The sequence below is a fragment of the Peromyscus leucopus genome, chromosome 16_21 (genome assembly GCF_004664715.2).
Source record: "Peromyscus leucopus breed LL Stock chromosome 16_21, UCI_PerLeu_2.1, whole genome shotgun sequence".
Lineage (NCBI taxonomy): Eukaryota > Metazoa > Chordata > Mammalia > Rodentia > Cricetidae > Peromyscus > Peromyscus leucopus.
Genome location: NC_051084.1, coordinates 15,423,473 through 15,556,974, shown reverse-complemented (window position 1 = coordinate 15,556,974; position 133,502 = coordinate 15,423,473). Strand labels below are relative to the sequence as shown.

Below are 133,502 nucleotides of genomic sequence, written 5' to 3'. Positions count from 1 at the left end.
TAGAGTGCTTGCTTAGCATGCACAGGACCTTAGGTTCAAATCGCAGTACTGAAAACAAAGACAAATTTTGCAAAGATAATTCCTAAGACTGGGGTAAGGAGCTTGGTGGCGGACCTTGCCCAGCATGTTTGTAGCCTATGGTGTACCCTTAGCTCTGCAAAAATATATGTTTTAAAAGAACACATGCTCAAGATGGGCGTGGTAGCTCATACCTATGCTCCTGGAACTTGGGAGGCCGATGCAGGAGGATTGCCAGAGGTTCAAGGCCAGCCTGGCCTCTAGAGTAGGACTTTGTCTCCGACATCAAAAGAAATACACTTTTTACAGTAGAAATAAAGAGCACGGCTGACCAGGGCTAGTAACAGCCGTATGAGTGACTTTTCTGTCACGGTGATAAAGCCATGACCAAGGTAACTTACAGAAGGGAAGTTGACCTGAGCTTATGGTTCCAGAGGGACGGGAGTCCTTCATGGGGAGGAGACAGCAGCAGGCGGCAGACATAGCACAGGAACAAGAAGCTGAAAGGTCACATCTTGAACCATAAGCACAAAGCAGAGGGAACAAGCAGGAAGTAGGGAGGACACACAGGAAGTTCGGAGAGACTCGAAACGCTCAAAGCCTACTCTCAGTGATGTGCTTCCTCCAGCAAGGCTCCACCCTCATGAAGGTTCCACAGCCTTCCCAAACAGTGCCACCGACTAGGGACCGAGTCCTCAGGTATCTGAGCCTCTGGGGGATATTCTCATTCAAACCGTGAGGGAGTCAGAAACCGAAGGTGGACCGGTCCAGAGCCCGAGTACATTGTCCACGGTGCAGACGTGAGGGACATTATTGCAACTTGGCAGCAGGTGTACAGAAATGGCAAAGAAATACTCGGAAACATCTGCACACTAAAATGTCCAGGGACTCCTCAAATGGAGGATGACGCGTTACACAAAAATTAACAAAAAATTAATAAAAAAAAATTAACTAAGCAAAACCAAAAAGTCATTCTACCTGGAAACCTATGAACTTTCTCTTAACTATCCACCAAAGGCCAATAGCACAAAGAAACCCAATAACACTGGCTCTAAAATCCATATGTTTGAGCTCACTCACTGCTGGCGGGGCCTAGAGCAGGCCTCACAAAACAGCCTTGCCCCAAAAGTCATTCTATTAAAGGAGGAATGAGAGGAAATGGACCCAGCACTGAGGGGGAAGGGTAGAAAATATTGTTCAAAGGCAACGAGAAGGGAGGAATCAATAACAATAAGGGCTGAAGTACTGGATGAGAACAGAAAGGATGGAGCTAATGTCTCGCTTGGAAAACATCTGAAAAAGCAAAGGGCAAACAAAACTTTAAAAGAAGAAGAGGGAGAAATCAGCACCGAGACAAGAAAACGCTCATAACTGAAGCAAACATTAAATTTTAAGTGAGGATGAGATGTGGTTTTCTAGGAAACACTGACTTTGGAGCATTACAGAAAAACTAAGTGGATCCTTTACAAAGAACAAATCAAGAAAGTTTTAAAGAGCCCTTTCCCTTCACCGCCCCCCAAATACCACCTGACCAGACAGCATCCCAGGGGAGTCCACCAGCTGTGAAGTCCAGCGCCCAGGAAAAGAATGAAGACAGACAGCTGCCTCTTACTGCAGAACTGCAACGTGGATGCCAGAACCCAGCAAAGATGGCGCCTGAAGGGAAGTGTTGTCACCAGGGCAACTTTCCAGTATCAGATGAAATGTTAGCAGACACAGTCCGTCGCAACAGGAAGGAGTGGTTCTGGGTCACCAAGTGAGGTGTGTTGCAAAAACCATCAGAAAGGCTGCCCCGTCACCCTCCTACCAACAGATGTGAGAAGACAACTCTTAGGATTTTCCATTGCAGTTTGTGCTCCTAAAGTCAATTTTTGGAATCTAATCCCTACTGCAGTGTCAGGGGGCCTGAGTGGCTGCATTAGGTCCCAAAGGCTCTGCTTACAGATGGGTTGATATTCATTACAGAAGGGCCGCAAGTCTGATCTCTCTTGTTCTGTCTGCTCTTCTCTTCCACATTTTGGCATCAGAATTTCCAGTCCCCGGAACCACAAGAAACAAATTTTTGGCTGCTTGTACATTACCTTTCCCGTGGAATTCTATCATAAGGCAACTGCCTCGTTCAGCATTCATTCCTGAGTCTTAACAGGGTGGCATATGTCATCTCTGCATATGTAAATACCAGCCTCAAAGCCAGCTGGCACATACGGGAGAAAACCAGTTTAACCCATGCAAGTATCAGGCCAGTAAAACTTAACCAGAGCGGGGACCTGGAGATGTAAAAACTGTTAGTAATGGATGTCGTTCACCTGGACATCAGTGGTTCCACGTAAGGAGCGAGTCCTGCGTGCTCAGTGCTTGCTAACTGCCTCACGCTCACCGACTTCCTTTAACCCTAACAGTGCCAATGCAGACAGAGTTCTTCAATACTTTGCTACGAACCCATCAAATAGACTCCGTAACAGCTGTGCTATTTGGGGTCCCCGGATATTCAAAATTGAGTCTTTATAGAGAGACAGCATGTCTGTCCCACACCATGTCACTCCCTCCTCATTCAGAGACCCTCCCCATAGTCGGATGACACCCCGAGTCTTCAGACCAAGTGAGGACCATCCCAGAAGCCAAACACATCCTGTAAACAGAAGCTCATCTATTCCCAATCAGTTCTGAGCTGGCACATCACAGGGGACAGTATTCTCTGCTCTTGGCAGCCCAGGAGGCACCCCCACGCTGCCCTTCCCAGACTTCTACCATCATCCGTGCTGGGAACACAAGTTCAGCCACCCTACAGCTCAGGTTGCGGTTTATACTGTGCGGGCCCATGCAGAGCAGCGAGGCGATCCTTGGAGCTGGATTGCTTGCTCTTACCCAACAAGCTGCTGAGTCAAAGGCCTGGGCCATGAATGGGGATGGGGAGAGAGGAGGGGAGGTAACACAAACTATCTGTCCTCACATAGGCCACTGTCCACCATGTCTCCAGTTACAGGCATCTGGGGACAGCGGAAGCCCCATGGAGGGAAAGGCGGAGGACCAGGGAGCGTGGACCCAGCTGATGGGTGAGGTAGGGAAACCGGGGTCCTGGGCTGGGCTGCTGATTTCTGTGATGTGATGGTGAGTGACAACATTGTAAAGGTCACGCTCTGCACCTTGGGGACAGGGCATATAGGGACATAATGTGAAGAGTCAATTGACCAAATCCTGCAGAAGCAGAGTGGCCTAAGACTCTAGGACTGTCGGGCAAGAGGTAGGTCCAAAAAGTTAGTATCATATTGGAAGTGTGTTTTGCTTGGGCCTTCCACAGGAATCGACTCAGGGGCCATGCGCCGGTGCCTTGTAGCCTCTGGAGGAAAGAAGATAAGCGAGGTCTTCTGTGTGTGCTTCCTGTATTTGGAGCCAGCCTGCCACCTTCTAGCCGCAACCCGATGTGAGCAGCTGAGGGTTGTCCTTGATCCCAGAGGACACATGGGGATCCTGAGCCACACAGACAGGGGTGTTAGGGAGTTCATAAACCGGGGTGAGGCTCTGGCAGGTTTCTGGGGTGAAGGGAAAGTAGGCAGGCTTAAGGCAGGTTCAGGCCAGGCCTCCCTCCCTGAGCTTTTGTTGGAGACCATGGGGTCGATCATCTTCAAAGCCTAAGAGCTGGCAGGAGCTGCGTCATGCATTTTTTAAATGGCCATTAGTTGAGGGCACTCTAAATGGGTTGTGTGGACCACAGAGGCTCCAGCAGGAGTGGAGTGGCCACAGGACACAGTTCTGTTTCAGCCTCCCAGCAGGACTGTGGTGTGCTGCCAAGGAAAACGCTCCTATTTCCCCTGGAGCAGCACAGTGTGTCCCCGGTTGGCATCTCAGGCCAGGCCAAAAAAAGCAGCATCAGTGGCAAGGGTGGGGAGTGGCCCAGTGCCTGGGATGGGGAGTCTAAGGATGTGTTCGTTTTCTTTCTATTGCTGTGGTAAACAGCAGAACCAAAAGTAGCCTTGTGGGAGGGTTATTTGGTTTATACTCCCATCATAGTCTGTCACCAAAGGAAGCCAGAGGACGAACTCAAGTCAAAAGCCTGGAGGCAGGAACTGAAGCAGAGGCCATGGAGGCATGCTGCCATTCTGGCTTGCTCCCCACAGCTTGCTCAACTTACCTTTTTTTTTAAAAATAAAACTCAGGACCACCTGCCTAGGGGTAACACTGGCCACGTTGGGATGGGCTGATTTCCCACATCAATTATTAATCAAGAAAATATCCCATAGGCTTGTCTATAGGCCATCTGATGGAGGCATTTTCTCAATTCAGGTTCCCTCTTCCCAGATGACCCTAGCTTGTGCCAAGTTGGCATGAACAAACCAGCAAAGATTTCAACCTTAAGTCCTGACTGAACTAATCCCACTGCTTGTCACTCATAATTTTGCACTTCTGGAAGTACATGGAAAGGCTGGGGGGAGATGTTGCAGAATATTTGTTTAGCTATGCAAAGGTGTGTTGCATTTGTTTAACTATGTAAAGGTGTGTTGCATTTGTTTAACTATGTAAAGGTGTGTTGCATTTGTTTAACTATGCAAAGGTGTGTTGCATTTGTTTAGCTATGCAAAGGTGTGTTGTATTTGCTTAACTATGCAAAGGTGTGTTGCATTTGTTTAACTATGTAAAGATGTGTTGCTGTTTTACCTTGACTGCCTAAGGCACCTGATTGGTCTAATAAAAAGCAGAATGGCCTATAATAAGGGAGGAGGTAAAGGTGGAACTTCCAGGCAGAGAGAGTAAGTTGGAGGAGGAGGAGGAGGAATTTAGGCTTGAGGAAGAAGGAAGAAAGAAAAAGAGATGACAGGGAGATGCCAGGGGCCAGAGAGACAGACATGGAAGAAGCAGAAAAGTAGGACATACGGAATGAAAGAAAGGTAAAAAGCCTCAAGGCAAAACATAGATGAATAGAAACAGGTTAAATTAAGTTAAAAGAGCCAGTGGGACAAGCTAAGGCCGAGCATTCATAATTAGTGATAAGTCTCTGTGTCTTTTTTTGGGAGCTGGTTGGTGGGCCAACTACAGGGAGACGGCCCAGTGGAAAAGTACCTGTCATGCAAGCATGAGGACCTGAGTGTGATCCTCTGGATACGTGTCCAAGGTGGGAAATAGTGACGTGTTCCTATAGTCCCAGTGCTGGGCTTGGGACGGGGGCTGTGGAGACAAATAAATAGAAGGATGGATGGTGAGGAATGACTGCTGGCTGTTGTTGGAGGGCTTCTCTCCAGGTTCCCCAAGCCCCGCAGTCCCACAACCCACGTATAAAATAATCACTCAGATGCTTATATTACTTATAAACTGTATGGCCGTGGCAGGCTTCTTGCTAACTGTTCTTATATCTTAAATTAACCCATTTCTATAAATCTATACCTTGCCACATCGCTTGTGGCTTACTGGCGTCTTACATGTTGCTTGTCCTGGCGGTGGCTGGCAGTGTCTCCCCCTCCTTCTTCCTGTTCCCTCAATTCTCCTCTCTCCTTGTCCTGCCTATACTTCCTGCCTGGTCACTGGCCAGTATTTTATTTATATAGAGCGATATCCACAGCAGCTGAGGTTGACTTCTGCCCTCCCCCAACTTCCTGTGGCTCTAACAGGATCTCTGGGTTATCCAAAGATGAACTTGGTTCTGATAACAAAATGTTTCTTATTTTTGTGACAATGGTCCCAGGCAGCCATGACTTAGGTTGGAGTGGGGGAGGGTCTCTAGAGCTGGCATCAGGACCACTTGGGTCGGGTAGGTGCCTGGGAATTCAAAAACACAGGAAGATCCAGGAGCCTGATCCCCACGCCCAAGCCACAACCATCACAGCGTGCATTTGACTCCAGTGACCCCTCTGGAAACAGTTGCCACTCCATAGTCTATTTCAGGGGTGGCCCCGAAAATCAATATCCTTAGAAGTCCTCACTAGAAGAAGCACTGTGACATTCACATTAAATGGCTTCAGCAGTGTGATCCCGGCTCGGCTTGCTGGGGTTAGGGGGCCGAGACATAGGAAGCAAGATGAAAATCGAGTGGTCTGTGGGACAGTGGACCTGTCTGAGACAGACTAAGTGTCTAAGAATCCTTATGTCCTCTCGGTGTCTGCTGGGGACACCAGAGTGTGGGGGTCTCCACTGACAGATCTGCCATCCCATAATGTTGGGAGGAAGTGAGCATGGGCCCAACAGCCTCCTCTCAGAGCTGCTCCGGAGTGTCCTGCTTGCTGGCTTACCTGCAGCAGATGAATGTTCTAATTTGTTTTTCTGTTGCTGTGATGAAATGCTGGGACCAAATGCAGGAGGGAGGGGTCTCCTCACCTTACGCTTTCAGGTCACAGTCCATCATTGAAGGAATTCAGGGAAGGAACTGAAGCACAAACTGGGAGCAACCCTGCTTTCCAGATCACTAACTGGCTCGTGCTCAACTAGTTTGCTTCCTTCCTTGCTTTTTTGTTTGTTTGAGACAGGATTTCTCTGTGTAGCCTTGGCTGTCCTGGAACTCACTCTGTAGACCAGGCTGGCCTCGAACTCACAGAGATCCACCTGTCTCTGCCTCCCGAGTGAGTGCTGGGATTAAAGGTGTGAGCCATTATGCATGGCTTCAACTAGCTTTCTTATAAAGCCAGGCCTGCCTGCCTAGGCATGGTGCAGCTCACATCAATCATCAATCAGGACAACCGCTCACAGACACAGCCATAGGCCAGCCTGATTGAAACAATTCTTTAATTGCATTCCCCTCTTCTCGGGTGATTTGAGACCAGGTTAAGTCCACAATAAAACTAACCAGGAAAAGAAGAGATGCTGAGAGCCCCAGTGAACATGGGCTTCTCCCTCGGGGGCTTCAGTCCTCCACAGTGGCATACCGGTCCCCAGAGACCCCATGAACACCAGCAAGGTGGTGACTTCCGTTACCAGAGTGTACATAGACTCCAGCCTCAGGCCTCTGGTAGCATCACCATTAAAAATGGTTTTTGTTACATTTTAAATTTATTTGGGGGCATGGGGTTGTGCAACAGTGTGCATGTGTGTGTGTGTGCATGTGTGTGTGTGTGTGTGTGTGTGTGTGCACATGCGTGTGTGTACATGATCAAGAGCATGTGTGTGTAGTCAGAGATAATTGATTGTTTCCTTCCACTATGTGGGCCCCATGGATGGAACTCAGGTCATTAGTTTGGGTTGCAGACATCTTTACCCACAGAGCCATGCTGCTCACCCTAGCGCTACAACTTAAGGGCCACTTGGTGCCAGACTTCCTAACACAGGATCCCCAGTTTACATTGGGCAAAGGAGTCATAACCACAGAAAACACGGGTCTATTGCTGACTCCCACATCAGCTGAAGTAGAGGGCCCAGAAGAGGGCCAGCCAAGGCCCCCAAGCCTACACCGCAGGGTACAGCAAGCAGATGTGCTCAGTCACCAGGACAGAGGATGGATTTTTCCCATCAGCCCCAGAAACCCACTTGCAGACTCTGTTTCATCCCTAGGAGAAACATCAGCCAGCAATTGAGGACAGATCACCAACTGAGAAATGAAATACTTTCTTTGGATTTCTTAGCCAGAAGGGCAGAAGGCAGAGAATGTCTTAAAAATCAAAAGAGGGGCTGGAGAGATGGTCCAGCAGTTAAGAGCACTGGCTGCTCTTCCAGAGGACCTGGGTGTGATTAGCAGCCAGTTGGCAGCTGACACTATTTGGAACTCCAGTTCCAGAGATCTGACGCCCTCTTCTGGCCTCAGTGGGCACTGTATACTCATAGGGCACATACATACAGGCAAGGTACTCATAAATGTAAAATAATTCTGTAAAAAAAATTGAGAGGAAGTAATAATAGGCTATGGTTATTCACACAGCTACAGAATCCTTTTAAAACCAGAGCAAAATAGGAACATTTTCTGAAAACCTAAAATTGAGTTGTCCCCATAGGAACTTCAGAACTGGTTTGTTCACAAAGAAGGAACCTTGGGTGGAAGCATTAAGATCAAACCCAAAACCAAGTATGGGGTTGGCTGGGGAGGTGGCTCCACCGTTAAGTGCCTACTTTTACAAGGACCTGAGTTAGATCCCCAGAACTTCCATTTTTAAAAATGAAGGGTGCTGCGGAGTCAGGGACAGGCAGACCAACTAAAATGCAGGGGATTTCCAAACTGAGATGGCCCTGGCTAAGTCAGCTGATGTTGGCCTCTAGCATTGATACGTGTATGCATGTAACACCCGCACACACATGGACACCCACAGAGGAAAAACTAGAACAATTTTATGATGATAGCAAGATCTAAGTAATCCTAAAACAATACAAAATCATAAAGGAAGAGGGCTGGAAGTGTGGCCCACTGGTAGAGCACAGGCCTGAGTCCATCTGTGAGGGACTGGGGGTGCTGCTCAGTGGTAAAGCACCAGCTTGGCATACACAAGGCCTTGGGTCCAGTCTAAGCACCTACCTCAATGCCGAAAAGCCAGATGCAGCGGCCCACATCTGTAGTCCAGGCACTCTTGAAGCTCACAGTTAATCTGAAGTAGGCAGAATGGCAGAAGCAGTAGGAGAGACCCAGAGTCAACGAGGTGGAAGGAGATACCAACTCCCAAAGGTTGTCCTCTGACCTCCAACATGTGCCATGGCACACACGTGACCCACACTCACACACATCACACCCGCCCAGTGATAATAAAGAAAACCAAATAATTTTTGAAAAGCAAAGAAAAGGGAAGAATAAATAAAATCAACATCATTAAAATGAAATACATGTCTCAAAAGACTATGTAAAGAGGGAAACCAAGCTATGTGTGTGGCTTTTACACACATGTGTTGGAGCAAAATTAGTGCATCCAAGTTACAGAGTATGCATGAGCCATCGGAAACAGCAGACAGCGTGGGGGGGAGAAGGAACCCTTTGAATCATCCAGAAAGCGGGCCCCAGGAGTGAAACCATGGCAGCCTGGACAGTGACCAGAGAAGGGCAAGCCAACGCCACCTTGCTCCATCACAGTGCGCTTGAGCCATGGCTAGTTCGCCCCTAATCTGTGTGCCAGTCACGGTAACTGCGGAATCTTCCAACAGAGAACATTTATTTGAGAGGCACCCAAGCTGAAGAAGACAGGAAATGCAAGTCTCAGATCCAACTCCCTGAGGTAGGGTTTGAAGGATCTATGGGGCAAAGAAGCAGGAGGTCTGAGGATGGGACAGGCAAATGGAGGAGAAGACTCTGAGTTCATGACTCTCCGTGGGACATGTGCTCAGAATGTGGTGGCATTACAGTAATTTTTAGTACTCTGACAATGCAGTCCATTGTCTGTCACCTGTTGGGTCCAAGTGAAGGGTCAGTGGTTTCAGCAATCACTGAAAAGTAACTCACCATGGCTCCCACATGGAGACATCACCTGCAGCAGAACTGGTAAAATAATGACATATAGCTCAACTGTGTGACTGTCAGATTTGATTTTTTTTTCACATTGATTGATTGGTTGATGAACATGTGTATGTGTAGAGGTCAAAGGACAATTTGTAGGAGTCAATTCCCTCCTTCCATCATGTGGGTCTTGGGGATTGAACTCAGGTCCTCACCCCTTGCCTCTGCTGCACTGGCTGTGTGCTCTGGGCCATACACGGAGCATTTGACCCTGTCTTCCAGCTGGACTCTAGCAATGGGTGCCCAACAGGATACGATCTCATTTGTATATGCCAGAGGACACCCACTGGCTTGAGCTAGCCTAGTGGACAGGTAGATCTGACCACTAAATTACAGCCACATGGGACTCTGCTAGGAGAAAGTGACCCATTTTAAAACGTCTGTGTGGAAATCACATCAGAAGCCTAATAGCAACACTGACCCAGGAAAGGCTGAAAGGTGTGAATGGTGTGTGTGTGTGTGTGTGTGTGTGTGTGTGTGTGTGTGTGTGTGTGTGAGAGAGAGAGAGAGAGAGAGAGAGAGAGAGAGAGAGAGAAAGAGAGACAGAGAGAGAGAGACAGAGAGAGAGAGACAGAGAGAGAGACAGAGAGAGAAGGGCCTGGCCTTTGATTAAGCAAAGGAAAGCTCTTATCTCCCAGCAGAGCCAAGGCCGAGCAACATCATGGCTACCTCAGAAATGTCCCTGAATATCTGGACTTCCTCTCTGGGGTCTTTGCCTGGAAGAACGGTTCTGAGACCAGCTGCTCTCCTCACAGACCCTGCTGTCGCTGTGGACATCTGTCTAGTGCTTGAGCTGCTGCTCTTGGAGGAGTTCACAGGATGGTTTCCAAAGCCTGCTTCCCGACAGGGTTTTCTCATGCGGCGGACCGGATTCTCTCGTTTTGAGGTGTGCACTTGTGTGTGCTGTATGTGCGTGGATGATCCCTGCATGCTTGTGGCAATGTGTCTGTGGGGCTTTCCAGAGTTCCTGAGGGAGGCTGAGCTAGAGCCACCGTACTGAAGCCGCCTTGGAAGGACATAACCCACAGCAGAAAGACACATGTCCCAGGCCGTTCCCGCAAGCAGGACATCACAATCCTTTCAGTGCAGGTTTTTTTGGGAGACAGACAACAGAGAACTGGAGCGGCTTTTGGTTTGTTCTGACAAGGTCTTTGCCCCACCCCCTTCCTTGCCTTTGGTGTTCTGAGATGGGGTCCCACGTCGCTTACACCCGCCCTGCACTCCTTATCTCTTCTGTCTCAGCCTCCCAGGTGCTACGATGATCGGTGTGGAACGCCATGCCTGGCGTGTGTGGTGCTGGGGAACTCAGGGCTCCGCAAATGCTAAGCAACACTTCACCAGCTGAGCTACAGCCCCAGCCAATTTCCCTTTTAATGGAGAGGGGGTCTCTTCATTATCGCCACAGAATGAAAGCGGTTTTTACCAAAGTAGCTCAGGACGTGGGCCTGCTGACTTGGAAAGCCATTCATCTGCAGCAGCTTTTGATTTTTAAAAAAGAATTTTATGTGTATGAATGTTTTGTCTGCATGTATGTAACATGTGTATTCTTGGTCCCCAAGGAGGCCAGAAGAAGGCCCTGGGTTCCCTGGAAGTTACAGATGGTTGTGAGCTGCCATGTGGGTTCTGGGCATCGAGCCTGGGTCCTCTGGAAGAACAGCAAAAGCTCTTAACTGCTGAGCCATCTCTCTGGCCTCCTCAATAGCTTTTAAAACCCAATGTGTGGCCTTGGGTCCCTCAGCATTTCACAAGCTAGTTGAATTCCCTCTCTCTGCTTCCCAGAGTGGAGATCCCGGGGCCCCGGGGCCCTGGGACAGACAGTGCTGTCAGCTGAAGGGCCTCAGAGAAATGGCAGAGAACAAGGGATTGGAGGAGGGTGGCCCCAAGGGACAGGAAATATCTGGAGGTTGCTCCCTCTTGGAAATCTATGCAGATCAGAAAGAAAGAAAAAGAGGCAGAGAGTCACTTTCTCGTATATTATGGACATTTTATCCCTCGTTCACAACAGCGTTTGTAATAAACAAGTATGACACCTATGCATTTTGCCTAGAAAGTACCACCAAGCGGAAGTGCCACACTGCCTGGGTGACCTTCCACGTGCTGTGGACAGAGAGCTTTGCATGGCAGTCAACACAGCCGGCCTGTAGATCCAGGCCTGGAAAGCTTAAAGTCAGCTCCCCGACATGGACCTCTTCCTAGAGCACAGACCTCCATCCTTACCACAGAAAGCTTATGAATAGCAAACTTGTAAAAAGAAGTATACAAAAGGAAACATCCATATAACACAGTTGCACCCTGTAGACGAAGCATCCCTTTGAGACTGCCCACAGTCAGATATGGCAATTTCTCAGGAATAGGAAAAGAAGCTCAGATGTCCGCCCACCCACACAGCACTCCATCATTAGAGTCCATGGTTTGTGTGGCTTCCGGAAAGAGCCGGGTCCCGTAGTTAGAGGACTCGCTGGTACAGACGCCAGGAGGTGCAGGCCGTGAGGCAAGTCATGTTTGATTGTCACAATGTTACTACTCTGAGACAATGAATACAAATAGAGCAGTGCAGCTCTTCATTGAATCAAGTAACTCCAGTTTAATAGAATACAATTTAGTGCATTTCAGGATCTCATTCACAGTTCCACTTCTCTCCAAACTCTTTTGCAACAGAAAGAAACCAAAAAGCTAAGGAGAAAAGAAAGCTCCAGGTGACCTGTCCAGACAAAGTTCACACTTTCACAGGTCTGTGAAGAGACAGTACAATGTCTCCAGCGGCTCCCCAGAGTGCTCTCACTGACTTATTTCTGGAGTGGTTTGCAAGAATACCACCGGTCCCCTGAACTAACCGATCTCAAATGCCTGTGATAAACTTTGATTCATGTGTCCACCCTGTCAGCCAAGCAGATCACCCAAAGCCTGAACTTGCAGTTTCAAATCCTGGCCCCTGTATGTAGTGATTCAGGGCCCGAGTGTCAGCACCCAACTGACAGCCCCGTGGCAAGACTCTGGGACAAGGCCTAAGGCAGGTCAGAGGTGCCCTCACCCAGGCCCAGGTGCCTTTGGTTTGGGGCTGGCCTATAGGCCAGAGATGTTTCTAGAAAGAAGGCAGCAGGCATCTCAGGTGAGCCATTCTAACCCCGAGCCTCATGACACTGCAGAGGGCTAGAAGCCACACCAAATGGCTAGCGCCAAGCGTCGCATGCATCTAGCTAGTGGTGGGGTGTATGTGGGGGACAAACAATTGAGGTGCAAGTCATCAGGGCTGGAAAGGCTACTGTTGGCTTGTCCTATAAGGTCTCAGGCAGAGACAGGGCAACATGCAGGAAGAGCCATTTACTCTTCATCCTGAACCGGACACAAATTAGTAGTCATGGTGGGTGTGGATGGTCTCCTGACATCTCTTGAACTGCATATGAATGTAACTCACTGCTGGGTCTAACTCTGACTTTTCTTGATGGTGTAAAGGCATGGCTGGATCAGAGGCAGGAAAGATTCTCAAGGAGGGGAGTCAAGGTCAAGGCATCTGTGAAGACACCTGCATTGTTTCTAGAAGAAAGTATTGTTACATTGTTGCAGGATGTTATCCAGCAGCCTGCATATTCAGAGCTCATTAGACTGTTTCCCGGGGACAGGACCTTACAGCATCTCAAACATGACTCATGGATGTAGTCACCAAACACCCACAAATAGCAAGTGGCTTCTTTCTCTGGGTTAAAGGTCTTGTCAAGAGGAAAGTGTCCCTGATCTCTGAACTGCCCACACACTGACCTCATTCAGCCTTCCTAGCTTGTTACCCTGCTTCTTACAGGATGGTCACCAATCAGAATGCTAACACAAAGCCCTCAGAGAGCAGCAGCATAGTGCCTAGACGCTCCGTGTGGGTACCGTGAAACGCCGTTGGCTATCAGGAGAATGGCAGCCAAGGCTATAGCTCAGCCAGCTTCAGAGAGCCCTACATGAGGTACATGGGTGTGACCAGGGACCGGGGGTGGGACACCACCTGGACAGTGAAAGGGTTTCTCAGGGAGATGGCAGGAGCCTTCATCGTGGCTGGCTCTTGAGCCTGAGTGGTAAGGAGACCACGGCCCAGTCTGAGCTGACCTTGTGGGGGCCCCTCTGCTGGGGAACCTGAAGCAGAGCCCGTCTGGCAGGCTAGGCCCTTCCTCCCAAGGCCGCCAACCACACCAGTTCCAGAATGCCTCTGGCTCCTGAGCCCACTGCTTCCAGCACGGGCTCCCTGGAGACTAGCAAGCTGCTTCAGCAGCACTTCCAATCTGAATCTGGGCATGACATCAGCCATGCCTATCAGTAGTAGGGTGTGAAGGAAAAAGAGAAAAGCACTATTTTGAGATTTATTAATTTAATAGAAAAAATCAAAGGGGCTCTCCTCCCCCTTTCCTTCTGAAGCAGATGAAAAGCAAAATCTGACCCCACCAAAAAAGAAAAAAAAAAAAAAACCAAAAGCCAAAACATAGAACCCACACCCACATTCCTAGTGTAGTTTTTATTGCTCTCAGAAGCACTGTATTGGATAAGCAGGGGGAGGCCTAGGAGGGCAAGGCCTGCAGCCTGGACTCCCTGGGTCATTCACAGACTCAGCTGATCTCAGAGGCTCAGGGCTTCTGTGGAAGTCAGAGGCATTGGTGAAATGGTAAAGGCTCTGAGCTTGCTTTATCCGGAGCCAAGTGCATGCACGGCAGGGCCCTTTATCCTGTCTCTTTCGGATTTGTGAGGTGACAGTGAGTGTGGGGAGGACTGAGACCTCAGGCAGACAGAAAGGCAGAAGGAAAACCCCATCAGGGAGGGAACTGGCCCTCGGGAGTGCCCAAGATGGCTCACAGTTGGCAGAGGCCAGGGCAGGCAAGCCTTCATCTGGAGGGGAGAGATTCAGTGTCTCAGTTTGCTTGACTTGACCCTTCACCCTTACAAGCAGTCATGATTGTTGCTGTCGCCCAAGAGTGATAGGAGCAGTCCATGACTACTCTGCTGTGCATGGACCGCAGAGGCCAGGGGCATCTTCTGTAAAGTGGCCATGCTGCCTCACCAGGTCCCCAGCACTGGGGGCCGTGCAGACTCAGGCCCCGGTCTCCTCTCGGGCTTCTCCAGGTCTCCTTCTTCCAGTGTGCCCTATAAATCTTCTCTGCCTTTACTTTGAACTCTGGTTGCAGTATGCCAGAAAGAATACCCGGTTTTTCCTTGTTAGAAAACATGAAATGACTCTAAAAGGGCCCGTGGAAGGTTCCAGACAGAAGGTAAAAGTATATGATGGTGTTTCCCCGAGAACCTAGGTCTCCCAGAAACCAGGCAGGCCTTCCTGTGCTAAGTGAGAAGGAAAATGTGCCTCCAGGGCCAGCCTAAGGGGCCCTGGCAAGGCACCAAGTGCAGGCAGAGGACCCCTGTTCTCTACCAGCACAGCTTATGTCACTGAGGTGGTAGTGGGCAACAGTGGGTGTGGACGGCAGCCATGACACTTGCCTGGGTAGAGGCAGAAGAGGATGAGGACAGGGAGAAGCTGCGAGCCAGCCACAGACGAATTTGGAAAAATAAATTCTAATGCTAACAAGCACTAAAGGTGTCTGACTGAGAACAAGGAGCCCTGATGGAGACACCACCTCCTGAAGAGTGTCCCAGGGGAGTCCCACGGCTCTGAGGTGTGGGGCCCGGGTGGTCTTCCCATCGGGCCCTGTGCAGGACTGCAGCCTGCTGGCCACCGAGGACGAGGGGAGCACGGAGCTGGATGGAGGTGCTGTATGAACTCAAGGATTCCACATTCTGCAGAGTTCTCGGGCGTTCACTTTAAAAAGAGACGTAAGGTGCTTAGACACAGCCCCCAGACAGGCCGTGCCAACGGTGCTGCAGAGGATGGAGGGGTGGTCTTCAGCCCCCGGGCAGGGGAGGGGCAAAGGGGCCAGATCTACATTCAGTGTGTGCTTATCTCTAAGAAGTCTTCCTCCCCCCCAGGCTAGAAGCAGAGGTGCCAAGCAGGGCAGGACAAATGAGCTCTGTAGGACAAGGATCCAGCTGACCTGCCCCCATGAGGACAGTGGCACCCATGAAGAGCCAGTGTTCCGGGGTGCAGGGCACAAGGTGGGGGCCAGGTTAAGTTCCCAAAATAACCGATAAGAAACAAAAGCCTCATTCTAAGTTTAAGAAGGGAGAGCAGCCAAGGCCGCCTCTTGGAGGCGGAGTTCTGGGGGAGCCCTACGGCCCCACCACCTTCCCCAAGCCCGCCTCTGTCCCCGCAGAGGGCCGATGGGACCCTGGGTGCTGGCTGACCATCTTCACCTGGCAGCTGAGTTCTTTGCTCTTGGCTCAAGTTTTGTTAATATTAGTCACCAGTTAATAAGAAAAATAGTCTCTAAGTGTCTCTTTCCCTCGCTCTTGTGTGTTCGGTTTTTAATTGAGTTAATTGGATACCGCGTCAGGTTATGGGTGTTCAATCAATCACAGCATTAATTATTCCTTTTTCTTAAGCTCTTGGTTGCCGTAGCTGGAGCCTTTTTCTATCTCAGTTACTCCTATCAGTCTTCGGACTCCGAAGGAAGCTTTAAGGACAAGAGAGAGAGGAGAGAGGTTAGAGGTTAACCTCAGGAGGGCACTCTAGCTGGTCTTGTCACCCCCCCACCCCCAATCCTTTCCTCCCAGTGTGTGGCCACTCCAGTACAGAAAGCCATACAAGAGTTAAAGGACACAGACCTCCACGGTCCCACACACAGGAGCCAGAGGCACTCAGTTCCCTGACCCAAGGTGCTGCCTCCAGGGGCCACCAGGATGGGCCATCAGTCCTGGGTATGGTGGTGGCCCAGTGACCCCAGCATGTAAGTGGCACATCTCTTTACCTGCTCCCACAAACCCCAAGAACGTCAGGATGAGGAGCGGGGATCCACTGGCAAAGACGCCCAGGACAAAGCTGAAGAGGGGAGAGAGGAGGATGGTGGCCCAGCACAGGAAGTTCACGAGGGCCCACGGCCTTCGGGCAGGCTTGATCCGCTCCCCTGGGAACAGGCCCTTCTGCTTGTACATCTCTTGCAGGGCATCCTGACAGGGAAGGGGAGAACAGGAGGTTGAGATTGCCAAGTGGGACTCTGATGCAGGAAAAACTCAGCAATAAAAGCCGCTAAGACGCGGACCACAGAATAAAGCCTGCCTGCCTGCCTGCCTGCCTACCTCTCTTTCTGTTGTTGTTTTTTGAGACAGGGTTTCTCTGTGTATCCCTGGCTGTCCTGAAACTCACTCTGTAGCCCAGGCTGGCCTCAAACTCACAGAGATCCACCCGCCTCTGCCTCCTGAGTACTGGGATTAAAGGTGTGCACCACCACCGCCCGGCTTCACTGTAGGACGGGGTGAATTCTGTCATTTGGCCACCATGGACAGCACTGAGGCAATGCTGGCTGCAGCTGCCTTTGGCATTGGAATGAGTTTCCCCTGACAACCCCCCACAGGAGGATTTCAGGGTCCCATGCTGGCTTAGCTCCCACGGTTTCTTTGGTTTTGCTTGGGTTTCTCTTTCAGCAAGTCCATTTTGGGTATGTGGAAATGGCTTTTGGACACTGGTTTTGTATCCTGGAACTTTAGGGAATTTCCCAGTTCTAACATTTTTGACAGTTTTGATGTTTTTCTAAATGTAAGGCTGTGCTGTCCATAAACAGTGTAGTTGGACTATCCTCCTTTCCAATATGGACTTCCTTCAACACCTTTTCCTAATTGCTCTGCTAAGACTTCTAATGCTACACTGAATGGGGAAGATCTGACAGACAGACAGACAGACAGATAGATGTTCTGAACCGCAGAAGAAACTCTTTCATCAGGATGATGGGTGTGTGGGTCTGTGAGTCTGTGGTCCATGGTCTGCGCTGTGTGAGCTAAGAACCTTCGACACCTACTTTGTAGGGCAACTGTCATAAAGGCGTGGTAAAGGAGGTGGCAGACTTTATCCAGGTTTCCAAACAGGTGGGCACAAAGCCAGCCATACCATGATCATATGATTTTGATTCCCTGTTTGTTGTTTGTATCTTGTTTTATTCCTGTTAATACTAATTCCATCACTTTGTTTAATCAGTCTTGACCAGAGTTTTCTATTTTATTATTATTATTTTTTAAGATAGGGCCTCAGGATGTCCAACCTTAGTTATCCTGGAACACTGGCCTTGAACCTCAAACCTCTGTCTCTTGAGTGCAGGGATTAAAGGTGTGCTCTACTATACCTGGCTCCTCCTTTTATTATTTATTTATCATGCATTGGTGTTTTGCCTGCATGTATGTCTGTATGAAGGTGTCGGATCCCCTGGAACTGGAGTCAGACAGTTGTGAGCTGCCATGTGGGTGCTGGGGATTGAACCCGGGTCCTCTGGAAGAGCAGCCAATGCTCTTAACCACCGAGCCATCTCCCCAGCCCCTTTATTAATACTCTTGAGGAAAGCAGATGGCATGCAGAAGGGACCTGATACGAGGTGAGCGCTGTACACCGAGCACGCGGCCGCAGCATCGCTCTGCTCGCAGGCTGGTTTTGTTCTCCACGCGCCCTAAGACCTTTCCACTGCCCTGTTCTGTTCATTCTTTTGCAGGTCTTCTTGGTTTCCATTTTCATCTTTACACGCTCCTTTTTGTCAGTATCTGCTACTTCTCAAGTTCCTCTGAGGACTTGGATTGTTCTGTCGGGCACTGGCAAGGGTTTGCTCCCTTGGCCATTTTTTTTTTCTTTTCTTTTCTTTTTTTTTTTGGTTTTTCGAGACAGGGTTTCCCTGTGTAGCTTTGTGCCTTTCCTGGAACTCACTTGGTAGCCCAGGCTGGCCTCGAACTCACAGAGATCCGCCTGGCTCTGCCTCCCGAGTGCTGGGGTTAAAGGCGTGCGCCACCACCGCCCGGCTTCCCTTGGCCATTTTATCTTGTGGTAGCCTGCAGCTGGCCTGCAGCTGGGTCCCAACTGTGCAAACCCTGAGAAGTCGGCCTCTGGGGTCTCCTCCCTCCAGCTGTGCATGGGTCTCCTTGGGCAGCCTGAGGGGGCTGTCTGTGTAGCACTTTCTGTTCTAGTAGCTCCATCTTCTGGAACTGTGAGGGTGGGCCAGGACAGTCACCAGGGAAACATTCTTCAGCACAGCGGAGAAGGTAGGTGGGGACAACCTTCCCTAGGCTGACTTCCTAGAAGGATGGGCCTCATGTGGACCACAGGCTACCACCTTACTATCCTGTGCAAAGTCACCTCTCACCATCTGATCCCTTGGAGGCTTACAACTCAGGACTTCGGGGGGACCAGCAAACACTAGTAAGACATGTAGCATCAGCACAGGCCCCTCACCCTCAGGCCTCACTCTCTTCCCTCCTTGGTCTCTGGAGCTCCCTTACTTCCTTGGGAGCTGCTCATAGCACTGGCCAGAACTTTGTTCACTATGGGCTTTTCTGGTCATCTGAGTTCCAGCAATGCTGAAGTGGACACTTATTGCCCCGGGAAATGGGCATAGGGTAAGCATGCACTGTGGAGTAGGACCTGGACATGTGTGGTCTTGGAAGCACCCCTTGGCATCTGCTGTGGGACCCCATGACATAAACATGCTGTTGTAAATCTGGGGGATACCCACGACATAAGCATATTGTTGTAAAACTGGGCAATGTCTGCTACATGCATAAACTTCCTCTTATATAAAAAGGAACAAATATGGTAAAATGCCATCAACACAGTTTCACGTGTGGGGCCCTGTGCAAGGCTTCTGTACAGTGAAGACACCAAGTGTTGGGCCAGACTTCGTACTTCACTCCAGGGCTAATTTCTCAACTTTTAAGAAAAAGAGGAGAATCCAATGCAGGTGAGGACCACTTGTGTTTGGTGTCCAAAGGGGAACCACGTGGGACCTGCCTACCCTCCTTAGTACCCCACCTGCTTTGGAGGTGGGACCCAGGCAAGCAGGAGCCTTTACCTTCTCCTGGTACAGCTTGTGAAGCCACTGGGCTGCGTCGTTCTCATCCACTGGGATGTCTTCCAGGGGGAACCTCCTGTTGCATCAGGAAGACCAAGAATAAAAGTGAGCCAGTGGAAAACATCTGCTCAAGGCTGGGAGGGAGCAACTGAGACAAGCAGACTTCAAACTAAGTTCCTGACAGTCACCTGACACACTGGAACCTTCTGGGCACAGCCAGGGCCCCCTACATGAGGGCTGAAAGATGCCTCTATATCTGTGACACCATGAGCCACCTGCCTGGCAGAGAGTGCCTCGACTTCCCCATACAGTGATCACAGTGATGTTGGTCTTTCCCAACACAGTCACTGTTGGAGATAATCAAGACAAGTAGCTGTGGTGTTTGACCTTGACTGTCACCTTCCCTGGACTGAGAGACAGCAAAACACACCTCTGGACGTGTCTGGGAGGGTGCTTCCAGAGGGGCTCAACCTGATCCTTTGTTGAATCCACTGATGGGTTCAATTTTGCATAAACTATTGGGAGGTCCTGCAACTATGGAAGGTGGGGCCTGGCTGGGGTGTGCCTCTCAAGGGTATATATCGGCCCTCTCCTCTCATTCTCTTCGCTTCCTGGCCACCATGATGTAAGCTGCTCGGTTCTGCCCAAATGCTCCCCACCCATGATATATGAGTCTCACCTCCACCCCACAACAATGGAGCCAGATGATCATGGGCTGAACTCTGACACTAGGAACAAAAAAAACTCTTCAGGTTGTTTATGCAGAAGTAACCAACACAAGGTGAGCTGAAGTGCCCAGAAAGGAGGGAGGGAGGGAGAAAGGGAGAGTGAGGGAGGGAGAGAGACAAAGAGATGTGAGGACAGACAGAGACAGACACGGACAGACGCTGCACCTGGGTTAAAGACTCTACAAGTCTCGAGACTATGGAGAGGTCAAATGTTGTGGAGTACAGCCACATTATCTTCAATTCTTTTCAGTCTCTTAGAAAGCCATCCGCTGCCCACCCTGTGCCTGACCTAACATCTTGGCAACTATCAAAAGCTTACAATGTATTCTAAGCAGATCACCAACTCCCACCAACCCAAAGGCTAAGATGCCATGAGCTAGTCTCCAAGACTTGAGCAGACCCCCTTGCTCTACCTGTGGCTCCTACCAATGCAGTAGATAAATACTTCCTAACTTCCTTTGCTCTGTAACTAGTAAAAATCTCACATAGCTACTTCTACAGTGGAAAATGGCATTGGGGGAGACTTGTACATGTGGTTTGGGGCCATGGTCACTCATACCTGACTCTAGAGTGAACAATCTCTTGTTCCCTTTGAGGTAAGGGTGGTTTCTGTGCCAATAATTTTTTGTTAGACACAGAGGATCACAAAATTACATCCCAGGTAGGAAAAGTATTCAACATTGAGAATTTTAATCCCAGCTTACAATAAATGTTTCCATGAGGACCCTGAGCTGTCTGAAGTCCTATCCTGGGAATCTGTTGGTAAACAAACAGGTGGCACCTAGCAACTACAAGTGGAGCCTTTTCCAGTCACATGGCTCAGCCCCTGCTGTGAGAATAACAGTCGTGCGAACTACAGGCGTGCTATGAAGACCTTTTCATCACTCTTACAGTAGAGACCCTAAAGAAACAGGAATGCTGTGTCCATGTCCCTGCGGCTCACAGGCATGTCTGGTAGATAGAATGCTGCCACATGTGGAAAGCACATCTCCTCCTAGAAGCATCAGATGGCGTCGAGCATCACTGCTCCCAAGAGGAGCATCTCAACTGCTGTGCTTGACCTGAAATTACATGCCGAGAGAGTGATGTGGAGCCACTTGTAGGGACAGCCAGCTAGGACCCTGTCACCTGAGAATAAGTGTTTGTGCCGTAAGCGTCTTTAAAAAGCTAGACCCAAGCTGGGCTGTGGTGGTGTCGCCTTTAATTCCAGCTCACAGGAGCAGAGGCAGGTTTGAGGCCAGCCTGGTCTACAGAGTGAGTTCCAGGACAGCCAGGGCTACACAGAGAAACTCTATCTTGAAAAACAAAAAGCAAGACCCAGATCTGGGCATGGTGGCCCACACCTTTAATCCCAGCAGTTGGGAGGCAGAGATAGGTTCACGGTCAGCCTGGTCTACATATCAAGTTCTAGGCCAGCCAAGGCTACATTGTGAGACACCATCTCAAAACATAATAACTACTATTGGAAGGAAGGAAGGAAAGAAAGAGAAAGAAAAAGAAAGCAAGCTAGCCCCAGTAGTACATTCCTGCCTGTAATGCCAGAACTTGGGATATGGAGCAAGAAAATCAGGTGCACCAGGCCAGCCTCAGCAACACAGTGGCTTTGATGCTAGCCTGGGCACCAGACAGGGAGGTCCTGCATTCCACAGGGAACTGCAGTACTTCACGATGCCCAGGAGGTGGCACAGAGCGGTTGTGTTCACACAGACACACAAGGACTAGAATGATCAATGCCTCCTCCTCATGGGGTCCCATCCTAAGTCCCCCAGGTGAGATCTGCACTCTCTGCATACTGTGTTTCACACTCTAGTGCTTCCTTTGTCTCACTACTCTTGTGCTTTGAAGCCAGTAAGAAGTCACATGGGGACACTTAAACACAAACACTGTGAGTCTGTGTGATCGCCAAGAAGACTGCCGAATGAATGGAGGAGGGATAGATACAAGGTGGGTACACAAGACAGGTGCTTTGTTTTCAGACTTCACTTGCCTGGATGTAAATGGAACTATAAGTAGGGGGGAAACTGCTATGATGAGCTTGGCTCTGGCTTGGCTGGCTGGCCCTCATGGTGGCCCACAGTTTTTTGTTTTTTTTTTTTCCAGAGAGAAAAGCCACATGAAATGTCCACAGTCTGAGACAAATCTGTGTATAAAACTGAGGGCCTGAGGGCCTGGGGCTGTGTGGGCTATGCCTAGGGAGCTTTCCACTTCAGCACACACACCCCATACTGGGTGGAGCACAGGCCACACACCATGTGACTCCAAAGTACCATTGCAGGCTCATAGCCACATCAGGGTAAGAAGCAACAGCGTCTGAGTGGGCAAAGTATTTAAGGCTGTGTCTTCCAAGGGCTCCATCCATGCGCTGTATGGGGAGGATTTGTCACAGTCAGGGGGTGTTGCTAGGGGGCACCTCCCACAGCAAGAGGACTGCAAAGCTCAGACCTATTTCATAGCTCTCCCATATATGTGTGTGTGTGTGTGTGTGTGTGTGTGTGTGTGTGTGTGTGTGTGATGCCACACATGCATACACACTATCATATACATTATGAAAGAAGTAAGCATAAAGTAAAAGATGACAAGATACATGCAGTGGGGTCCTGCCTGCTTCCGGCTCCTGACAGCTAGGGCTTGATCTCTAGTTACCCTGAACTTCCCTCGAGTAACTCCACCATCCAAAGGCTAACACCAGCAGGCCAGCACAGAGAACAGAGGTCCCTTGAGGCTATGCACAAGCAGGCTTGCCCTGTCACAGCTCCTAGAGTGCTGTCACCTTCGAGGGAAGGCCCTTAGCTGTGACTGCAGGGCCATGCTGCGTGGTAGGAAGGGTGGGTGCATCTGTGCAAAGTCCCTGGTCAGGAGCACGGAGCAGCCCAGGCCTCGGCGAGCTCTAAGATGCCCCCTGGAACACAGCTGGACATATCTACAGAAATATCACAGAGGAAAGGGCAGATGGAGGAGGCCTCTCTCATCACAACTTGGTGTCCATGTGGGGCACTTCAGCTTGATGGGTGACTGAGCAGCAAGAGGGGCTGGATGAGGGGGACCTGGACATCCTGCCAAAGGCTGGCTCTGACCTGGGGCAGTTAAGCCATGGACAGAAGCGTGACTGGCCTCTGAGGGGCTTACTTCTGGACAGGGACAGATTCTCAGTCACTGTCCTCTACCCTAGTGCTATGGTTTTATTCCCTACCGTCTCTCAAAGATCATGTATTAGCAGCTTGGTCTCCGAGGAGGCCCTACCTTAAAAAAGTGAGGCCCAGTGGGAGGTCCTGGGTCATGGCTATCTCTGGAGGGGTCAGCACAGTGGGAGGTCCTGGGTTATGGCCATCCATCCCTGGAGGGGTCAGCATAGTGGGAGGTTCTAGGTCATGGCCATCCATCCCTGGAGAGGTCAGCACAGTGAGAGGTTCTAGGTCATGGCCATCCATCCCTGGAAGGGTCAGCACAATGGGAGGTTCTAGGTCATGGCCATCCATCCCTGGAAGGGTCAGCACAGTGGGAGGTTCTAGGTCATGACCATCCATTCCTGGGAGGGTCAGCACAGTGGGAGGTTCTAGGTCACAGACCTCTGTCTCTGGAGGGGTCAGCACAGTGGGAGGTTCTAGGTCACAGACCTCTGTCTCTGGAGGGGTCAGCACAGTGGGAGGTTCTAGGTCATGGCCATCCATCCCTGGAAGGGTCAGCACAGTGGGAGGTTCTAGGTCACAGACCTCTGTCTCTGGAGGGGTCAGCACCACAGCCCTCCTTCTTCTACCAATTGACTGATGAGGTGATTGCTATGCTCAACCACGGGTTGTATTCCTGCCATGATGTGCTGACCCCATACTCTACCAGAGCAACAGAGACTCAATCATGGACGGAAACTGTCAAAACCCTGAGTCTAAACCAAGTTTCCTCTTTGTAAAGTAATTGTCTCAGGTGCTTGTTACAGTGATAGGAAGCTAACACACGTGGCCATGGAAGCCCCCTAAGACTCAGGGTTAATTCACACAGTCCCTTGGAGTCAACAGTGGGCTGGCCCTTGCTGGAAGATGAGCAACATACAGGAGAGGACCTTAGGCTCACCTGCCGACTCTAACCCAGGGCAAGTTCCCAGGATAGGACACGGGTCCTGAACCTTGCTACCCATCCATTACAAAGTCCAGGAGGAAAAAGCCAGCAAGCTTACTGTTTATGTTCACCACCTCCCTCCTGGAAGCTCCCACACAGTGTAACTGGAAAACCAGCGTGAGCTCAGGTCCACTTAGCGGACCAAGCACAGGCGCCAAATGGAAGCCATTTTGTGGGTGGATTGTTTCCTCAGGAGACACAGCGGTGAGCATTACCTTGGCCACGGCCATGGCCAACACTGAAACATGACTCCACCCACCCTGTCTAACCTTGATTTTGTGTTCAAGAAGGCAGGCTGCCTCCGTCTGAGGTCTCCGAGTGCCTCAGACAGTTCCAATGGGTGCTGACAGTGGTTGTGTTGGGGCAGATGGCCAAGCAGGCCCCACAGGCCTGGCCATCACCTGGACTCTGAAGAGCAGGCAAAGCCTTCCTCAATCAGAACTTCCCGGGGACGCCCAAACCACTATCTGGAGGTTACCACGCCAGATCAGAGGCGCCTGGTGACAGTGTCACTCCACCAGGGGCTGTGCAGGAGGTCCCATGTCACTAGTTCAAAGTGAGAGATCGGGGGTTAGCACTTAGTTCACCAGACCGTGACTGCTGCCCAGAGGAGAGCAACTGACACCGGCAGGGTTGGGGAGAGAGCTTTCCTCAGACAGATGTGCACACGTGTCCACTGAGGCAGGGAGGCATACAAGAAACGACCCTCACACCGGCCAGGGGAAACGCAGCTAGGGACACTCGGGCTCCTGTGTCGCCTGTTTCCATGTCCTCAGGAGTCCCGCAGAGGGCCACAGCAAGTCCTGACAGCCCGTGATGAGCGCTCACCTCACACACATGTCTGCCTCATATTTCTTTCCATAGAGGATTCCCAGCAGGGACGGGGTCTTACTCCCTCTGAAGTTCAGGGTCACATCGTAGATAGCTGCAACTGGAGGGAGGAGACGGGGCCAGTGAGCGACAGACAGTGGGAGACACCACAGCAGTGACATCACCACCAAGCAGAAAAGCCACTTTTACACTTGGGTCTGCCCCTCCACATGCAGGGCGTGGGGTGACGATCTTCAGCTCCCGTCTGGCTGTGGAGTACTCAGACCCTCTCTGCTGGTGGTTCCTGCGTGCACAGTGCTCTCGGGCCCCTTCTGTGGCTTATGTAACTCCATCCAGGTGAACCAGACATCTCTGCTCTGACATTCTCCTTTATGATATTTTGCATTATTTACATTTTGTTATTTTGACAGTTTCCCACTAAGTAACATTTTATCATCCTCAAAGAGATGAGAGGATCTGATAACATGTCAATCCGACTTCCTCCATCCTTCCCTGTGCTTTGGGCATATTTTTTATAAATATATATATATTAGCTTTTCTTTTAAAACAAAGGCTCATGTAGCCAAGGCTGGTCTCAAACTATGTTACTGAGGATGACCTTGAACTCTACAGTCAAAAAATGATCCTGATTTCATCTCCGGAGTACAATGACTGCGGGCCTGTGCTACAATGCCTGTTTTATGGAGTGCGAGAACACAGGACCTGGTATATTCTAGGCAAGCCCTCTACCAACTGAGCAACACCCCAAGTCCCATTTAACTTCTTGCTGCGTCCAGTAGCCTAGAAGACAGCGGCGGACTCCAGCTTCTCACCGGGGTCCTGGTCGCCTACCTGTCCCGCGGAGGCACTGGACTGCAGTGGTGAAACCCTTGGTCCGGGGCAGCAGGTGATACTTGAGTGGGGGCAGCCCCTTGGCGGCGGCCACCTCCATGCTGACGCGGTGCTTTTTCTCCGTGAAGCGCGTTCCTTCGCAGTACAGGAGAAACTGGGCGCAGAACGAACGCAGGGTAGGGAGAGGCAAGAGGGTTATTCCGGGACAGCAGGGACGGAGCCAGCCCTGCCATTCAAGGCCAGTACCATGCTAGGTCTCACACGCCCCAGCAGCATAGCATGTGCTGCTGGATGTATCGAGACAGAAGCACAGAAGCATCCAGCGACAAGCATGTGGTGTCATTGAAACGGTATTTTATTTTGGGGCTGCAATCTGCACGCCACTCACACAAACGAATGCATACAGAACAGTTTTCCTGAAAGACCTCTCCAGAAGAGAAACCCAAAGGTGTCTCTGGGCAGCAGCCTTGGATCAGAAAACAGAGCATCTATTGTCCCCGAGCACGGTGTGAGAAATGTGAAGTAAGAGGCCAGGTTTCCAACAGTAGACAAGAAAGAAGATGAGATGTGCTATGCTATGCAAGGATGGCTCTCCTCCTTCCCTGCACCCTAGGAGGGTGTGTGCCAAAGCTAGGCTTGCAGCAGAGGGGACAGGCGGGAGCTATGTCCAAGGGAAGAGGCCAAGTCTGAAAGATCGGGTGGGATGGTCGCATGGGCATGTGTATGCACAGGTGTGTGTGTGTGTGTGTGTGTGTGTGTGTGTGTGTGTGTGTGTGTGTGTGTGTAGGCTAGAGGTCAACCCTGGGGGTGGTTCCTCAGCACTGCTCACCTTGTTTTTTGAGACAGGGTCTCTCAATGGCCTGGAGTGTGCCAAGTATGTTAGGCTGGCTGGCCAGTGAGCCTCAGAGATCCACTTGTCTCCACCTCCCCAGTGCTGGGATTATCCCTATGCTCACCACATCCTGGCTTTTCTATTTGGGTTCTGGTGCTCAAACTCAGTTTCTTACACTTGTGTGGCAAGCACTTTACCAAATGAGCCATTTCCCCAGCCAGAGATTCTACAGCTTACGGCCGTGGCACACAGGAGGACTGAGTCACGTTCACAAGCCACTGCCATCCAATGGACATGCAGCACACTCACCCACATGTACTCTGGGTAGTCCGCCAAGCGCTTCAGCCCCATCCCATGGACATGCAGCACACTCACCCACATGTACTCTGGGTAGTCCGCCAAGCGCTTCAGCCCCTCTTTGACAATGTCCCGGTCTTCCTCCCACTTCCTTTTGCAGAATACGATCTCCAGGAAGTACCATGTCCAGCCGATGAGAGGCACGCACAGCAGCTCCCTCTTAGCCAGCACCTTGGAGCTCTGCGGGGAGCAGGGAGGTCAGTGGCACCTGTCAGAGGTGGGGAGGACCTGACCAGAAGCCCCCACAGCCAACCCAGGGGTTCGGGCCTCGCTTTCCTGGTTCAAAGCATTTGCTATAAATGGGACCCTGGCTTATCCTTGGATCATCACCCCTGAAGCACATATGGGGGCAGGCATCTCAGAAACTATTCAAGAGCCAAATCTTGGGGGGAGGGCAGGTGTACCAGGACATGATGAATAGCACGTCAGTTCCAGGTCCCTTCCTGACCTCCATTTGCCTGCCATGGTTTAGGGGCTTTGGCTCACTGAAATCCCTGGCTCTCTTAGTGTAGTTTAAATTCTTCTGAGGCCACTCAGCTAACTGTAATTAATTATTCAGCTGGTCTTGAGTGGGATCCTCTGGAAGGTAAAAGGAAGTGACAGGAAATGAAGTCACAGCTAGTCCCAAGAACAGGCAGGAAACTGCAGAGGGTGCCACACAGAGGAGACATCCCCCTCATCTGCCAGACTGCTCACTGTTAAGGGGGCAAGTCAAGAAACCTCCACGGGACCAGCCTCTAGAGTTGGGAACTTGCGATGATCTCAGATGTCTCCTCCTGGGCTCCCATTTCACCAGTACTCACCCAGCCCCTCCCTGAACTCCCTGTGAGTCACCCCCAGACCCAATCACTCACCCAGCCCCTCCCCGGTCCCATTGCTCACCCCCAGCACGCCAAACCGCTCACACATGGTCCACCCACAAAGGAAGTCGATCTCGAAGTTGTGGTTAAGGATGACAACTGCGTGCTCCTTCCCAAAGTGGTCCACGGTGGCCTGGTCGGTGAAGAGAGTGCACTCCGTGCAGGACCACCACTCCAGGAGCATGACCAGCTCTGCGGGAGGGCGGGGTCAGCACTGCAAGATGCCTGCCCAGTGCCCCCAACCCCCAGGTCTCCACAGGTTCTGGGAGTGCAGTCTTCTTCTTCCTTTTTTTTTTTTTTTTTTCTTCGAGACAGGGTTTCTCTGTGTAGTTTTGATGCCTATCCTGGATCTCGCTCTGTAGACCAGGCTAGCCTCGAACTCACAGAGATCCACCTGGCTCTGCTTCCCAAGTACTGGGATTAAAGGCGTGCACCACCGCAGCCTGGTAGGAGTGCAGTCTGAAAACCTACTTTCATTTTCATCTAAAGGGGAACTTTCTTCTAGAAGTGAGTTATAAGCGCTCATATTTTAAGCTTTCCCAAATCACAGCTACGTCGTCTAATGGGAGCTGGGTGGTGGCAAACCACAGAAGCAGGGTCCTGTAGACCTAAGTGGATCCCACTGCCTCAGTGCACAGCCACCAGCCACTTTGATAGCTTCTATGCACCATCACATGTCACATGACCACTGGCTTGCTTGTGTGAAAGGATGGGAGCTGTGTCCTCAGTGATAGGGAGGGAGAAGCCCTGCAGGGCTGTGGAATTAACAGCTGGAAAACGACGCTGAGGTGGACATGGGGACTCTTTGGCCTACAACTTCCTCTGGTGTCAGCTGTGGTCCATATTCAGTCTTGCCCACCCCAAGCCTATGGAAGAACACCTATGAGATCTACTGCTGCCCAGGAGGCTGAAGGGCCCCCGAAGGCACCCTAAGGGGTACTATGGCCAGGAGCTTGGAGTGTACTCAGTGGCTGATCTCAGCATCTCTGCAAGAATGAGGAAGGCCACCAGAACTCAGAACTCAGCCTCCCCCTGCCTGCAACTCATAGGCCAGTGGCAGATTCAGGATGGACCAGGACTGTGGCACTGCCTGTCCTCTGGAAGGTTTAAGGGAAACACATGTTCACCTTCATAAGAAGGTCAGAACCAGAATGTTCCATGGTAGGAGCTTTGCATGTATTTATTCAGCACAGAATTTAAGCATAAATGCATTCTGGTAGGAAGTACAAGAGGGCAGGTATCCCACATGGGCCCCATGGTCTCTAGGGGGAGTCACACCCATCATGGCCAGGCACCTGAGGAGGGTGGACCAGGATGTAATTACCACATGTAGGACAGTCACAGGAAGCTCCATACTTCTGGCTCTGGACACTGCTCTATGAGAGAACCCCAGAGTGCCCTGCAAAGAACTGCCCCTTGGGAATGGAGCTAGGGAACACTGCCTGCCTCAATCACAGAGTCCACAAGCAGGGTGAGGCCTTGGGGACACAGGAGCTCTCACATAGTCCCAGAGGGGTGCCAAATGGTGTAGCTGCTTTAGAGCATGGCAGAGGTGGGATGCTTAATGTTTTCCAAATACATCAGCAATTGGCCAGAAGAGCATCCCATACATGTGCCTGAGAACCACACATGTCCACACAAGAACATACACAGGGGAGGCTCTGCTGCTAGAGAGTCACCGTCCTCCAGTCCAGCACAGGTTACCACCCAGTCACAACACAGAATGAAGTGCTGAGGCACGATCACCCGGAGTCCCCAAGGACATGCTCCTCCATTGCCATGTACCCTCCAGTAGCATATTGTATACTTTTTTGTGTACCTGTTCTTTTATTTTTATTTTTTTAATTAGAAGTGCATTTGGAAGAGAGTTCTCTGGTACAGAAAGGCCACTCACTTTCTTGGTGTCTGTGTGGGCGGCCTGTGGAGGGATATGGCCAGGACAAGCCTCTACAAGACTACCTGGTTAGCTTTGGGCCCATATAAACAAGACAAGATGAGGATGCCTGTGGGGAATGGACGTCTATAGAACTCTCAAAGTCATAGTCTTACTCTGCGGAGCAACTGAGTCAAACTGGCATCATGCAAACCGCAGGTAGCCACATCCAGGCCAGTGCCACTCCCGTGGGGCACAGGGTGGGAGTAAGTGGCTGTCTGCCCACGTTTCTCATACAGATGTGCTCTCGTGCATCACCCACACAGTCGTGACTGAGGGGCACCCTTGATTTTTACTGTGCACTGTATTGTGAATAGGCAGAAGGCCACACGACAGACACTGTGTGCTGGAGGCTTGGTCTCAGTCACTGGACCTACTTTCTCCTTGCTTTTGCTGGTTTGAAAGCACCCACAGTGCTGTGTTGAACCCTATAAAGTCTCCTTCCCTGTGAGTCACACAGCCTGATATGGAAATATCATGTGGTCGAAGCTAGTAAAGTTACTCTGGACACCTGTTCACAGGGCTCCTGGAAGGGTGTGACCTCAGAGAGGCTTGAGCTTCACCTAGCTCTATTCTGGGATGGAGTGTCAGGTGTGGCCCTGTCCTTACTGCCCCTTGAGAACCCTGACAGGAGAAGCTTCCCTTTCCCCCTGGAGAGGAACCCTTGCACAAAGCCCAGATGGGCGGAGACACTTACGGCTCCAGAGGGAATAGGCCAGGCGGCAGTTGATGCGGCGGTATAGCTGCTTGCTGATGGGCCAGAGGGCCAGTGTGCACAGCTGGGTGAAGTTGATAACCAACCCGCTCACCACAAAGACGAAGCCAATGAGCAGGTGCACCACGAACTGGGTCTTCAGGTAGGCAAGCAGGCCCATGGTCGCTGCTCAGGGGCGGGCGCACGGTCCTTCACTGAGAACAGCCGTCCTGCAAGCACAGGATGTGGAGGTCAGTGTATGCAGGGACCAGGCATAGACTGTAGCCTGGACAGCACTGTCCTCGTTCAGGGCCCTGGATAGGAGATGCCCTGTGCCTGGCTCAGAGAGAGGCTCCCTTTGGAAAGCTGAGGAACAAGCATCATGCCTATGTGCATCTCACACAAACATCACACACTACCACCATACACACACACATATATGTACATGATGGCTTTCTGAGGCTGGACTATTAGGGTGGCCAGCTGCCATGCCCTAAGGACATATACCTAGCAGGTGTCATGCTTATGATAGAAACTAGACTTCCTGCTGTGCCAGGAACCTCAGCTCCAGCCAGATCTCCAGGTGACCAAAGCCTGTGGCAGCTTAACTGTGACCGCAAGAGCATCCCAAACCACTTGGCTAAGTCACTGGTTCTGTAATTTGTTAATCCAGAGGTAGAAGAGAGCGCACTGTCTGAAAGGACAAAACAGAATGGGGACAAGAGGAACAATCCTCAGACACAGCTGTGCTCCAGGGCCCATAACGAATGTCAGGTCACAGTTTGTCAAGTCACGAGACCCCACAGAGTCTATGCTGTTAGGACTGTGTATAACAGGTGAATGGCCTGGTCAGGGTCACACAGTGGCCAGCATGAAGAGATTTCATTGTTATTCAAATTGAACCTTTATCAGTTTTGATAGTATCCATAGCTTTTCTTCTCCTGTGGAAACAAAAGCAAAACCTTGTCTCCAATGTAACAGGGGTTCCTGGTCCAGCTTCAAGGTCGATGTCCCTGGGTCTAACAGAACCTGACAGGGGCAGACGGACTTAGCCAAATGCCAGCCTGGAGCTCAGCTCAGGCCCCAAGACCACTGTTCTATTTCATCACCCAAGACATCTACCTGCCTGCCTGGTTACCCACACAGAACCATCCACCACAGTGTCCCACAGGTCATCCGACATATGTCTTTGCTGTAGACCACTGACCTCAACTATCACTCTCTACACCCTACACACCCCAATGATAGACACAGGGCCTGCTTTCTCAATGCTGCCCACCCCCACCCCATCCCCGGACTGCTTCCTTCCTGCTCTGTTTACTTCAGTGCTGTATACAAGAATGCCATTCCACCTTCATGCCATATCCTGTTCTGCTCAGCTCTTGGCTACAAAGTTTCTGATCCATCAGCACAGGTAAGTGTGGGGAAGAGCCTGGACTCAGTGACCAGAGTGTTGGCCCAGGTGCCTCCAAAACAAGTTTTTTGTTTGTTTGTTTGTTTGTTCGTTTGTTTTAAAGGCATGGGCTCACTATGTAGCCCTCGATAGCCTAGAACTCATAGAGATCTGCCTGCCTTTGCTTCCAGTGTTAGAGCTTAAGGCATGCAATACCATGCCCAGTACAAAGCAAGTTTTAAAAAGTTATGCATCCTCCACCTGCCTCTGCCTCCCAAGTGCTGGGATTAAAGGTATGCACCACCACCACCCCACTGAGTTTTATACTTTTTAATCATAATGATTTTTCCGAAACTTTTTTTGGGGGGCATGGTGGCATACACATTTAATCTTCTAGGATTACCTGGGAGGCAGTGGCAGACCTGGTCTCCATTGAGAATTCAAGGCTAGCCAGAATTACACTAAGATCCTGTCAAAAAAAAAAAAAAAAAAGAAAAGAAAAGATTTTCAACGGTCTGATGGCAGAGGCCCATCATCCCAGCTTGCTTGGTAGGTTGAGGCAGGAGAATTGCAAGTAACCTGGTTAATTGCAAGCTGAGCCTGGTTACTTTTATGTTAATGAGACTCTAGGTAAAAACAAAAAGTAAAAAGAGGGCTTGAGAGATGGCTCATTGGCTAGGAGTACCTGCTGCTCTTCCAAGGGACCTGGATTTAATTCTTAGCGTCCACGAGGTGGTTTACTCTAGTCCCAGGGTATCCAAGAGTGCCCAGACATACATTAAGGCAAAATATCCATACACATAAAATAAAAAATAAAATGAAAAAAATTAGGAAAAAAAAGATTAAAAAAAAAAAGTTATGCATCCTCAGACCATTTCAAGTTAACACCTACATTTCAAACTCAAGTTTAAGTATACAGAGTGTGTAGACTCTGGCATGCTATAAAATAGGACTTTTTAAAGTAGAGTTTTAATCTTCTCAGTGCAGCCGTAGACCCTGACCAGCCTAGAAGTCTGTGTTCCCGTGCCTGTTCCCCAACCTCCGTATGCAGACACTCCCCTGCTTGCTCCCTGGCTGCATCTTTCTCCTGTTTTTGCTGCAGGATTCTATCACCACATGGCACACCAAGAGTCTCTTTGGCCTGAAATTATGCTTGATAGCTTTTTATTGATTACTGTGACCTACTGTCCCAGCAAAACTGTGAACTATTTCAGCCTCATTTGGACACTTCTGGCACACAGGCTCAGAAATGAGGCATCTCAGAACTCCACACTTGAACTGTCCTGTGAGCTGGGGTCACCTACTTGCAAAGCCGTGATCCCAGCACAAGCTTGAACTCTCTGACAGCAGCCCAGGACATCCATCTGCACTCTGGGGACACCTCACAGCACTTCTCACTAGCAGAAGCACAGGACATCCATCTGCACCCTGAGGACACCTCACAGCACTTCTCACTATCAGAAGCCCAGGACATCCATCTGCACTCTGGGGACACCTCACAGCACTTCTCACTAGCAGAAGCACAGGACATCCATCTGCACCCTGAGGACACCTCACAGCACTTCTCACTAGCAGATGCACAGGACAGCCATCTTCTGGGGACACCTCACAGCATTTCTCAGGACTATATCTTTCTTTTTCACCATGATCGTGATCCTGAGAGCTCTGAGGTCTCCAAAGCCATCTGAAGGGAATACTTCCTCATGGTCACTTTAGGTTCAACACTTTTGGCCAAGACAATTCCACAGAGCTGACAGGAGCTCACTTACAGAGGCCACCTAATGTTCTACCACCAGAGAAGTGATGCCATTAGACATTCTTGGCTTAAGAGCATGGTGTCAACTAGTCACCATAATCCCTCCAGGGGCTGCCTGAGGGTGGACTGACCCTGACCATGAGATGTGTCATCTTGAGTCTGCCCTGTCATCCTGCAGAAGCATGACACTGTCAGACTCACAACCTCTTTCTCCCCTGCCCCTCTCAACCTCATGATTCCTGCCCTGGCATCTGGTACCTGTTATGATGTCTGGGCAGTGGTGTGACTTACGACCTCCGTGTCATCTTTGAAGACTGGATGTGACTAGAGGCTTTGACATGTTTCTGAAGCCTAAATGCCCAACAGCTGGAGGACAGGGTGGTCCCTATAGCTCACAGGGTGGTTTCCTGGGCTTTTCCATAACCCTCATTAGATAATGGGTCTAGTGTGCTCCCAAAGCCAGCCTGGCATTAGAACATCTTGTCCCTGAGGGGACACAGTTGCTTCCAGGGTTCATCATGGCACTTGAACAGGCTGTTGGAGCTAGCACCTACCTGGGTCAGAGGATGATGATGGGTAAAAGGCAAGCCAGCCTGGGTTTCCAAGGAGGGAGCCAGTGGCTCAGCAAACCTGTGCTGGTTATAGTGTTTGCCACACCAAACAGCAGCACCAGCATCACTCTGTGTGTGCCTTGCAGGGATCTTACTCAAACCCTCAAATGTCACCTGGAAAGCAGGAACTACAGAGATGCTGCCCCCAAAAGGATGTCCCTGGGGGAGGGCTGGCACCCTGACCAGACTCTCTTTCCATATATACCAGTCACCGAGAAGTGGGACCCTTCCTCAGTTAACTGTGACCTAGGGAGCCCTTGGTCTTTGCGTGAGATATCTGGAGCTCAGGGCATCAGCAGGACACTGAGCCAGCCCACCACACACAAAGAGGACCTTCCCTGATGCTCTGCTCTGATTACCTCCTTGCTAGAAATAAACTGAGTCGCCTCCAGTGGTAAACCCCTAGGACCTCAGAATGTGGCGGTACGTGCAGACGGGGCTCACAAGATGATGACGGCTGCTGTTTCTGAACTGATCGCCCATGTGCTCAGCAGAAGAATGAAAGCACAAAGCCAGGCACAGAGGCACCAGCTCTGCCAGCAATGGAACCAAATGATGGGTCTTCTCTCCAGAGTTCTGAGCCCCTAAATCCCACAGTGCAGCCCAAAGCCTGTGCACTCACACGCTTCTCACAAATACACAGACTTCTTGGCTCCCCAACCTGGGATCCGGGAAACCCACAGGTCCCTTCCACAGCCAACTTCCTGGTCACAGTCAGTGCCATCCTCTCATTCCCTGGGAGCCTCTCCATCATCCTTGGTCCCTTTGCCCTGCTTCCCTAGAGATCACTTCCCAGAGTGTCCTATATCTGTCAGAGCACTGTCTCTCTGGATTCTCTCTCTCTCTCTCTCTCTCTCTCTCTCTCTCTCTCTCTCACACACACACACACACACACACACACACACACACACACACACACACACACTGCCCGGCTGAAGGGTAACAGTCTTTCAGAGAGAGTGAGGCTGGCACTCAGCAGATGGATTGGCAAAGGCAAGACACTGAAATATGGAAAGGGAGTTACTTGTGATGCTCAAGACAGGAGACTCAGTCACAAGATAAGACGTCTGCATGTGGGTCTCAGTGATCAAATTCCAGTTCACAAGACTGACACAGCCCTCCTCTCCCCGTCTTGACCCGTTCATTCACATTCTTTGCCCATCACCACTGCCCACCCCCAACCCAGGCCTAGATGTGCAGCAGGGCAGCAGGCTGAGGGAAGGGCTGGGCCAAGGGCACCCCCCATACACCCTCCCCATCCTGTGTTGTGTGTGGTGAGGGAAGGGCTGGGCCAAGGGCACCCCCCATACACCCTCCCCATCCTGTGCTGTGTGTGGCGAACTCAGCTGGTCCGGAATCAGCAGGTGCCAGAGGAGAATTCCTAACAGAATTGAGTAAGGGGACATGCGGCAGCAGAGACCGGATAGAACCTCAAATTGTCTTCATTCAGGTGTAACACTCGATGTTCATAACCGCCAAGAACAAAAATCTAAAGCCCAACCCCTTCTGAGCAGCCAAATAGGTATGGAAAAGCAGAGCACCCTCAGGGCGGGACCCTGAGCCCTCTCTACCTCCCCCCTCCTCACACAGTTGGGGGCAACAGTGGCTGCATGGCCACAGGCCACATAAGCACCAGCGAGAGGGGGTGGGAAGGGACATGGGGCAGACCGAGTGCTGGAGACAGCTGACTAAGACGGCTGCACTGTCACGTGTGGGGTGTCTCTGGGGGGCAGGCCTGTACCTCACCACAAGGACAGACCCTGTTCCTCAAGGTGTTTAACCAGAATGGATGTGAATTAAACACAATCCAAAGGACAAACTGCAGTCCTTAGGTAAATCCACCAGCAGACCATCTGGTCTTTCAGCATGGTGGGAGATAAAGCGTGAGTCCTTCCAGGCCGTCCATTTTCACCAGCCTCTGAGGGAAAACGTGTCTAACTGTGGTGAGGCAGGAGGTGCCACGAGCACTACCTGCTGCTCTACCTGGCCAGCACTGTCACACTCAGCAAGAGGACGGGGGTGCCGAGCGGAGGAAGCGCAGGGCAGAATCCAAGATGGCGGGGGCGTTGTATGATTCTGGCAGCTCTGGGTCCTGGTAGCTTTGCTCAGCCTGGTTAGTGCCGTGTAGTTGGCTACTAGAAGCTCTACCAAGGTCGAGCTCCGGCAGCTCTGCTGTCTCCCAAGCATGGCCCTGTGGCCACACTGCCGTTTGGGCAGGCAGAAAGTAGGGAGCTAGAAGCCCCAGAGGTCTTCTGCATAGCAAGGGGCGTGTGGGCTTACAAGTGCTTGGTGGGCAGGCAGAGGAAGACATACCAGCCCCTCACGTGTCCAGGCTGGAGGACACAGCTGTGGGCAATGCACCCACACGGTATGCAGGGCTGTAGGTGAAATGTGCTGAGCAACGGAAAATCCAACTGAGTGAGGTCCCATGCATCAGGCTGCGGGGGACCTCTCCGAGCACGCTCTGAGTCAGTCCACACTGCTGCTTCTCAGATGTCGGCTGAACCCTGACCCAGGACCTGGGGTGGCTGCTTGGATAGCGATGGCATTTACAACTCCCAGGATTGCCTTCAGAGACCCTGCAGCCTGCTATGACCTTTGGCCGTTAAATGGGGATGCTTCGGTCAGGTTCCTGGATGATGAGCCCAACCCAGCCCAGGTTACCAGACCCTGGGTTAACTGTCAGCGAACAGGAACAATTCCAGGTGGCCAGAAGCACCTACTTAGGCCCAGATGAAACTGCTGACCCACATAACCATGGTGAAGTGGGTGTGGTCTCAGGTCGCTTAGGCACACCATAAGCCACTTCCATGCATAAGCTGCTTATAAATACTACTGAAAGCTAATTACAACAGCCAAAGCTCCCCTACCACCTTGGAACAAACTGAATCCACAGTTCATAAGAAGCACAACCAGGAAAGAGACCCCAGAGGCTCTGAAAAGGAGCGAGAACAGCCATACAGGGCCACAGCTACGAAGCCTGTCACCACCAGCTGGGCCTGGCCACATCCTGCACAGACCAAGAACACAGGCCCCACGGTCAGGGATCCAGGAACGAGGCGCAATCCTACCCCTCTGGCACTGAGCGGGCAGCCCACAGCCATGGTCTGCAGCCTTGGGCGTCTGTGCTAAAGCACCACCACAGGCCGTGAATGTCAGGTCTCTCACGCAGCAGCTCACACGGGCCTTCTGGGCTCCAGTGGACTTGTGTTTCTACTGGATTCAGACAAGTTTAAAAAGTAACAAAAATTACCTTTAAACTATGGCTGAGTCCATGGGGATCCTGTAGCATTACATTTCATGGACTAGTGGATTAAAAGGTACAATTAAATGTCACACACCAGCCCCTCCAATTCCTGAGAGAACTCTGCTTAGTGGCACCAGAATCACCCAAGGTTAGCTAATAGCACCTGGAAGCTGGACAGAGCATAGCCATTACAGCAGCGTGTATCCCTGGATTCCAAGAACAGAGCCCCAGCCCAATACCAAACCACAAGGCTGCACCTCTCTCCTCCTGGAACAGGTGCCCTGGAGGACACGTGACCCAGTTCTAACGAGTGGGAGGAGAGACAGAGAGGGGAGGGGGAAGGAGGGTCTCCAGATGAGTTTTTTGCTGTCCCAGGGAAGGTGGAAAACACCACTCTGAGCTCCTCTTCCCCTCTGAGCAGAAAGGGACATGCAAGGCCCAGCCGCCGTTCGGGATTGTGAGATGATGTATGTACAGACGCAAGCCCACACTTGTTTCTAAGGGGGAGAAGCCAAGGTCTGCTAGCACTGCGCTACACCCTGAGGTCACACCAGCAGCTGCCCACTCAGGAGGCAAGGACACACATGAGTCTCCAGCTCTGTTACCTTGCACCACCATTACTCTGAATCTACCATTCACACAGGTAAAGCATGCAAAACAGAGTGTGGTCCCAGAGCTGCTAAATGTGTGACTCCAGCCTGCGGTAAGCATACTGCGACAAACAGCAGTGAGACGTCCCTGTCTTACAAGCCACGTTGATTAGGTTTCCTGTTGTGGAATATTATTTTAAGATGTGTTATATTTGTTTATGCTGTGGAAGATTTGTTTAAAGACGCAAAGATGTGTTGCATTCTTTTGTGTTGCATTTGTTTAACTCCATGAAGCTGTGTTACTTTGCCTGTCTGAAACACCTGATTGGTCTAATCAAGAGCTGAACGGCCAATAGCAAGGCAGGAGAAAAGATAGGCGGGGCTGGCAGGCAGAGAGAAGAAACAGGAAGAAAAACCTGGGAAGAGAAGATCAAGGAGTAAGAAAAGAAGAGGACTCCAGGAGCCAGCCAGCCAGGTACACAGCAAGCCATGGAGTAAGATGTAAAGAAAGATATACAGAAATAGAGGAAGGAAAAAGCCCAGAGGCAAAAGGCAGATGGGATAATTTAAGAAAAGCTGGCTGGAAATAAGCCAAGCTAAGGCATTTAAAAGAAAGAATAAGACTCCTTGTGTATTTATTTGGGAGCTGGGTGGCGGGCCCCCCAAAGAGCCAAAGGAATAAAAACAACAACAGTTTCCTGAAGAACTACTTCACAGAGGGCTCCTCGGAGCAGGAGCCCCAAGTCTTGGGGAATCAAAGCCCATCCCACTCTCATCCAGCACCAGGCCTTTCTGAGCCGCGGCTTTGCCAGGACTGCCAGCTGGGACAGCTTTGGCCCAGAGGAAAGAAAGCATCTCGCTGGAGCTGCAGGTACCTCATCCCAGCAAGCAGAATGGGCCACTGCACAGGGGTACAAGGCCATTCATGAGAGATCAGCACGGCCTGGAGCCCCTCTGAGCACCCTTGGAGGAGCCGGGGAACCGGAGGGAAGTGAAAATGCCCCTTGAGGGCTTTTACTATGGGCTGGGTGATTGAGGCTGAGTCCTTCCAGCCCTGGGCTGTGTCTACAGGATGAGGCAGGAAGACTGAGAGGAAAGTGGACAGTGAGGGCAGCAGACACAACTCCAACGACAGACCACACCCCAGTGCCGCCAAGCAAAGAAGCAAGTGAAGAACCCCGCTCCCTCACTTACCCCGAGTCCCCAGCTCCAGAATCTTTGCGGCCTCCAGGGTGTTTCTGATGCTGCCCTGGCCCGAGCAGTGGTGATGGTGGGAAGGGGAGCAGAGGGAGGCCAAAGCTCCCAGGCCTGATGACTACACAATGGGCCTGTGACAGGCCTCTGGGCTCACAGGCGGGGCTGTTTCTTACACCAGGATACCACCCCAGGCCAGGGCAGAACACCATGCTCCAAGGCATGCATGTACATAAGGTAGGTGCACTTACACACACACAAGCGCACACACGTGAATAGCATACAAGTGAGCAGTAATCATACATGCATAATACACACAGGTGCACTACACATACACATACGAATAGCACATGTGTGAACAGCCACACAACGCATAATGTCCACATGTCCACTCCACACATACAGTATATCAGTTATCTTACACACACTGCACAGTATGACAGGTGCTCTTGGAGAAGTAGGTGGGTACTTCCTGTATAATACCCATTACAGTGATCATTCTTAGTCATACACTTTACTATACACACTGCAGTTCACAACGTAGCAAACTGGGGGAGCTGAATTCCAGCTTTTCCCGCGCATGGGGAGAGCCCCGTGTTCCTTCCCTCAGGCCAAGTCCAGCCCCTGTAAATGCGCGGCCTTTCTTCATGCTGCCAGAAGTCTGAAGTGGTCCCAGGACTACCACGCGGAAGAATTAGAGGAGAGGTAATGTGTGCCAAGGGGCGAGGATGGGGGCCACAGGCGGAGTGGGAAGAGAAGCTCAGCTGGGTGGAGTGTGGCATACCGATGCCCCCAACGCCTTCAGGCACCTTCCCTACTGCTTTTCTCCACGATGTCCCTGCCCCACGCCGGACTCTCCAGGTGCCACAGGAACACTGAGGAGTCCTCCTGGGAGCGGCTCTCTGGAGCGAACCCGGAGGTGCAGGATCTCTGGAGGCCTTTCACAGACCTTGGTCAAGCACAGGGGTCTTGTCACATTTGCATTAAGTTGGCGCCATATTCCACACATTTAAACTAGATTTTCCGGAAGGTAGAGATTCAAATGGAACAAACTTAAGTTGGTCTTAAGTTTGTTAACTTAAGACCGCCTCAGCCTCCACAGAGCACATGGCTGTGGAGTGTTACCACTTGGGACCTGCTGCTACTAAGAAGACCGGCCTGAAAGGTAACCACAGAAGGCAAGAAAAGAGTCCCACTTTCTCTCATGCACTGGGGTCATCTTCTACTCAGCAGTCAAATATCTGAGCTCCATGTCTGACTATAAACTCAGAAAATCTCAGTCAATGTGCTTTAAGGAAGGAAGTTTCTAAAATGCTACTCCAGCCAGTGGTATGTAGGGGGAAACAAACGCAGGGTAGCAAGACCGTTCCTGACAAACAGCAAGGACACGGTGTTCTGTGGAGAGAGAGACTGTGATTGCTGTGAGTCTATGCAGCAGCCTGTGGCGGTCCTAGTGCTCACAGAACCCCAGCACAACCATGGGCTGCATCCATTCCCACTTCCAGTGTGTCCCCTTCACCCCACACTGTGGCAGTGGCCACTCCAGGCCCCCCCCCCCCCGCCACCTTGACACCCCTTCTCACTTATCCTTAAGGCACCAAACACTGCCACAGAAGCTGAGCTACAAGGGCTAAATGGGATAGGGAACCTGACCTTCTGCCCCTAAGGCTCCCTGGCAGGGGCCTGGTTCAGATCCTGGTAGAAGCAGCCGGGCCCTTCAGGAGGGAGGCCTGATCGCAAGAGCTCATCAATGAGAAAAATACATAAATTCATACCAAATTCTCCTCACTCCATGTCCTACAACAGTTACCTTCTTATGTGTGTCTTCTCTCTGCTGTCCCCACACTTTATGCCAAATTCAAGTTTTGTTCTATAACTTATCCTAGCAACTCCACCCTACAGTGGCCAAGGCCAAGGTCCCCAAGGTCGAGGTGCCCTATCAGGCTACCCGGCTTGGCTGGCTGCTTGGGAACCAATACAACCTTCTTGTACTGGAGGGATGAGCCCGGCTTTCTATGTTTGGGGAGACTAGGCTCTTTCTGCTCAAAGAGTAACCAGGGAATCTAGGTCAGCAGGGTTGGTGTCCTCAAAGCCACTCTGAGCCTGCCCCTGCTCTTCCCTTCCCAGCAGGAAGCAGGGCCTTCATGAGGGCCACCTTCCACCCTCCCAGCCCAGGCAGGGACTCAGGACGCCCTGGCTCCTTACCTGCCCTTCCATTTTCCTTCTCTCCCTGAGCTCTAGATTTCAGAAGGCTGGGGGAGTCTGCAGCCTCCTCCCACAGCAGGGCAACAGGACTCGGCTGGCAGGAGTTGGGATAGCACAGTGACCACTCAGCTATGTCCCAGGGCACAAAAATAGCCATTCTGCCAAGTGGGTGAAACGTCAGGGCTGGCTGTGTGGCCAGCTCATGTTCACACTTGGCACGTGAGAGAGGCAGGGCGTGTGGGTGTGTGTGGGGGGGTGTGTGTGCAGGAAAGCAGTGTGTAAGAAAGCAAGCCCACAGCAGCAGAGATGGCCAGCCCAGACTGCCCACACTCTCAGCAGCCCTACCACCTCATTTGCTCCACAGGGCCCAGCCCTCCCTCGAGCAATGCTATCCTCCCAAACCACAGGAAGCCGGTGGGAGGAACAGGGCCACACACAGGGGCTCGCACAGGAAGGCTGTGCTCTCGTGGCCTCCTTACTCTTAGTACAGCTCAGGGTTCTGAGCTGTGAGCTTTCTGTCTGACTTGACCAACTACAGGAAGCAGCTGTTGCTGGGCCACACCGCCTCATGGCAGACCAGCTGTGTATGGTCTTTCCCAAAGCCAGTTCCCTTGAGCCCTGTACGGTCTCATCTGGCTCTCTCTACTGGGCAGGGATAGTCCCTTCCTCTGTGGAGCAAGGGCCACAGGCCTAGAGACTCAGTCCAGGATTACTGAGCAATAATTGAACGATGCAGTGTCAGCCAGTGGAGAAAGGAGGAGGAAGTGGGGGGCACTGAGTACAGTGAGGCCAAGAAAGCATCAGGTAGGAAGAGGCTCAGGCTCTTCTCAACTCTGGGTCCAACATGCAATTCAGGCTCAGCTTCCATGTGGCCCCCCCAACCAAGCTACCCTCATGGCCCTCCAGGTCAAACTGGAATAATGATCCACACGTCCACATCCTCCAGAAGCTACCAGGATGTTTTCAACCCCAATTCTGAAGGTAGCTCACACATCCTTGAGTCTCAATAATTTCCCTTTTAAAGATTTGATTTTAAAAAGGGACAAACCCTCTCTTGCCATCACCTGAAGAACGCAGGGAAGTGACTACAGAGACCGTGTCACTGCGGGGGATGGGGACCAAGAAAGGCACAATGAAGACCCCTGAGGAGGGGCTGAGTGCTGAAGGTACTACAGTCACAGTGTCCCACATCAGGTCAGTCCTGGGACACGCAGCAGCCCATCCCTAGCTGCAGACTCCTTAACGGCTGATCTGGAACGTGAGTACAACCGAGTGCACTACATGATGAACACAGATGCCCCTCCCCCGGAGACACTAACTGTACGTCCTGAGGCTTATGGAGAAATAGGGTTCAGGGCACTTTTCTGCTTTTCATATCTTTGGCACAAAGTAGTCACACAATTATGAAACATTGAAAATTGAAAGACAGCCAGGTGTGGTAGCATACACCTTAAATCCCAGGACTCCGGAGGCAAAAGCAGGCGGATCTCTTTGAGTTCAAGGCCAGCTGGGTCTATGTGGTGAGTCCCAGAACAGCCAGGGCTATGCAGAAAGACCCTGTCTTAAACGTAAATAAAAAGGGAAACTGAACGACAGTATTGAAGTTCGCAGCGGCTCAACAAGCCATCTGTGGCAGAGGAGGGCGGGGCTACGTCATTGACCACATTTTTGGTTTTTTCTTTGTGGTGCTGGGGAAGGAATCCAGGACCTTGATCCTATTTAGCAAAGGTGCTGCCTCTGCCCTCTGCCCCCGGCCTGACCCTCTTCAAGCTAACCAGTTCAGAACTTCCAGTGAAGCTCTAAGTTATGCAGTGGGCACCTACACCTGATGTGGTGAGCCAGACCGCCTGAAGTCAGTCAGGGATAGTGACTGGCACCAACTTCTGCCACCCCGGTGGTCTGTCTCTTTCTACTACAGCCAGCACTTCCCCAGTACAACTGTGCATGGTAGTGACACCCACTCCCACACCCGAGAGAAATTCCTGCGCACCAACATTCCCAGGAAAAAGAGCATGGCCCGTGCTAAGGATTCACAAGGCAGCCTCACACACCAGAGCTTTTGGGGTTTCATTGTTTCTTACATTTCCGTGATTGTGGAGAGAAGGAATGTTACAAGTCCAGAGCCAAATTAGCCTGAGCTATCTTTAGCCCCCCTTAAGAGCCATTCATAGGCCACCTCTGTGTTTGTCGCAAAATTTTTATGATTGAGGCAAATCCTTCTGGAATGTTCTGAGTCCCCTAGTGCCCACTAGTCGAGGGCTAAGAATGTCATCAGATGGCATCTGAGACCTACATCAGAGACTCCTCACTTGACTGTAACAAGCTACCAGATGTTTCTGCCAATTTTTTTGTTTGTTTGTTTGTTTTGTTTTGTTTCGAGACAGGGTTTCTCTGTGTAGCTTTGGAGCCTATCCTGGAACTCACTATATAGACCAGGCTGGCCTCGAACTCACAGAGATCCGCCCGACTCTGCCTCCCAAGTGTTTGGATCAAAGGCGTGCGCCACCACTGTCCATCTTCCAGAGGCATCTTAAGGTTTACCGATGATGCTTATGTGTTTCATCCCATCACGTATAGAATTTAGACTCGGTTCCTCTTTCAGACTCAGTTCCTCTTTCACAACGGAGTTCGAAGCGCTCTTACCCACTGTGCCATCCTGCCCTCCCATTCCTCGAATGTTGACTTGCTTTCGGTAACATTTACAGAAAGTCTGGTTTATGGAACAAGAATTTTTTTATTCTTTTACTAATACAGCCATTTACAACTTGGTGGTTAGATTTTATCCAACAAATGTCTATGTGTTTTCCCATTGGGTAAGGGCTTCACTTACTGGACAGCCACCGCCTTAGCAGCGGGAAAGTCTACTATGAGGAATTGTAGTGCTGGGAGATGCTTCAGTCCGTAAAAGTACCAGCCGTGCAAACCTAAGTGCCTCAGTTTGAGCCCTGGGACCCACGCAGAAAGCACGTGTGATTCCAGTACTCTGTGAGACGGATGGCGGAGACAAGAGAACCATCCAGAAGCTCACGGCCTTGGCTGCCTGGCACACATGCACGGTGATAGCAAGGAGAGACCCTACCTCAACACCATGGACAGTGAGAACCGACTTCCGATTGTTCTCTGGCCTCCACACACGCACTATGGCACGTGGTGACTTTACTCCCACACGCAAAGCAAATACTCTACTACTTGGGGGCTGTCCTGGCTAGTTTTATGTCAACTTGACACAAGCTATAGTCATCAGAGAAGGAGGGAGCCTTGATTGAGAAAGTGCCTCCCTAAGACTGGGCTTCAAGCAAACCTGTAGAGGACTTCTTAATTACTAATTGATGGGGGAGGATTCAAGACATTGTAGATGGTCCAGACCTGGGCTGGTGGTCCTGGGTTCTATAAAAAAAAAAAAAAGCAGACTGAGCAAGCCATGAGGAGCAAGCCAGTAAGCAGCACCCCTCCATGGCCTCTGCGTCAGCTCCTGCCTCCAGGTACCTGCCCTGCCCTGTTTGCATTCCTGTCCTGACTCCTTTCAATGACGCACTTAGAGGTGTGAGCCAAATAAACCCTTTCCTTTCCAACTTGTTTTTGGTCATGGTGTTTCATTGCAGCAACAGAAACTCTAACTAGGACAGGGTATTCCTGCTAATTTACATTGTTGTGAAACTTACTTTGTTAGGGAAATATTTAAATCTATTTGTAAGATTTGACCTGTTACACAAATCTCTCCTTGTACCTATGATGTGGGCTGATGGTTAAATAAAAACTGTACTAATTGTCAAAACCGACTGACGCCTTCATCCTTAACCTACATTCTTTTGACTCTGAGGCCCACCCTGCTTATACAATAAGCATTGGGAGTCCTGTAAAACAGAGAGGTTGTGTGAGCCATCTCTGCCAAAGAAGACTTAGGACACCATCATAATGTTCTTTTAAGACTGATAACTAAAGATTCAGAGCTGGTCACAGTCTTCCCACTGTCGGCTCTGGAGAGAAGAGAAACTAGAGAGAAGCAGGAAACACCAGGGCTGTTTCCATCAGCTGGGCACAAAAAGGCTTCCTTCAGCCTGGAGGGAAGGGTTGTGCTGGGGTCACTAATGGCACCTGTGCAGCCAAACCAGCAAGTGAACCCCGAGAGTCATAGCTCACCTCAACCTTGTGCCAGCTGCTTCTGAGCCCATCCATACAGACATCACACATGGAGGGGGGTGTCTTATCTTTCCACACCAACCATGGAGGGTCCTGAGTGCTGAGCATTTCCATTAACTCTTTATAGTCCATAAGCCATTTCATATTTAGATAGTTTTTAGAGTTTCGGGGGCTGGTGAGAGGGTGAAGGCACACTTATTGTGCAAGACTAGTGATCTGAGTTCAATCCTTGAAGCCCACAGAAAGGTGAAAGAGAGCCTCTGACCTCTGCATGCATTCCATGGAAGGTGCCTACACACACCTATACATACATAGGCACGTGCATACACAAAAACATACACATACATGCACATTTATACACACATAGGCACACAATGGGCACATACATATATACACATACACATGCACACACTAATATTTTTCAGTTGTCTAAGATGTTGAAATTTGAGCTGGATGGTGGTGGCGCAAGCCTTTAATCCCAGCACTTGGGAGGCAGAGGCAGGTGGATCTCTGTGAGTTCAAGGCCAATCTAGTCTACAGAGGGAGTTCCAGGACAGTCAGGCTACACAGAGAAACCCTGTCTCAACTCCCCCTCCCCCCCAAAAAAGCTATTTTACTTGGTATATTCCTAAACTATAGAAACACCACAAACCCTGGCTTGGGTAAACACATTGAGGATGCTTTTACACCCTCCCCACCACTATGCACTCCTGCCTGCCTCCCCAGACCTTCTACCCCACCTGGACCATGTTTAAGGAGATTCAGGGAGTTTCATTATTTATAAAAAAAATTCTCTCATAATTCAGTATAATTTAGATAACAATTCTGGCTTTTGTCTCTCCAAAGAAATTTCATCCTGGGATACCTCCACTTTAAATGCAAAAATCTTAGAACCTAAGACAAACAAACTACTAAGGAAAAAGGAAAGAAGGTCCAGCCAACTGGATTACTAAGTTTCTACCAATACTAAAAACATTAAGATACAACAAATTAAAGAGTCTAAAAAACTCTATGACACATTCAGCCTTGTGCTCACCTTAAGAAACTTTAGCTCCAAAGACCTGGGCTGATTCTTATCCAGATTATAACATGTAAACAACCTGTTTCTCATCTAAGAGAGTAAACTCCCTGCTGCCACCAGGACCACTGGGCAGTTCCGAGGACAAATGGAGAGAGCATGCGGAGGGAGCGGCGGAGCCCGACTCCAGCTCACTGAGCCTAGAAAATCCCCTAAGCCAACTGTGGGGTTAAACAACAGCGCCATTTTCCTAACAACACAAGTGACCATTTTAGCCATTTAAGCCCATGCAATCAACCCACTAATCCCACGGACGGGGTCAGAACAGGGGCTCGCTGAAGCCTGTGTTCCGCCCCATTCTGAAGACGACCAATCGCCTCCCTACAAGGCTCTGCCCAGTTGCTTCATCAAATCCTATCTCCTGCTATGTGGGTGTCACCAAGCCAAGCTCCTTTCTGAGTACACATGAGTGAAGCTTCAGTTACCCACTCACACACATACACACACACATACACACATACATTCACACACATGCACACACACACACTCACTCACACATACACACACTCATACATTCACACACTTCATATACACTCACAACATTCACACACATACTCATACACACTCATTCACACACATACTCATATACACACATACACACTCATATCATTCACACACACTCATACATACATACTCATAATACACATACTCATGCATACACACATAACATTCACATATACACACACATATATACACACTTATATACACACACATACACACTCATAACACACACACACACACACACACACACACACACACGCACGCACGCACGCACGCACACAGGCCTGACTCCAGGAGCGGCCACAAGTCCCACACCCTGCCCAGCTGCCTATCACTGCAGTAATTAAGGCTTTGCCTCTGGTTTGTTTTTCCAATGAGTACTGTGACTCAGATTACAGGAAATAATAGTACAACTCTGAAAACTCAGAGGCAGGCATTTCTCTGACACCCACATGGGCTCCTGAGGGTAGCACATTCAAAGTGGTTCAAAGAAGTCCCCTGACAGGTCCACACTGCACAGGCAAGCTGATAAATAAGACTTTCTCCATTTCAGTTGCCTCTTAGAGGGATTTTTTCCCCTTAGAATGGGCAACTGCTGAAGTCTGTGTGGCAAACAGATTATATTAGCTTGAATGTCTACAGTACAGGAGCGTGGTCTGGGCCACTGCACTCAGGGCCTGCCCTGCAAACGGATTTCCTGGTTCACCATCCGACTGAAGATGCTGTGACCACACAGAAGGGACCTTTGAGAGATGCACAGAGGGACCTTCGAGAGATGGTGGATGTGTAGTTGGGAGTCAGCATGCCGTCTTTTCCTGTCTCCGGGAGGTCTTGGGGATCTTATACAGACATTTGAAGCAAAGTTTACTGAAAAGACACTGGAGACTGTGCCAGACTGTGGCATAGGTCGGCAGAGGGAACCCATGTAATGATTCAGTCGAGGTTCCTGTATCAGATCTGCTTTGGCCCCATGGTGGGTGTGCACCACCTAGTTCCTCCTGGGATGGAGGTCCAGGAGGAGCATCTGGGGAAAGATCTCTGTGGCCTGGAGAGAAGCAAGGAAGGAACAGCCCTGTCCTGAGGCTGGCATGTGTGGATGTGACTCCTGGTGCTGTTGCAGCCAGCGTTTATGAGAGAGTATGGAAATCAGTCACAGAAAGGAGTCCAGACTGAGGGACACTGCAGTTCCTGTGCCCGGTCCCTGAACCACAGCACAGACCTCCTGTAGCAGAGACACTCCAAATTATGTGTAAGCCTTTCCCTCACAGTGCTTATGGAGAGAGGATGCCCCAGCATCTCCAGGGACCCTGAAAGCTCTCCCTGCAGGTGTTCTACAGCCTGGCCAGGGTCTCCTCTCGGTTAGCGATGGGATGGAGCCCCTACTCACCAGGGAACTCAGCGGCCATCATGGAGGGCCAAGGTGTGGCTGGGGCAAGGGTGCTGAAAAGTTCAAGCTGTGTGCAGCAGTGACAGGAAGAGCCATCGGCAGGGGCAGAGAATGGAAACCTGCATTTTCTCTTCCGGGGCTGAACTCCAGGGGAGGAGGAGGGGCTTTGGGGGCGTGGTCATAGTGACCCTCCTTTGGGCAGATCCTAGTAAGTTTCAAAGTGTTTTGGTTTTTTGGGGGTTGTTTTTGTTGTTGTTGTTGTTGTTGTTTTGGGTTTTTTGTTTGTTTGTTTGTTTGTTTGAGACAGGGTTTCTCTATGTATTCCTGGTTGTCCTGGAACTCACCAGGCTGGCCCTAAATTCACAGAGATCCACCTCTGTCTCCCGAGTGCTGGGATTAAAGATGTGCACTACTAGGCCTACCTAGAATTTTTTTTCTTTTTTTTGTTGTTGTTGTTGTTTTTTTAGTGCTCAGCAGTTAAGAGCACTTGTTGCTCTTGAAGAGGACCTGAGTTTGGCTCCCAACACCCACACGGTGATTCAGTCATTCCTAACTCCAGTTCAAGAGGATCTGACCTTCACAGGTACCAGGCACTCACATGGTGTACATATATACAAGCAGGCAAAACACACACAAAATAAATATTTTTTTAAAAAAGAATTGGGGTGTGTGCTGGAGATGTAGCTTAATGGTTGGTAAAGCACTTGCCCATATCCCCTGGGTTCAATACAAAGAGTGTTCTTTCAGCCAGTTCTGTCCACTTGTGGCTCAGACAGTTGTTGAGTCAGCTGCAACACATGTCCAAAGTAGAGAATTCAGAGGTCATGCAGAATAGGAACCAGCATGCCTCTGCCAAAGCAGGGCAAGGGCCCAGCTCTAGCCTTGCTGAACAGACACCAGGCCCTGCATTTCCTCAGCTGACTCTAGAGCTGCAGACGGTATGAGATACCAGTGTCGCTCAGTGCTAACTACCTGAGTACCCTATGAGATGCTGCTGTGAACCAGGGTCCTCACCACCTGCTGCCTGACCAGGGCCCAAGACAGCACCTGAAACAATGATGACATGCATGTTCGCTTTCTGGGGTCTGGGAATTCCTTACCAACAACTGCCCCCGCCTCATACAGAGCCCTGAAATCCTTAGTAAGAGAGAGAAGCATCCTCCTTCACTGGGTCTAGTACCCCTCCCTCGGTGTCCACAGTGTTTTTCTCCATGGGGTCCATATGGGCCTCTGTAAACAGCATCAACTGTCTTTACATAAGCCAAGGATCCTAGGTCAGGTTTGACAGCCTCTGCCCACTGCCCCATCTATGGACCCTGCTGTCCTTAGAAAGACAGGCAGTGTCGTCAGATGCACGGGAGGAAGCACTTCAGAACAGGGTGACCTGTGCCTAACCAAACATGTACTAACGCATGGGACCTTTGGGGCCGGTGCCAACTCGTGGGAAATGACACTCTTCCCTCACTCAGCACACCCAAAGCGGGGACACTAGCTCCTCCAGATGGCAGTCCTGTCATCCCACCTCTTTTGATCTTCTACAGAGGAATACTGAAGACCCAAAGCTCAGACCTATGTGTGGCCTGATGTGCTCAGATCTGTGGTATCCCATGCAAGGTCTGGCATATTCTAGCTCCTGGGCCAAGAGTCTCCATGATGGGAACTCCCCAGTCTCTGCTGCATACACAAATCCCATACAGACTGGCTCACTCAGCAGGAGAAGAGCGAGGCACAAAGGCAAGAGTGTGAAGAAGGCAGGAAGCATGAAGAAAAACCTGACAGACTTTGTCAAGCCTCCCAGCTTGGAAAAATCCAGCCCATGGGACACAGGCATTGCCTTTGAACAACTTCCAAAATGATTTAGGACCAGGAAGGTCAGATGACCTCCTGTCCCTTGGCCCCTTCCCAGTTCTTATAGCACCAGGGTGGAGGCCGGGGGTAGAGCAGATGCTGAGTTAGGAGAGCAGAGGCAAGAGTAGCCACCCAGAGTCCCACTGGGCCTCCCACACCTGCACCACCTGCACCCACAATGCTCAAACTGGCACTCTGTACCGTCTGTACCCACAGAGTCAGCACCCATACAACTCAACATTGCCTGCACCCACCCATCCCACACCTGTACCCTCCGGCCTACAGCCCCATCACACACCCACATCACTCAAACCACAATGCTCAAGCTCACACTGCCCACCCCAGACCTCTCTCACCAGTAGAAGTAATAGGCCAGGGCCACAGCCAACAGTGCGACGCAGACCCCGGAGAAGAGGCAGGTTGAGGAGCTGGTCAACATGGCTACCCTCTGTCTCGTGAACTTCTCGTGGTGAGGAGGGGCCTGGCTGTGAGCGCAGGTCTCTGGCAGATTAGGACGCAGGCCAAGGAAAGAAGTTGTGACTGGGCCTGTACTGCCCACGTCAGGTAGGCACAGTGACAACTAGACTGTCCCGAGGGCTATATCCTGCAGTGCCCGGCCAGCCACAGACTATCTAGTGACAGAGGACGTGTTGAAGCAGGACACAGGGCAGCCTGTTCTCTGGGCTACCGCTGCAGGCTCTGCTGTCAGCACGCACTAATCCAATAAGCAGCTTTTACCAGGAGCCACTGTAAGCATGACGTAGGTAACTTGGCCCTGACCAGTGCTGGTCCGTGGGCTGGGTCTTAAGATTACTATAGGTTCCTTACCCAGTGGCCAGAGGCTTCAGGTCCAAAGAGGAGGTCTGCCAAGTCCCAGAATCCCCAGTTTGGTGCCCCAGACACTGTCCTTTGGGTTCCTGTGTCTGATGCACTGTAAGAAGACTCGCCCCACAGCCTGGACCCACTGTTTGGAAGCTGCAGTGCTCAGTGTCCTGTGCTCTGCGGCATCCAGACCAAGACTTCTGAATCCCGAAGTGAAGAGTGTAAAGGCTGAGCCAAAAGATGCTGGACTAGTGAGAAAAGATGACCCAGGGGCCAGAGACTCGCTCCAGGGCCCATCCCTCACAGACGGCCCTCAGGGGCTCCACCCTCATGAGGATAGCGGACTCCGCTCATTAGGGCAGTGTTTGGCCACGGCTCCCATTAGCGTCTTCTCTTTCAGGGACCTGGAGTCCTGTTGTTGACAGGAAAGGCTCTGCACAGCTCAGGTCGTCCACGACTCCCTCTCAGGTGCTCTGCTCTGCTGTAGTCCCTGGCTTGTTTTGGCCTTGTGCATAGGTCGCCTGCTGCTAAGACACCAGCACCCACTCTGAGCTCTGAGCCCCAAGAGGCTGTGGTCAGAGCATCCAGCACAGACTAGGATATCACACTCAGCTTTCTTTGGATCACCCTGGTGAAAGAAGCGTAGCAATGTGTTTTCCTGGGGCCTGGTGGCTTTCCTCCCTAACACAAATCTTTAGGTGGCTGACCCCCTTTACCCATGCAACCACAGAGACCAGCACCACCCCACTAAGAGTCCCTGTATCCCTTACTCACCCTTAGGGGATGCTAAGTAACAGACATTTGTCACTTTGACTGCTGAGTGATCATAATGACAAGTGCAATCAGCCACCTGGAAGATCAATATTAGGTGCCCCCCTTCCCCTCATCCCTCATGACTAGAGAACCGGAGTTGATATCAGGAGCAAGACAGAACATTTGAAAATTCAGGAATCCCTTCTCCTTGCCTCAGGAACTTCTTTCCCAAGAGCAGTACTAAGGAGCCCCTCCCTGGTGAGACAGGCATGCTGGAATGAAGAAAAGGTTCACTCAATCATGTTAGGAGCCTGGACACCAGGCAGGGGGTGGGCAGGAGGAGCCAGGCTGTTCCACCTGGTGGTAGCCAAGACTGCCAGTGTGTAGCTCCCACTGGGAAGACCCCATACCTTCTCTAGACTGGCATGTTCACACAACCTAAGTAGGGCCCCTTTTGCACTCACTCAAGGCAGATATGACTGGCTGCTTGTGCAACACAGACCACACACTTTCTTTCAGCAAGACCCGGCATTATCCATGGAGCAAGGAGGTCCAGCTCTGGGGGAACCAGGACTGCTCGAAGCTGGCTACTAGGGGTGGTCTTCATCATAGTTCATAAGATGCCCAGAATCTAAGAGGGCATCTGCCCCAGTGGCAGGGTGCAGAAAGATAGCCCCATGTCTGTATCATGGTAAGGACTGCCAAAGCAGGGAACATGTCAGCGACAAGGGGCCAGGCCTGCAGTGAGAACCATGACCCAGCTCAGATGTACCCACAGCATCCAGCTTAGGGCAGAGTCTACTTTTCCAGCTGCAGCTGCACCAACCATGGGCTCTTGACTCAAAGGATGGTGTCTCCTACAGACACCCATCGGGAGGAGCACAAGTCCACAGGGCCACACCTGAGCACTCACTGTCCTTGGGTTTGGGGGAGGAGCCCTCTTACCTTAAAGCAATCACAGATATAAACAGAGCATTTACTCTTAAACAAGCCCAAAGATTGCCCTTGGAGACACTTGAGGACAGTCACCCAGGCAACCCATGGCCTGCTGTGATTTGCCCATTTTCCTTAAGGTAGAAGGAAGATACTGCTTACATCAGGACTGGCAAGGTTTGGATGAAGCCCCCGATTCCACTGAGGGTGCTTCCTTGCAATGGTGTTTCTACCTCCCATCCCCCAGAACCTGAAGAAATGGATCCCCTTAAACAGTCGTGACTGTCCTGGAACTCACCACGTAGACCATGATGGCCTCAAACGACCCACAGAGATCTGCCTTCCTCTTTGCTGGATTAAAATGTGTGCACCACCATGTCCGGCAAGACTGAAACTTGTTAAATTGGGCAAGGACCAGAAAGAAGGTTCAGTAGGTTAAGGCACTTCACCAAGCCTGACAACCTGAGTTCAGTTCCCCGGAACCCATATGATGGAGAGAACTAACCCCTAAAAGTTACTTTCTGACTTCCACACTTGTGCCATGGCTACAGCAAGGGAATACATGTTATAAATAAACAAAGGAATGAAGCCAGCCAGTCTCCTGTCCACAGTGTCCTCTCTGCTGGTCTTGGTAATACGCCGCACTCAGGGAGCCTGCAGAGATTCCATGACACGTCACCTCATCCCCTAGTCCTCTGTCTCAATCCCCTTTCCATCTGGCCTGCCCTCGGGATGGCCCTCAGGGTGCAGAACTCCTGTGTGTGGCCAAAGCTTGCCTGAGGGATTCCTGCATGTACACTTCTTCCAGTGGAGTGTCAGCACACAGCCTCTCATCAGGGTTTGGCTCAACCCTATACGCTCCCTGACCTGTGCCCCATGGTACAGACAAAATGACATGTTTGAATGCCAGTGCCAGCTCCACCCAGCAGCTACAGGTGCCCTCTCCACTGCAGGCCTATGATATTCCCTAGGGCCTCAGCCATGAAGAATGCTCATCTGTGGGCTCTCCAGCTCACCTCTTGATGCTGTGCTTATCTGTTACCCCGGGACTCTGGGGACCTGGCCTTGCCCTTCTCTCTACTCAGTGCTAGGTTGTAAAGACACTGGGAAGGACGGCTTAAAAAAAAAAAATAGCACCTAGGATTTGCTGGACATGACAAAGTCCTAATTGGCCAGCTGTTTCGAGGATACTATCACTGTGGCTGAACCTTTTCTGTGGAGGAAATAGGCCAAGACTCAAAAGAACACGTAGAAAAAGCAAAAGCAGACAAAAAGGACTACATCAAACTAAGAGGCTTCTGCAGAGCAAAGGACACAGAAACAGCATGAGGAGGTGGCCGTAGACTTGGGGAAAACTACCAGTCAAACAGCTGTTTAGGCCTGTGATGGTTAGTACTGACTGCCAATTTGACAGGGTCTGTGATCACCAAAAAGACGAGCCTCTGGGCATGTTTGGGAGAGTAGGGCTGGGGGATGGCTCAGTGAGTAAATCACCTGCTTTATGGAGTCCTGCGTTTAAATCCCAAGAACCCACATAAGGCTGGGCATGGTGGCTAGAGGCTGGAATCCCAGTGTGCTTCTGGGATTTGAAGGTGGTGAAGACAGGAGTCTCCCAGAAGTGTGTTAGTTAGCCTGGAGTACACAGCCATAAACAATAGATCCCTGTCTCAAACAAGGGGGAAGGGGAAAACTTCAGCTATCATAGCTGAGACTGCCTCGGACACACAAGCATCTGCTTTCTCTTACACACACACACACACACACACACACACACACACACACACACACACGTAGAGATAGAGACACACACAGACAGACGGGTGGGGAGGAAGAGGATTAAAAAAGATTAGGTTAACCTCTGGACATGCCCCTTGGGGATTATATAAATTAGGTTAATCAAAGTAGAAAGACTGATCCTAAATGTGGGCGGGTTCACCCCATGGGCTGGGATCCCAGAGTAAGTGAGCAGGAAACAGTGAGCTGAGCACCAGCATTCACCTCTCTGCTCCTGACCTGTGACCAGCTGCCTCCTCGCACTCCTGCGCCATGTCTGCCCACCCCCCAGATGGCTGTGCCTGCCCAAGCAAACTCTTTTTTCCTACCTTGCGTTTGTCAAGTATTTCATCACAGCAACAAGACAAGTGTCTAAGTTCGAGACCAGTGTCCAACGAGGGGCTCAGTTCACGATCAAGCCACAGATAACGGAACTGTCCCTAAAGACAACATGCAGACAGATGGCCAAGAGATGCTGTGGGGAGCATTCCCTGGCACGGTGCAAAAATCAATACCTACAGTAGCCGTCCTCGGGACAAGTGCTGACGAGGGCATGGGGAGAGGGGGCCATTACACATCAGCACAGCCGTTATGGTACAACACTATGGAAGTTAAGAAACGCGAGATACCTTATCACCTAAGAGTCCATCAGTGGATGAATGGGCAGCGAAATTAGTACATGCACACAATGGAATATTATCCAGCCATAAAAATAAATAAATAAATAAAACAAGTCTTGTCATCTGCATCAGTGTGGACGAAATAGAGAGCATTGTGTTAAGAAAAGTCAGACAGAGAAGACATTCTGCACATGTGGAATCCTCGAGGTCCATCTCATAGACACAGTGTAGAACTGCTGGGGGCAGTGGCCGTGAGGGTCAAAGCTTCAGACACACTGGAGGAGGGGTGGGGCTGTGTGGCACTGTGTGACAACCACGGTGACTGACTGCACTGCCCTGGTGCCTCTGTCCCAGATGGCTGTTACTAACCTCCTACCTCCTCTCCATCCCAGAAGTGTCCCCAGCACAGGACAGCCCAGGGCTGGCCCCAGCACTCCCATGGCTCAGACACTTGTTAAAAGATGCCATGTTTTGGCCTCCTCAGATACCCTGCTCTCCTGATGTTCTAAGTCTGAAGAAAGCACCCTGGCTGGACTACAGCACGATGCCAGGACACCGATGCCCTCTCCCCACGCTGAGTGTGGCGGAAACGCATTGTCCAGGCAGCCAGGCACCTCTGCCTGCTGCCTTGCTGTGCTTACTAGGTCAATGAGCCCAGGTCACCATTTGACCAGCTTACCAAGTTTGCTGCAAGTCAGGAGGCCGGTGAGGCACCAGGACCACTCAAGGAAGATGCTGCCTGCCTGGTGCTCACCTGCCCCGCCCACACTTCCCTGGTTCTCACCACGCCCATGCCTCCAGCTCTGCCTCTAGACTGGCAGCTGTTTCCTGCAGTTCCAGGGAGGAGCCAGAGCTGCTACTGGTGCTGGATGGCGCTCCCTCCTGGCCCTCACATGCTCACAGGGTGGAGGGCTCTGTGCCCCACTCTCAGCCTGGCTCTGTAGGGACCCATTCATTGGACAGATGCTGGAAGGAAGTGCCCACTGTCCGGGCTCCTCACCCCAACCTGCCCTCCCCATCTTTACATAAGCAAGCACACGCGGAATAAAAGCAAAATCCCACCCGTGTCTGGCTCCGTGCAGCAGGGATGGCGGAGAATCCAGGAGCACAGCAGCGAGGGATCTCAGGGACCCAGCCGGTAAAACGCCCTTCCAACAACAGGGGGACACGTGGGGAATGGAGTTACTATGTAGACCAAACAAAGAGTAAACAGGCCATGGCATGAGCCCAGGAGTCTGGGGCCCTGTCTCCAGGGTGCTGAACGTATTTGGAAACATTCTCTCCAGGTGCCGTCTGGGCAGCTCGTGATCACCCCAAGGCATTTGTAAAGGCAGGCACAAAGGAGAGGGGAGACCCTGGACTGTATCTGTGAAGGGTGGGCTCTACATTAAGAGCATGGACCAGCCTAGCCCCTGTGCCTGGACACTGGATGATGGAGATGTACTTACAGACACAGAACAGTGGGGGCAGCAGAGAGATGCATGGAGAGCCTCAGGGAACTTGTGGAGGCGATCTCATGGTGGTAAGGAAAAGGCCCAGTGGGCAGGACAAGGGCTGGAGTATGTCTCAATGGAAGAGGACTGGCCTGGCATGTGCAGAGTCCCAGTTCCAGCTTTCTTTATGTTGACTGTGGCATGGGTCATCATGCTGTGTGTAACTGACAGACAGAAATTTGCCCCTCCTGGAACATCTGATATCAAGACTGTGCTACTAGCTTGAAATTGGCCCTAGAGGGGAACTCGAGGAAAAGCAGTTCTTTTAGACAAAATAGTTCTGACCTTATGACACCTTATAGGAAGCAGCCTGCTTCATTCCATGCATCCAGCCTACACTACAATTGAATTGCTGTTACCTCCAAGTTGTGTGTCTTGCCACGGGAGCATCATAACCTATGGAACAGAGAGGAGACTTCTGTTCCAGAAGGTGCGTTCCTCAGTCACTCCAGAGGACTGGAAGTATCTCAAAGGGACTCTCCCTAACTCAAAACAACAAAATTAGCACTATGTGACATGGCACCTGGACACAAGCACCCATGTAGCTAGGCTTGGACTGTACATCTCAGCTCTAAACCTTGCTGCTGGCTCTGGGGAGGAGTGATGCCCACACAGGCACCAACTACCACCCCCCAACACACACAGGGCTGCCTCTGCACACCGAGGTTCCTGTGCCAAGCACTCAAATGCTCACCATCTGCAAATGACACTACCCGTCACCAGCTTGTCCCTGGAGACAGGCTCATGGCACCCCCGAGAATCACCGCCTGCACTGCCCACATGCCCTGGCAGAGTGGTGCCACTGCCTTAGAGAGTTGGGAACCACAGGCACTGCTCTTCCTGCTGGCATGAGGAGACGGGATGATAGAGCAGCCGGCCAACGCAGGAGCAGCATGGTGCACGTCTCCACGGGGCAGTGTGGCATGTGCAGGAAGGAACATTTTCTACCTCTAAGGTCACTGCCTTGCCAAATACATAAGAAACCTTGTCTATCTTTCCTCTTTTGAGTCTATCTAATCATCATACTCTGGGCTCTCTTGCGTAGATTCCTACGTGCTAGGCGCAAACCTCATTGCGCCACCTTGGCAGAGTCATACAGAGAAAGACCAGGGAAAGCCAGATACCAAAGCCAGAACCATGCCTGTCTGCCTCCCCACCTGCCTGTGCTCACCTTCAAAAGCACCGCGGTACCCACACTGCCACCCACCTTCTCACCAGCAGGACAAAAGATCTGACAGAAAAGATGGGTCCCAGCCAGCCAGCACCCATAGATCACCCTATGTTCACCTGCTGATTCTGGCTTCTCGGAGTGGGGTGAAGCCAAGAGCAGGATGGCCCACCTTTGCCAGTTTCTAAAGGGAACCATCTCCTCACACGATGGCCCTTTCAAAGGTGCCTTGAACAGACCCAACAGGGTCCAGGCGGGGCCCTGTCAGACTGCTGGCTTTCACCTGGAAAGCTGGTTTGTAACTGGTGTTTGCAGAGAGATTTCTTAGGTTTCTAAATAAAAAGTTCCAAAGGCAAGGTGAGGAGACATTTCTACATAGGCCAATTTCCTCCGAAGCTCTGAGGCAACAGACAAGAAGATGAGGCCCCACATCTTAGCATGGCACAGAGCCTCGGGGCAAACCAAGGCCTTATCGAGCATCACGCCACCCGGAACAGACCAATAGCTTACATGGTGCCAGCCAGAAGGGCTGAAAGGGCACTGCCTGGGGTGCCTGGTCACCTGTCATACAACAGGGAAGCAAAGAGTCTCCTACAAGTACTCAAGGAATAGGAAAAGACGTGGGAATTCATACACAAAAGTTCATGCGCAAGCAAGTCCGAAGCTCAGATTACTGTCACTCTGTGCTCGGGAGCAATGCGGAGAAAGGTCATTGTTCAAACCTTTACATCAGAGAACAAGACCGGGAGGCCCCGGGACCGTCACAGTGCCTGCTCATGGTGTTCACCAGCTCTGCAGCTGTGGGAGCCTGCCCGAGGAGGCCCAAGCAGGGCAGGAGCTCCAGGGCCTCCAGCTACAGTCCCGTTCCCTGTCACCAGGTCCACCCTGCACCTGCCCCTGCAGCTGCCTGCCCTTGGGCACCACACTGAAGGGTTCTTGGACGCTTCTTAGTTCAGATGCCCTGTAGTTCAGCACTCCCAAATACTGCTTGGGAAGCCCAGTAAGGAACTCTGGAATCGGGGTGTGTGTGTGTGCGTGTGTGTGTGTGCATGTGCGTGTGTGTGTGTGTGTGTGTGTGTTCATGTGCACTGTGGATGTGTGTTAAGTGAGAAGTGTGCAATGGGCATAGAAACAGTTTCCATTAAAAGGCTATTGAAGGCTGGCAAGATGGCGCACCAGGGTAAAGGCGCCTGCCATGTGGGCTTGGGGACCTGGGCTCTATTCCTGGAATCCATGTAGCAGAAGAGAACTGGCTCCCAAAAGTTGTCCTCTGACCTCCTCACACATACCTTGGCACATTATGCCCAGACTCTTACACACACATACGTCATATATACAATAATTTAAAAAAGAAGGAAAGGTCACAGAGCTTGAAGGAGGTGTGAGGCAGTAAGTCCCCCTGTTTGGGGAATGCCACCCCTCTAGGAAAGCCAGTGTGTGCAACAGGGTCCCCAAAGAGCTACGATCAGTGGCACTGCCTGAGAACGCCTTCCTTCAGAAATGGAGCCTCAACGCAGAGCATGGAGTTGATGAGGGAAGACTCCAGAAGCTACGGTGGGAACAACGTGCTCCCGAAATAGACGTCAACCCTCTGGAAAACAGTGACACCGAGGACAGACAGACGGCGCCGGCCACAGAAGGGAGCAGACTGGGAAGGCAGGGTGACCTTGGCGGAGGCCACCGTCTCTGTCACTAGCCCCTCCTGTCCGGTTAGACCAACAGTCCTAATGCGCTTGGTGCCTCCCTGGAGGTGCCGGGTCACCTACTTCCACAGTCACTTACTAAAAATACAGGGCTTACGGGGAGGGGAGGGCTGGCAAGGTGGCACTGTCCCCGCGTAGCTACTGGCCAGAGGCCACTGTTCACAGAGCCTCTCACCCAGGGCATGGGGTGAAAGGGTGAGCAGATGGCTCTGGCTTCTTCAAATTCAGGGCCAGCTGCTCTGTAGAGGAAAAACTTGAGGCCGCCACATTCTGAAGAGATAAGCAGAGGGCACTAGCGTCTTGTGTCCCCAAGTCAGCCTGGCCTCAGATGAGCTGCAAAACGGACTGGTCCCTGGCTGCGGGGGTCCTTCAGGTTGGTCATATATAGAGCATGCAGCAGCCACAGGCCCCCAACTCTGAGGCCACTGGGACCCCTCCTTTTTCTGGGTAGGCAGTGTGGAGCCAGGGGCAGACAGACCCTGGGCCTTCTGCTCCTTGTAAAACCCAGTCATCTGCTCTCCTGCATGCAGTCCCCAGGCCGAGCTCATGAAAAGGAGCTCCACTAGCCTGACCAGGGGCTTTTGGCACTGCTGTTCCCACTTGGCAGAGGGAGGAAAGCCCCCCCCCCCCCCCCGCTGCCCGCCTCCTGTCGAAAAAGAGACACAGCACAGCTATCTTAGGCAGAGGCAGCCACTGCCTGGGCACAGCACCCAGGTCCTAGCCACAGGGGTTCCGATGACCCCTGCTGGGCATCTAGAAAAAAAGCCATCTGGCCATTCCGCCTGCTGCGTGCATCCCCGCTCTGTCCACAGCTGGCCTGGTCCAGCCGGGGGATCTGCTGGCCTCCAAACAACCTGTGGTGGTTTGAAAGAAAATGGCCCCCAAAGGGAGTGGCACTATTAGGAGGTGTGGCCTTGTTGGAGTAGGTGTGGTTTTATTGGAGGAAGTGTGTCACTCTTGGGGCAGGCTTTGAGGTCTCTTCCTCTCAAGCTTTCCTCAGTGTGACAGTAAGTTGACTTCCTGTTGCCTACAAGATGTAGCACTCTCAGCTCCAGCACCAGGTCTGCCTGCACGCCGCCATGCTCCCCATCATGATCATAATGGACTGAACTTCTGAAAACTGTAAGCAAGCCACCCCAATTAAATGTTTCCTTTGTAAGAGTTGCTGTGGTCATGGTGTCTCTTCACAGCAATAAAAACCTAAGAGCCCCACACCTTTGTCCCTGCTCATGCCACATGCTTGGAAGGACACAACTATCCATCTCCCCATAAGTCCCCTGAGATGAACTGCATCCTGAGTAGATCAAATACAGGTGGGTAAAGGGTCCTGAGAGTCCCATGTCACTCGGAGCAGTCACAAGCCTGTCCCCAGTCCCAGGAGTAGCATGCATTCTCAGGCAGTATTAAACGCTGTCTCTGGAACCTCGGACTCTGGTGGCTCCTCCACTCTCTCAGGACAGCAGATAACAGGAACCCTCTTGGGACCCCTGACCCACCTGCTTTAAACCAAGTCTGTCCAGCTCCATGCAGACTGCTGTAGCAGGCTCCAGAGTCCCCACCCCCTCCCGGAACCCATATGGGGTGCATTCCCAAGGCGCCCTCCACTTATCTTAGAGTGCTTGCTAATCTAGAGCAGGGCTGCGCCATTTCCCCACAACTGGGTCCACTGCGCTTTCTGATGAAGGGGAAGGGATCACATTTCAGGGTCCACATTGGTCCTTCATCAGTCCCTGTGGGCTCCTGCCCATCTTCACTGTCCCCTCGGCATACAGCAAGCAGAGAGACCAGGGACACAGGGGAGGGGCTGGCCTGAAGAGCACAGCCTCCGATCCTCCTGCCTCAGCTCCCCATATGTCAGCTCACCCTGTAAGGTGGCATTCTGCTGGTACAGGCTTTAGCCAGGAAGCCATCTTGCCATATCCTTCCCAAGTTAGGAGCAAATACTGACGCTTTTAAGCTCTGCCAGCCTGGCACTGCACTTACCTCACTCCTCATTCAAAACCAGGAAGGGAAATCAGGGGTCTTAGGAGGCTCCTAGCCGACAGCTACTTCCACCTCAGGGTCTCCTGCTCCAGCAGAGTTCACAACACTACCTTGCTCTAGCACCCGAGCCTGCACACCTAAAGGCTCTATGAACTTCACGAAATCACTCTCACGTGGACAGAACTTGACTTCAGGGGTGGGTTCTGGTCACCTTATCCAGCGCTGAATCCTAACATGACCCTACATGCCTAGCTTGGATGTATCGCATGAAAGTCCACAGCTGCTTCCTTGGCCTCCCTCAGCATCTGAGGCCTTCCATCAGCACCAGGACAGAGGTAGCCCAGAGCTCACAGAAGCATGTCCTTTGGTTCCCTCTGCTCCTAACTAACTTCCTGTATCCCAGAGGCCATGGCCACTTGCTTTTCTCCTGGCATGGTTCTACTTGCTAACAGAGCTCATTCTTGCCAGCCCTGGCTCCAGGCAGCATGTCCTTGTCTGTGGCTGAACAGTGGGCCCCCAATCTGAGGCATCATGTTGGTTCTGCTCTGGCCCATGGTATATTTACTGTTCTGGAACACCTTCTTTTGCTTTGGTACCCCACTGTTCCTGCCTGGCTGACAATACTAACAGGGCCTTGTATGTCATCTACATACTGTACATACTCCTATGACTTGCCCAGCCAGGTGGAAACAGCACATCGCAATCAATGAGGTAGTCATGGAGGCAGAGCTACTGAGCTACAACAGATGCCAGAGGAGGCACTCAATAGAAAGACTTGACGACCCTCGGAACAGTGAGCAGAGGGTGGGAGGGAGAAAGGCAGGTCATGCTGGGAGACAAAGCAGAACCACCACATCTGCAGAATTGCTACACTCGGCTCCAGGGCCTGTGAACTCAAGCTGCTCTTCAAAACGAACACCTTTAATCCCAGTACTTAGGAGGTAGAGGCAAGCAGATTTCTGAGTCTGAGGCCAGCCCTGGTCTTCATAGTGAGTTCCAGGACAACCAGGGCTACACAGAGAAACCAAAAGAAAAATAAAAAACCAAAGTCATAGCCAGCTGTAGTAGCGCACGCCTTTAATCCCAGCACTCAGGAGGCAGAGGCAAGAGGATCTTTGTGAGTTTGAGGCCAACTTGGCCTACAGAGCGAGATCCAGGACAGCTAGGGATATGTAGAGAAATCCTGTCTCAAACACACACACACACACACACACACACACACACACACACACACACACGAACCAAAATCATGATGTTGGAGTGCAGCTCAGTGCTGCAGGGATGCCCAGGGCCTACCCCAGCATGACAGATGGAGACAGTCTACTCGCCAGAGGTTAATGTAGAAGATGGCGGTGAGGCTGCCCTAACCACCTTGCACGCTGGCCACTGGATGTCCACTCTAGTCTGCTGAGATGGCTGTGTAGCTTTAAGAACCCAGGATCACTCTGTTCTTGTTCCTGTCTGCCATGGCTTCACTGACTCCTCCCTGTGATCTCAGAGGCAAGGGTGCAGCTCTGCCTTCTGAACCCAAGCCAGGCCTTGTCACTCCTGCTCCTGGGGGACAGGACATGTCTGTACACATCCTTTCCCACCATTACTTCTAGCATGACAATCATCACTACCTGGTACCTTATTATGAAATGGTCAGGTCATGGATGACTCTGGGAAAGACTGAATAGTGGAATTTCTAACACACACACACACACACACACACACACACACACACACACCATTCCCGTGGTTTGGCTTCCACAGTTCAAAACAGCAGTGCAAAATCCCAGGTGTAATCAATACATGTTTCAAATTACTTTGATTATAGCACACTGTTGTCACTGTCCTAGTTTCTTAATGATTGTGTTAGCTACTGTTCACCTGTCTCTTTGTGCACATAATCTTTGAATTCAAGTGCACCATGGGCATGCTACTATTGTGTCCAGAGGGTTTGGCAGCATCTGCGGCTCGAGTATCCATCAGGATGGATCCCTGAGGATAAGGGGGCTGAGCCTTTGCAGAAGAGAATCTTTCTAACTTTCCCATCACACCAATTTGTCGCCTGCTGGCTGGCTGGCTGCCTGTGGCCCTGTGGTAGAGCTAGCACCTGACTAGCCAAGGGACCTGGACTCACACTCCACTCCTAGGACAAGCCTGCACTTGTGAGAGCTACGGTCGGGTGTAAAATGATTCACTCGCAGTTCTGACACCCTTAGTACCCGGGGTCCCCTCCCAACTCCCAACTTAGCCATGCAAGGACAGACAGAATCCAAGGGCTTCTCCACTCTGTGTAGTAGGAGCGTGTCTCCTTGGACTAGCCGACTCCCTAGCACAGCTCAGAGTTTTCTCTCCTAAGATCTGAGTGATTCTGCAGTATAAAAACATACCCTGCTGAAGGACCTGTTGGTCTGAGTTTATTCTAACTCGTGCGCCCTGTGCAGGTATCTGAGGAGCAAGTGAGTGCCAGGCCTAAGATCACAGCCCTAATCAGCCACAGTGAAGGGACACCCCTTCCCTCAAGTCCAGCCCAGCTGATGGTGGTCCCAGAGAAACAGTGGCTCATCAAAAGACAGCAAGTGGACACCTCTATCAGCGTGCTTCTGCAAGCACGAGATTGGTTGCCCAAAGACCAGTTACCCAAGAGGTCCTTTCACAACCGTGGGAACAGAGCCGAGAGAGAGAGAAAGCAATGCAAGCTGGCATCAGCTCCCCAGGGCCAACGATATCAGCAACACCCAGCACAGTCCTAACCACAGCAGCGGCACTGTAAGCTTAAACAGCTCTCCATAAGCAGGGTAAAAACACGGGAGGAGGACGCTAACCTAAAGGCGTGTTTCATCCGCCCAATATACTCAGAATGCCAGTTCAACTCTGAGTACTGGAAAGACGCTGGAAGCCGCCACGCTGCTTCCCACCCACCCTGTGCAGTCCAGGGCCAAACTCAGAGCCTGAGTTTAGCCTCACTGCTTTCCAAGGGCGCAGCAGCTATGCAAGGCTGGAAGCCACCATGCTGAGAGCCGGGCTCTGTTATCTTCTTTACTTGGTGACATCTGTCCGCAGAGAGATGAGGCACTCAGGGAAGTCCTGCTGCCATGGCAAGGGCAGCCATGGCAGGGGCGGCTTCAGTGGCGGTGGCGGAAGCAATAGCAGGCATTCCAAAGGATGCACCTGAAGGAGACTAATAGCCCAGCAGAGACAAGTGTCACTCACCCAAGTTTTCAAGGGGCCTGCTTTGGAACTTGGGTCAGGAGGAACCACAAGCCAGAACCCAGAGTGGAGGAAGACACTCCTCTAGCAGCCAGGATGAAGACAGGATTTGGAGAGGGCCGCTCATCAAGGGGTAGACCTAAGGCCAGCAGGGTCTAAGAGATGCCCCCATGACACCCTTCAGTACCGTGTGGGTACACCAACCTCGACAAGGTGGGGCTGGAGCAGTCACCCGTACTTATACAGGCAGGCAGATCCCCAGTAGAGTTGCAGGTGGCTCCAGAGGTATCAGGAGGCAGACTGGGCTGGCTTTTATCCCCATTCAGCCCTCCCATGCTGGGAGGAGCAGAAGAACCTGGGCCCTGATACCTGATCGCACCAGACCAGCCAGTCTTTGAACCAGAAGCAGAGCAGGGGTGTGGCCTGGAATAAGGCCCACACCCACCAATTACCCACATGTGCCCCTGCTCCAGTGCCCAAAATGGGCCCCACAGAAAAGGTCCTTATCTAACTGCCCAGAATGAGGCCTGGGTCTGGCCAGGCCCTCCACTCAGTCAGAAGCACAGTAACAGCCAGAGAAGCCCAGACATGGCACCCCAGATGGAAGGTAAAGGAGTACTGGGAAAAGAAAATGTCTCCTTCTCCACAACCAAGGACAGAGGCTCCTCCCAAGCCTTCCCTCTCCAAAGCCCATTCTTCCTTGCCTCCTGGCCATTAGCCTGGGAGCCATGTCTAGGAAAGCCCTGGCTCAACAGCGCGGAACAGCCACTAAAAGGGCTTTACAGTAAACACAGCAAAGGCCAAGGCTGAGCCCCGGACCACAGGGGAACCGGCAGGGGGACACACCACCATGAGGCTTGAAGACCACAGATAAGGACAGAAATGGAAGGGAGCAGGCCTAGGGCCCGCATCCCTGCAGTACAGAGAACAGCAGCCCACTCTCACTCCTCTCTGCCACAGGGAGAACTCTTGGAAGGACATCCTGCTCCTCAAGACACAGGCACTGGGCTGTGAGATGAGAAACAAGTGCTTTGGGGTCTCAGTTCCCAGTTCTTCATGGCGCCTGACAGTACAGCTCCTTATAACACTTGGTTCATGGTTCAGAAGTTCGGGACTAGCTCTTTCAGTTATACCATGCTAAGGAGGCTTAGGTGAGCCATCCACAATAGCCTTGGGCTGGTGAGCAGAGAGAGCATGTGATCGGAGGCCTGATATAAGACACTGGACATGACAGAAGAGGAAGTGGGGAATATCCTTGAGTGCACTGGCACAGGAGAGGACTTCCTGGCCAAAACACCGACGGCCCAGACACTGACGTCAACAACGAATGAATAGGACCTGATGAAATGGAAGAGCTTCTGTAAGGCAAAGGACACCACCAACAGGACAACATGGCAACCTACAGAATGGGAAAAGATCTTCACCAACTCCACATCTGACACAGGGCTAACCCAAAGTATATAAGGAACTCTAGAAATTCGACATCAACAAACCAAATAATCCAATTAAAAAATGAGGTACAGATCTAAACAGAGAATTCTCAATAGAGGAAACTCATATGGCTGAGAAACACTTAAATGTTCAACACCCTAAGCCATCAGGGAAATATAAATCAAAACTACTTTGAGATTCTATCTTACATCTGTCAAAATGGCTAATATCAATAACACAAGTGACAGCTCATGCTGGTGAGGATGTGGAGCAAGGGGAACACTCCTCCATTGCTGGTGGAAGTGGAAACTTGTACAGCCACTTTGGAAATCAATATGGTGGTTCCTGAGAAAACTGGGAATCAATCTACCTCAAGATCTAGCTATAACCACTCTTGGGCATATACCCAAATGATGCTCCATCCTACCACAAGGACACTTGCTCAACTATGTTCATAGTGGCGTTATTCCTAATTGCCAGAACCTGGAAACAACCTAGATGTCCCTCGACCAAAGAATGGATAAAGAAAATGTGATACATTTACACAACGGAGTATTACTCAGCTGTTTAAAAAAAAAATGACATTATGAAATTCCCAGGCAAATGGATGGAACTAGAAAAAAATCATTCCAAGTGTGGTAACCCAGACCCAGAAAGACAAACGTGGTATGTACTCACCTGTAAGTAGATATTGATATCAGCTGCTAAGTAAAGGATAATCACACTACAATCCACAGACCCAGAGAGGCTAAGTAACAAAAAGGGCTCTAGGGGTGATGCATGGATCTCCCTGAGAAGGGGAACTAGAGTGGGTTTTGTGAGTGGACTGGGGGTGGGTGAGGATGGGAACAGGACCAGGTATGGGGAGTAGAGAGAGAGAGGGGAGAGAGAGAAGGGATGACTGGAATTGGGGAGCATTTAGGGGGCAATGTGGAAACTCAGTGTAGTAGAAACTCCCTGAAATCTACAAGGGTGGCCCTCGAGAGGACTCCTAGTAATGGAGGATAAGGAGCTTGAACCACCCACCTTTTGTAACCAGGCAAGGCTTCCAGTGGTGGGACTGGGACACCAATCCACCCCCAAAACCTTTGACCTATAATCTGTCCTGCCTGCAAGATATGTCAAGGCAGTGGTGGCACACAAGTTGTGGGAGTGGCCAACCTATGACCAATCTAATGTGAGGCCCACACCACAAGAGGGAGCCCATGACCAACACTGCCTGGATAACTAGGAACTGGAGACTGGACAGCCTAGAGACCTATGGTAGAATCAAATACAAATGTAAAAAAAAAAATCAGTGGAATGATTCCTAATGATGTTCTGCTATATGCATAGATCGGTGCCTAGACCAGCCATCATTAGAGAGGTTGCCTCTAGCAGCTGATGGGAGCAGATGCAGAGACCCACAGCCAAACATTAGGAGAGAGATCCTAGGTTGGAGGTCTCCAATGCATCCATCCCTCCCCTTGGAACTCAGGGAACCCTAAGGAAGAGGGGAAGGAGGAATTTCAGGATTCAGAGGGATCAGGAACACTGGGAAAGCACGGCCCATGGAATCAACTAAGCAGGCCTCATGGGAGGTAACAAAGACTGAAGCGGCAACCATGGAGCCTGCATGGGTCTACACTAGGTACTCTGTATATATGTTATGGTTGTTAGCTTGGTGTTTTGGGGGGGACTCCTGACAGTGGGAATGGGGGTATATCTGACTCTTTTGCCTGCTCTTGAGACCCTTTTCTTCTTACTGGATTGCCTCGCCCAACCTTGGTCTTATTGCATTTTGTTATGCCTGTTTGGTTGATGTACCTGGGAGGCCTGCTCTTTTCTGGGGGGGGGAAGAGGGGTAGTAAGGGGGAGGGGACGTTTGGAGGGACTAGAAGGAGTGGAAGGAGGGTAAGCTATAGTTGAGATGTATTGTATGAGAGAAGAATAAATAAAAATTTTAAAGGATTTATTAATTTTTATTGTATGTGTGTTTCCTTGTATCTATATATGTACACCATATACATGCAATGTCCATGGAGGCCAGAATAGGGTGTCCAATCCCCTGAGACTGGAGTTACTGGTGGTTGGGAGCCACCATGTGGGTACTGGGAACTGAACCCAGGTCCTCTGCAAGAGCAACAAGTGTTCTTAACTACTGCGCCATCTCCCCAGCTCTCTGGACTTCTTTTACTAGAACAAAAATGTCTGCAAGAGGTCCCAATAGCAGAGGTTATGAGACAGGCGATGTCCCCGGAGTCCACCAGTGTATCTGAACACCACTGGAGCCTCAAGGGAGGCCAGTAGGACCCGGGACTAAATGGGCAGCAGCACTGCAGGGTGCAGCAGGCCCCGCCCCACCCCGCCCCGCCCCCTCCCAGTGCTGCCCTGGGAGCTGAGAGGTCTATCTCAGGTCCACAGCTGTGGGGGCCTACTTTGCTCACGTGTTGGTTGACATCAGCAGCAGAGCAATGGTCAGGGCGAAGGCAGAAGCTGAGACAGCAGCAGTGTCTGTCGTTAGCTCAGGCACTGAAGGGGGCCGTCACAAGTCACCGCCCCTGCTCATTCCAGAAAACAGTTTCTCTTTCTAAAGGCAGGTGGGCGCCTTGTCTCCTTTTCCTGTCTGCTCGGGTGGAGCTGCCCTGCACCCGCGGGCCAAGCACTCAGCCCCAGCCCTACTGCTACTACTTTGAAGTGAACTGTTGAATCCATGTCTGTAAGAGCCCTCTGCCAGCTCTCTGAAACAACTTCAATAACAGGAGTCCCAGTATGGCGCTCCAGTCTTTTGGAGGGGCCATCCCCATGACAACGCTGGTGGCATGTGTGTTATATAGGTGGTTAGGTGCATCCTTGGCTCCACCCATAGGGTGCCAGTGTCCCGGTGCCTCCTATGGTGCCAAATAAAACTACCTCCTAACACTGCCAAATGGACTTAGCCTGGTTGAGAAGAACAGATCTAACTCCCCAGCTAAAGCTCTTCCACCAAGAGATCCAGGCCTGAGAACTCTGGGATAGGAGAGTGGAGTCCCTTCCAGGGGTTTGGCCAGCAGAGCCCGCGGCACGCCAAGGCAACAGCTCATAATGTTTAGCTATGAGGAAATCTAATGGATTCGCAGCATTTCTTCAGTGTGCACACTGGACTGCTGCCTAACCAAATTCAAACCTGCTTCCTGATTAGACAGTAACTCAGGAGTCAACTTACAATATTCCAAATGTGCATTATGATAAGTCACCTGAGCTGACACTTGGGCTCTGCCATCTGCCAGGGGCATCTGTGCTTCAGTCAGCAAGTTCCTAAGAGGAGATGCAGGAAATGCCAGGAAAGAGAGAGGCCCTTTGAAAAGGCCCGGCTCGGGCAGGAGTAGATAAGACAGCCTACAGATTAGCCCAGACTTATGCAACAAACCCAGACACCATCAATGCTGCTTTGTCTAGTACAAGGTGAACCACAGAAACTCAATCAATGTGACTATTGACAATAAAAGATAAAGGGAAAGAAATAACAGGATAGTTTTATGAGATACAAGGAAAAGCAGATCTGAAGTCCAACCCTCAAGAGTGTGTAGGCTATCTGCCACCACGGCCTAAGTTCTGGAGCCCATCCACAGCCATTGTGTGAGGAAGGACAGAGGTTAGAACTGGTCAGGTTGCTCTCAAGACCAGCGTAAGGCTTCGGTGTGGAGAACCATGCTCTCCAGGCATACAACCCATCTCCTCTGGGTTCCACACAGCCCCCAGCCTCTCCTGGGGACCAACCAGCAGCTAGCATTCCTCATAAGGGACAATTGTCTTCCCTCCAGAAAGACAAGGAAGATAGTGAAGTGTAAAGACACAGTGTGGACTCACAGGCTAGCGTCTTCTCTTCTGTGGCCACATGCCCAGCCTTACAGCCCGTGTTGGAGGCCATACACTTCTCCACTTCCCTGTGTTCCTGTGAATTCACCTCCCGATTTCAGCCCACACAGAGTGATCAGGGGAAAGGCAAGGCCCGTGCCAATGAGGATGACCTGGACACATCACAGATGTCACCTTCCATAGTTTGTTTACCCAGGGCCCCACTCCATACAAATGTGGCCCAACCCCACTCCATACAAATGTGGCCTAACCTAACTAGGTAGAGCCCAGGTTCAGACGCAGCGTCATCTTACTGATTTACATGACTCACTTACTTTACTATGTGATCAGGCAGAGCCTGGCAGATGGTGACCATGAGACAAGACCCAGGACACTCAATCAGAGCAACCATGTGGCCAAACACAGCAGATGGAGGCCTGGTGCATCTCGTGTAGCCTGCAGAGGGCTGCAGGAGGTGTTGCTGATGGACACTATCACACGGGTCATAAACACCAGAAAGGTGTGTACATGCAGTCCTTTACCTGTGCTCTACCCACGGGAGCACAGTGCAGATAACAGAAGTCCTCAGTGGGAAGGAGTCCACAGCCAGGCCACTCTCCTCCTGGAGTCACTTGTCACCCTAGAGACTTACAAACAGCACCAGCTGGCAGGACAGATGCAGAGAGGGGAGGCAAAGTTCACTTCCACGGAGTCAGCCTACGGGGGCAGCCTGCAGGGCTGTGAGGGCCAGGTCTGCCAAGTCATCGGGACAGGTGGCTTCCGGCCCCAGCTGGCCTTCACGGGAAGATCAGTGCATCGGCTCTACCCTGCTTTCTAAACACAGGCCTGGGTCAAGAGCCCATTCCAGTTAACTGCTCCAAAGCCATCACAGAGGCAGGCCTCTAACACACAAGCATGTGCATGAGTGTGCTCACAGGAGCAGGCGGAAGTGAGAATGTGCGCATATAAACAACACACACTCTAGGACATTAGTGAACAAGAAGGCCTTTTTAAAGGAGGTGGGTCTATGCAAACTGAAAGTTAAGATAAGATCCAGCTGTGGCAGCAACCCCTCACCGCTTCGGTTGGAAACTGTGCTTCCTGGTTTGTTTGTTTATTTGTCTTAATTTTGTTTGCTTGTTTGAAACAAGGTACAACCTAGTCCAAGTCCAGGCTGTTCTCAAACTTGACATGTAACAGAGGAAGCCCAGAACTCCTGACCCTCCCTCTGTGTCCTGAGAGCTGTGATTACAGGTATGGCCTTCATGCCTGCTTTATGCAGTACTGGGAATCAAGCCCAGGGCTTCGGACCACGCACACTGGGTTAGTGCCCCATCAGCAAGCACAGCCCTAGCCTGTTTGGATGTTCCTAGGAGCTTTTTATGAGTTCTGGAAGATTAATTAGAAACCGCTCTGGGTTTGTGGATCCTTCCAGAAGAGTGAGATTCTAGATGGAGTAAGGAACATAGCTTTATTTATTATATTTGGTTCTGGTTCAATTTTTACAAGCATATGCTACTTCTATAATTAAAATTTAAGTGTTGAGAAGAAAGTTAGCTCGCTTACACATCAGGCTCCTACCTTGTGTCTGCATGGCGACAGTCTTCCCACCCAGCCAGCACTGATAAGACTCATCTCTTCTTTCAAGAAAAGCGCTTCCCTTGCAGGCTGTCTGCAGTTACTAGACAGCCTGGCAGGGCAGCGTCACCCTTTGCTCTCCCTTCACACCACCCTTGGGAACACAAAGATGATCCCTGCTCAGCACAACAAGACACAGTGGGTGGGGGAGGGGAGTGGGGGCGAGCCAGCCTTCACCGAACTCCCCTTTCCTGCTTCTGGAGGGAACACTGGGTCTCCAGCACCCACCCCAGCCAGCACCTGCTGGCTTCCTGCAACCTCTGTCACCAGGGAAACCCACCTGGGCTGCAGCACTTAAAGGACCCGAGTGAGGACCGTGCCCTCCTGCACCAAGTGACACAGTGAAAAGCCCTTCTGGAAAGCTCTGCTCCCCTGGAGATTTCTGCCCCCTTCCCAGCCTGGCTGGAAAACAACCTGAGCTTGATGTATAGGCCTTGCTGGGAAGTAGCCCTGCCTGGTATAGACTCAGAGGGGCTCTGCTCAGGACAGGCTGCACTTCCGGGAGTCCTCCGTGTCCCTGGGTGACCACACACATTACATCCCCCACCTTCTCCCAACTGCTAATTCGGCTGGCACCAAATCCCCTTTGGCCAATTATTTTCTTCTGTTAGGTAAGGGCCCCTGTACTCCCTGGAGAGTCTCACTGAGGCTCAGACCTTCATAGAACTTCCTCCCACCCCAAGGCTCTCCGGCACCCCATACCGGGCTGTGTCCCTGGAGCATATGCCTTTTCAGGTGTTTACTAGCTATTTGAGCAGCTTTATTTAATTCTTTATTTTACATTTAATTATGTTGGGGTGTTGCGTGCCCTAGCATGCATGCGGAGGTCAAAGGACAACTTGCAGGAGTCAATTCTTTCCTTCCACCACGTAGTTTCCTGTGATTAGACTCAGGTCACCAGGCTTGTCAGGAAGTGCCTTGACTCACTGATGAGATGTCGCTGGCCCTTGAACAGCTTTCAAGGGATGCCGGTTGTTGTAGGAAACAATGTGTTGCCATAGATTTCAGTACTGGCGATGGATAGTGAGGACGGACTGAGGCCCAGGTCCACCCGTGAGCTGTTCCTGTCCTGCCTCTTACTGAGAGCTGGGGGTCAGTGCATTAGGAACACCGAGCTAACCCCGATACAGCACTATAGGTCCAACTTGGGGACCACTCTAGCTCTCTCAGCCAGCAATGTCTCCACCCTGAGGCTCTTCTCCCAACTCATTTCCCAGTCCTCAGATGTGACAGAACCAGAGCCCCTGTCCCCATGTCGTGAGGTGCACCCCGTGTCTCTCACAACTTACTTTCCATATAGCTCTGCCAGACTCTGCCCTGCCCAGACTCAGAAGGGTCACGCCACCTGCACGGGCCCATCTGGGCAGCCTGCAGCCCCACACACAACAGGCGTGCATGGGGCCTGACTAGGACCTCTATATGTCTTTGATGAGACGTACTGGTCCACAACAATGTGGCTCTGCATAAGCAAAGTATTTACTTCGCAGAAACAGTGAGAGAGAGAGAGAGAGAGAGAGAGAGAGAGAGAGAGAGAGAGAGAGAGAGAGAGAGAGAGAACCCAGAGGGGGCTTCCCAGAGTGCCAGTCAGTCAGAGCTACTATGGGCACTTATTTGACCAGCCATTCAATTTGGGGGCAAAGGAGAGGTTAGAATTTGTTTTCAGAAAATCATAATTATACACAGAAAAGATATGAAACTAGAATTTGGTTGCAATAATCCTAACTATGTTTTGGGGGAGAGAGGGCTTACACCAGGGTCTCACCCTATAGCCCACACAGGCTACCCATGATGCTCCTGCCACAGTCTCCCCGTACTGGGTAACAGGTGTGTATTCTCACAAAGACCCAGCTCTACAGAGTCCAATGTGTTCATTGTTGTCATTGTAAAGAAAAGAGTGGGTCTCAGCGCACTCTTGGCCACAACTGGACCCAGAAAGTTAAACTACCTGCCCACTGCCTGCCAAGAACTGGGACCGTGACCTCAACCATGAACTTGCAAGGGATCCACTGCACAGACAGACAGTACCCACTCTGCAGGGATCCACTGCACAGACAGCACCCACTCTGCAGGGATCCACTGCACAGACAGCACCCACTCTGCAAGGATCCACTGCACAGACAGCACTCACTCTGCGGGGATCCACTGCACAGACAAACAGCACCCACTCTGCGGGGATCCACTGCACAGACAGACAGCACCCACTCTGCAGGGATCCACTGCACAGACAGCAGCCACTCTGCGGGGATCCACTGCACAGACAGACAGAACCCACTCTACAGGGATCCACTGCACAGACAGACAGCACCCACTCTGCGGGGATCCACTGCACAGACAGACAGCACCCACTCTGCAGGGATCCACTGCACAGACAGACAGCACCCACTCTGCGGGGATCCACTGCACAGACAGACAGCACCCACTCTGCAGGGATCCACTGCACAGACAGCACCCACTCTGCAAGGATCCACTGCACAGACAGCACTCACTCTGCGGGGATCCACTGCACAGACAAACAGCACCCACTCTGTGGGGATCCACTGCACAGACAGACAGCACCCACTCTGCAGGGATCCACTGCACAGACAGCAGCCACTCTGCGGGGATCCACTGCACAGACAGACAGCACCCACTCTACAGGGATCCACTGCACAGACAGACAGCACCCACTCTGCGGGGATCCACTGCACAGACAGACAGCACCCACTCTGCGGGGATCCACTGCACAGACAGACAGCACCCACTCTGCGGGGATCCACTGCACAGACAGCACCCACTCTGCAGGGATCCTCTGCACAGACAGCACCCACTCTGCAGGGATCCTCTGCACAGACAGACAGCACCCACTCTGTGGGGATCCACTGCACAGACAGCACCCACTCTGCGGGGATCCGCTGCACAGACAGACAGCACCCACTCTACAGGGATCCACTGCACAGACAGACAGCACCCACTCTGCGGGGATCCACTGCACAGACAGACAGCACCCACTCTGCAGGGATCCACTGCACAGACAGACAGCACCCACTCTGTGGGGATCCACTGCACAGACAGACCACCCACTCTGCGGGGATCCACTGCACAGACAGACAGCACCCACTCTGCGGGGATCCACTGCACAGACAGACGGCACCCACTCTGAAGCTACCTTCTGGGTTATGGAGGAAAAGCAGGAGGCCACCTGATCCAGGTTTGACCACTGAGAATGAATCTGTGGCTCAAGCTCTTTCATTAACAGGCCAGGGGCTGACATGAAACTCCAAAGGAAGAGGGCACAGGAACAGGGAGAGATGCCCTGCAGTCACGCAGAGTGCTAGGCTCAGTTCTCAGGCCTGGTGACAAAGAACTCACTGCCAGACTGACCCAGCTAATGAGTCCAGTTTTCCACCAACACCAGCCTCTGTGGCCTCCGGAAGGAGACACACCTGCCAGAAAGCAACTCTGACCCCAGAGCCATATGCTTTCAGGTCCTGGCTAGGTGGCTGTCAGCTGGTCTCAAGGAGACCGGTGGGCTTCTGGAGCCATTATGCAGAGGGGATGCCATGCAAGAGCTATGTCCTGGCCACCACCTCAGCCCAGCATCCTAGTTCACCAGCTCTTTACAGCTTCATCCTCAGACAAGTGATACCCAGCTGTAGACAGCCTTCTGACCTCAGAGAGCATTAAAGCACAGGCCCTTTAAGAAAATCGGCAGGCATATTCAGGCCTGGCCATGCCTGGCCATGCCCAGGCCTCCAGCAGCCCCTCTAGCCCTATCTAAACTGGGTGGGCACTCTGGGGTCCAAGACTGATGGTCTTCCTCTAACTGGAGCTGACCATGTCACCCAGGGGACCTACACCCAGGCTGTGCCCAGAACACACACAGACAGACATGCAGGCACGAACCATGAAATCCATTGCACTCTCTTCTCTTACCAAGGCACAGGGTAGCAGGGCCAGGTGATGGCTGTCCTCAAGGGTGTCCGTTCTGCAGGGGCTAAGAAGAGAAAGACAAGGTTGTGAATGTGGCATACAGGACTTAGGAGACGCCATTTCCCTCAAAGCAGGAAAACCAAGAGCTACGCAGAAACTTCAGGAATTCAAACCACTAATTTCCACTGCATAGCAGGAGGCCAGCAGACGACTCCTGAACAGAGACAGCCAGCAGACACGTTCCAGACACTGGAGACCACTACAGAAACCTGCAGTCCCCTAAGCAGTGGAGGTGGGCTGCATCTGCCCCAAACAACAGAGCAGCCTCTCTCTGCCCTAAAGGCTGCCCTACCCAGCGCCACTGCCCACCTCTTGTGCATGATGACCCTCCCCACTCACTCCACAGCACTGGGCTCCTCTGACTCCCGTCAGCCCCGCCACACCACGTAACAGCCTTAAGGGATTGGCACTCTAAAATCTTCATTTTAAACTGTGGCGAAATCCGCATAGCCACGACTGATCATCTTGATCACATTTGGGGCACGTTAAGCACATGTGCATGGCGGTGCAGCCGCCGGTACTGTCCACCCACTGAGCTTTCTCATCTTCCCAAAGGGATACTCTGACCCCACCACAAACTAGCACCCCAGCCCTCAGCACCCATGCTGCTCTCCGCCTCTACACACAGGAGACTCCAGCAACTCCATGCAAGTGGAATCACATACTACTGTCTTTTGGGGGGCAGGCCTCCTCCTCCTACACTGCCGCCAGTCACCGCAACCTCGTTGACTTTTCAGGCTAAAGACCATTCCACTAGGCGGGTGCTGCAGAGTGACCGTCTGTGTCGGTCCCCACCCCACATGACAGGGCAGACAGTGCCTTTGAGGGTGACAGGGGCTCCAGTCTTGGTGTCCTCATTAGAAGGGAACAGGCCTCAAACTCATGATCATCCTGCCTCAGCCTCCCTGGGGCTGGGCTCAGAGGTGTGTGCCACCCTGCCTGGCTACCTTCCAGTATTTTAAGCTGCCCCCACATTATCCGTGGTCCACATACTCCTGAGAAGTCCATCCCAGCACGAGTTCTGCCCCTCTGCAGTAAGGAGAGGCCAGTGGTCGGCTCCCAGGTGCTGCACAGCTCCAGCAGCTCACCGGGGAAGCGGCCCTGGGGATCTCCGTGCTTCTTCACGGTCGGCTGAGTTTCTCGGATTTAAATTTTCATCAATTTGGAAAAATCCAAGGCCTTACTTTTTTCCACCACACGAGACCTTTCCGTGGCAATCAATTTCATGTTCTTTTCCACTTGATACAGTCCCACTGATGCTCTGTTCTTTGCCTGGCTTACTTTCACAAAGCATCGTGTCTTTGAATACGTTATCTCTCCTGCACAGTTCAGTTCCAAGCAGCTCACAATCATTTGTAACTCTAGTTTTAAGAACTCAGCACCCTCCTCCAGCCCCTGCAAGCACGAGACACATGGTATATAAACATGCACGCAGGCAGAACACACACACATACTATATATATATAACAAAATAAACTTAAAACAGTTGAAGGTAGTGCACGCCTTAACATCACTACTTGGGAGGCAGAGGCACATGGATCTCTATTCATTCAAGACCAGTCTGGTCTACAGAGCATGATCCAGGCCAGTCAAGGCTATATAGTGACACCCTGTCTCGGAAAACAAACAGGAAAAAAAAAAAAAAGACAAGAAATGCCACCCATCTCCTTTGAGATGAGGTCTCTCCCGAGTTTGGAAACTGACCGGTAGAGCCAGTCTGGCTGCCAGAGAGTTCTGAGGACCCTGTTATTTCTGTCTCCCCAAAGCCTTCATTCTAGCTATATCACCTACCCAGCAACTTTCTGTGGGTTCTAGGGACAGAAGTTCAGGTCCTTACATACAAGCCCAGGTATATGCCATTCAAACCCCAGCTCCGTAAAACAAACCAAAAACTAAACTAAAATAAAAAGTGCATAAAAAAGAAAAGGGGAAACTGAGCACAGGGATGCCCTGTGGCCTCAGCCCATGGGAGGCAGAGGCTTCCTGGGGTCACCTGAGCGCAGGAGTGCGGGGCCGGCCAGGGCAACAGAGCAAGAGCTGGTCTCCTGCCGAAAGATGAATGACAGAAAGGATGAAATGATAAAAATAATCGAGAACAAGCTGCACAGCAACATGTGAGTTAGAAGAGGGGCCTGATTATGGACAGGGGCTCTCAGACACTTGGATCATCGCAGACAATAAGCCACGGCCATTTTTGTCTCTTTGATAAGTAAGACTGCCATCATTGTAGGGGACAGAGCAAATAAACTAAACAGGAACAAAAAATAGATAGTCACCCAAAAATTTTGTAAAAGGGCTGGTGTGTAGCTCCGTGGGGAGAGCGCTGTGGGACACAAGGCCTGGGATTGAGTCCCTAGTACCACAGGAGGAAGGGAGAAAGGAAAGGAAAGAGAAAAATTAACACACACACACACACACACACACACACACACACACACACACACACACACACCATCTACCTGTAGCTCTGGGTAAGCTTTTGTCAAGCCATGGATGGTTGAATACCTTGAATCCCAGCAGAGGCAGAGGCAGGTGGATCTCTGTGAGGCCAGCCCAGTCCACGTAGGGAGTGCCAGGAGAGTCAGGGTTACTGACTATTTAAAAAAAGGAAGGGAGAGAAGGAAGGGAGGGGGACAAGTTTCAACTGAAAAACCTCTCTCCCCACGTGCTGTGTGACTCAAGACTGTATAGACAGTGGTCTTCCAGGCTGTGCCTGGCCCAGGAGACACCACTTCACAAGGAACTCCGACTCCACTTTGAGGGCAGGTGATCACTCACAGCCCCTGGTGAACACAGAAACTGCACCCAGGGGCCACCAATCCAGCAGACTGGAAAGTCACTTATTTCTAAGAGCAGAGAGAGTGCCACCCTCTAAGTCACTGAGGTGAATTGAGACTGCGGGGGGGGGGGGGGGGGGGGCACAAGGATACATTAAAATCCTATCAGGAAACCAGGCCCAAGAACTTACTGGACATATCAGACTAAGGAAAGGATGTCAGTCTCTTACCTGGACTCCATAAAATGATTGACACCTAACCTAATGGCTCCTCACCAAGACGTCGTCCGGTACCTCATACATGCACCAAGGACTGAGGACTGGTATATTTGGGTATGATGGAACACAGGCCAGCCTGGGCTATATAGGGAGTTCTAGGCCAGCCTAAGCTACTTAGAGATACTCTACTCCACCTTCCCCCACACACACACAAAAAGAAGGGGGCTGGAGAGACATCTCATGGTTAAGAGCACCTCTGTTCTTGCAGAGGACCCATATTTAGTTTCCAGCACCCACTTGGTGACTCACAGCCATCCATAGGTATACACAAGGTGCACATACACATGAGTAGGCAAAACACTCACACACATAAAATAAAATCAATCTAATAAAAGAATTTAAGGCTCAAAAAGAAATCACAGTAGTGGATGCTAATCTACTTAAAAAAACCAGAAAACCAAGTGGGAAGTCAAACATCCAACCCTCAAAAGAAAAAGTCACCCAAGCTCAGAGAGCCCCCGGGGAGATCTTACAAACATCCAAAGCAGAATTCCGGCTCTCTCAAACTCTCTCAAGACATGAAGAGAAAAAGAAAAACAGAAGTAGGAGATGCCTGTTCCCTGCCCAACACATTTGAGGCTAGGTTAATCTTCTCATTAGTTAAAGAATAAAAAAATAAAAGGGAGAGAGAGAAAGAGTCATTACCAGACAATCTTTCACATGTCACAGGCACCCATACACAGAGCCCCAGGAAGAATCAGTGAGTGACTCATCAAAGAGCCTGGCTAAGCGAGGTCTCCATGGGAGAGCCGAGTGCCTAATATTAGTCAATAAATCAAAGGGAGACAGCCTGAATTGTTAAGTTGTTAACATCCACTTATGAACATGGTTTTAAAACCAAAATGAATGCTGACTGCAGCAGTACATGCACTAAGGTTAGAAATGCATGGAGACCAGCAAGGCCACTGCGCAAGGATGACATGAGAGTTTGTGGTGTCCCATCCTGAAAATCATCATCACCATCACTATCACCGGCACCACCATCACCACCACTATGAAGAGTTAAAATCTTTTGGACAAAGGAAGGATAGAAGATAACTTCCTGAACTTGGTTAAAAAAAAAAACAAAAAAAAAAAAAAACCTATACACGACACAAACCAACCAAGCCAGGTATGACAGTGCCCACTTGTACCCCAGTCACTCATGATACTGAAACGGGAGGATTGAAATAACCCACAAATAGGTCTGTAAGTCAGTAAGGTGCTGGGTGAATAGCAAGCCGAGGACACTCTGCAGTTCACAGAGCTGAGTCAGTTCAACACCGCCGCAGCCGCAACAAAGACAGAACACGTCCAAGGAAACACACGCTACAGAAACGCCTCCCCAGGAGGGCTAAAGTGTTGGATACTTTCTTCTCCAACTCTGTGTGTGTGTGTGTGTGTGTGTAAATATACCATCCACTTCCTTTGAGACATGGTCTCTCCCTGACTGGGAGCTCACTGCTAAGTTAGACGGGCTGGCCAGAGGGCCCAGGGGTCCTCCTGTTTCTGCCTCCCCCATCCCCCAGTGCTGGGGTCACAAGCACGCACTTCCACACCTGCTTTTCTAAGTGGGTGCTGGAGATAAAATCAGGTCCTCACGCTTGCAAGGCCGAGTCATCCTGGCAGCCCCTAGTCTTCTGAGACAGTCTCTCTCAGGTAGACTAGGCTGGCCTCAAACTTGCTGTGTAGCCATGTAGCCAAGGCTGGCCTTGGCCTCATCATCTTCCTGGTTCAGCCTTCCAAATCCTGGGATTACAGGTGTAAGCCAATAATACACTTGGCTCTCCAGCGTTCTTAACGAAAACTCCGAAAAGAGTTGAAGCTACAGTCACAAACAGCTAGGTATGAGCATCCAGACTAAATTTAGCATTTTGCCAAATGTCTTGTGTGCTCACACACATGTACATTCTTTCCTGAGCCCTCGGAGGGCTCCTTTCAGACCCTGTGCTACTGGACACCCTTGTACCTGGCTTGGCTCTCTTCCCAGCACACTGCTCACAGCCACAGTTCAGTGAGCAGGTGGAAGGGGAGGTCGAAACGGCTCACCCCTCACATCACCAAGCAGCCAACCCACATTTGATCTTCTCCAAATGTCACAGAAACACTCTCAGGCCTGATTTTTGAGTGTCTCTAGCGAGGCTCGATCCTGGCACCTGGCTCTTTTGCCAGGCCCCTTCTGCCTGGAGCTGAGGCCGGCAGCAGGACAGGGCAGACAGGAAGAACCTCAGGCTCCTGAATCCGAGTCTGCTGCAAGTCCTCCAGAGCCACGGGCAGGAAGAAGCTAGCCAGGAGGCTTCGAGAGCAAAACCCACTCGGAGCATTTGCAGGGAAAGGAGGTCTCTGTTTTGGAAGGAAAGCTAACACCCGACTGTTAATTCTCAAACATCTGTGGTGATGGAGGACAAGGAGGGCTGAGGAAAAACAAATTACAAATTATCCAGATCCCCGACTCAAGGACAAACCACAGCTCTCTGTCCCTCTGCGACCAGCACAAGACCTCCCTGTACCACTGGGAAAATGGGCTGTGCCAGGAAAAGGTCCCCAAGCAGTGAGCCAGGTAAGCTAGGCCCCAGCAGGCCAGGAGCTAATGGCCACAGCTTGCTACAATTACACGGACATGCTCCACTGAGCAGAAAGTGAAGTTTAGTGTCCTGACACAGGGTTGGTCACCAGAAGCCTTTTCACTGAAAAGCATTACCCAATGCCTCACTACCAGATCTCTCTAGGTCATGGGACGCAGGGAGGAGTTGTACTGAGGGAGCCAGGCCAGAGGAACCGAGGGAACGGACCAGGAGCCTGGGATGGACAGGTGACTTGGCCCCAGCTCTGTGTGTATTTGGGACTGCCAAGCTCAGCTGAGTTGAAAACAGGAACAAGCCCATGCCTGCTGGGTTCTAGCTGCTAACTTAGATGGGGTACACGCTTTTCAGCAGCACAGACACTAGGACCCCCTACCCAGGGCTCAGCCACAGGATGCCTGGCTGGGGATCCCAGGGCTATGGAAGAAGAAGCTGAGGCTCTGGGCCGAGATTGCTTGCTGCATGCCTCAGAGGGCCTGGACCACAACTGCCCTTGAGAGGTTAGAGCACAGCTCCGAGGTGGACGTCACAGCTAGGAGGGAGCAAAGAACACACCATTGATGTCACAGCCACACCGCCCAGGCTTATTTCCTGCCTTTCATGTGTCTGTGCTACGACGGGTATGTCCCAGATCAGGACTTCACACAGAAAGGAGATGCCGCACCTTCTGAGCTGCAGGCAGACATGGACTGGAGAAACTGGGCAGGGTGATGACTGCCTGGCAATCATTCTGATCTGAGTCTCAGGAACCCAGGCATTACATGAGGACATTGTTACCCAACCACCTTAAGAGTCCCAAGGGCAGAGATGGCAGACAGAGCTGGGCAGCTACCTCCTGTAATCCATCCAGATGTGCATAGCCCCAAATGTAACCTAGGGGTCATGTTCCACTGCTGGCTCCTGATACATTGGGGATGCTCATGGAAGGGGCACCTGTTGTCACAGTGAAGGGACACACTGCTGCCTCTTGAGTGGGCCTCACCAGGCACCAATTCGTAGAGCTCAGAACCTCATTCTCACGTGGGTGGAGCTATCAAATACCTGGCTTCCCAGGCATTGGGTCTCCAGGAATGCCTGCCACCCAATACCCAGAAGGCAGGAATGTGAATTCTGCCCTGACCACCTAGCCAGGGATGGCAACCACCCTCTCCTCTGCCCTTTCTGGGCATCTGGAGTTGGAGGGGACCATTCTGTATCAAGCACAAATGTGCCCAAGCATTCTCACATGGAAGTAGGTGCCATCTTTATTTATTTATTTATTTATTTATTTATTTATTTATTTATTTATTTATCTATTTATTTTGGTTTTTTGAGACAGGGTTTCTCTGTGTAGCTTTGCGCCTTTCCTGGAACTCACTTGGTAGCCCAGGCTAGCCTCAAACTCACAGAGATCCGCCTGGCTCTGCCTCCCGAGTGCTGGGATTAAAGGCGTGCGCCACCACCGCCTGGCTATTTATTTTTATTTTATGTGCACTGGTGTTTTGCCATGGGTGTTGGGTCCCCTGGAACTGGAGTTACAGACAGTTGTGAGCTGCCATGTGGGTGCTGGGAATTGAACTCAGGTCCTCTGGAAGAGCAGTCAGTGCTCTTAACCATTGAGCCATCTCTCCAGTCCCGGTGGTGCCATTTTTAAGTCCTAGGCACAGCCTATCAAATCCCTTTCCATACATAGAAGCACAGTACAAAAGAACTTACTGTAACAATAGTCATCAAATGTCGTTGACACCACGCTAGTGGCCAGAGGTAGCAGGCCACCCAGCTCCACCTGCTGCCTTTTGGTAGACGTAAGTGGAGGGAGACAGAGCAATTAACAGAATCTCTACTAATAAATGTCCTGTGTGAGTATAATTACATGCTTCTCAGTTTTGTTTCACAAGGTATGGGACCCGTCTCCACACCTCTACTGAACTGGGAAATTCTCATCTCAGCTCATTAGACCCTCCCCTGATAAGAAGGCCTGGATACTGAGCTTGAGCACTGCTCGAGGTCCTGCTTCACAGCACTCCCAGGGGTGCAGAAGCACAGCCCTCACCCACCATCCTGGGTCAGCAAGTGAGGAGCGGAGAGGGCCACGGACAGACACACAGAGAGCCACAGACCTGCAGCCACTGCTGCTGCCCCCAGGCACCAGGCTGCTACTCTCAGGACCTGCTGAGGCATGCGTGACTCAGCAACAAGGGAAAGATTGGTGCCCGCTGGCGTGCCGGGACCAACAGCCAAGGAGGCAAAGGGCAGAGCCACAGTGGCAGAGCGAACACCCACACGCCAAGTTCCTGCAGCAGGGTGAGTGTCCTGCACGCGTGTCCCCTGCCCTGCCGCCATGAGAACAGAAACAGGGGGACCACCATTCTCTTCAGTTGCCTGTGGAGAGAGCAGGAAAGAGCAGGCCAGAGGAGGAAGGTCCTGGGACCCCCTGGAAACCATGGCCGGTTTAGACATCTCCTACAGACTCAGTCCTGAGCTGCTGCTGCTGGGCCTTCTCAATGTGGCAGCCATTGCCAAGATCACTGCTTCCTAAGGGTGCCATGCTGGGAAGCCAAGCGAGGGTTCATACAGCGTGCAGTACATATACACGGTGCCCCAGTGTGTATGTGCACACCACTTTCATACACATGATGATTACACATGCATTGAGGTTAGAGTCAGGAGGGAGGTAGTGTCGGGGCACACTACCCATGATCCAGCTTCAAGTCTGGGTTCATGTCAACATGGCCCCGAGGAGAGATCAGGGATGAACACCCTACACAGTCAAGCAGTCACCTGGCACCCACCCTCACTGCAGAGTTTAATAAACAGGGCTTGGCACACACAACGCTATTGAGGTATATTTCACTGTGATATGTAGCTATCCAAAACCTTAGCGTGCTGGCTTTCAGAACTAGAAAATGAATGAAAACCACAGCAGCACTCGTGACAGTGCGATCCTTTACATACCAGTGTGATGAACAGAAGCCGGGGTGGGCTGTGCAGAAAGCGTGGAGGCTCTTCTTGCAGTGTGCTTGTGAAGACCCAAACAGGAGTGTCCGTCACACTAACAGGGAGAGTGGGGACAGCTTCTGTGCCCACCCACTGATCATGCCACTGATCAACACAGCCCTCATGGTCCCACATGATACCCAGCTCAGTGAGGGAGTGAGCAGTGGGGAGAGGGCTGCAGAGGGGGTGCACAGCTGTGGTGGCATGCTCGGTGTGGGCACACAAGCACACGAGAGCATCCTGACACAGATAGAGATGAAGGCGGCCCAGCAGGGACCGCCAGGGGAAAGACGGGGTGATGCCACCGTGAGGCAAAGGGAGACAGCAGGACCCCGTGACTCCTGAAGGGAACGTAAGGGACAAGGCACAGCGGCAAAGGGGGTGACATCTCAGGAGCTGCCACGGAGAAGCCAGTCACTGAACTGTGACTTCCAACTCACCACAGAGTGGACATGGTGAGCGCTGCCCTGGAGTAAGATGGGCTTGGGACTGCAGGGGAAGGCGAGCCCCACCAAACACGGGGTGTCCAGTCAGCAAGGCTCATGGAGCAGGAGGAAGAGGGAAAAGGGCCCAGAAGCCGGGTAGAAACCAAAGGGACGACAGGCACAGGCTTATGGCCCCTGAGGAATGGATAGGCACAGCCTCCAAAGAGTGGTCCTCAGTCGGGGCCAAACACAGCACGTTAGGCACCCAAGAGTTTTCTTTCACTTAAATTCTACTTCCCAAGTCTGATATGTGTAGCATGAATCTTAAAAGTTCTTATTAATAAAATCAAACCTGAGGCCAGTTATTGGGGTGAACACTGGAAGATCAGAGAGACAGAACAAGCCACAGCTAACCTCCCCAGCCAACTTCTCAGCTGATCTTGTGTCCTCAGACTGGAAGTCTCTGTGTCCTCATATCTGAATGGCTCTCAGCTGAACTGTGCTGCTCAAAACCTAAAAGCTTAACCAGCCAAATGCCTCTAGTTCCTGGTCCTCACGCATTATATACCTTTCTGCTTTCTGCCATCACTCCCTGAGATTAAAGGCTCACTTTCTGGGATTAAAGGCGTGAGTCACCATGCTTGGCTGTATCCTTGAACACATGGATTTCTGCCTAGCTCTGCCTCCCAAGGTGCTGGGATTAAAGGCGTGTGCTACCACTGCCTATCCTCTATGTTTAATATTGTGGCTGTTCTGTCTCTGACCCCTGATAAGTTTATTAGGGTGCACAATATTTCGGGGAACACAATACCACCTCAGATATGCTAAGAGGAAAATGTCTTTCTTTTTTAGCCTGTGTGTGTGTGTGTGTGTAGGTCAGAGAACACCCTCAGATGTTCTTCAAGAGCAATTCGTGTGTGTGTGTGTGTGTGTGTGTGTGTGTGTGTGTGTGTGTGTGTGTGTGTGTGTGTGTGTGTGTGTGTGTGTACGCATGCATGCCTGTTATGTCTGTGCACCCACCACATGCACAGAAGAACCCACAAAGGTCAAAAGAGGGCTCAGATCCCCTGGAACTGGAGTTACCGATGGTTAAGCTGCCATGTGGGTGCTGGTCTTCTGCAATGCTCTTAACGACTGAGCAACCCTCTAGCCCCACCCTCTTTTTTGAAAAGGGTCCCCCTATCCCAGAGCTTGTTAAGTAGGTAGTCCAGCTGGTCAGTGATCCCGGGGATCCACCTGTCTCCTCAGTGCTGAAATTACAAGCATGTGCCACTTATGCCTGGCTTCTTTACATGGGTTCTAGAATCATCAGCTGAGCCATCTACCAGCTCCCCCACCCTACATACTCATCTTTTTAGAACTGTATTTGAATCACTATTTGTCACATTAAAGAGCCATGTTCACAGTCAGACATTGGCGCATGCATTTAATCCTGACACTCGGGAGGCAGAGGCAGGTGGATTTCTAAGTTCAATGCCAGCCTGGTCTATAGAGTGAGTTCCAGGACAGCCAGAGCTGCACAGGGAAACCCTGTCTCAAAAAAAAAAAAAAGTACTGTTGGCAAGATTGGACAGTTGACTCGGTGGTTGAGAGCACCTAGGCTCAGTACCGAGCACCCACATCAGGTGGCTCATAATCACCTGTAACTCCAGCTACAGGGGATCCAACACCTTCTTCTGGCCTCCTTGGACATACACACAAGTGGCATACAACACACACACACACACACACACACACACACACACACACACACACACACTCAAAATCTTTTTCTTAATGCCAACAGCCAAGTGGCACACACCTGTAACCCCAGCTCTTAGATACCTTAGGCAGGAGAAATCTCATCAAGGTCAGCTTGGGCTAAGCCTTATCTAAACTAAACTAAGAAACAATAGTATTTAACTATCACTGGTGTGTGCTGATTGTGGCTTGTGTGACGTTCTTCTTCAGCTGCCAAGAACGCAGTTGAGAAAACCAGCTGAAATGGTAAGCTTGCTTGCTGAGTCTGTGGCAGACACCGAGTTGATGAACGCCAAGGTTTAAGACAAATCAGAGGCACTCTGTAGCCACGTCCCCTGCGGGTTGGGAGCCTTGATAACGACAAGCTGAAGAGAGAAGGCTTCCCTCCTAACCAAACTCCCTGGAATATGTGTGTTCTGTGTCGTCCACAGGTAGTTTGACACCACGGTGGGACTCCCCCAGACTCATTGGGCATACCTACATGTGCTCTTCCTTCAGGGGCTCGTCGCTGCTCAATTCCTCTGGGCTTACATAGATTCACCCACCACCACTGGTAGTTTCCTCACTCTCTGGGCTCCTCCTTGGAAATTCCATGTCCACTTCCCCTTTGTACGTCCACACAGCTGGGGCTCAGTTCCACCCCTGGCTCTAATCAGGAGCATGGGGGAGATTATCACACACAAATCGTGCAGGGGTCGGCAGGCACACTCGCTCAAAATGTGTACACAGCAGCCTGGAGAGACAGATCAATGGAAAAGCACTTGCCTTTCAAGAGCGAGGGCCTGAGTTCAGCCCTCCAGGGCTCACATAAGAAAGTGGGTGAAGGGTGCATGTCTATTATCCTAGAGATGGCGGGGTAAGAGGTGAAGACAGGCAGAACCCTCAAGGGCCAGCTAGCACTTGTGACCTGAGAGTCATGAGTCTGGGGCTACCCTCCAACTACACAGTGAGTTTTGGGACAGCCAGGACTACATAAAGAGACCCTGACTAAAAGGAAAGGAAAAAATAAATAAATAAGGAAAGGAAGAAATCTTACAGTGCCTGGGCAGTAAGGAAAATCCTCCATCCCAAAACATACACGACAAAGCCGAGCAGAGATAAAGAGAGCAGAGCCCAGTGGCTTCTGTGGGGGGAAGGCCACATCAACAGAACACTCAGAAAACATGGGAAGTTACGCTTGGGGGCTCAGTCAGTAAAGAGCTTGTCATGGAAGCACCTGAATTTGGCCCCCAGAACCCACATAAAAAAATTAAGTGTGGTGGTATGCACTTGAAATCCCAGCACCATAAAGGTGGAGTCAGAAGGATCCTGTCTTAGGGGCTTGGTGTGCTCCAGGTTCAGTGAGAGACCTTGCCTCAAAAACCAGGTGGATGGCTCCCGAGGAATAACACTCAGGACTGATAGATACATTCTCTCTCTCTCTCATACACACACACACACAGAGAGAGAGAGAGAGAGAGAGAGAGAGAGAGAGAGAGAGAGAGAGAGAGAGAGAGAGAGCTAAGCTTCGCCTTCAGCCTAGAAAGAGGACACGTGGAAAAACCTAAGTGCAGGAGGGGAAAAAGGATGCATGCAGAATGAGTAACTGAAAAACAGACATGATGGCAATGGCCAGAGAACCGATCAGTCTCCTTGGTAAGACAAGTGTGCCCCTGGGAGAGAAGAACTGGATGAAGAGGGGACCACCCGCCAGATGAAGCATAGGACTGTTTTGTTTTGTTTTGTTTTTTGTTTGTTTGTTTGTTTTTCGAGATAGGGTTTCTCTATGTAGTTCTGTCTGTCCTGGAACTCTCTCTGTACACCAGGCTAGTAGCCTCGAACTCAGAGATCTGCCGGTCTCTGCCTGGGAATAAAGGTGTGTCACCACGCCTGGCTGAAGCATGGGATTATAAAGTCAGGAGCTAGAATGACTCTGTACTAAGAATCTGATGACCTGAGAGAAAAAGAAGGAGGTGGCACTGCCAGCCACTGCCACAGAGATGGCTGCACTCCCGCATCCTCTCCTCCTCTCCAGAGCACAGAGTCTGGTGCCCTTCTCCCCACATGCAGAGCCTGGCACTTCTCACAGGGAGAGGATGAAGGGTCACTCAGTCTGGGCTCTTGCTAAGCCCGGAATCTAATAATCCCAAGATAACATCATAGCGACTGCTGTCTTCCAAGCACTGGCTCAATCTTCCCTGTGCCCACCTCTCTCTGCCTTCCTCCCCATCTTCTTCAGTCCCCTGCCCGCTTCATGTGCTGGCCTAAATGAGCAAGGTACCCCGTTGGCAGGAAAGGCCCTGACTCCCGTTGGCAGCCACACAGGAATCTGGAGCCGGTTTCTTCCTAAAGAGGCTTTCACAGAAGACTGAACACCCGGCATCACACTGCTCACAGCGAGGAGAAATGAGTCTGAGTAACCCCAAGTGACACCCCAACCTCTGGCCCACAGGAAAGGTGAGATGGCGTGGAGTCCAATGTGTGCAGAGGTACCTGGTCCTGTAGGAAGAGATGATGAAAGGACAGGAAAATAATGACTCATTCAACAGGGTAAGGGGATGTGGACAGAATGGTGCTCGCTACAAATATGGAGCTAGGTCTTTAAAATGTATCTTCCAAAAAAAAAAAAAATCCAAGGGCTGGGAGGATAGCTCAGCTGGTAAAGTGTTTGCCTTGCAAATGTAAGGGCCTGAACTTGATCCCCAGGGCCCACGTGAGAAGCCAGCCTTAAGGACTGTAGCTGGAACCCCAGTACTCGGAGGCAAAGGACAGGGGGAAGCCTGAGGCTTGATGGACAGTCAGCCTAGCAAATGAGTGAGCTCCAAATTCAGTAAAAGACTGTCTTAAAAACTAAGGGGGAGAGCAAAAGAGGAAGACAGCTGACATCAACCTCTGGCTTCCACATGCATGCATACCTGTGTGCACACACATGAAAATTACATACACAATTTAAATCCAGGGTGGGTGGTGGTGGCACACGCCTTTAGTCCCAGCACTTGGGAGTTGGAGCCAGGTGGATCTCTGTGAGTTTGAGGCCAGCTTGGCCTACAGAGCAAGGTCCAGAAGAGGCACTAAAACTACACGGAGAAACCCTGTCTCAAAAAACCAAAAAAAGAAAGAAAGAAAGAAAAGAAAAAAAGAAAAAAATTCAATCCAGGTCCAGACTAAGAGCCTCCTTCAGAAACCTGTTCCTTCAACATCACACAAACTCTCTTAGTTACTTTTCAATTGCTGTGATAAAACACCATGACAACTTAGACAGAAAGGTTTGTTTGGGGCTTCCAGTTTGAGAGGAGGCAGCAGGCAGGCAGGCAGGGCATTGGAGCAGTAGCTGAGAGCTCACATCCCGATTCACAAACAGGAAGCAGAGAGCGCACTGGGGATGTCACAAAGCTTTTAAAACCTAAAGCCCACTCCTGGTGACAAACCTTCTCCAACAAGGCCACACCTCCTAATCCTTCCCAAACAGCCACCAACTGGGGACCAAGTTTTCAAGTGCTGGAGACTTACAGAGAATGTCTCCTTCAAACCACCACTTTCTATGCAGAGAAAGAGGCCGCCACCTGCTTCAGCCTGTAATTAGTACAACCCAGATTCTGAAGTCCAGGGAAGGGGAGGAAGTCAGACTCGCTTCCAAACAGACACAGGGAGGGGCAAATTTTAACAAATCTACAGGAGACTGCTCAATACTTCATAAATATCACCCCCTCCTGGCCAACTCTAGAAGCTGGATGGGCCCAGTAAAGCAAGAAATCCAGCACAAAGTTTACTTGGAGAACAAGGAGAAGGGGGTCCTGTGGCCAGTTCAACACGTGTAGAGAAGGTTTCTGCCAAATCAGTAAGACAGTCTCAGAAACAGAGGGAAAGGGGGTGGGGGGAATTGAGATAGGGTCATGCTATGTACCCCAGGCTAGCCTAAAACTCACCAACCTACTCCTGACTCAAACTCCCAATGCTGGGATTACAGGCATGCACCACCAGGCCCGCTTGACAAAAAACCCTCTTCTTTGCATGAAGTGGGCCTTCTCTTTCTCATGGTGCTTTGGGAAGCAGACATCAGAGTCCAAATAGCCACCAAGTGGCCGCTTCAGTGAACTTACCATTTATTCCCGTGTAGGAATTTTGAAAACATGTTCTTCCCTCCCCTCCCATGCAAACCCTCATCCTGACTGTCCCAGGAGCTGTACCTGGAGGCTCCTCCTCAACACACAGCCATCTGTTCTTCAGCCAACAGTGGCCCCCATGGACAGGCCCAAAGAATCACCATGTGACTACCCACGCCCCACCCCAGAACCTCCTTGGTTGAAGGTGTCCAGCCTAGGGATGTGAATTCTAAGAAGGTGGTTTCTGATCCACCTGACTTCAGTCACTGCATTTGACATGTCATGGTTCCGTGCTCCCCGTATCTGGAGAGGGCTTCCATGGCTTGATGTACCTGGCCCAACCCAGCCTCACACCAGCGTTTTCCAAGCACAGGCAGCCCCAGGGATTTGAATGTGTGAAGCAAGCACGCTACCACTGAGTTGTACCTTAACCAACCTGTCACCGTGTCACCTGGCTACAGACAGTGAACAGGCTCTTTCCCCTCAGCAGTGCAGTGTCCCACCTCTGCACACAGCTGTCCCAGTAACAAGCTGGTTCCCCTCTGCCTATCCTGGCTGTGTGCACACTGGTCAGCTCCGGCACTCTGACACACCCGTGACTTCATGGATACCCTCAGCCATACATCACTCTCCTAAGGAAAGTGTGAAAGGGCATCCTAAGCTCTAGTGTGAGCCTTTTCCCTCAAAGGATGGCCTGCCCCACACAAATACTCTCTCTCCAAACTCAGGCCTGGGCATCACCTGCTCCTGAGGAATAACGGCAAGCCGCCTGCTTTCTGGCCCTCGTGGTCAAGCATCTCTCCATGGTTCTCTCTTAGCTTCCATGCCCAGGGAGCCCAGAGAGGTCCTTCAATGTAGCCAGCTGCCACTTTAGCAGAACGTACTAACCCCGTCAGGAGAGCACGGTTAGACAGGTCTACTTTCTAATTATATGTTTTATGGCCTCTGTCTCCGCACTGCTGACTTCTTTAACTCTCCGGTAACTCCTTACTTAATTAAGTACAACATGTAAACTGGGGACACAGCTTAAGCAAGCAACTCACAAACCGAACACACGGTGCAGCTGGGCTGAGGTCATGGTCCACCTGAGGCTCCTTGAGCACCCTGCCTGCAAGGCCACAATCCTGCTGGGCTCTGAGTGAAATCAAGCAGCACACACATCCGTCTCTTGCTCCCTTTTCCACATTTTGTGTGTGTGTGTGTGTGTGTGTGTGTGTGTGTGCATGTATTACATATGTACCACAGCACGTACATGGAGATCAGAGGACAACTTGTGGGCATCAGTTCTGTCCTTCCACAGGTGGGTCCTGAGGGTCGAACTCAGGTCCTCAGGCTTGGCAGCAGGCCTCTTTACCTGCTGAGCCCTCTCGCTGGCCCCTCGCTCCTCTTCTTCACAGCTATTGCCTTGACTTGTCCACCCTGTGAACACGGCTCTCCCTGTAATCCATTCTCGGGCTGCCTGGAACTGCGGGCAGCATGGTATCTTAGACAGTGTCTTCCCTGCAGGCCCCGAAACACCAGTGAGCACCAGTCTGTCCCTCTCCTCTCTGTCACACCCTGGTGCCCCCAGAGCCATCATCACTTAACACAAAGCCTTACGCTGCTGGTTACTGCAACAGTGAAACCACACAGGGGGACAGACACTGGATCAGGTCACAGGGCTCCCGGCTTGGCCCCATGTCCTTGGGCAGAGTGTCGTGGTGAGGGACACACATGAGGGAAAGCAGTTCCTCACCTCCTGAAAGACAGGAAGCAGAGACAGAGGGGCACAAGAGGAGCCAGGGAAGACACAGCTCCAAAGACATACCTCCAGGGACCTATCTCCTCTAACCAGGTACCACTCCCTACCTGTTATCACCTCCCAACAAATGGATCCATCGAAGGGCTGATCAGTTACATCAGCCCTTAATTCAATCAAGCTGACCGTCAGAATTACCTGTTACCACTATGGTACTGTGACAGCGATCTGACCACTGAGAGGGTCTCTCTGTAACTAACGAGGAGGTACAGCATACAGTGTGGATACACTGAGGTGGAGCAGAATGGTGTGATTTCAGAACAGTACACAACTTCAAACTGATAAATTTTTTATTTATGGGAGTTTCCATTTAATATCTTGGACCACAGCAACTCACTATAGATGGCTAAAGCCACAAAAGCATGCCACATGGTGTGTGTGTGTGTGTGTGTGTGTGTGTGTGTGTGTATCACAAGCTACTCTTCCATTTTCACTGGAAACAGGAATTGAGAGAGTACTAGACAGCTGACCTTAATAAACAGGTTTTGAACACATTAGCTTGTGTCTACTAAAGGGAACAGAGTAGGTGCACACCTGGGCTGAAATAGCCTCCCCAGTTTCTGCAAGTCCCAAGGGGGCTGTGCCAGGCACAGTGGCTACACACTAGCACTCCCTCTGCCCCACGGCACAGCCAACACCCACCCCAGGTGGTTTAGCCACCCCGGGAGGGTCCCCAGCCCTCCGTTTGCACTTCTTAACGCCATTTCCATTTCTCCGCACTTTTCACTACCACCTCCTCTGTTCTGAGGAGCAGCGAATAGGAACACTGAAAATTAAGCAGCAACGTTTGAATCCACAGCACAGAGGGATTAGGATTACTTCCTGAACTCAGGCACCAGACAAGGATGGCCATCCCTGTCCACTGGACACCATCCCACGGCCCCGAGCCAGGCAGGAAGGCGGGGAGAGGACTATTAACTGCACAAGGAAGGAACAAAGCCATTGTCATCCCTGATGTCGTGTTTGTGTGTGTGTGTGTGTGTGTGTGTGTGTGTGTGTGTGTGCGTGCGCGTGGAACATTACAATTCAACAAACAAACCATGAGGGACAGCTAGGCCACTAGCCATGACAGCGATGCCCAATAGTCAACTGTGTCTCAGTCTAGTACCAGCAAGGGGTGAGTAATGTAAAGAGTGCGTTTTTAAGACACTGTTTTCCAGAACAACAAAGATCATAAGGGCACCTGGGAATAATGGAACATGGCATGGACCATCACAGCATTCACCGAAGGCTACTCTGCAGAGACTCCGGACAGAAGAGTGGAAGGCGGACTTTTAAACCTCTACAAGAACATGTAGGGTGCGCTGTGCCTCGGCCTATACACTGCAGCTCTCAAAAGGCAGTGCCTAGAAAAGAAAATGATATTCTACTAAATTGAAAAGAATCTGCTCCTGAGCTGGGCCTGGTGGCACACACCTTTAATCCCAGCACTTGGGAAACTGAGGCAGGCAGATCTCTGTGAGTTCTGGGCCTACCTGGTCTACAGAGTGAGTTCCAGGACAGCCAGAGCTACTACACAGGGAAACCCTGTCTCAAAAAAAACCAAAAGTAGCTGGGCAGCGGTGGTGATGGACACATATGAAGGAGGCAGAGCCAGACAGATCTCTGTGAGTTCAAGGCCAGCCTGGTCTACAGAGGGAGATTCAGGACAGGCACCAAAACTACACAGAGAAATTCTGTCTCTAAATAAATAAATAAATAAATAAATAAATAAATAAATAAATAAATAAAAACAATCTGCTCCTTAGAATGAAATGAAGAAAAAAGATAACACAAGCAGGAAAGGGATCGGTGAGCCAGGACAATGACAGGCATCCTGAGGACCCAAGAAAGTCCACTACAGAAAACCAGGCAGGAGCAATCTGTAAGCAAAGTCACACCAGCAGACCGCAAAGCAGGAGCAGAAAAGCAAAGAGGAGAGAGCAGGAGCAGCCAAGGAACCACCCAGGAGCGTGTGTGTGTGTGTGTGTGTGTGTGTGTGTGTGTGTGTAGGTAGCACAGGGGTGGGGGGGTGGGGGGGTGGAGGGGGGACGAGCACGGGAGGTGGGGAGCACGGAGTAAACACACAGGGGGAGAAACAGAGGAAGCCCACGGGGGAGGGAGGCAGCACACAGGGGGCAGGGTGGGAAACATATGGGGGAGCACACTGGGAACACACAGAGTGAACACACATGGGCAAACGGGGGGAACACACAGGGGGAGACACATGGGCAAACACAGGGGAACACACAAGACAGACACATGGCAAACACGGGAACACACAAGGGGAGACACATGGGCAAACACAGAGGAACACACAAGACAGACACATGGCAGACACACAGACACACAAGACAGACACATGGCAGACACACAGACACACAAGACAGACACATGGCAAACACAGGGGAACACACAAGACAGACACATGGCAAACACAGGGGAACACACAAGACAGACACATGGCAGACACACAGACACACAAGACAGACACATGGCAGACACACAGACACACAAGACAGACACATGGCAAACACAGGGGAACACACAAGACAGACACATGGCAAACACAGGGGAACACACAAGGGGAGACACATGGGCAAACACGGGAACACACAAGACAGATGCATGGCAAACACAGGGGAGCACACAAGACAGACACATGGCAAACACAGGGGAGCACACAAGACAGATGCATGGCAAACACAGGGGAGCACACAAGACAGACACATGGCAAACACAGGGGAGCACACAAGACAGACACATGGCAAACACAGGGGAACACACAAGACAGACACATGGGCAAACACGGGAACACACAAGACAGACACATGGGCAAACACGGGAACACACAAGACAGACACATGGGCAAACACGGGAACACACAAGACAGATGCATGGCAGACACAGGGGAGCACACAAGACAGACATATGGCAAACACAGGGGAGCACACAAGACAGACACATGGCAAACACACAGACACACAGGAGAAGACATGGGGGAACCCAGGGGTTACACAGGGGCCTCTGGGCACAGCCTCCACAGCACTAGCACAGCATTCCACACCATTCTGTCTGCAAAGGTCACCAGGGAGCACCACGTGCCCAAGAACATGTAGTCAGTCTCCAGCTCACTGACCCCTCTGAGGTATTTACGCTGGGTGTTGAGGGCCACACACATATGCACAGGACACGTGGTAGAGCTGGCTTAGGAGAGGGGACCTAGCTGAGGGCCCTTGTGCAAACAAGCGGTCCTGTCAGAAACATCTTTTGGGACCTCCTATCTTTACCTAGACCACAGGCGGCGGGTCACTGATTCTCACCTGGCACTCATGTTCTGCTCTCTTCCTCTATCCTCACAGGGAACCCTGTCCTGCTCTCAGAGGGGGGGACACTCCTTTGGCTTGTGTCTGTGTGGATTCTAGAAGGATCACTCAGCCCATTTCACTGATTCAGCTACTTTGTCTCAAGAAATGAAGAAGGGAAGTCAGAGGCTCCCTGGCGGGTGCCGAGTATGGACAACAGCAGTGCTGATATGGCACAGCCCACGCTAAAATAGAAACTTGCCCAGCGTCCAGATTTCAGGCTTTTTCTTGGAAGAACAAAGACTAGTAACTTGGGTCCCATGACTGCCCGGCCACGCTTGACTGAGGTCAGCAGCTGGTAGCCAGGTGAGCCAGGCCACATTCCACAGAGCCCCACCCCCTCACGTCCTCCACACAAACCTCGCTTCCCTTCGCTGCCTGAAGCTTGTTGGGATCTGTCCTTAAAAAATCTCCATCCATAACCTTGCTCATCACACTCAAGAGCTGACAGTTCACCATCACATGGACCATGACGCAGCTGGGGGGCTCCAGGAAAACAGGAGTAGACTTCAAATGGTGGCTACAGGGCTACTTCCTAACCAGCGCCTAGAACCCGGGTTGTGGTCCCCCAGCCACTGGTGGAGAGAGCGGCGACCGCCCTCTGCGGGGAGGGTGCCTGTCTGCTCTGACCCCACCTCAGTCCAGAACTGCAGTCTTTCTCTGTATGAGCACTTTCTCCCCTAACGCCAGCTTCCTGCCGGTTACTGACAGACCACACAGAGCTACAGGGCCGCTTGCCTCATCATCTTGTGCGTGCTCCCAAAACCCCACAGGGCTGCTCCCCAAACCCCAAGGCTGCCTACATGGCTGCATCACACACTCACAGTGGGGATGGCTTCTGCTGGGCCCCGATTTGTTTTCTTTTTTTCTTTCATTTTTTCCCTTTTCTGAGTATCTAAAGTTACCAGCATTCAGGAGGCAAAAGCAAGCAGATATCTCTGTGATTTCAAAGCCAGCCTGGTCTACACAGTAAATTCCAAGACAGCCAGGGCTGTGTTAAGACACCCTGTCTTTAAAAAAATAAAATAAAATAAAAAAGTTACTAAACTTAAGGCTGGAGCGATAGCTCAGCACTGGCTGCTCTTCCAGAGAACCTGGGTTCAATTCCCAGGAACCACATGGCAGCTCCCCACAACTGTCCTTCCTCCAGTTCCAGTGGATCCTATGCCCTCTTCTGACCTCTTTGGGCACCAGGCATTCATATGGCGCACAGACATGTATGCCAGCAAACACTCGAAATGCATTGGTACTACACTTTGGTGCTGGGATATGGCTTGTTGGCAGAATACTTGCCTAGCATGCACACACAAGACAATGGGACATGCGACCCTCCTGCTCCAGCATGTCCCCACCCCCACCCCCACCCCCACCCCCAGAAATGCCCAAACTGGAAAAAAAACAAGCTGTTAAGCTTTAAACTTCCTCTCTGCCACTCAGGCTTCTCTGTCATCTGCGGTGACAGGTGAGGCTACATGGCCAGGGAGCTTACAGGGCGGTAGGAACCCACTGCACTCAGCAGGTAGCTAGGAGGGGCACACGGACCTGTGGGGCATGGGCCCTCTGTGCATCCTCTGCATGGGGCTGGCTGAGCCTTCCTCGGGGCTGAGATTCTTCCTTCTCAGGCCTGTCTCCTTCCAGCCTCCGTCCACAGATCTGCCTGAGGGCTCAGCCCAACGCTGCCACCCACAGCATTTTTCCCAGGAGACCTCTTGTACTTTGAACTTCACCGTGGCACCTGTTTCCCGTGTAACTCCAGCTGACGTGGTCTTCACCTCATGGCCTGACTTCCGCCTTATGCTGGCAAAAATCTCAGCTGCCTTATCACGTTTTGTGAGGTACCTGGACTGCTTCTTTTCTGGGTCTCTCTAATAAAAAGCACACTGGTTCACTCAATCAATCACTCCAATTACACTGGGACAGTGATCTAAATCAGGAATCGATCAATAGCTGGGTCATTAACACACATGCTGTGTGTTAAGCGTCACACACGCCTTTCACACCAAGGCAGAAGAAAAACCCAGTGAGCAACTTTCTTCCCAGCTCAACGGCACTCCTAGCATACAGCTGTGGTTTGAATCTCACGTGGGGATTTTGAGCCCTCTACAGCAAGAACAGCCTCTACAAGGGGCTTAACACAAACGTGCATGTAAAGCTAGTCATTTAATTTTGTTTTAGAAATGTGAATTTTCACATATCGGATGTTCTGAGCATCGCGTGGTCTGGCGGACAGAACACCTGTAGATTCAATGGTACCCGAGTTTGAAATCTAGACCTGCCAAGCCAAGCTGCCTGCCCACGGCTGCCCACGTCATTCTCTTCATCCATGTTATAGAGAGACACTCCTCTCTTTGGTGCTGCTTTGAGAATTAAGCTAGAAGTATGTAAAACAGGCATGTGGCTGCATTCTCTCCTGCAAAGAGAGAAGTAAAGTTTAACATAAAGTGGAGGCGGGGGCTGCTTGGTGGACGTCACGCAGCACGAGGAGCCCGGAGCAGCTCAGTGCAGCAGCTCAGACCCGTAATCCTGGCTCTGGGAGGGAAACAGGTGCTTGGTGGCCGGCCAGGCAGCCTAGCCAAATCAGTGAGTCTCAGGTACAGGGAGAGACCTTGTCTGGAAAAATAAGGGAGCTGAGGCTAGAGAGGAGCTGGGCAGTTAGAGTGCTTAACTGCTCTTGCAGAGGACCCAAGTTCAGTTCCCAGCAGCCCCGGGTGACTCACAACCACCTGTAACTCCAGCTCCAGGGGAGAGGTCTGACAACCTCTTCTGGCTTCCCTGGGTACCTGAACATGTCACACACACACACACACACACACACACACACACACACACACACACACAGGAAGGAGGGAAAGAGAGGGAGGGGAAGAGAAGGGGAGGGGGAAAATAAAAATAAATCTTAAAAAATAAGGTGGGGGCTGGAGAGGTGGTTGAGTGGTTAAGAACAAACACTAGCTGCTTGTCTAGAGGTCCCTGGTTCGATTCCCAGCACCCACATGGTGGTTCACAGCCATCTAGAACTCAGTCTCAGGGGATCCAGCACCCTCTTCTGGCCTCCTCCAACATCAGGACAAGGATGCAGTGCCATTACGTAGATGCAGGCAAAACACTCATCCACATAAAATAAAAATAAATAAATCTTTCTAAAATAAACAATAAAGTAGAGAGCAATCGAGGAAGATAACCCATGCTGACCTCTGAACTCCACCCACATGCATGGCCACACACAGGTACACATACACACTAAATAAATAAAGTTGTTTTGAAGTTGGGGAAAATGTGATATCAGCATATACTTATTGAATGTTCCTGTCAGCAAATTACCAGAGGAAGAGCACCCCTGGCCAGCTAGCAGTGAGAGGGAGATGGAGAGCCAAAGCCAGGGATCCGGGTTGGGGAGAGGCTGTGCCCTGCCACAGCTTTCCCCCACTGCTCTAGCCACTACCACTGTCATTTATTATGGCTCTCACCCCACCTTCCCAAAAGGAGCAGAGACACTTCTCATTAATGATGCATGGCTCCCGGGTCACAGCGGGACAGGCCTTGGGGCCGCTGACACCTCCCTCGTTCCCATTTAAAAGAACCTAGCCTCAGCTTTTAGTCCTAAGTGACACGAAGCACTCCCGGCCAGGAGGGAGGCTTCTGCCTGTCGTATCCTGAAAGACTGCCCTCCACTCACTCCGACATCTAGAACATACGCTGCCTATGTCCCTGCCATCCACATGTGAGAGCGAAGTGGCGTTGGGCACAGAACTCACCTACTCCAGTCACAGACACAGCAAGAACCATGGGCCCAGTCAGCCGGCCTCCACGACCCTTACAACTAAGCACAGATGTGCCCAGGCGACAAGCACGCACTCCTGGACTTTGCCTGACAAACAAAATCAGAACATGTCGGACTCCAAACAAAGTGGCAAGACTGTTCAAAGAGGAACCACTATTGCATTTGCCTGAAACAAAGCCTCGTGAGGTTAAAAAGCTCAAATTAAGCCTGCAGTTACTATGAGATTGTTCTAGGTATGAGGCACTGTTCAGTTGCTCACGTTACAACTTGGAAAAATTTATTTAAGATCCCAATGTTCTTCAGTTGGCTGCAGAAAAATCCCCGTGGAGTCCCAGAGCAAAAGTTTTACGAAACTCACCACCACCCTCCAGCAGCAGAAACTTCTCAATGAGAAGACTAAGCAGCTATGGAGTTCAGGTCAGACAAGCCAGCAAGAAGCTGCTGGCCAAATGTGGCCAGTCAGGCCCAGAGACAAGCTGTTCAAACCTCACCAGCCACAGCATGTGGTGGGGGGAAATCACAGAGGTGTCCACAAGGCCAGAACAGGGAGAAGCATGTGAGAGAAGAAAGACTAGTGTGGGATAAGGGAGAGGAGTGTGGGGGAAGCAGGCATCACTTTGGCAAGAGAGGGAGTCGGGGATGCCAAGGGTCCACTGCTGGATCTGAAAAGTTATGATACTGGGTCACACTGCAGGACCTAAGCGAAGCCACAAGTCAGAGAAGGGACAATCAGGCAGTCAGTACCAGCTCCATCTTGGGAGGGGTAAATGGAACTGGGCCAGTTAACCAGAGTCAACTTGTCAGGAGTGCGATTGGAACCCTGATGCCATCTGACCCCTAAAGCAATGATAAATTTCCATCTCTGTGTTTCCCCAATTATAAGAGGACCTTATTAGGCCCTACCTACCTCCAACTGAGCCAGAGACAAGTTTACAGACTTTTACTACCCTGCCAGGTCTGAGAAGATGGGAGTCCCCTTGCTCTTCATTTAAATTCTGGCTGTGGCGATTTCTGACATAATCCAGGGCAAGTGGCGAGCCCTGCTCCTCAGACCCCAGTGTGGCTCAGAGTCTGCCAGCCCAGGGTGGGATCTACCAGCTCCAGAAGGGAAGCGAACAAGGACTGCTGTGGTGGATGCTCTCTTCTAACTTCCAAAGATCTGTTACTTTCTGCTCAGTTTCCCCAGCCCTCCGTAGCAGATACTGACCTTCCCAGGTGCTGGGCTAAGGTGGGACAGAGACCTCCCTTCAGCTCCAGCACCCCCTCTGGGTTCCTTCCCTAGGAGACACTGTTTAACCCATTTCCCATCCATCCCAGAAGGCAACTTCCAAGACCCAGACCTTCTGCCTTAGCACTGTATAGATTAACCTAGGTGGGGCCACACACAAGGCCTCCCGAAGGTCCATGCTGAGCTAGGTCAGCCACTCAGCTGACATCCACCTGCTGAGCATAGCCACTCCAAGGAGCACACGCCACCAAGACCAAAGAGAGGCTGGGAATGTCATCCCATGTAACTGCTCTTGGAAACAATGTAATCACAGAGCACAGGGTGTGCTACTAGAAATCAGCTTTATAGACTAACTCCCCAAGTGGGAAGGGATCAAGTGCGACCAAGTGCACAGCCCACCGAGACCTCTTTGAAGGGGCACAGTCCGTTTCCCAAATGCCATCACAGCAGAAAGGGCTGCTCCCACTCAGCTCCAACAGACACAAACCCAGCACCCTCAACCAGCACTCTATGTCCAATCCCAGAACCAGAGATCTCGGCTCTGGACGAGTCATTCCAGTTTGTCTCAAATCCAAGTAGCCTCCTAGTTTCCCAGGGAAAAGAGCCCAGCCTCTTAAGTATTCTCTCAGACAGACGAGACTTGCCACACGGCTTTAAAAGTTAGGTCTGGAAGGCCATTTTTAAAACCATTTCCCTTGCCACTAAAGTTCTTTCAAAGTTAAAAAGGAAACATTGCACATAAGTGCTCACAACCCTCCAGTCATAGGTACCTGGGATCAACTGCTCCAGGGCTCCTGGTGGCCCACCGTGGACAGGTGTTTTCCTCCAGAGGCTCTGGTTACTGAATGACCCCAGCGCCTCAGTGAAACGTGGAAATTCACAGTCGGCCTTTGGTCTCAACGCCAAAGTCAAAGCAAGCCCTCGCACCTTCCTGCAGGGCGTCCCACCTGCAGCCCTCCCTCTGTGTTGAGCAAGCAAAAAGTGAAACTAGCCCACAGGGCCCCCTGAAATCAAGCTTGGGGTTCCCTAGTCCGGAGGAGCCAGGAGCACAGCAAGGTCCCCAAGAGAGGGGCCGGAGGCCGCCCAGGCCCTCTCCCCGGGCCCCGCACCCCCATCTCTCCCGATCGTCCCTCCCCAGGCCGCCGCGCACCCCGCACAGCACCGGCGAGCCCGGCAGGCCGCACAGGGGCCGGGCGGACCCGGAGCCTCCAGCGCCGCGCTCCCAGGCCGCGCGCCCCGCGGAGCGCAGCCGGCCACTGCGGCGGTGCCCGGCGACCGCGGGCGGGGGCGACCTCGGGCGGCTCGGCGGGGCGCGGCGCGGCTCACCTGCACTCCACCTGCTGGTCGCGATCCTCGCGTCGGCGCGTGCGGCCGCTGCGCTCGGCCTGGGCCCGGCCCGGCCCTGCGTCGGGCCTCAGCGAGTGCGGCGCCCGCCGCCCCGGGCCCCATCGCCGCCCTCCGCCTCGGCGCCGCCGCCACTTCCTGTGCGCGGCGATCCCACAGTTCCGCCGGCGCGGGACGGCGGGCGCGGGGACGCGGGGACACGCGCGGACGGACGCGCGGGGGAGGAGTCGGGCCCGCGGCGCAGCGGCGGGCGCCGTGGCCAACGGACAGCGGGCGGGGGAGGGGACGTGAGGGGCGCCCCGCGGGACCAGCCTTGACCCTCCCAGGGCACCGGGGTGTTCCTGGGCCCAGCTTGGACCCCGTTTCAGCCCCCTGGAGTCCTTCTGGGGTACGCGGTGGTACTGGGCCCAACGTGGGCCCCCTTACCCCCCAGAAGTTCTTCGGGGTGTTCCTGGGCCAAACCTAGACCCCCGTTGGTTCTCTGGAGTCTTCCTGGGGTGCCCCATCCCTGAGTAACCGGGGTGTTCCTGGGCCCAGCCTGGAATTCAGTCCCCTAGAATCCTCCTGAGCCCCAGCCTAGACCCCCTTCCCAGCTCCCCAGGTCCCCTTGAGCCTCGGGATGTTTTGATGACTCAGGCTAGACCACCTCCCCTCTGGGTTCTCCTGGGGCGCCCGGATATTTCTGGGTCTCCGCCAATTCCTTGGACTCAACTCTCAGCAACCGCCCCCCACCCTGCCCCTGGGTCAGGATCCCGGCCAGGAATCCTGGGGGACTGTCCTCAGTGTCTGTTGCGGATCGCTTTTCACTCCCACGTGCTGTGTCGTTTGACTTATTTATAGTTGGCAACTGGCTGGCAACATTGTATCTACATCCGACTCAGGAGGAAGCCTCTATCAACCTAGCCCAGGGTCTTCCTAGGGGCGGCCTTGTGTACCCCCTTTCCCAAGAAGCCCGTCGATGACCACAGATCCCCTCCAGACGGTAGTGAGTCATCTGAGCTGAGGACCAACAGCCACCTGAACCTCCCTGCCCCCACCGAGCAGGTGGCTGATCCTAAAACAGGCCAGGAAGGACTGCGCAGGCTCAGGTGCTGCATCAGGACAGGGCCATCTGCACACCACTTGAAATCAGTGTGGTCTGGTGCCTGCTCAGGCTCTTGGATCCAAGCCCTACTTTTTGAGTTCACTTGAAAACAACTTAGGTCCTAGGACACGCCACAGGCACCACTGCCTGCATTTAAAAGCCTCTGTTCTGGGGCAAGATCGCCAGTCACAGAGATAGGCAAGATTGTGTCTTCCCATAACGCCAGAACAGATTGAGTAACAAATCCCGCAAGTCTCTTCAATTGCAATATCTGCTGTGACCAAGCCGATTCTTTCACCCCACCCAACCCAATCTTCATAACTCACTGTAATAACTCTTCACACCACACCACCGGATGGATACCTTTCACAGAATGGTTTCAGAAGGGTTGAAGAGTCTGCATGACTCAGCCGCATTGTCTGGAAAGCAGAGGCTGAGCTGCCAGAGATAGGAGAGAAAAAGGGAAAGAAAAAAGAAAAATGGGGAGGGAGGAGAGCCTCTCACCCAGAGTGAGGTTGAAATCTCCCAGCTGAAAGCCGAATTCCAACAGACTTTGCAGTGCAGATTGCCAAGACTCCTTTTTAATATTTCAAATAAGGGTGTTAAAATGGCACTTAAGGCTGGAGCATGTTTGACCTTTGAGTGACGTTGAGTAACCCCACCGGTAACCTATAACTTAGTGAATTTCACAACTGAGATCTTGTTTACAGTCAACACTCATGTCTCACTCCCCTCTGCTCTAGCTCAGTAAGGAATTCTTTTACCCCTTTTGGCCTGTGTTTTGATCTTACTGACCTGCCATCCTGCCTGGCCCTCCTCAGGAACTGCCCCCTGGTCTCATTAAGAGGAGGGGAAAAACCCAGTGGTGGTGGCACACGCCTTTAGTCCCAGTGCTCGGGAGGCAGAGGCAGGCAGATCTCTGTGAGTTCAAGGCCAGCCTGGTCTACAGAGTAAGTTCCAGGACAGCCTAGGAAGGCTACACCAAGCAACTTGTCTTGAAAAACAAAACAAAACAAAACGGGGGTGGTGGTCCCTAGAAAGTCTTTAAATGAGTCAAGCACCAAGGTGGTCCAGGCCTTCAAGCCCAGCACCCAAAAGGATGAAGCAGGAGGATTGCTGCAAGTTTGAGATCTCTGGACCACAGAGTGAGAACCAATTAAAAAGAAAAAGAAAAAGAAACACTTTCAAATAATGTAAGGTGGGAAGACATCGTCAAAATCATACCTGTGACTCTTTTTAATACACAAATCTCTCCAGGCTAGTGTCACATGCCTTTAACCCCACCAGCACTTGGGAGGCTGAAGCAGGTGGGTCTCTGTGAGTTCGAGGCCAGCCTGGTCTACAAAGTGAGTTCCAAGACAGGCAGAGCTACATAGTGAGACCCTCTATTGGAAACAAACAAACAAACAAAAAAAAGACCAAAAAAAAAAAAAAAAAAAAAAAAAAAAAAAAGACACAAGTCTCTCTTGTGAAACCTCTGTCCACACTTGGGGATGTACTTTCCTAAGCGTCTCTCCCGCCTAACATCTATGCTTAAATTTGTGTTAAAAGCTCTCCTAAAAAAAACTTTTACTTTGCTTCAGATTGGCTCGTCCTGAAATTCTTTTCTGCACTGAAGTCAAGGACACGGCTTCAGAACCGTGTCTCCAGCTCCCACTGGAGGAGTCACCGACAGCACAGAGGAAGGGCTCCCTAGGGACCACGTGAGGTTTTGCAGCCGAGGGACAGATGGAATTCTTTGTTGCGGTGACTCTCATAGCCTAGGCTCATGATGAGTGACCTGACATGATAACCAGTGTCCCTCTTTGGTCTCTCTTAGGTGTCCCTTCTTTACAGCCCAGGTGAGGGGGTCACATCTGGATAAGCTCATGTGTCTGGCATTTCTGGTAAGCTGGTAAAGTCAGAGGCTTTTTTTTTTTTTTTTTTTTTTTCTGGAGCTGAGGACCAAACCCGGGGCCTTGTGCTTGCTAGGCAAGCGCTCTACCACTGAGCTAAATCCCCAACCCCCAGAGACATTATTTATTGGCACAAATCAATTACTTTTCAGTTTGTGCCTCCTGGGGTGCTGGCAAATGGTGGTCACTTACATGAACAAGATGTAGAGACATTCCCTCTTGGCAAATGGACTCAAAATGGAGGGACTCAGATCAGCAGTGTCACTTTATGAAATGGAGGAACTTGGGTCACCTCTCAGCCAGGGACTACAAAGTGTCTTCAGCTGAGAACCATTGGCCCCTTCCCCTCAGCTATCAACTATCACTTTCAAAACTCCTGTTTTATGTGTAGTTTAACAGGAGTGTGGATCCCGACATAAAGATATAGAAAGCATACACTCTCCACCTGCCTACCGAAGGGATGAGTCACAGGGAAATCTGGCAGGCCTAGACTGGGCAGGAATCCCACAAACCCAATTACTTTCTCTTTCAAAATAGGGGCTATGTTTGACCCCCACTTCCCTATGCTTGGACTTGAATAAAAACTGGAAACAGTCTTGGGCCCAGGCACCCTTCCCCTAGGAAAGGAGGGTCGGGCATCCCTCCTCACAGTTAAGTTTATATGTGGTCTGGCCTTTGTCTAGTGAGTGTCTTATAAATTGTAAGATTTATAAATTGTAAGATGGAGACTGAAAAGGCTCAGCAGGTAAAAGCTCTTGCTGTACAAGCCCGAGGACCTGAGTTCAAATCCTGGAACCCAACTCTACACCCTCACCATGACATGAGCCCCACATCCCAAAACTAATACAAATGTGTAAAAATGGTCAATTGTAAGGTGGCCGCAGACAAAACAGGAGGGACTCGGCTGTGTGTCTTCCCACTACTGTGTTTCAACAAACTAAGTCCATTTTCTTTTTATCGTTTTTTTCTTTGTTTTTCATTTGTGTGTGTGTGTGTGGTGGGGGGTTATGTGTGGTGTGCATGTATGTGTTGTTTGCATGCGAGTGGGCTTGCATGTGGATGGGTACATTTGTGTACACATGCGTATGGGAGTTCCAAGGTTGGTGTCAGGGAGCATCTATTCCTCTGCCACCTTGTTAACTGAGGCAGGATCTCACTGTCAAACCCAGAGCTCACAAATATGGCTAGTCTTACTAGCCAGCTTGTTCTGGGGCTCCAAGGTTGGAATCACAGGTGAACTGCCATGGCTATCTGGCATTCTACATGGGATCTGACCTTGGGTCCTCACCCTCTTGCAGCAAGTAATTAACCCACTGAGCCATCTCCCTAGTCCATTTCTTCTTTACATTTTGTATTATTTACTTTGTGTGTGTGTGTGTGTGTGTGTGTGTGTGTGTGTGTGCGCGCGCGCGCGCGCACATACATGTCAGGAAACAATTAGGAGGAGTTAGTTCTCTCCTTCTACCATGTGGGGCCTGAGAATTAAACTCATATCCTCAGCCTAGGCCACGGGTGCCTTTACCAAATGAGCCATCTCACACAGCCCCAATTTCTTTTAAAATACAGGGAACAGGGCTAGAGCGATGATTCTACAGTTAAGAACATTTAAAGACCTTTCAGAGAATGGGAGTTCAGTTCCCAGCACCCCCCTCAGGGGGCTCACAACCACCTGTACCTCCAGTTCCAGGGGAGGACACCCCGTAGCTTCTTCAGGCACCTTGCATGAACACTGACACACATATACATAAATATAACCAAATCTTTAAAAAAAAATACAGGGAAGCAATGTGGTAAGTAGATTTAATGAATCCAAGTACCCAGTAACTTTTGTGAGCCAACCGGGAGGCAAGCCTGTGGCTGATGAATCCTCAGAGCTGATGGGATATTCCTTGGACCCCATCCTTAGGTGCCAGTTGATGAACTGGTAACGGAGGGGAGGGTGTCAGTTTTACTTGCATGGAACTCTAATTGTTTAGGGTTTTGTTTTGGCTTGGTTTTGGTTGGTTGGTTTTTTTGTTTGTTTGTTTTTCCAAGACAGAGTTTCTCTGTCCTGCAACTCACTCTGTAGACCAGACTGGCTCTCAAACTCAGAGATCCCCCTGCCATTGCCTGGCTCACTAATGATTTAGTTTTATGATCTACAGAGTTCCTTGTAACCTTGCCATGTGGACCTTGTTTTGATTTGTGGTCTTGGTGGCAATTTGTAAAGAGGACATGTTTGAAATACATGTCACTTTGAAAGCTCAGTCCGGCTACTTCCTGCATGGTTGTTTCGTTAGTGTCCTGGCTGGTTTTATGTCAACTTGACACAGGCTAGAGTCATCTGAAAGGAGGGAACCTCGACTGAGAAAATGCCTCCATAAGATCCAGATGTAGGGCATTTTCTTAACTAGTGACTGATGGGGGAGGGCCCAGTCCACTGTGGGTGGTACCATCCCTGGGCTGATGGTCCTGGGTTCTATAAGAAAGCAGGCTGAGCAAGCCATGAGGAGCAAGCCAGTAAGCAGCACCCCTCCATGACCTCTGCATCAGCTCCTGCCTCCAGGTTCCTGCCCTGTTTGAGTTCCTGCCCTGAATTCCTTCAGTGATCAACAGTGATATGGAAGTGTAAGCCAAAAAACCCCTTTCCTCCCCAACTTGCTTTCTGGTCACGGTGTTTCATCACAGCAATAGAAACCCTAACTAAGGCAGTTAAGGAACTTGAACTCTGATTTTCTTGCTGTGGTGGCAGAGGGCTTTTTCTGGTGTCCTGGCGTGGCTTCCTCTTTAGGTCTGGGTGTAAACTTCACCTCCACGTGCTGGGAGTGAAAGCCATTTAGATTCATCATGAGTCACTTAGCAGCGTGAGCTGCTCTGGGATGAATTATCCTCACGACCCAGCCGGAACTTCCCCCGAGGCCCTACAAACCACAGAGCAGATTGAAGGGGTTCAACTCTCCGACTTTCACAACTGAATTTAGATTTCAGTTCTCTGAGAAGGGCAAACAGGTGTCTTTTCCAACAAAGGGCCATTTATCCACAAGGCCCTTACAGTCAGGGTCGAGGGAGAGTACAAACAAGCACAGAGGACCTAAGTCAGCCTCACAGTATCTCAAGGACAAACCCAGCAGCCCCTTCTGAGTCACGTCCAGCTTGTGCAGATGTGTCCAAAAAACGATAAGACTAAGCCTCAGCCAATTAGCGATATACTAATGTAACTGTGGCTGTTTAACCAGTTATGTAGCTCACCCTGAAACTCCCCTGAGCTGTGCTTAAAAGGAGCCTGCCCGTCCCTCTTGAGGATGTCACCATTTTGTACAGGTGAGCGACCCCACCTGCATGTTGGTATAATAAATGCTCTTTGATCTTGCATACTATTTGAGTCTGAGGTCTTCCTTCAGCATTTCCTTGGACCCTACAGAGATCATTCAAAAATATCACCCAGATTCAGATTTCTAAGGATCTTAACCTTGGGGCTGGAGATGTAGCTCAGTTGACGGAGTATTTACATAAAATGCCTGGAGCCCTGACTTCAATCCCCAGACCTGCAGAACTAGACAGGGCAACCTTGAGTCTGAACGTTCCTCCATCTTGAAGGAGTTGGGGTGTAGCTTTGTAGGTCCCTGGGGGTAAACTAGTATACCAGAAGAGCACAATTTGTAACGTCCAGAGCATATACGTGATGACAGCTGAATTTTTAGGTGGGAAGCAGAAGACAGAACCCGAGAAGCGGAAGTCAGGGGACACAGTCAAGTAAAACCCCCAGGGTCCTCCTGCGAAGCAGCCCTGTGGGTGAGGACTGCCAAGAAGGAAGCCAGCGAAAGGGCAGGAGTGTCACACAACCACGTCTGAGAACCACATGCGCTCCGCTCCGGTGACTTAGAGAAGGGTCACCCGGGTTGAAGTCCTATGCTAGGTCACCGTGCTGTCAACTCATGTTTTAACTGTAACCAAGTTTATAAAGTGTTTGTCAGGATCTTAGAAGTTACAGGTTTGCAGCTGGGAACCCAGCAAGGTTAGGCTCAAAGGTCACCAGTGCCTAGTTTTAGAATTTTCATTTAAAATCTCTCTCTCTCTCCCTCTTTCTCTCTCATTGGTTTTACAAGACAGGGTTTCTCTGTGTAGCCTTGGCTGTCCTGGAACTCACTCTGTAGACCAGGCTGGCCTTGAACAAACAGAGATCCACCTGTCTCTGCCTACCAAGTGCTGGGATTAAAAGCATGCACCATTACCACTGGCTTAAATATGTCTCTTTAAAAAAAAAAAAAAATTAAAGCCAGGCAGTGGCGGCACACGCCTTTAGCCCCAGCACTTGGGAGACAGAGGCAAGCAGATCTCTGAGTTCGAGGCCAGCCTGGTCTACAGATTGAGTGCTAGGACAGCCAGGGCTACACAGAGAAACCCCCTCTTGAAAAAACAAACAAACAAGCAAACCCCCCCAAAATAAAAATAAATTAAAAAGGAATACTGGAGACTGGAGATATGGTTCAGCAGAGGATCAGAAGAGATGGTTCTTTTAGAGAATCTGAGTTTAGTTCCCAGTACCCAGAGTCAGGTGGCTCACAATCTCAATGACCTCTTTGTGGGTACACACACACACACACACACACACACACAATCTAAAGAAAAAAGAACCTAAGTTATTTTTGTTGATTTTTGTGGGGTTTTTTTGTTTGTTTGTTTTTGTTTTTGTTTCTTTGAGCTAGAGATGAGTGGATCAGTAGTCTTTTTCCAAGGGACAGTTGTGAGCTGCCTTGTGGGTGTTGGGAAACGAACCGAGGTCTACTTAGGAGAGCAGCCAAGGCTCCCAACCACTGAACTATCTCTCCAGCCCTTTTTGTTTTTAAAGACAGGTCTCATGTAGCCCAGGTTGGCCTGAAATCCATACTTCCTGGTCCTCCTGCCTCCTCTGTCTCCTGAGTGCTGGGACTGCTGCAGTGTGGATTGAAATGGGCACCAAGAAGCTGCTTTTGCCGGGCGGTGGTGGCACACACCTTTAATCCCAGCACTCGGGAGGCAGAGCCAGGTGGATCTCTGTGAGTTCGAGGCCAGCCTGGGCTACCAAGTGAGTCCCAGCAAAGGCACAAAGCTACACAGAGAAACCCTGTCTCGAAAAACAAAACATAACAAAAAAAAAAAAAAAAAAAAAAAAAAAAAAAAAAAGAAGAAGCTGCTTTTGCTGAGCAGCATGGACTCTACACTCGAGCCCCTCCTCAATGGCCAGATCACTGCCCCTCTTCCTTTAACTCTCCTTCAAACTTGTGGGGCTTTTGGTTTGTTCTGTTGGGACAGGGTCCCCTGTCATGCAGGCTGGCCTTGAACTCACGATGCTTGAACTCATGATGTAGCCCAGGATAACCTTGAATTTCTGATCCTCCTGCTTCCACCTCCACAATGCTGGGATTGCAGGCCAGTGTCACCTCAACAGGTCAGAGAGTTGAGAGTCAGGGATCCTGACTGGGCCCTTAAGTCCAGATCCTGAAGCTGACCCCAACGACAAGCACGCTTGCGCACTCCACCTACCAAAAGAACCAAGTTACAAATGACTCCACCAGGACTAGTTTGGGTGGGAATCCTACTTTCCACAAACCCAATTCTTTTTTTTTTTTTTTTTTTTTAAATAGGAGCTCATTCAGACCCCATTTTCTTCTACAGACTTAAATGGAAACTATATGAAGCTACCCTGATGACCAAGTTCCCTCCCCACACCCCCCTTCCAGGAAAGGACTATTTGCCTATTGTCTTAGTTAGGGCTTCTGTTGCTGCGAAGAGACACCATGACCACGGCATCTCTTATAAAGGGAAATACTTAGTTGGGGCTGGCTTACAGTGTTAGAGGTAGAATTCATTATCTTCATGGCAGGTAGCAAGGTAGCGTGCAGGCCGGTATGGTGCTGGAGAGGTAGCTGAGAGTTCTACATCTTGATCTTCAGGCAGCAGAAGGAAACACTGTGTCCCACACTGGGCACAGACTGAGCCTCTGAGGCCTCAAACCCCGCCCCCACAGTGACACACTTCCTCCAACAAGGCCACACCTCCTAATAGTACCACTCTCTATAGATCGAGCATTCAAACACATGAGTCTATGGGGACCATACCTATTCAAACCACCACACCTACCTTTCATGGGGGAGAGATTAGACCGGCCACTCCTCTACTTCTTCAATTTGACCAAACTAAATCCATTGTCCATTATCAATTTTTAGGGGGCCGTAGGGGAGTGAGACAGTCTTTCTCTGTGTAGCCCCCACCTGTCCTGGCAGGCACTCTTTGTACACCAGGCTGGCCTTGAACTCAGAGATCCGTCTGCCTCTGCCTCCCAGAGCTGGGATTAAAGGCGTGCCCCACTACTGCCCTAGACTGGACCCAGTCTCGACCAAGTTTTGTTTCCTAGTTTCTTTTAAAATATAGGAAAACCATGTGACAATTTTGACGAGTCTTCAAACCAGTAACAACATTGTTGCTTTCCACAACAGAGGTGCCTGGGGCCACAAAGGCTGCTGATCCAGGGGGGCAGCCCAGACCCTAGGGCTACAGAGTAGCCTCAAGTTACATAAAAGTACAAACCCACACCCTGTAGGCTTGACACCCCTCACTTCTGACAAATAAGAGGATTTGCACTCTTACTGGAAACTCAGTCTTTCTAAAGCTTTTGCCTGTGTGGTCATTCTTAGTAATCCAAACTCAAAAGACAAATTCCCACAGGCACCTCCAGGTGTGTTGGCTTAGAGCCCCACCTGTAAATCCAGAAACCCAACACCCTCAGAAGGTCCAAGGTCACCTGGTTAAACTGCAAAACACTTGTTTAAAATATTCCTAATTTAAGACATTTTTCAAAGTTTTAGTGCACTGGTTCTGCATGCACCAGTACAGCATAAGGCTGTAGAGGGATTTTCTTTGGGCTGTAAGTTCACAGCTAATGACAGAGACTTATTATTAACTATGAATGCTCGGCCTTAGCTTGGGCTTGTCCTACTAGCTCTTATAACTTAAATTATCCCATTTATATTAATCTACATTTTGCCTCATGGCTTTTTACTTTTCTTTCATTATGTATGCCTGACTCCCTCCATGTCTCCTTGGCATCTCTCAAATGGCCTCAATTATCTCTTCTTCCCCTGGCTGAGCCTGGAAGTTCTGCATATCTCACAACATAAGGTCGATTAATTTAAAATAAAAACTCAACAGTAGATTACAGAGCAGCCAGGTAGCAGGGTTAAGCCTGCCCACTTTTCTGGGTTACTCAGAAAAAAAACCCCACAACTCTTCTTTGCTTCATTCTATCTCTCTCTTGAGCAAATTTCCCTGACACTCTGGGCTTCCTCAGTCTCTGTGGCTCACTCCCTCACCAGCTCCACTATGTGATGACTTACAGTCAGCCTGGCTGGGAACCCAGCTTGGCCAGAGCACAGTGACTTCTCTTGGCATAAATCAGCACTGTATTTCTGTTGCTTTCCTGTTAGAGAAACCAAGGTTCCCACCTCCACTGCCAAACGGGAAAGAAGAATTCTGTCCAGAGTAAAGCTCAGTGGCCGTGTGAAGTCTTCAGGAAGTAGGAAATTGGCACTAAGGCTCCTACAGAGCTGACCAGGGAAGAAGCTCCCTCCGCTCAAGCGGCTCTAATTCTCGAAAGGGATTTTCTGGTAACCTATTCCACAGATTCAGAAACTGAGGGTGAGAGTGGGCGCCAAGACCAAGTGGCAGAGGGCTGCCCACCTCTAACCCAGAGGGGCCTCTCAGTTCCCAGGTGACCTTCATCACAAAAACAACATGTCTCGGTCTCCATAAGTCAGGGCCTAGACAGGCAATGGCTAACCATAGGCCATACTCCTGGAGCTGCTTGGCAGGGACATCAGCTCATCTGGCTGCCAGGAGACTATAGGCCAGGGCTCAGTGCCAGCCTGGCCCCTGGACAAGGACAGCTTGGGTCCTGGTCTCTTTTGCTGTAAAATGAGACATTTTGTGCTCCAAGAGTGTCAAGACAGTCCTGGGCCCTGGGCAGACAGGCTTCTTTTAAAGGTTTATTTTTATCATGTTTTAATTATGTGTGTGTGTGTGTGTGTGTGTGTGTGAGAGAGAGAGAGAGAGAGAGAGAGAGAGAGAGAGAGAGAGAGAGAGAGAAGTACATGCATGCAAATGTATTGACCCTCAGAGGCCAGAGGTATTGCATTGCCTGCATCTGGAGTCGCAGGCAGTTGTGAGTCATTCCATGTGAGTGTTGGGAACCAAATGTAAATCCTCTGCGAGAGCAATGTGCACCCTTAACCAGTGCGCCATCTTCTCGGCCCCCGGATGAGGTATTTTAAAAGCTGGGTACTGTACACAGATGTCAACATTTACCCAGACTGAAGGTAACTGCTGGAAATGCATGGGCACCAACCGAAAAGGTGGAGGTGTTAGATAGTTTCTGTTAACTCATAATACTCAATAGGGAAGCAGGATGACGAAGACAACTTTTTCAGGAAACTAATTATTGTAAACACAGCCTTCTGCGGAGGCAAAAATTGTAACAGAAGTTTCTTCTCAGTAGAGATTGGAACCCCAGGATGTGCTGAGACATGGCTTATAGAAATGACAGGATGGGGGGGGGGTATCCTTGGCAACCAATGCCACATCAGGCAAAACTGACGTTGCTCTTTATGCCTTCCCACAGCTGGCTGAGTGTAAAGGTGACTCTTTTCCCAAAGCGTGGAGAAGCCTTGCCCAACCAGCATAGAGGTCAGAGTCAGGGTCTGGCTGGGAGTCAGATCTTGATGGCATCAGACACTGGGCTAGTACCCAAGCCATGGGGAAGCTGTTTGTGCAGCCACAACGGCCCTAGGTTTGAGTCTAGGCTCCTCCTCTCAGTGCAGGCGTGGCTGAATCTCAGTGTCCTGTGGAAATGGTGGCTTGGGCACCCTCTACACGGAGCCTGAGCGGTGATACACAGAGCTGTCATTAGTATGCCCTCGGTGACTTCCATAGCATGCTGGAGAAAGAGAGAGGGAGGGTAACCAGCCAGAGGAGGAGAGACAGGAAGGCCAGAGTGAGCCTTCTGGGGCCCAGAGCAAGACACACACACACACACACACATACCTTGCAGAAGCCCAGCCAGGCTGGGTACCTGGTTTAGCAGTATGGCAGGATGCTCTTGGAGAATTCTTCTCTCTAACCCTGGATCTGAGGCTCCGGGATCTTCTACAGGCCTAGCAGGGCCTTCTGCTCCCTGGCAAGCCCGAAGTACCCTAAGCCCACTCTGAGACTAGAGCCTGGAGATCCCACCCAATGCAGGGTCTCTGTTCTTGTTTACTTAATATTGCTGTAATAAATTACCCGAACAAGGGGCTAGAGAGATGGCTCAGAGGTTAAGAGCACTGGCTGCTCTTCCAGAGGACCCAGGCTCAATTCCCAGCACTCACATGGCAGCTCACACCTGCCTGTAACTCCAGTTCCAGGAAACATAACACCCATAGCAAAACACCAATGAATAACTTTTTAAAAAAATACCCTAACAAAAAGCAACTTAGAGGAGAAAGGATGCTGTGGAATGATCCTTCTGTACACTGTGAATGTGTATTACTCTCATTGGTTAATAAAAAAAAAAAAAAAAAAAAACTGACAGGCCAATAGCCGGGCAGGAAGTTAGGTGGGACAGCCAAAGTGAGAATGATGGGAAGAAGGGGGGTAGAGTGAGAGAAATGCCAGCCAGCCCCAGAGGGAGCAGAACATGCTGGAGGACAGGTAAAGCCCTGGGTCACATGGCAGTATGTAGATTAATAGAAATGGGTTAAGTTGTAAGGAGAAGGAGTAGTTGGTGGGAAGGGGGCCTGTGATCTGGAGGGAGTTTAGGGTAGGAAGGAGGTGAGAAGGGCTAGGATGCTAGCATGGACTTTGAGATTTGTAACAAGTACTTGTGACACCAGCATGAGCTTTGATATGCTGATAGGTGCTACAGGTAGTCATATATCCCTTCTGCCAGAGCTTAGGGAAATGACTCCTTCTACAGATGGGAACAGTCTTCACAAGTTCCTAAGGAATGCTGGCTTTTATCTAACCACCAGAAATCCTCCTATAGTCCAGGTTGAGCTCATTTCTGGATATTTGGATTGCCTTTTAGGGTATGGGGAATTGGAGTTTCCTTTGGACATAATAATAAGGACAACCAGTTGCGGCGCGCTCCTCGGCCAGCGAGGAAGAATGACCACCATGCGAGGATCCTTCTCAGAACACACTTTGTTGGAGCGCCTCTTGGTTAAGGGACAGGGGGAGGTGAGGGGCCCCCCGAGGACTAAACTGCAGCTGCTTATATAGGGAATCAGGCAAACGTGCCGTACTGTGATTGGGTCCCGCCAGAATGCTAGCACGGGGAGCCACGGGATAGGCTGAGGACATAAGGCCAATTACCATACTCGTGCATCATAGCCAAATATGGAGTTGTTTACAGCTAGGCTACCAGGAAGCCAGCGCCATCTTTGAATAGCGGCTCCCTACAACCAGTCAGTTGGATCAGGGCCACCCTGGTGACCTCATTTTAACTTAATTACTTCTGAAAAGGCTCTTTCTTCATGGAGCATGGAGAGAGGCATATCATCCCAAACAGCAGAATAACATTCATGTCTCAAACACGAACTGTTTATGTGATTCTAAAAGGTATCTTAAAATAATGTGTGTCTTAAACAACAAAGACATGGGGGGAGGGAAGTGCTAACAGGAGCTGGCTGTGAGCAGAAGCACTCAGGAGCCACCGACTGCCCTGGTCAGCTGGAGACCCTCATGGTTCCCTGCAGCTGGAAGATTTCCTGTGTCCCACCTGGCCTGCAGCAGCTTATGAAATAATCACTCAGAGGCTTAATATTAATTACAAACTGTTTGGTCTATGGCTCAGGCTTCTTGCTAGCTAGCTCTTCCATCTTAATTTAACCCATTTCTATTAATCTATGTTTTGCCACATGGCTGTGGCTTTACCAGTCTGCTGGCATGTTGCTCCTTGGGTGGCAGGCTGACTTCTGTTCTCTGACTCCACCCTTCTTCATCATCTCTGTCTTCAGTTTGAATGTACCACCTAACCTTATCCTGCCTCGCCATTGGCCAAACAGCTTTATCAACCAATGAGAGCAACACATATTCACAGCATACAGAAAGACCATCCCACAGCACTTCCCCTTTTCTGGCTAATCAAAAAGGAAGGTTTTCATTTTAACATATTAAGATTATATATAACAAAACAGATGCCAAGCAAGAATTATAGTTACAATATCTAGTCTATTTGCATTTGTCAAAATTAAAGAAAATACTCTATCATCTATCCTATTTTTGTGAGTCTAATGTTTTATATCTAATTTACCTTTTATCATAACTAAGGAAAACTATAATTTTAACTGTCTAGTCTTCAACTCCATCAAAGACCACAGAAGGATATAATGTTACCTGAGTAAACAGGAAGTGCATTGTAAGCAACTTCCAAAATTCTAGAAATGACAGATACATCTGGCTGCCTGGACAGTCACCCAAAATTCCTCTGTAACATTGGGGCATCCATCTTCAGCCTATGTAGGGAGCTGCCATTCAAAGATGGCGCCGACTTCCTAGTAGCCTAGCTGTAAACAACTCCATATATGGCTATGCTCTCGGGACTACGTGTCCTGTGACCTGCGCATGCGCGGGTATGGTAATCAACCTTATGTCCTCGGCCTATCCCGTGGCTCCCCGTGCTTGCATTCTGGCGGGACCCAATCACAGTACGGCACGTCTGCTTGAAACCCCATATAAGCAGCTGCATTCTGGCTCTCGGGGCCCCTCACCTTCAGCTCTCCCTTAACCAAGAGGCGCTCCAATAAAGTGTGATCTGAGAAGAATCCTCAAGTGGTGGTCGTTCTTCCTCGCTGGCCGAGGAGCTCGCCGCAATCCTACAGGCCTAGAGTCTCTGGCATATTTTTCAGTGCAGAAGGAAATTTGAAGGACCATATCGCCTATTTTGGCAAAGTTCATCAGTCGCTTTTTTCTATGTCCTGCAGAATGTCTGGCAGTTTCTTCTGTGAACCTGAAGGACCATCTCACCCTGTTTTGGCAAAGTTCACTTTCCTATGGATCCTACATGTCCAGTTTATATAACATACTGTCAAGCAGTCCAGGTAAGAGCAGTTTCTTGCCCAAATGGCAAGTTTGTAAGCAAACTCCATAATGAGTTTCTTTGATGCCCATCATCCTCTTTGAAGTAATTGGTGCTGCCAAGAGCAGATGGACAATTTTCTCATTGTCCAGAAAAGTCTAAGTTCTTAAAACATTTTAAATGCTATATTCTGTAGGTCTTTGAAGACTTACCTACCTAATTAAAATATATCTTTGTATACCTAGAAAACTTAACTAACATGTCTATAAATTTGATTATCATAGATGACTAATTATTAATCTGTATTACTTAATTATGCGTTACAATTTTAAAGGAGTTGCATAAACATAATACCTTAAACAAGAGCAGAAATAGACATACTGTATAACAAAATTGACCTTAAATTAGTATCAATAAACTAAATCCAGGGTTGAGGATTTACCTCAGTGGTAGAGTGCTTGCCTAGCAAGCACAAGGCCCTGGTTTTGATCCTCAGCTGGGGGGGGGGGCAAAAAAAATCCAAATCCATATCAATGTAAAGTATTTTGAGATTAACAGTTGTTAAAAGTATATCTATTTTTCATCATTTCTATATCATATCCCCCTTCAAATATAAACAAACATTTATAAACAATATTTGAGCATAGCTTCCCATACTACTTTCTGCTGATTGGGGGTATTAGCAATCTTATGGGGATCCTGAGAAATTTAGAATTGTGGTTAAATCTTGGCTGTAGCAGTCTGTAAGGCTGCATCATCTTAGCCAATTGCCTTGAAGCTGTTCTGGATGTTGGATCATCTGAGCCTTGTTGATCAAACCATATTAGCCTGGAAGTCATCCACAAGTTCTCATCTTCTGTGGAAACAAAAGCAGAACCTCTTTTCCAAAGCAACATATCCTTAGACCCAAATTTTGAAGTCAAGATACCTTTAAGATATATATGTTGGTTTAACTTAGCAGTCTTTATAATCAAATGTCTCTCTGCAGTTAAAAATCCCAAAGACAACACAATAATATACAGTATCCAGACTCTGTGTATTTTCCATCTTTACATGGCTTATTATATTTTTTTATTACTTGATTTCTTTTTTAAGGACTTTCTCTACCCTTTTTTTTTCTCTCTCAAGCCTACATATATTTTTAAACATCTTGTAACCTGTTTAGAGGTTTTTTTTTCCCATCTGAATCTGATTTTATTATGTATCTGTAATCCTTTTCTGACCAGGAAAGTTTTTAAACTGTTAATCTGCATGGCTAGGATAAAAGTGCGGCTTTAGCTGCTGGCTCCTCCCCACTCAGCTTTCCAACATGGCACAGGTACCAATGAGTCACACTTGCCTCCCCAATTCTGGGAATTAGTATTAAATAGTGTGCAGCTGTGTTCTTAAGCCTGAGGCTGTGCTCTCAAGCCCACAGGCAGCAGCTGTGAGAAACCTCTCGGTTCCACAGCCTGTGGGAGAGACTCTGGGAGACCACCATTTCGCTTAGCTCACGGCAGCTGGAGGCCAGCCCCATCTCCAGGTTGGGAGACACATCTCTGCGCTGCTGCTGGCAAGAGACTGCGAGACCAGGAGGCCCGGGGTGGCTCCTTTTCTGTGCATTAAGAATCCTTTTTAAACTTCATCAGGTCTATGTGGATTGATGCCCAATGGTGAGCACCAATTGTAGCCAGAAGTTTTCCTGTATCCCACCCAGCCTGCAGCAGCCTATAAAATAATCACTCAGAGACCTAATCTTAATTACAAACTGGTCTATGGCTCGGGCTTCTTGCTAGCTAGCTCTTTCATCTTAAATTAACCCATTCTATTAATCTATGTTTTGCCACATGGCTGTGGCTTTACCGGTCTGCTGGCATGTTTCTTCTTGGGTGGTGGGTTGGCATCTGCTCTGACTCCACCCTTCTTCATCTCTGTCTTCAGTTTGAATGTACCACTTAACCTTATCCTGCCTCACCATTGGCCAAACAGCTTTATGTATTAACCAATGAGAGCAACACATATTCACAGCGTACAGAAAGACCATCCCACAGCACTTCCCTTCTTCCATGTCACTGCCACCCTTGAGATTCAGCCTCTACTGCCTCCTGAGGATGACTCAAAGGAATTGGGGACCTGGAAGCAAAAAGAAGACAAGAATACTTGTTAGTTATTTGTGGCGCTCTTACCCTGAGAGGAAATGTCATGAAACACAACAGAATCCACTAACAAGAGTTTTATTAATATAGAAAAGAGAGACAGATGCGACAGGCCTGTGAAAATACACGTAAATAAAGAGCGGAGCCGGGAATATGGCACCAGCTTATAAAGGCTGGGCCGTGCCTGCGCACACAGGCCCATGTGGCTGTTCCACACATGCGTGTAGATCACATGGTTGCACTGTGTGCTTTACAAAACCACGAAAAGCCAGGGGGTCCTGGTCATGTGAGATGTTTTGACCTGGAAATGGCTATTTTGACCCGGAAATGGCTAGGCGGAAGTGTCTAGGTCCGCAACCATGGGGGCGTATTGTGAATCCCTATCAATACTAACAACAGCAAACAAAGGGGTGTTTCAACCACCCCCACCCCATCCCCACCCAACCCTGGGAACTCCCTGCCTAAGGGAGAGCCACATCCCTCCAACCCAGGAAGTCTGGATTGTGGCAGACTCTAGTGATAATATGGTAACAGCCAGTATTTAGTGAAGGCTCTCCATGCAGCCCCAAGAGAGTGTCTGTGAGTGTCACAGATGAGGGTACTCAGGTTTCACAGGGGGAGACTGACCTATAGAACTAGTTTGCTCAGTGGTCCCACTCCCCTCCCCCCCAACCCCTACCCCCATAACAATTGGAATGAAAGTTAAGAGTAGGAAGGGTCGCCCACCTGCCAGTTATTTTGGCTAGAGAGGCTACTAGTTGAATGGGAGGTGCTGGGGCTTAAGCCCCCACAGGGCAAGGTTGGCCTGGACCACCCCAAACACTGGACCAAGGCTGACTCCTAGTGGGTGAGCAGGAGGCCAGTGTGAGCATGGTGCCCTTTCCAGGCTCTTCCTTCCCAGGGTCTGTATGCACTCTCTTGGCTTTGCGTGCAAAATGGCCAGATTCCTACACACCTCCCCTCTCTATTTCCGGGCCTTTAACTGTGGCCTGTTGTTTGGACTCTGCAGAAACAAGGATCTGAATTCCTACCCTGCCGCCCTTCAGAACTGGGTGGTCACGTGAGAAGGGGAGCGAGCGAGGGCCCCAACTCTGTCCCTGGCAAGAGGCCTGAGCACACAGCGTCCCTCCTCATTCCAGACTTTCTTAGCACACTGTGGCATGAAGGTGGCTGACTGTGGCAGAGGAAGGCCCTCCCTGGGGCCCAGCAGGATGAAGTGAGCATGCTGAGAGCCCTACAAAGCTAGGTATCTATAATTGAGTTCTCATTAATAACACAGCAGGCGACCTGCAGAGAGAAGCACTTGCCCACAGTGACCCGCCAGTGTTTATTTTAGAATCTAAGTAACCGAGAGGTCACAGTCCCAATAAAATCTCCAAATGCTTATGACAGAGATGGAGTCTCTTTGGGTTCGGAAGCTTCCCGTAGACCAATGGCCTGCAAATCCTGTCACACCTTTGCCTCTCCAGACAGCAAATACCTGGGCTTGGCGGGTTGTTTGTCTGGCTTCCACTGCTGCAGTCAGTGGAGCCCAGGCAGGTGCGGGCTTGTGTGCCCTGCTGAAGACCAGTCCTTCCAAGGCCCTGGATTCAGGCCTCACCCCGAGCTTGCAGTCACTGAGCATTAAGCTGGCCCTGGAGCCAGAGCCCTCCCAGCAAAACTCAGCCACCTTAGGGGATCCCATACCTCAGACCGTCTGACAGGCACACAGGTCAGAGCCTGCACATTCCCACCGTCCTGGGGTTGGTCAACGTCACCCTGACCCAATGGTTAGGAAGAGTTCTGGGGTGCTCTCCACCCACCTGCCTCCTCCCCTATATGTGTCAGCAGTCACTGAGAGGTTAAATGTCTCCCTTCCCCAGGGCCAGGCTAGAATTTATGTACTCTTTGAGAAACAAATTTTGGTTGGTGTTACAACTTATTACAAATTAATCAAAATTAAACTTATTCAGGGAATGTTCAAAACCCTTGGAGACTATTTTGCAGCAATTTAAAAACAATCTCATGGCACTGCAATGCTAATTATAAATAATTATCTACTGAGAGAATCCACACTGTCCTACTGGTTTGAATTTCTGTGGGCGCCCACAATTAGAAGTTGGAATCTCCAGACATCTGCTAAAAGGGCGCCAGCCAACCTCACTGGTCTCCCCACTGGTCCCCAAGGTGATAAAAAAAACTTACAACTCCATCCTTTTTGGTTACCTCAGCAGATTCCTTGCCTCCCCACCACCCCCTGCCCCCACCCCTGGGTTCTTGTTTCATCTGCCTGGCTAGGAAGCAGTGGACACCTTCCTTAGATCTGTAATCTGTCACCGACATGGGCCAGAATTGACATCCTGGTCCCCGAGCTGACAGCTAACTGTGTTTCTCCTGGCAGGTTCCTTCACCTCTCTGGCCCTCAGTTTCCTCACTTCAGATGGAGAAAATCATAGTGCCTACGTCTTAGCAGTGTGCTGAGGTGGGGGATGAGCACTTGACACGCCCATGCTTAGCCCGTGCTGAACCGGAAGCTCTCAGGATAACTGACGAGGCTGGGTGAGACTGGCCTTGGGCTCTGCCTGTGTGGTCAGGGATTGCTCGGTGATTTCAATGACCTACTCATCCAACTCTGAGGCTGTGGTCTCCATGCCAGTCCAACAGCAAGGCCACAGAGCAGCCATGTGCAACTGTCAAGTATGGGGGAGGGGTGTCCACCGGGTAGCTCAGGAGCGAGAGCCACTATGATAAAGGGTTCACTTTAAAGAACACTGAAAATGAACTCAGGTCACAGTGAAATGAGGAAAACGTGTTTGCTAAAACCTGACCAGACTTCAGACTAAAATTGGGGAATTGAGGTCAGCCTGACCCTCCAAGACACCTAGTAATTACAGGAACCACACATTACTCACCTGCCATTGTCCCGCTTCGGCACCCACAAGGTTTTCTCTTCCCCTCCCTGACCAAACAGTGATGGCCAATGCATCTGTGTCGGCCATGTTCCCAGCTCCTAGTCTTTGCTTTTATAACGCCCCTGCTCGCTCAGCTCAGGGACCGCCTCTGGACTTGTAGTCCCGGGAGTGTGTGTGTGCCCCCAGCCAGGTCTGTGGGGGTCAATAAAACCTTCAAACTCATAAAGAGCTCACCCCGGTCTCCTCTTGAGAGAGAACAGCCGGTCATAACAACAGGTTGTGTAAGAAGAAAAGCGAACTGAAGAGTCTGCCTGTCTCCTCCAGATGGATCGGGACGGTTCAAAGCCCCTTCACATTCTGCCACAATTGGTTTTGGTTTGTTGTTGCCAGTGTGTGGGGTGGGGTCTCCTGGAACCATCTGAGCTCCTCATCCCCTTACCTTCACCTCCTAAGTGCTGGGAGTGCAGGCATGTGCCACGACACCTGCTTTGCTCCATGCTGAGGATGGAACCCAGGTCCACTCTGAAACCGAGCCATGTCACCAGCCTCTGGCCCCTTGCTGCGGCTGCTGCTTCAGGCTGCTGGGATTTAGCTTGACAGAAAAACAGCACAGCTTCCTGCCAGGAGCTCACACTGCAGCCGTGATCTCTCAGTGCCCAGAGAATGTCTCCTGTCATAATGGAAATCATGTCAAAAACAGGGTTTGTTTTCCAGAACTTCCGGTGCAAATATATATGTGTGTGTGTGTGTGTGTGTGTATGTATGTATATGTATATGCAAATTACCTCCAGCTAAATGAGATCATGGTTATTATCTATTTAATACTTTCTTTCCTAAAGGATATTAATTTAATTAAGTCACTTGTAGAATCAGAGGAGTCCCAATAGAAGTGAGGAGTGTGTATTTCCCCCACAGTCCAATTTGTCCAGGGCTTGTATTACAAACATATTTTTAAAAAATGCAGTATTAAGGGGACTGGAGAGCTGGCTCAGTAGTTAAAAGCACTGGTTGCTCTTACAGAGGACTGGGGTTCAATTCCCAGCACCCACATGGCAGCTCACAACTGTAATTCCAGTTCCTGAGTAGCCGACACCCTCACACAGACATATATGCAGGCAAAACAATATACATAAATAAAAAATTAATTGGGCTGAGTGGTGGTGGCGGCGCACGCCTTTAATCCCAGCACTCAGTAGGCAGAGCCAGGCGGATCTCTGTGAGTTCGAGGCCAGCCTGGTCTACAGAGTAAGATCCAGGACAGGCACCAAAACTACATGGAGAAACCCTGTCTCGAAAAACAAAAAACAAAACAAAAAAATAATTGGTTGATTAATTTTAAAACTTGCAGTATTGGAGATTGATTATGAGACCTCATGCACGCCAGGCAAGCGCTCTACCATGGATCTACATACCATCCCCAGCCCTTTTTTAATTTTTCATGTTGGCACAGTCTCTGCCTAGGCTGGCCTTGAACACAGTCTAGCTCAGGGTGCTCTAAGAGACCCAAACAGAAACAAATCTACCTTGCAAGTTAATGGGAGACCAAAACAGGAAAAATAGACCTTGCAGGTTAAGGGTTCTGTTTGCAGTTAAGACAGAAAAGAATAAGTTCCTGTTTGTACTGTGTTAAGCCTTGCAAGTCAAGGTTTTTATTTGTAACTAAGAAAACGTTTCTGTTTGTCCTGCGTCAAATCCTGGTTAAAGAGTAAGTTTCTTCTTGTCCTATGTTAATTAAGTCTTGCAAGTTAGTTTCTACTTGTAATTAAGAAGTTCCTGTTTGCCCTGGGATAAAGTCCTAGTTAAAGCATAAGTCCGTTTGTCCTGTAGGAAGTCCTTGCAAAGTAAGTTTTCTATTTGTAAGTGGGAGTAAGTTCCTGTTTCTTAGATCTGCTCGAAACCACGTGGGACCCCATTCACATGACGTCCATCCTTAACCTTGTTCCCACCCTTCTATTGTATCTTTCCAACAATGTGTAACAGCCAACTCTCTCCACCCTGAGAACATCTTATCTCTCCTGTGAAAGGGACTCCAAGAGGCCAGCAGCTGCTGCTCTCTCAAATCCTGACTTGGAGTAAGACAACCGACTGGCCAGTCCCAGGTGCACCCCAACACAGCTTGCTCTGATTGGACAATAGTGATCAATTTGGTCTTTTTTCCTCCAATTCTCAGCTCCAGAGTAGGGATTCCAGGCCTGCCCACTAGACCTGGGAAACCTGGATTGTTTGGGATGGGGTGGGGAAGGACTGAGGGCTTTGCCTTAGTCCAGGTGCAGGAGTCACTGTGTCTACAAGGTCCCCTTCCTAGGGATGATGCTCAGCTGCCATGGTGGCTCTGCTGGTGTCTACTGGAGCAAAAAGGCTCCGATGTCCCTGCCTGGGTCCTGGCCAAGCCCAGTGAGGAGTTCAGCTGTATCCGGGGTCAGCCAACCGGCAGAAAAACATCCCAAGACCTCCCCCAAAGGCGCCATCTCAGTGGGGACATGGTTTCAGACTGCAGACCCCCTCCCTGTTTCAAGTTCATCTTAGATCTGGCCACATCTGCAGGTACTGAAGGTAGGCCCACCACGCACACCACAGCAGCTGACAAACAGGATTACACCTTCCTAGGGCTGGGCCTGCCTTCACCAGGAACGAGCAACATGGGCGCTCTGTGGAAAGGCAGAACACATGAGGGTCAGAAACCCCAAGGATGACTAAGAGTAAGGGGGACTCATTCTCTGCTCTTGGCTCTTCACCAAGCATCTTTGCGTTAGTTTCATGATGCTGTGAGTGAGGTAGAGGAACTTCACTCACGGTTCAGGAAGCCCCAGAGTATCATTCCACCTACAGCACAGGCCAACAGCTGCTCAGCACAGATCCTCCTCTTGGCTCCCAGGCTCTTCTTCCACACTGTTTACCCTCCACTGCCAGGACCTGTCTTACCACTCCCATGGGAAGGGGGCTTCCTGCCTCCACCCCATCTTGCTCCCCTGTCTCCTTGCTGCCTCCTTGTGACCTCTGCAGTCTGACCTTTACCCTGACTCCAGCCTGGCATGTGCTTTGGGGACTTGCATTTGCAGCTGTTTCTGTTTCTGTCAGTATAAAACCGCATGACAGGAAACACAGCACTCGGGGCTACAATGAGGGATTCCCAGACCCTGGTAGGGCATTCTCTGGGACTAGGCCAGAAGGCTACACCTTGGGGACCCAGATAGGCCTGGGAGGACAGTCACCTAGCAATGTTGGCACCCAAGAGCTGCCTGCAACCAAGAGCTTTTTGCAGAGTCAAGAATGCCCGTGAGACTTGAGTACCACTGTAGTCCTTGGCGGAACTGATCTCAAAGGAATGCATGGAACAACACACCTAGCAGGTACTTGAAGCCAGGCCCCCACACCTCAAGGATCCATCCATTCCCACCAACAACAGTGTGGAGGTATGGGGGATGGTCATCAGGTGACTGGGGCAGGAACTTCAGACAAATGAACACCCCTCTCAGTGCTCTCAGGACAGGACCAGTCACTGCCTGGGAGCATTCTCCCGAAGTCTAGCACTTCCCCTCCCTCTATTTATAGAGAGCAGAGGAAGCCCTGAGTGAGTGAAGTCCTGAGTGAATGTATAGTTTGGCATGGACACAGTCATGTCAAGGACTCCAAGACCTTGGACCCAATGGGACAATTGGCAAAGTTATTACCCAAATGGCCCAGGCTCGAGAGAAATGGCAAAGCTCTTCTCAAGAATCTGTCTGGGTGGATGGTGGTGGCTCACACCTTTAATCCCAGCCCTCGGGAGGCAGAGACAGGCCGATCTCTGTGAGTTCAGCCTGGGCTACAGATTGAGTTCCAGGAAAGGCTCCAAAGCTACACAGAGAAAGAAACCCTGTCTCAAACAAACAAACAAACAAACAAGCTAAAAAAGTCTGTCTGAGTCTGTTTCTGGACAATTGATCAGTGTATGCAAGGACTATCAGCAGAGGCTTCCTCCTTTATAGCCTGAGACTGCTGGCCTACAGAGACCTTCAGCAGAGCCTAGCTAACGCCTTCCCTGTGCTATACCTAATAAACACACCAAGGTTCTGGGTTTTGGCAGTCGGGTTAGCGATAGAGAATCCCACCTGATGCCAGCTTCACTGTACATTTGTCTGGGAGTCTGTCCTTCCTTCATTCCATCACTGCCCCTAGCCAGGGTTCCAGGACACAAGCTGCATTGGACCTGGCTCACACTGCTCACCACACTCCCCCTCCCCCCATCGATGGCGCTGGCCACAGTGTGGTGCGGCCAGGGAACCCATGTTGGGCACTGGTCATGTTGCATCGCCTTGGCAGCAGCCAAAGTCATGAGCCACATAAACCTCTCCACTTTACGAATGCCCCAGCACAACGGCTCATATTGGTTTATCTATCTGACAGGACCTAAAATCACCTGGGAGACAGGCTTCTGGATGTGCCAGTGGGAGAGTACCAAGACTAAGTTAATTGAGACGCTAATCATGGGTGGCACTATCCCATGGGCTGGGTTCCAGGACTAAACAAAAAGAGAGAAAGCAAGCAGAACATCAGCATTCCTCTCTCTCTCTCTCTCTCTCTCTCTCTCTCTCTCTCTCTCTCTCTCTCTCTCTTCAGCAATGGACTAGAGCCTCATATAAACCCTTCCTGCAGATTCTTTTGTCGGGGTACGGTACTTTGTCACAGCAACAGAAAAGTAACTAATGCACCTCAGTGCCGGGTGTCTTCTTACAAGAACACACAACAGACTGAGACCTGCAATGCTGTGCTTCCAAGGATGGACCGGGAGGCGGCTCCCACCTTGAGCAGTGGTGCATGCCCTGCAGGGACAGGAGTGTGTGTGTCCCTACTATTCAGTGCCCCATTCTGTTCCTTCCGCTGTAGATGCCCGCGTGGGACTAGTCTGATAGGTCTACAGTGGCTTTTTTGAGAAACCGCCACACTTTCCACACAGTGGCTGTGATTCATTTTTGATAATATTTTTTGCAAAAGATCTTCTAAAAGGAAAAGTAGTACAGACAGCAGGGACAGCCATTTGCCTGCAGAGTGTGGGAGGGCTGCCTATCAGGGGGAGTCTGTTCCTAAATTCCCCCAGCTTAGCTCCTTCACCTCTGAAGTGGCTCCCCGATAATGTATGGAGGGCCCTGTTTTCCCCTGTGGGCTCAGTGTAAACAATAATCTGCTTGCATTCTGCCTGTGGTCCTTAGTCTGTATCCGAACCAGTTTGGGGTGGGGAGACCCCGGCCACTGAACTGTACCATCAAGCGTCTTCTGCAGTTAGTACCGCCACAGAGGCAGGCCTCCCCCGCAGCATGTCCCCGTGCTGACACAGTCAGCTTTGATGTCTACACTACCTGCAGAGCCAAAGCTAAGCCAGAAAACCTCCTGCCATGCTTCTTCTGTGATTTGAACTGAAATCCAAGGGCTCATGTTCTGGAAGCTTAGCCTTCAGTGTAGATGTCTCAGTGAGGGTGTCTATTGCTGTGAAGAGACACATGACCACGGCAACTCTTACAAAGGAGAACATTTCATTGAGGTGGCAGCTTACAGTTTCAGAGGTCCAGTCCATTATCATCATGGTGGGACATGGCAGCATGCAGGCAGACACGGTGCTGGAGGGGTAGGCAACAGGAAGTGGTCTGAGACACTGGGTGTGGCTTGGGTGTATATGAGACCTCAAAGCCTGCCTCTACAGTGACACACTTTCCCCAACAAGGCCACACCCACTTCAACAAAGCCACACCTCCTAAGAGTGCCACTCCCTTTGGGGGCCATTTTCTTGCAAACGATCATGGTAGACATCTGTAAAGGAAGTAGATCCTTTAAGAGGAGGGACCTGGTGAGAAGTCATAGGGTCACAGGGGCGTGTCCCAGAGGGGATCCACACAGCTCTCACAGTGCAGGGATAGCTCTCCAGAGAACTGTGGTTCTAGAAGAACAAGCCCAGCCCCTCCTTCTACAGGAGTTGTCCGCCATGCAGTAATGGAGCCACTACTCATGGGCAAATAAAACTCTTCTCTATGTTGCCCGTTAGGAGGTCGTGGTGGTTAGAGGTTGCAGTCTACCATGGCCTGGCAGCTTTCTCCAAGCTTGGCAACATGGAGGACTCCCCTCCTGGTGGAGGGCTTCCTGCTTCTCTACCGGACCTTATCTGGAGGATGTTCCTAAGTCCGGATACCTGACTTGTCTCTAGTGTGACCCTGGACATGGTTCCCTGCAGAAGTTTTCCCCCTGCTGACCATATGGTAATTAGGTTTGTACTAGGAGCCTTAGGATCAGGACATGCTGTTTAAAGCAAATTAGGTGACGTCCCAGCCTCGGTGCCCATCCTTTATATCTCCCTTCACTCTGGAACAGAGTTGAGCTGTCTCACTGAAGCTGTCTCCCAGGAGGCTGTTTCTGCCCTGTTCACAGGCCATATAGAGCTCTCTATTGACACTTCGGCCCCTTTGTCCTCGTGGATTGGTGGCCAATGGACCACAAGGAAAAAAGGGGACCCTACAGTTACTCAGTGCCAGATATCCGATTACAGTACCAGCAAATTAACACAGCAGCCCACCATCTTCTCGTGCCCACGGACGGTGCGATTGTCAGCCTCGGGGGCAGGCTGTGCCGTCTACATTCATGGCTTTGGGCTCCAGGTCTCATCTACCTCTTTTCATGAGGGCAGCTTCCTGTCATCATGTGCCAGCCCCAGTCCATTCATGAGATGTTGGACCCTCCTGCCCATCCTCATTGCCCACTCCAACCCTGACCCCAAGGCACTGTCCTCAACCCCTGCTCAGAAGGCAGCTCCACCCCATTGCTGCCATCTATACATCGCCCTCTCGCCTACCCACCGCTCTGGCCTTGGTCCTCTCTCAGAGAAGAGTAGACAGGCTCAAGTGGTGGAACTGGCTGAGCTCAAGGGCTCTGACCCTGCTGGGCACCAACTGTGCAGGTCAAGGGACCACCCAGCCTGGCAGCAGGGGACAGGCAGTTGGTCTTGTAGCAGGCAGACTTGGTTCCATTTGCAAAGTACACCTGAACCAGAGGCTCCACCTCTTCGCCTCAGTGTCTTTGTCTCTAAAATGGGACCATAACAGCATCCACTGCATCAAATAAAGTTATGTGTTTTGATGGTCCACAGGAATGAGGGGGTAGAGTTGACCGGGGGAGAGGGACACTTGATGCACACTTGGTGTGGTGCTATTACTGCTTCTCTGCAAGCCTCTGGCCACAACCATTCTTGGGCAGAGACATTCCAGGGTGAAGAAACTGGGACTGACTGGTTCACTGGGGAAGTGACTGCCATGGACTAGGGTTTGGGCTACAGCAACCAGCAACCAGGCCAAGTCCCCTACACCCTAGAGCTGATGTCCCTGTCATGAAAGGGGACCGGTCAGCACACAGGATCAAAGATGAAGTGAAAAGAGCACAGGAGAGCGCTGAGGACTAGGGAGAGGTGTCTGTTGAGGTGCAGAGTGCCCAGGTGCAAAGGCATGGTGAGGTCAAAGGGCCATGGGTAACAACTGAGGTTGCCGTCATAGTTGGCTCTGGGTGCCTGGGCAGGGGGTGGGGTGGGATTTGTTCTTTACTGTGAGTGAGCTGGGAGCAGCTGGAGGGGCTGAGCAGGAGAAAGACATCTGGAGGGGCCAGGCTTACTTGTTCCTCCTCCAGTCAGGGTTTCTCTCATGTTAAAGCGCAAGGCCTACTGAGAACACAGCCAGCCGTGGGACTGTCCACACAGGCCAGTCGGAGCGGGGAGGTCCATCCTTCCTCACAGTTCTGGGCAAAGATGAGGCATGACAGGGACAGCCAGGGACATAGGGTTTCTGTCTGTGAGGATGACACTGTTGATAAAATGGCTTCTTGGTGCAGAACAGAGGAGAACACATCACAAACATGGATGATGGGGTGGCATGTGATTTATGTTTCAACATGAAGCGAGATGTAAAGCGAGGGTGCATTAGTGGTTTTAGCTGTCAGGTCAGAACCAGGAATCCTCACACACCCCGTGAATATTGCTGCTGTGAGGAGCAGCCTTCAGCAGCTCAGGGACTGAGGGGGATTCACGGAGTATTGCTGGAGGGCTTCTCTCCAGGTTCCACCAAGCCCCGCAGTCCCACAATCCACGTATAAAATAATCACTCAGATGCTTATATTGCTTATAAACTGTATGGCCATGGCAGGCTTCTTGCTAACTGTTCTTATATCTTAAATTAATCCATTTCTATAAATCTATACCTTGCCACGTGGCTGGTGGCTTACCGGCGTCTTTACATGCTGCTTATCCTGGTGGTGGCTGCAGTGTCTCTCCCTCCTTCCCCAATTCTCCTCTCTCCTTGTCCCGCCTATACTTCCTGTCTGGTCACTGGCCATCAGTGTTTTATTTATATAGAGCGATATCCACAGCAACGGAGTCAGTGAACTGACCACTCGACTTGACTTTTCTATCTGAGGGAGTAAAACTTAACTCTCTGGGGCTGGTGAAAAAGGGGGAAACTGTGCACACACACCCTTTAGGGTCTCTCCATCATCTTCTTTCTTCTCTTTCTTTCTTTTCTTACCTCTATCCAGGTGCATCCCTTCTGTCCCTTTCTTGACGTCTTCCTTCTAACTAACTTCTTTTTCCCCTTACAGCTTATATACCCCACCAAAATCTTCCAAGTGGTATAAAAATTATAATGTGGTTACAATCTATTTTTAAGTGAATGGTTACAATGACTACAAGTAAAAAACAGTGTGTTTCCCATTTCCCTTACATGATTAAACATTTTACGTATCACAGGTGGAAAACAAATTATCTCTAAGAACCCACATATACTCAAGTCCAAGCAACTTGTTATAGATTAACAGAGTGTAAGCAAGCAAGAGATTTTTCTCAGCCAGTTCTTTTACTGGCAGGCTACATTTTGTGGTTACAAAGATAGGAGCAATCACTTTATTATTATCTTAAATGGTAATCATAAAAAAACTTAAAGGGATGACAAATCTAAACTTTTATATATGAAAAACAACCAGTCAGCTCTATTTTAAATTCTTCAGTGCATACCCACTCATCAACAGTTTGGGGTTTGTTTGTTTATTTTTGTTTTTGTTTTTGGAGACAAGAGTTTCTCTGTGTAGCTTTGGAGCCTGTCCTGGAACTCTCTCTGTAGACCAGGCTGGCCTCAAACTCACAAAGATCTGCTTGCCTCCTTAGTACTAGGATTAAAGGTGTGTGCCACCATCTCCCAGCCTCATCAACAGTTGTTTTTTTTTATATCAGGAAGACGAGGGCAGAAATGGGTACAAGAAATTAATCATCACCTCTGATCACCAACCCATCCTAGCAAGAAAGGTACGTCAGCCAGCAACAGCCAGGCGGCCATTGTTCTTGTTTCTTGACCTCACTCAACAATGTGCCTTTCTAAACTTGAAATTGTTCCCAAAGATTTTCTACCTCAAAGCCATTAATAAAAAAAACACCTTAACCTAACCTTACTAACAATTATGCATGTTTAAATTCTTTCAAAGGGTGGTGGTTGAATCATTAATCTGCTCCAGCAGCAATGCCTGGAAAAAGTAAATTACTGTTATTATAACTACCAAGTAACACTGCCCAGTGAGGTGCCAGAAACCTCCTGAGCGTTTTCATACAACCCATAGATTATGAGGGACGTGGTGGCCATAAAGGCAACAATCAGTGCTATGCTCAGTAACAGCAGGAGGTCCCCAGGATATGTAGCTCTCTGGGCTTTGCCTCTCCAAGGCTCACTCAGGCGTGGCTTTGCCAACCGCCCAGCGTGTTCCATGATGCCTGTTGGTCCCCTGACATAGCCCTTTACATATGAACATGTCATCTCTGTCTCAGCCTGCACCCTTGGCCCAAGATGTCGGAGTCCCAGCATGACTCACTGCTCTGGGTCCCCAAGAGACACTGTAGGGGACCACTGTCTGCAGACCTCTCTTGTACTTAAGGTCCGACTGGAAATGAACAGAACCCTCGATGGTTGCCATAAGCCAGAACTTCCAGTTTTATTCTGCCCCTTATGATAGGGTGGGCTTGGGACATCAAGGTGTCAGGGACACGGGTATGCTTCTGAGCTGTTCTCCAGATTACTGTGTGGTTGAGGAATCCTGACTAGTTTAGCATGCTTCCCTGGCTCCTCTGAGGAAACGGGGTCTATTTAAAGCCAAGGTTGAGTTTTTTGCCCTTAACTGGAGAGCAGCTGTGAGGAGCGCCTGCTTCTGAGAGTAACTGAGAGTCTGAGCCCTGGCCAGGCCCGTGGGCTGAGGCAGAGATGGGATGTTGTCCAAGCATAAGGAGCCTTGGCTTCATGGGCAGCTTAGATCACTGAAATGTGCCCCTGATTTAAAACTAGCTTCATTTTGAGATGTAATTGTTTAAGTTCCCTGTGGTAAGATGTGGTGCCAGTGCTGGGATCATGGGCCCTGGGCTGTTGACAGGGACCTAGAAGATGAGATTACCTCACCAGGAGCTTATGTCTTCCTCCCCTGGGTGTGTTGATGAGCAGATCTCCACACCCCTAACCACCTACAGCTAGCTAGGGATGCTATTTGGGAAGGTTGTGGAATCTTTTGGAGGTGGAGTCTCACTGAAGGAAGTGGGTCACTGGAGGCGGGCCATCAGACCTTATAGCCCAACCCACTTCCTGTTCACGTTCAGCTTCCTGAGGGCAGATAAAATAGGAGCAGGCAACTTCCTGCTCCTACCACGTCTTCCCTGCCATGATGGACTGTGTCTCCCTGGAACTGTGAGCTAAAATAAGCCCTCTCTCCCGTAAGTTTTTTTTAATCGGGTTATTTTATCACAGCAATGTGAAAATAAGTAAGAGGGTGTGCTTGACGTTGAGACTGCCATCGGCCACCACAGCCTGCTCCCTTCCATTTGAATGGGACACACCTGCTCAGTTCAGCGGATTGTCAGTCTTTCTCAGGGTCTGACTCCCGTGCCTGACGGACAGAAGTGAAGAGAGCCAACACTTATTTAGGCTTATTTCAGAGGAGTGAGTGGTAATAGGGTCTGGCTGGTCCCTGAATTGGTCAGCTGGGCCCACAGTGGCCTAGCCATCCCTCTGGTGACTTGGTCCTCAAAGAGCTCAAGTGATTCTCCTCCTCCTCCTCCTCCTTCTCCTCCTCCCCTTCTTCATCTATTTACTTATTTATTTATTTTGGTTTTTTGAGACAATGTTTCTCGTGTAGCCCTGACTGTCCTGGATTTCACTCTGTAAATCAGGCTGTCCTTGAACTCACAGAGATCCACCTGTCTCTGCCTCCCAAGTACTGAGGTTAAAAGGCTTGCACCACCACCAGGACCATGGCAACACTTATAAAGGAAAGCATTTAACTGGGGCTGGCTTACAGTTCAGAGGTTTAGTCCTTTATCATCGAGGCAGGA

General features: G+C 50.7%; 1 protein-coding gene across 8 annotated transcripts; it reads right to left on the bottom strand.

Annotated features, from left to right (window-relative positions):
• Positions 1 to 11,970: 11,970 nt before the first annotated feature.
• Positions 11,971 to 102,082, bottom strand: Agpat3 (1-acylglycerol-3-phosphate O-acyltransferase 3). Of its 8 annotated transcripts, none has more exons than XM_028860458.2 (10): positions 102,048 to 102,082; positions 75,675 to 75,735; positions 30,485 to 30,711; positions 27,877 to 28,046; positions 27,013 to 27,174; positions 25,806 to 25,959; positions 24,972 to 25,074; positions 19,306 to 19,381; positions 16,234 to 16,432; positions 11,971 to 15,939 (listed from the first exon to the last, which is right to left on the bottom strand). In XM_028860458.2, exons 3-10 carry the CDS (start codon positions 30,660 to 30,662, stop codon positions 15,851 to 15,853), a joined length of 1,131 nt encoding a protein of 376 aa, XP_028716291.1. In that variant the 5' UTR covers positions 30,663 to 30,711; positions 75,675 to 75,735; positions 102,048 to 102,082; the 3' UTR covers positions 11,971 to 15,850. The 8 variants fall into 8 exon arrangements, with proteins under 8 accessions (XP_028716291.1, XP_037055839.1, XP_037055837.1 ...); XM_037199944.1 differs by lacking the exon at positions 102,048 to 102,082 and adding an exon at positions 101,492 to 101,592 and having other exon boundaries at positions 75,645 to 75,735; XM_037199942.1 differs by lacking the exon at positions 102,048 to 102,082 and adding an exon at positions 101,492 to 101,592.
• Positions 102,083 to 133,502: the final 31,420 nt, after the last annotated feature.

Coding starts and splice junctions, on each gene's coding strand:
- Agpat3 (XM_028860458.2), bottom strand. CDS start 30,662: ATGGGCCTGCTTGCCTACCTGAAGACCCAGTTCGTGGTGCACCTGCTC. Junction 28,047..30,484: donor GGCCTATTCCCTCTGGAGCC/GTAAGTGTCTCC, acceptor GCCCTCCCGCAG/AGCTGGTCATGCTCCTGGAG. Junction 15,940..16,233: donor CTTGGGGTTTGTGGGAGCAG/GTAAAGAGATGT, acceptor TTGTCCTTAAAG/CTTCCTTCGGAGTCCGAAGA.